At 42.7% G+C, this 135,012-nt stretch overlaps 1 protein-coding gene across 3 annotated transcripts; it reads left to right on the top strand.

Moving 5' to 3' along the window:
* Nucleotides 1-60,862: 60,862 nt before the first annotated feature.
* GDA (guanine deaminase) lies at nt 60,863-119,218 on the top strand. Of its 3 annotated transcripts, none has more exons than XM_073345143.1 (14): nt 60,863-61,190; nt 73,598-73,686; nt 75,180-75,351; nt 76,655-76,742; nt 86,954-87,059; nt 92,840-92,867; nt 95,064-95,171; nt 100,881-100,988; nt 103,796-103,893; nt 106,322-106,389; nt 106,867-107,013; nt 111,275-111,393; nt 112,146-112,173; nt 112,940-119,218. In XM_073345143.1, the coding sequence occupies exons 1-14, from the start codon at nt 61,068-61,070 to the stop codon at nt 113,008-113,010; spliced, it is 1,353 nt and encodes a 450-aa protein (XP_073201244.1). In that variant the 5' UTR covers nt 60,863-61,067; the 3' UTR covers nt 113,011-119,218. The 3 variants fall into 3 exon arrangements, with proteins under 3 accessions (XP_073201244.1, XP_073201246.1, XP_073201247.1); XM_073345146.1 differs by having other exon boundaries at nt 60,951-61,025; XM_073345145.1 differs by lacking the exon at nt 95,064-95,171.
* Nucleotides 119,219-135,012: the final 15,794 nt, after the last annotated feature.

Here is a 135,012-nt window from a genome sequence, read left to right as displayed (position 1 = left end):
GGAAAAAACTCACTAATGGTCTGGCCCTTTAGCCTAAGGTGAGAGGAAATCCTGAAGTTGTAGGAAAGTACGTCATGGAACTGGCAGTCTCCACAAGATTGAGAATTAGTGGAAGGTTTCTGCTCTTGTGGTGACAGCCTATCAATGCTGGGGACAAGCCCCAGTGAGCCGATGGGTGATGGACAGGGCAAAACAAGAATACAAAAAAAAAAGAGGACTTGTTCTTTAGTTCTACTTCTTTCAAACATTTAACTGATTTATGGTTGGGAAGCTACATTTGACTCTCACCTAGGCCATACCATCTGACATACATTGTTACACTGAGGCTTTTTTTACACCATTGCCAGCACTGATTTCATTGCACTAGTGTTGAAAGTGTGGGGAGTTGCTATTTAGACAGCTTTGGCAACCATTTTCCATGCCTTGTTGATTAGACTTGCCTAGAATGGGGGTTTATTGATAATGGTGTGAAAACTGCCACAACCAAAGCTATCATGCTTCAGTTCCCAAAATTGCTATCCACAGTATAAAAATTCCTTATGGTAGACATGATCTGAAAAGTTACCACTTCACTCTAGGTGAGACTAACAGGATAGATACATTTACATCAAAATCATCATTTCAAAATCTTGTAAAGAAAAAGTAAACCAGACTAATTGCCATGTTAGTCTAGACTGAAGTATGAATTGAGTACATTGAAGCAAGAGTCTCTAAAAATGCAGTTTTCCTAGGAGTTGGATTCTTTGTAAAGAAATTGTTTAGTTGAAGGGAGGGAGGCAGGCAACTGGTTATACCTGGGTATTTCCAGGTATAACACACCATTATGGGGCTCCAAGTAAATTTAGACAAGGATGCAAAGAAGGGGAGAAATACACTCTCCTCTTTGAAGTGTAAGTCTTGTGCAAGACCTCTGAAGTGACCAGATTAGGATTACAAAAGAAGGGACAGTCTTCAGATTTTTTCTATGGCAGTTGTGTCTAGGTACCTACACGTGGAGATAATTTTGTGATGGCAGCTATGCCTCACATTAATTTATACTCATGTCACTGATCCATAAGATCTGTGCCACACTACATTTTAAGTAGTCCCTTGGAGGAACCTCTTCTGTGTAACAGACTCCCCCAGGGTTGGCCATGTGGCCTCAATGGCTCCAAGACAGCCTCTGGGCACCAGCACTGCTGTTTCACACAGTGAGCTCTGTCCAGTGGTTCTGCTGAGCTAGACTCCTGGTCAGAGACTTTTGCCCTTTTCAGGGGCCAGTGCATCTCACTAAGTATTTGTAGTGAGATCAGGCAGCCTTCTCAAGACATAAGAATGGCTATACTGGGTCAGAACAAAGGTCCATCCAGCCCAGTATCCTGTCTACTGACAGTGGCCAGTGCCAGGTGCCCCACAGGGAGTGAACCTAACAGGTACCGATCTAGTGATCTCTCTCCTGCCATCCATCTCCACCCTCTGACAAACAGAGGCTGGGGACACCATTCCTTACCCATCCTGGCTAATAGCCATTAATGGACTTAACCTCCATGAATTTATCCAGTTCTCTTTTAAACCCTGTTATAGTCCTAGCCTTCACAACCTCCTCAGGCAAGGAGTTCCACAGGTTGACTGTGCACTGAGTGAAGAACTTCTTCCTTTTGTTTTAAACCTGCTACCCATTAATTTCATTTGGTTGCCCCTACTTCTTATGGGAACAAGTAAATAACTTTTCCTTATTCACTTTCTCCACACCACTCATGATTTTATATACCTCTATCATATCCCCCCTTAGTCTCCTCTTTTCCAAGCCGAAAAGTCCTAGCCTCTTTAATCTCTCCTCATATGGGACCCATTCCTAATCATTTTAGTTGCCCTTTTCTGAACCTTTTCTAATGCCAGTATGTCTTTTTTTGAGATGAGGGGATCACATCTGTACGCAGTATTCAAGATGTGGGTGTACCATAGATTTACATAAAGGCAATACAATACTCTCCTTCTTATTCTTTATCCCTTTAATGATTCCTAACATCCCGTTTGCTTTTTTGACTGCCGCTGCACACTGCATGGACGTCTTCAGAGAACTATCCACAATGACTAAGATCTTTCTCTTGATTAGTTGTAGCTAAATTAGCCCCCATCATATTGTGTATATATAGTTAAGGTTATTTTTTTCCAATGTGCATTACTTTACATTTATCCACATGAAATTTCATTTGCCATTTTCTTGCCCAATCACTTAGTTTTGTGAGATCTTTTTGAAGTTCTTCACAGTCTGCTTTGGTCTTAACTATCTTGAGCAGTTTAGTATTGTCTGCAAACTTTGCCACCTCACTGTTTATCCCTTTCTCCAGATCATTTATGAATAAGTTGATTAGGATTGGTCCTAGGACTGACCCTTGGGGAACACTACTAGTTACCCCTCTCCATTCTGAAAATTTACCATTTATTCCTAACCTTTGTTCCTTGTCTTTTAACCAGTTCTCAGTCCATGAAAGGCCTTGTCTTTTATCCCATGACAACTTAATTTACGCAAGAGCCTTTGGTGAGGGACCTTGTCAAAGGCTTTCTGGAAATCTAAATACACTATGTCCTTTGGATCCCCCTTGTCCACATGTTTGTTGACCCCCCTCAAAGAGCTCTAATAGATTAGTAAGACATGATCTCCCTTTACAGAAACTATGTTGACTTTTGCGAAACAATTTACGCTCTGTGTCTGGCAATTTTATTTTTTACTATTGTTTCAACTAATTTGCCTGGTACTGATGTTAGACTTACCAGTCTGTAATTGCCAGGATCACCTCTAGAGCCCTTCTTAAATATTGGCCTTACATTAGCTATCTGCCTGTCATTGGGCACAGTAGCTGATTTAAAGGACAGGTTACAAACCATAGTTAATAGTTCTGCAATTTCACATTTGAGTTCTTTCAGAACTCTTGGGTGAATGGCATCTGGTCCCAGTGACTTGTTACTGTTAAGTTTCTCAATTAAATTTCAAAACCTCCTCTAGTGACACTTCAATCTGTGACAATTCCTCAAATTTGTCACCTACAAAAGATGGCTCAGGTTTGGGAATCTCCCTAACATGCTCAGCCGTGAAGACTGAAGCAAATTCATTTAGTTTCTCTGCAATTACTATCGTCTTTAAGTGCTCCTTTTGTATCTTGATTGTCCAGAGGCCCCACTGGTTGTTTAGCAGGCTTTCTGCTTCTGATGTACTTAAACATTTTGTTATTACCTTTTGAGTTTTTGGCTAGCTGTTCATCAAACTCCTTTTTGGCTTTTCTTATTATATTTTTACATTTGTCAGTGTTTATGCTCCTTTCTATTTACCTCACTAGGATTTGACTTTCACTTTTTAAAAGATGCCTTTTTATCTCTCACTGCTTCTTTTACATGGTTAAGCCAAGCCACGGTGGCTCTTTTATAGGGTATGTCTACACTACGAAATTAGGTCGAATTTAAAGAAGTCGTTTTTTTAGAAATCGGTTTTATATATTCGAGTGTGTGTGTCCCCACAGAAAATGCTCTAAGTGCATTAACTCGGTGGAGTGCTTCCACAGTACCGAGGATAAAGTCGACTTCCAGAGCATTGCACTGTGGGTAGCTATCCCACAGTTCCCGCAGTCTCCGCTGCCCATTGGAATTCTGGATTGAGATCCCAATGTCCAATGGGGCTAAAACATTGTTGCGGGTGGTTCTGGGTACATATCGTCAGGCCCCCGTTCCCTCCCTCCCTCCGTGAAAGCAAGGGCAGACAATCGTTTCGCGCCTTTTTTCCTGAATTACCTGTACAGATGCCATACCACGGCAAGCATGGAGCCTGCTCAGCTCACTGTCACCGTATGTCTCCTGGGTGCTGGCAGACGTGGTACTGCATTGCTACACAGCAGCAGCAACCCATTGCTTTGTGGCAGCAGATGGTGCAATAGGACTGGTAGCCGTCATCGTCATGTCCGAGGTGCTCCTGGTCGCCTGTGTAAGGTCGATCAGGAGCGCCTGGGCAGACATGGGCGCAGGGACTAAATTTGGAGTGACTTGATCAAGTCATTCTCTTTAGTCTTGCAGTCAGTCCTATTGAACCATCTTATCGTGAGCAGGCAGGTGATACGGATTGCTAGCAGTCCTATTGCATCATCTTCTGCTGGGCAGGCAAGAGATGAGGATGGCTAGCAGTCCTATTGTACCATCTTCTACCGAGCAGCCATGAGATGTGGATGGCATGCAGTCCTTCTGCACTGTCTGCTGCCAGCCAAAGATGTAAAAGACAGATGGAGTGTATCAAAACAAAAAATAGACCAGATTTGTTTTGTACTCATTTGCAACCCTCCCCCTCGCCCCCCGTCTAGGGGACTCATTCCTCTAGGTCACACTACAGTCACTCACAGAGAAGGTGCAGCGAGGTAAATCTAGCCATGTATCAATCAGAGGCCAGACTAACCTCCTTGTTCCAATAAGAACAATAACTTAGGTGCACCATTTCTTATTGGAACCCTCCGTGAAGTCCTGCCTGAAATACTCCTTGATGTAAAGCCACCCCCTTTGTTGATTTTAGCTCCCTGTAAGCCAACCCTGCAAGCCGTGTTGTCAGTCGCCCCTCCCTGTGTCAGAGCAACAGCAAACAATCGTGCATCTGAGTTGAGAGTGCTGTCCAGAGCAGTCACAATGGAGCACTCTGGAATAGCTCCCGGAGGCCAATATCATTGAATTGTGTCCACAGTACCCCAAATTCGACCCGGAAAGGCCGATTTAAGCGCTAATCCACTTGTCGGGGTGGAGTAAGGAAATCGATTTTAAGAGCCCTTTAAGTCGAAATAAAGGGCTTCATCGTGTGGACAGGTGCAGGTTTACATAGATTTAACGCTGCTAAATTTGACCTAAAGTCCTAGTGTAGACCAGGGCGTAGTTTTTACTGTGGTTTTTAATTTGGGGTATACATTTAAGTTGAGCCTCTATTATGGTGTCTTTGAAAAGTGTTCATGCAGCTTGCAGAGATTTCACTTTAGTTACTGTACCTTTTAATTTCTGTTTAACTAACCTCCTCATTTTTGCATAGTCCCCCTTTCTGTAATTAAATGCCACAGTGTTGGGCTGTTGAGGTCTTCTTCCCACCACAGGAATATTAAATAATATATTATGGTCAATATTTCCAAGCGGTCCTGTTATAGTTACCTCTTGGACCAGATCCTGCGCTCCACTCAGGACTAGATTGAGAGTTGCCTCTCCCCTTGTGGGTTCCTGTACCAGTTGCTCCAAGAAGCAGTCATTTAAAATATCGAGAAAGTTTGTCTCTATATTTCATCCTAAGGCAACATGTACCCAGTCAATATGGGGATAATTGAAATCTCCCACTATTATTGAGTTTTTTATGTTGATAGCATATCATCACTATCACTGTCCTGGTCAGGTGGTCGATAATAGATCCCTACTGTTGTGTTCTTATGGAATTACTGTCCCTAGAGATTCTATGGAACATGTGGATTCATTTAAAATTTTTATTTCAGACCAGGATTTATTAGTCAACTGAAACATTGTCAGAAAATCCTTACATTAGCAAAGAGAAAAAGGTTAAAGCCAAGCCAGTGTTCCAGCCAGACATGGAATCCCTTTCATTTTTCAGATGAGAAAATGGATACACACCAAGTGAATTGCCCAAAGTGATGAGTTTGGAGTCTTCAGCAGATCCAGTAACTGAACCTAGATCTTGTGAGTCAAGTCCAGTGCATTATTCAAATCCATATTTTTCTTCCCTATCAATTAATATGAAAAATTGGAGTGCCATGGTACTGCAGCCACTTGAATTCCTGTAACCAGATATTTGTACAGTAGGTGAGTTTTATCAATTCCTTGACTAGACAGAGCACTGTGAAGAGCTCTTAAAATGATAGGCCAGAAGTCTGGCATGCAGGGTGACTCTCCCTTCTACAATAGGATAATTTATGGAGACAGCAGTGATTCACATCAATTAGTCTATTGACTTGAATAAAATAATTTAAAAAAAACCTTATGTGAAAAGGAATTTTTCTAACAGAATCAATTATGGATTCACTGCTTCTAGCCAGGGTACTTCTGTCAAACTTTGGATGATAGCTGCCTAACTACCTTGAGAGCTGTAAGTGCAAAAGCACAAATAGGCTTTTGTATCTCAATGTTGAAGCATCATGCCAACTGCACTACAGTCAGTTGTAATGGGGAGTTGAAAATGAAATCCACTGAAGAGTCAGGCAGCGGATTCACCCGTTAAAAGTTATAGATAGTCCTACTTCCACTGAAATCAATGGCAAAGTTCTTATTGATAGCCATGGGAAGAAGATCCAGAATTCAGTGCATGAAGAAAGGCCTGGATTGGAGGATGTCAGAACTTTGATCCAAGTACTCATACTTGTTGCTGAAGACTATACATCTAAATCTGTAGGCACCTAAATAAATGTCCTGATTTTCAGTGGTGCTCTGCACCTGCAGCACCACTTACTTAGATATGGATTTTGGTACCTAACTTTAGGCACCCAAGTAAGAAAACTGGGGCACAAGTGACCTGCCTGCAGTCAAGAACAAAATCAAAAAAAGTCATCAAGTTCTGTGCTTTAGACGCACAATTATTCATTATAACTAAGATACATAAAAAACAGACTATTGTAAGTAGATCTGAACCTTGCTGATAGCACTAGAACAAACACAAAATTACCTCCCTTCAACTGCACAATGAGGCTGGAGTTTCTAGGTACTGTTGCAATACACATAAGCATAATATATGCCCCAGTGTCCTTGCCATAATCCGCCTGGAAACAAGCTAGCATCTATTGCCCCCCAGCAGATTTTACAAGCATTGAAAGCAGGCTCCAGGATATTAATTTTTTAAAAAGCTGTTTTCAGAGAGGATCAACTAAGAGAAGCGATTCAATAGCTAGTGGTTCTTTTGCTGGATTCCAAGGGACAATGCATCGGGGGGGAAAAAACAAACAAACAACAACAGATTATTCCACTGAGTGAGAACCCAGTTTAAGCTCGATCCTCTAGGTAACAGTGTACTGTGTTACTTCTAGGTCATCAGACTGGCTCAACAGGTTTATTTATTTTATTTCTGTAATTTCACCCATGCTGAACCATAGCTGTAGCATTGTCAAACAAAATTCAGTTGTAAGAAAGTAATTGCTTTAATAGCCCTATAGAGTCATGTTATAATTGTACAACTGGGACTGCTTTTCACTTTGCCAAAGGTAAAATACTTTAAAATATAACTAGATTTACTCATCTTGGGGAGAGTTACAGAAGTTGTTAACTGGCTGTAACACTGAAGTAACATCAAGAGATTTCAGCAAGATTTTTACCTTTAATCTGCTTTCTGGTGTTCAACCAATTACTGTAATAGAAGTAATAATTCTCCACACTTTTTTTTTTTTAATTTAATCAGTCAAGTTGAGGTCCCAATCAAGGTAAGGATCCCATTGTATTCAGCACTGTACAAACATATATGGAGAGACAGTCACTACCCCAAGGAGTTAACTATTTGCATAGACACAAATAGTAGGAGAAAACATGTAGCCTGCCCAATGGTCCATCCACAGGTCAGCAGCAGAACAGAGCCCTTCTGACTCCCAGTCCAATACTTCATCCACTAGACTTCACTGCCTTTCTATGATTTTGAACTGTATGCTAAACAAAAGGAAGACTGGATCGGTTAGGTAAGGGAGGTCTCTTTTCTATTTAAGGGGAATAGGAAATAGTATGTTGGGGAACAAAAAATAAAATCTAACCAAAAAATGGTTCAGTTTAAAGTACTGTACATATTTATATTTGCTTAGAGAGTTTTGTGGTGTATTTCTGGGAGGCCATGTTTGCTCAATAGGAGAATTCTTTACTGCACTTACAGGTTATAACAAAAAAAAGTCAAAACCATCTGAAAAACCTTGTTGGTTTTGCATTTATCCACACTTATACTAGTGACTTCCACAGAAATTCATTTAGGACACTAGGTGTCGCTAAAACAAAGAAGAGTTTGCAATAAAGAGGGGTCTTAATTGTATACAATAATTAAGGCCAGTGTTTTCTAGAGTGACTAGTGATTTGGGGTGTCTCAGTTGCTGGGTTTCAAACTGGAGACATCTTAAAGGAACCGGATTTTCATAAGGTGGACATTCAACACTTTCTGAAGAGTTGGGCCCTTTAAAGGGGCCTCAGGTTAAGCACCCAAGAAAACAGACATCCAACAAGCAATTTAGAGACTTTTAACACAACACCCCGCCCATATCATAGGTTGTGCTTTATGTTGTTTTACAGCTTGAAAAGGCAGATTAAAAACAAAGTATCCTTTTAAAGCTAGCTGGTTATATTTGATTTTGAAGTGACAAAATACTCAGATCTGTCAGACAACTCAGACTCTGCTCTCCCTACACATATGCAGCTTCACATGCCAGGAAGGCAGTTTATTAGATTTTTTTAAATGCAACAAAAAGTACTGTGCCCATGCTCTAGCCATTTATCTCCTTAATTAAAAATAATCACAGCATGAACTTTATGTCTATGCTCTTCAGGCTCTAAGAGGAATCACAGGGTAAATTCAAGCAGGGGACAAAATTCCACAGAGTTTATTGAGGGAGTTCCCCACCTCCTTGGTCAGGGTTACCCATACAGTCTCATTAGGCCAGACCCAGGTAGCACAGAATACCCCAGTAGTCTTTTGAAACATACAAACAAACATAATACTTCTATAGCCAGCCAGCCAGCCAGCCAGCCAGCCTGCCTGCCGACCTTCCTTCCTTCCGACAGTCTCAGGAGCAGTTCCTCAAGGAGCAAAGGATAAGATACCTGCACTCAACCCCTGCTGAGTTGCCCTTTTCCCTTTTTAACCACCCCCTCATCACCTGACAGTGAGTTCAGGTATAACAGGGCAGGGCTGAGTGGGCCCACAGAAGCTCATTAACCCTTGCAGGCCCAAACAAAGGACTGCCCATCAATATACCCACTTCAGCCTACACCCTCAAGCGCCTTTGTCACATGCCCAGCTGGTTGTGAATTTGGGCTCTGGCAAAGCAACTGTGGTAAGCAAGTTCCAAAAGACCTCCCAGAGAACACGCTGCCAGCAGCTCCTCACGTATACTGAGGAAGCTCCAGCTGAGCCACCTCTGTGGCAATACATCACAGGGAGAGAAAGAGATGATGTCTCAGGTCACTGGGACTCCAGCCATTTCGGGCTCTACAGGTTAAAACTAGGAACTTTATGATGAGCAGAGCAGTGTCAAGATAAACCTTTTATTATGAACAGACCTATATATAGCAATGGAGCGACTGCTCGTTCCGTTTTGAACTGGGACACTCCTCTTTTTGAGCGGTTTGTTCCCCCCCCCCCCTTCTGGTACTGAGACAAAACAAGACATAATTTTGGCTCGCATCTGATGGGGGATGCCCTTTAGGAGAACTGATTTTTACGGTGCATGTGAGATCACTGGCAGGGGTGAGATTACTCCAGCAGAGGCAGGCACATGCTAGTCCCGGAAGTACCAGAATGTCCAGTGTAAGAGGCTTCCCTATCGAACAGTGAGGTAACAAACTTCCTACTGCTCTGTGTAGCTGCAGCCTGTGACTCCCGTATCCTGGGCTTCTTTGTTTCTGGGCCCAGCAGGGAGGGTGACAGGGAAAACAAAGACGGCATCTACAGTGTACAGGAAGTGTGGCATCTTTGCAATACCTACATGATTTACTCTATCGCACATCTTCCCTTTTTTAGATCCCTTTACTGAACTAAAACACTATTAAATTAAGCTAATCACCTATGACCAATATAATAACTAACCTAACAGCCCTGCAAGTCGCTTTCACAAAACATAACATCTCAATCAGACTCTCAGGGCATTTCAGCAATCTTTCCAATCTGCTGCATTGCAAACCCTCATCAGACAAGTCCTTGTCTGTAACAGACTGTTCAGTCTCATGGTCAAAAACAGTGTCTGTCTGTGATCATACTTTCACTTTTCAAAAGTAGTCGCTGTATCCTAGGTGTTTTTTTCTGCTTTGAGGCTATGACCAAAGAGAAAGTCATAAAATCTGTACATCCATATGCCATACTTAGTTTCTCCTTTTCAATTTGTGCTTACAATTTCTCTGCAGCTATTATAGGCCAAGATGCATGTGAGACTGGCAACCATAGAATCATAGAATATCAGGGTTGGAAGGGACCTCAGGAGGTCATCTAGTCCAACCCCCTGCTCAAAGCAGGACCAATCCCCAATTTTTGCCCCAGATCCCTAAATGGCCCCCTCAAGGATTGAACTCACAACCCTGGGTTTAGCAGGCCAATGCTCAAACCACTGAGCTATCTGTGACCAATCAGTTCCAAGACACTGTGATAGTATGGCTCCTAGCTCTCCTTTCACGACATCTGTAGAGAGCTTGCTATCTTTCACTGGCTTCTCAGATGTGTATTTTTGGGGGAGATTGGAGTGAAAGGATGGTCATTTTCTGCATGAGCAGTGGGATTTACATTCACAGATACCTGTGTGTAGAAATGTAGAAGGTGCTAATTTACACGCTACTTTTTGAAAATGTGGTACTTTGCTTATTTTGCTCCCTTCACAACTTAGTTGTTTTATGCTATGGTCTGTGATCAATGGAGGTAACTACTTACCCAAGCTGAATCAGTATTACCAGCCTGTTCAGATTCACTTGGCATGTTCACTTTTTTAAAAAATAAATATTTGTACTTGCTTGAACAGCACAGCGCTGACTTTTCACTTTGGGAAGGAATGGGCACCATTCCTGCTGGCACAGGATAAGCAGAGCACACTATGCTCTGGCCATGCCCCTCCCACTCTTGACCACACCCACAGATGCTCCCTTTACTGGAAAGTATGCCAGCTTCAGGCAACTGGTGATTTTCTTATGACAAGGGGGATCTCCAGCTGTCCTAATAGGGCAGCTTTGCAGTGCCAAGTCTGAGTTTGGGCCGGTTGTCAGCACAGGGGTGAATTTCATCCTTTCAACCCAACATGGTCACGTGGATTCCCTCTTCTCCCAACATCCCAGTCACAATTCTTGCTGTGTTCTCACACCATCCCTATGGCAACAATAGCACAGTATTTCTGTATTTATAACAGTCTCCAATTTGATGGGAGACTCTAATTCAACGCATTCATCTGATATCAGACATTTGTAAATGAACAATTATGTGAAAATCTAAGATATTGCTTTTTCAAACAAATGATACATTTATTAGCACTCAGATCTCTGGTGAAGATATACCACCCAAAAAGTAACCACTGTGCAAAAAATTCAGCACATGCCTTGACTTAGCTGACTTTTGTGGAGTGGGTATTATAGCAGAAGTTCAGCTATCAGAAGCACTGTTCCATTATGTTATGGAATATGCAGAGGTGTCCAGATCAGATGTATGATCATCACACATGACGATGTCATTCTGCTTGTGCGTGTGAATTAAGAAATAAACACATTTTCATCACGTCAAAAGCAATAAACCGCATAAATGAGGACAGACAAGTTAAGTTTACAAACATTTTAAATTAAAGACTCCATGGCATTATTAGTACCGAAAGAAAGTACATAAATATTTCAGTTAGCACAGTGTAAATCCTAATCTTTAAATAGGTAAGTGATGTGCTTAATGCTTTCTAAAAATCTGATTATGCAACGTGCTGGATTGAGTATGTGATTATTCCTTTGTTAAACTTTGAAAGAGCGTTTCCTTTTCAGGATCGTTGACTTTGACTTTCTAGTGTAATGTCAACAATGCTTATGATCCTTTGAGATACATAACTCCTCAATGTCAACTGCCAGAAAGGTAAGATTAAAATTGCATGTTTTTACAAGCTAAGTCTAATTTATGATCAGACACAAAGGGCTAGAAAATAACACCTCAGAATGCGAGAAATAGCATTGGACATCACATTGGTGTAGAGTGTGTAGAACAAAATAACGTTTGGGGTTTTACCTCATTGCATAAGAACCGGCCAACACTTTTAAAAAATGTGTCTTTTCCTCTTTTAAAAAGGGCCATTGAATGAAGATAGGAATGAATTTGGACTTCAGGTATTGTACGTACCATGAAATTGATGATTAAAAAGAAAGTAGGGATGGGTGAATTGGCTTGGGAAATGTCCCAAAGAGTCTAAACCATGCCCTCTTTGCACTCAGTGTGTGTGCGCCAGTCTTCTGTAACCGTACCCTGCGTTTCAAACTTCCACCAGTCTGCTGTGCTATTGCTCTGCCCCTCAATGGTTTCCTCTGCACAGGTGAGCAAACAGGAAGTAGCAAACGTCTACTTCCTGTGTAAATCACTCTTTGCTTAGGTAAGAGAACAAACGACAGAGGGACTGTTGTACCAATAAAATAAAAACCAGCAGGATCTTATTAAAGGGAAAAAGGCAAAATACCACATTTATTGTGAATACAGAAAGAATCATAGTAAGCAGTTAGTTATAGCTATAACATTCCATTCAATCTCATTCATTCATACAAACACACACACACACACACACACAGGTTCTGCAAGGTTATTGTCATAGTTACCAGCCTTAGAGTTGCTCATGCCAAGTCACTGGCCAGGTGGCCTGGACATGAGGAGGGAGCAGGGCCTTGTCAGATGCTCATCTGATGCTCCTGGAAGTTGGTTTGCAGAATCAGACCCCAAAGTTCTCACTTTTTAGAGTCTATTTTTATAGGAATTTCTTCCTATGCCAGTCTATGGGAATTGCTTCATCATGCTGTTGCTGAATCAATCAGCAGATAGCACATTCCTGACGGCTCCAAGATGTTATCTTGTTCTTTGGTTCTCCCATTCTTGAGGCTGTTGGGTGGATTCCAGTCTGCCCACCGGGGGAGGTCCTCTGATTATTTCCACTTGATGCCTTCTTCAGCCGATGGACACTGGATTCTTAGGCTGGCACCTCCCTGATCATTCAGTTATTATCCACACCAAGCATCCATCCACATACATCCTCTATCTCTATTTTAATCATAATTGTTAATACAACAAAAGGGCGGGGAGTCTCTGGGTGTTGTTTCTGTTGTTAGAGTATTGCTTTGAGTCTCTCTCTCTGTGAATTGCTTTGAGAACAGACTCTGTCTTAGAATGTACTAACACAATTAGCAGCTTGCAAGTTTCACACATAGAGGGAGAGAAACAGTACCAAAAACCAAGAGACCTCTTAATGAGTAATACCCTGGAATTGAAACTATGGGGAATCAAACTCATTTGTGATTTTAATACAGAACTTCTTTAATATGATCCAACATAATCCCCCTTTTGGCACTAAGATTTATAATCGTCAGTGTCACTTTCTATGTAGCCTATTCAAGAGAAAGTACTGTGAGGCAATTTGAGTTTGTGATTCCAATTCATGCCACATACATGATCCTAGTGATGTATCTTTACCACAAGGTTCTGGGGCAACAGGCAAGGTGAGGCACACCCACTTTTGAGGAGTCCATTCGGTACAACCTCTAGTGTCCAATAGCTTCCCTCCAGCCTCTGCAGAGTTAACTTTTTCACTCTTTTTGTATTCCTGGAGTGCCTCTTTCACTATTTTCAGCTGGCTTTGGATATTTGTAGCCAGCACCTTCCAATTGTCTGCTCCCTTTTCCATTTGTGCCTTTTCCTCTTTACATGAAGACAAGCGGAGGGAAGAATCCTTACATGCCTCCCACAACAACCAAATTGCTGCTGCATCTCTTTTGGCAGCACTAGAAGGTTTGTATATGAGGATATACTGAGCCAATCTATCCTCTAGGTCCGAAATAGTGCAGACATCAGCTAGGGCTTGTTTAGTCCAAGGACTGTGCCCAAATTTTTGAAGGATTTGTTTAAAAGGTGTAATTTCTTTAACAAAAGGTGAGGTTGGAGTTCCTTCTGACTCCATTCCTCCCTCTAGTACTGGCTTACCCTGTTTTCTTTTAAACATCTTAACATGGATATTTCAATCTCTTTGTCACTGCTGGTATTACTTAGCAAGTGACACAGCCTAGATTCTGAAATCATAGCTTAATCTATGCGTTTTTCCCCTGCTACCTTCCCGGAGGCCAGCAGGTCCCCTGCTACCTTCCCAGAGGCCAGCAGGTCCAGTTAACCTATTTCTCCCTGCTACCTTCTCGGAGGCCAGCAGGTCCGGTTAACCTGTTCTTCCCTGCTACCTTCCCGGAGGCCAGCAGGTCTAGTTTAATCTGTTTTCCCTGCTACCTTCTCGGAGGCCAGCAGGTCTGGTTTAATCTGTTTTCCCTACTACCTTCTTGGAGGCCAGCAGGTCCCCTGCTACCTTCTCAGAGGCCAGCAGGTCTGGTTTAATCTGTTTTTCCTGCTACCTTCTCGGAGGCCAGCAGGTCTGGTTTAATCTGTTTTCCCTACTACCTTCTTGGAGGCCAGCAGGTCCCCTGCTACCTTCTCGGAGGCCAGCAGGTCTGGTTTAATCTGTTTTTCCTGCTACCTTCTCGGAGGCCAGCAGGTCCCCTGCTACCTTCTCGGAGGCCAGCAGGTCTGGTTAACCTAATAGAAATGCCTAGCTCACTAGAGCTGGCGGTGTGCACACCAATATTTACAATAACTGAGGTTTTTTACCAATATTCCCCCTTGCCCGCATTCTCCACCAAAATGTTGTACCAATAAAATAAAAACCAGCAGGATCTTATTAAAGGGAAAAAGGCAAAATACCACATTTATTGTGAATACAGAAAGAATCATAGTAAGCAGTTAGTTATAGCTATAACATTCCATTCAATCTCATATTTATTCACACATTCATTCATACAAACACACACACACACAGGTTCTGCAAGGTTATTGTCATAGTTACCAGCTTTAGAGTTGCTCATGCCAAGTCACTGGCCAGGTGGCCTGGACATGAGGAGGGAGCAGGGCCTTGTCAGATACTCATCTGATGCTCCTGGAAGTTGGTTTGCAGAATCAGACCCCAAAGTTCTCACTTTTTAGAGTCTATTTTTATAGGAATTTCTTCCTATGCCAGTCTATGGGAATTGCTTCATCATGCTGTTGCTGAATCAATCAGCAGATAGCACATTCCTGACGGCTCCAAGATGTTATCTTGTTCTTTGGTTCTCCCATTCTTGAGGCTGTTGGGTGGATTCCAGTCTGCCCACCGGGGGAGGTCCTCTGATTATTTCCACTTGATGCCTTCTTCAGCCGATGGACACTGGATTCTTAGGCTGGCACCTCCCTGATCATTCAGTTATTATCCACACCAAGCATCCATCCACATACATCCTCTATCTCTATTTTAATCATAATTGTTAATACAACAAAAGGGTGGGGAGTCTCTGGGTGCTGTTTCTGTTGTTAGAGTATTGCTTTGAGTCTCTCTCTCTGTGAATTGCTTTGAGAATAGACTCTGTCTTAGAATGTACTAACGCAATTAGCAGCTTGCAAGTTTCACACATAGAGGGGGAGAAACAGTACCAAAAACCAAGAGACCTCTTAATTAGTAATACCCTGGAATTGAAACTATGGGGAATCAAACTCATTTGTGATTTTAATACAGAACTTCTTTAATATGATCCAACAGGACCATTTTGGATGGACAAATGTTTTTAATAGCATTTAGCATAGCAAAATAGTAGGCAGGCCAGATCACAGAGTCGGCTGGGAGAATTTTGTTACTTCTACAGACGAGTGGCAAACGTGCTGTACGAATATATTAATCAGGCTTTAAACGATATTTGTTTTTTCCAAAGCATCAACTAGCTTCTATGCAGACTCTCAAGAACTTTCAAAGCTCAAACTGAATTAGAACGGAAGAAAATTGCTTTCTTAGAGTTACTGTCTTTGACTCCCTCTTAGTCACAGGTTGCTTTTCAGAGGAGAAAACAGAATTATAGGGAGAGAAAAGAGAAAGAGGGGAAAAAGGCATCAGTCTGGTTGGGTGATAGAAAAAAGAAAACAACAAACTTATGCTCTTGTCTCACACTTTCCCTTTTCCTCACCATTCTGCATCCTTAGTGTCCTTCCGGATACTTTTCTAATCATGCAGTTGCTAATCATAGGCAGTGACTATTAATGGGGATGCATTGCTTGTGTTCTGGATCCTTTTAATTGGTACAGGTTATTCCATCGTGGGTTTTCATGCCCTTTGCCCCCGAAAGATATTGTGCTGGCCAGTGTCAGAGACAAGACCCTGGACTACCTCAGCTAGTGGTCTAACAAATTATTTTGTGTTACAAAGTGTGGCTATAGGGTGACATTCACCCCAGTGCAGAGGGCTTGCAGAATGCTCTATGCACCACTTGAGAGCTACATTAGGGGCATAAGTGGTGCTCAGGGACTTGGTTTCTTCTATTTCATTATTTCTATCTGCAGGTCAGCAAAGATTTGATTAGTTTCTATGTTTTTCCACATCTAAAACCAGACCTATGCAATAAAGCAATTGGAATCATAATGTTGTCAAGCACAAGTGTAACGTACAATATCACTGGGACAGGCCAATTATACTCCAGTGTTGGGTAGCATTCCCTATTTTTGGCTGTGGGAGTCGGTAACCATGGTGATTGCAGTAGTGCTCCTTCTGCATACGAAGATTTCAGTGGAAAGTCTACAATTGCCAGCACTCACAGCCATGCTGCTTCCTTAACCCAGTAGGAGAACACACTCTCCTGCTCAGCCATGGGGTAAGTAATCGTGCTTGTCAGTGCATGGTAGCCTACCCCATTACTGTGCTAACCTATTCTGCCATTATACCTCCCAACCTTGTTAACACTGGATGTGGACACGACAAGCAGTACAGCTATCTGGGCTGATAGCCTGAGATTCATATTGCTACAATTCCATGTTCACTTTCTAAGCTCACATTCACAACATGTTGTTTTTGTCTGTTCACTCTCGGGATTATTGGGAAGAAATGGTCTAAGCCAGCAAAATTCATTTCCTGGCAGAGACGCAGCTGGTGTGGTGGTGCGCTGCTTCATGCTGATGTTATGCCTCCTCCGCTCCTTAATTACCAGGACTGAGAACTGCTGCTTTTTTAGGAGGAAGTGTCTTTTCTTGTGCCTTTTGCCAGAAAACATTTTTAAAGCCTGCGAAGAGAGGGATGGTGAATTACTGCTCGGAGAGGCATAACAGTTACTGACTAGGACTTTGTGGATGTGGAGGTATGGACTGAGCTGAAGCTGTTTTTAATGGCAGATGACCCCCATGTAGACTGCCACTCTTGGGCCAGGAACACAAGCACACACTGGTGGGACCACACTGTGATGGAAACATCGGATGAGCAGCAATGGGCCCAGAACTTTCCATGAGGAAAGGCCATAGGCACTGGCTTCCTCTGGGCCCAGGGAGTGCTCAACCCCCTGCTCCGCCCCAGGGCCCACCCCCACCTGACCTCTTCCCCTGACTCCCTCACCCCCATCCTGCCTCTTCCCGTGCCTGCTCTGCCCACCCACCCTATCTCCCAAGGCCCCACCCTCACCCTGCCTCTTCCCGCCCAGTTCCACCCCCTCTCCTGAGTATGCCCCATGCCGACTCCTCCCCCTTCCTCCCAGAGCCGCCTGCACTGGGAGGGAGGGGGAGGAGTTGATTGGCGGGGCTGCTGATGGGTGGGAGGCACTGTGCAGGGACGGGTGGAGCTGGCTGCCAGTGGCTGCTAAGCATCCGCTAATTTTTTTCTGTGGGTGCTCCAGCCCTGGAGTTGGCGCCTATGGGAAAGGCACATTCATGGAGTTGTGTGAGCTTATCTCAGCACTTGAGATGCAGCGCACCCAGATGAGCGAGTCACTAATTGTCCAGCAGTCTGTTGCTGTCGTTCCTAACTGCTACAAACCTGTTGGCAATCAGGTTGAGGCTGGAAAAATCTACAGCTGACACAGTGGTCACAGCAGTTAATGTTGCACTGTCCCCTAGGCTTGTCAGAATTGAAAATAGTCCTGAAATAATTGTTGGATTTGAATAGATGGGATTCACAACCTGTGCAGGTGTGATTGATGGGACGCATGTACCCTCCTATACCCGCCATTTGAAGTAAGTGAGTATATTAACAGGAAAGGATACTATTTGATCATCATGTAGGCGCTTGTGGACCACAATGGCATATTCATGGACACCTACACCAGGTGCACTGTCAGGGTCTTTGATGCCATGGAGTTCCACAAGTTGGGCCAATTTCAACATGGGCAAACTGGTACATTGTTTCCCGACTAAAAACACATTAATCAGTGGGGTGTCCTTGGCAAGTGTGATTTTAGGTGATCCAACATATCTCTACAGCTCTGGTTGATGAAGCCTTCTCCTAACATGAGCCAACAGGACAAGATGCAGTTCAACTACGGCATGAGGAAGTGCAGGATGGTGGTAGAATGTGCCTTGGCTGACTAAAAGCAAGATGACACAATTTATTGACTCGTCTGGCCTGTGGCATGTTGAACGTCATGCACGTGATTGGGGCATGTTGTGTGCTTCACAATGTTTGTCAGCTTACAGTGCTTTGGGCTAGAGTGGATTCCTGGTCATTTGAATTGGCATGTAATTAAAGACAACCAACAAAAGAACCCATTATGGCTGCAAGGTCTGCTACAGCAAAGGCTGTAAGGGATGCTGTTTGTGCTCACATATTTGAGCTGCATGGCAACTATACTGGGGCAGAATAATGGGGCTGTTGCATAGTGCACTGACAAGCTCCTTTCCAAGGCTATGACCACTCCCCTCTTTCTCTTTCTCTCCTTGCTGTCTGACTGTGGGGGTGGGGTCATGTCTTTGCAGATATCCTGGTTCCAAATGCACACCTGTCCCAAACAGACGCCTCCATGCTGAAATGAGGCTGTGTGCTCAGAATATGGTCCAATTCACTGTAAAACAGACAGGTTGTTGGGGCATCACTGAATCTCTTATCCTTATTGCTGGCCTTCCAGTAGCTCACCTTGAGCCCCTTAATCTTCTCCCTGCACTGCTGTCTGGTCTACTCAATCCATGATTGGTCAGCAGCTGCCTAGATACACATTCATATGGTTCAATGTTCCTCTTTGTTAAATTCATGAGTTTTGCTCACTTCAGCCCAAAGATGTATTTGTATGACCAGGTGCCTGCGCAATGATACACTGGCTTCTTATGGGCCATTGCTCTGCTGGTTCAAACACCAGGGATGGGTGAAGCTGGAGAAACTGCAAGTAGGGTGGGACTGAGGATACTGAGCTGAGGGATATGAGGGTAGACCACTCCCAGTCAGGGATCAGAACACAGGTAGCATAGGTAGATGGCAAGGTACTACACCGGAAAGAGATGGGAGCTTGTAATGGTCTGGAGGTCACCCTGGTGCGCCTACTGTGGTCAGGTGTGGTGCTGCAGGTGAGCCACTTCCCCAGTTTCCCCTTACCCCAAGTATAAACTAGTACAAGCTGACTTTCTAGTATTAAAGAGTCTCCCCTTTGGAGGGTCTTATGTATTTAACAGAAAAAGACAAAGAAAGCTTCAGTCAGCTACTTCACCAGAAACTCTCCACCTATGGGTTATAAGAACGAACATATTGGGGGCCAATGGTCTTTCTTGCTCAGTATCCTGTCTTCTGACAGAGGTCAGTGCCAGGTTCTTCAGAGGGAATGAACAGAACATGCAATCATTGAGTGATCCCTCCCCTGTCGTCCATTCCCATCTTCTGGCAATCAGAGGCCGGGGCACCCAGAGCATGGAGTTGCATCCTTGACCCTCTTGACTAATAGCCTCCAAGAACATATCTAATTCTTTTTTTAACATTGTTATAGTGTTCGTCTTCACAACATCCCTTGGCAATGAGCTCCACTCTGCGTTGTGTGAAGAAGTACTTCCTGATGTTTGTTTTAAACTTGTTGCCTATTACTTTCACTGGGTGACCCCTGGTTCTTGTATTATGTGAAGGAGTAAATAATGCTTCCCTATTCATTTTCTTCACATCATTCACGATTTACAGACCTGTATCATACCCTCCCTTAGTCGTCTCTTTTCCAAGCTGAGAAGTCTCCTCATTCGGAAACTGTTCCATGCCCTTAATCATTTTTGTTGCCCTTCTTTGTAACTTTTCCAATTCTAATATACATTTTTTGAAATGGGATGACCAGAACTGTGCACAGTATTCAAGGTGTGGGCATACTAGGGATTTTTATAGTGACATTATGATATTTTCTGTCTTATTGTCTATCCCTTTCTTAATGGTTCCTAGCAGTCAGTCTCATGTCTTGCCCCTCTAGAGCCTGAGCACTCTCAAACTGAATTCCCTGACTGGAGCTTGGGCCTCTGCTGGACATTTGGCCCCCACCAGTACACAACTCTTTGCTGAGCCAGTCCCTAATAGCTGCCCAGGAGGTTCCATACCCTGTTCATTCTCCTAGGCTGCTCTGGTCCTTATTAATACGGATTCCCATAAATGGCCCTGTTTCCTTCAGTAACTGAAGGGCTGTTATTTACACAACATGAACTCTTTATGAGCGGATTACAATGGCACCAGTCCCAGATTAATCAAATGGCGTGGGTCAGTCTGCAGACTCAGTGAAATGAATGTTCCAGCTGGTTCAATATTTCTTAACATCATTATGATGTTTGAAATCAACTGATGGGAAAGTGCCCCCTCTCCTGCAACTGTGACTTTTACACCTCTTGTAAATGCAAAGGGTACTTTAAAATTCACCTCTACATGGTCATTTCTTCGCTACCTGCTGAAAGCCTCTCTCCCCTTAAAGAGCACTGCAAGAGGGAGAGAGAGTGTGATTAAAAGGGCAGCATGCAAACACCATTTTCTCCAGAATAATATTTTTAAAGCCCTCTATGTTTTTAATAATCCCATTTAGAAATTTTTTTTTAAGACCAAGAATAAATGAGAGCAGGGTTAAATTAGAGATGTGGCAGTGTTTTCATTATAAAACACCATTCTGCAAGAATTTCTAGTATGTTCACACACACAAAAAAACCCCACTATAGGTTAAAACCAAGGAGAGAGGGCTTTTTTAAATGGCTGCTGAATTTGAGTGCAAAGTTAGGATGGAATTTAAGGCTCCCCCCCCCCCCCTTTTTTTTTTTTTTGGTATTTGCATAGCTCACCATTTAAAACAAAACAAAGCAAAAGCTATTTTCTGAGTGACCCTATAAATCCCTGACCCTGCACTGCAGTTGGCTAATGGGACTCCAGATGTGCACGGAGAACTGCACTGGTGGGCAGGTTCAGCCACGATGATGATGAATAGTGTTGGTGGGTGGAGGCCCATATCAGGCTGCCTAGATTTTACACACGTAATGATAAGCGGCATAAAAGTAGATCTACAATTACACTAGCTGGGATAAAAATTTTAAGTGGTATAAATTCAACCCTCATCCTTCAGGATTTAAGATACTCCCGAACTGCCCTGGGTTAAGAGGAAACTTCCCCATAGGCATGTTAATGCATATTTGTCCATTTCAACACGCCAGCTAAACCTTCCTCTGAAGTCTCTGGAACTGAGGACTGTCTGAGACAGGGCACCAAATAAGATAGACCATTGGTCTGAATTTGAAAGGGAACTCCTTTGTTCAAATGTGTTAGTACAAGAAGTGCTTTTGGTGGTGACAGTGTTATTTTACATGTTGTGTTCTGCAAATGCTGAAAAATAAAGAACAAGCCAACATGGCTGCCTCCTGACTACACCAATCATTTACCATTTCTATTGGAAACTATTTCTCAAAATAAATTTGAGCCTTTTCTTATAATCGAAAAAGTTGTTAAAGCTCTTTACATATTTTGCCAGAAGGTGTTTGAGGATTCTGACACAGAAAAGAAATGTATGTTTGACTCATCTCTTTTTGTTCCGTTAGGAAGAAGGCTACAATCATTTCTGAGAAACAAAGTAATAGCTGTTTTCAAGAGAAGAGACTTTTTTATTTTTCTTTGCATTGCCTGGGCAACACGGGCTCAGAGAAGAAAATCGATACCTTTAAACAAAGAGTTCACCAGTCTTTGAATTAATGTAGTTATTTTAATCCCACCTAAACATGCATGGATTGGTTAATGAAGAGACTTAAAAGCCTTCTGATGATACAGAAAAAGGAAGCTGTGGGGGCAGATCAGTGTGTATTGGATTCTGATGATCCTATTCATGTTTCCAATTTACCAGATTTTTAAATCAACCCCCTCTTATCCGTGTTTCTGGTTTATTTTTCCTTTCCCTTTTTGCAGTGAGGCAGTGTGTCCTGAGCTTTGTCCCTGTAAAAAAATTATTCTCTCTAATGTAGTTTTACCATGTGAGTATATACAGTGATTGAAGTAAAAAGTAAAACACCCATTGACTCCACTGGGAATGTGTTTCCTCACTCTTAAAGTATCCATAATCCATTAGCCTGGGAATAGAAGCCTCTCTCAAATTCATTCCTGACCCTGGTCTATTATGTGGCAGCTTTAGAGAAGGAACTGCTGTTATATTAAGGAACAGATGACTCTTGCAAAATCAAAGCCTTTAGATTGTTCCCAACTTATAACCATATTGCAACGTATTAGCTGATCCCTTGTCACTCCTGAAATGGTACAGTCCTAGGCTGTGAGCGTTCCAGATTGCATAGCTTCTAAAGAAAGAGCTCTGACATGAACCAGTATTGTATCTGCCTTACAATCCCTTCCTAGCAGATGTGGTTTACTGAGGTCTGCTCTTGATGCCTAGAACTAAGCAAAGAGCAGGCCTCCATGGCTAAGGGTCTATAACTGTGAACACCATCCTGGGAGAGGTCCTCTTGAATCCCTCATTTGCCTGCCTTTAAGGCACTTGACAATATCCATCTGGTTTGCTTGAACTGTCCTATATACTGCCCCCTTCCCTGCTTTTCCCCTTCATTTATAATAATTTGAGGACTGAGCCCTATTTCGGATAGAGTGGTTGGACTTTGTCTGTTGGTTTTCCTTTGGTGCTAGAGTCCTTGCTCTCTCTCCTTTGAATATGTACGTGGGCTGGTTAGTTCTTTGACTCATTTCTGATATTTTGTGCTTCATTTTTACTGCACTGCTCTAGAAGCTTTTTGATGAATATTTTCTAAAGACTCAGTCCTGCAAGTAATTCCCTTGAATAGGGCTAGTCAGAAGTCTAAAGTCTAAAGTCAAGCAGATGCTTACCATGCTTTGCTGGATCAGGGCAAAATGCAAGCACCTCGAAGAACCAAGTCCTAAATGCACTGAATAAACGACTGTTCTCTGTAAGAAACACAGGAGACTTGCCAGTGGACTACAAGGGGGAAGGACACAAACCAGTACGGACACAAAACAGTTAATCTCAAGCTTTTAAAAGCAATTCTTAAAAACAACAGAAAGGGGGGGAAATCCAAAAAACAAACTATAGTGTAAACTATACAGACACAAAAAGTACTTAACAGTGCCCCTTTCATAGACAGCCTTGAATCGTGCAGCCAGAGTATGAGAGCTGAGAAATATGTCCATCATAACAGTAAAACATTTCATCTGTATGGCTCCTATTGAAATCACCTTCTAGGCCCCTCCGGCAACAACATTAAGAACAGAAAACACTAAATCATCAATAGATAAAACAAAACAAGATAGAATGACATACATGATTATAACTAATATATAGAATAACTTTATGCCCACAGGATAGGTACCATAGGCATAAAAGTAGTGATGTGTGAATAGGAGAATATTCATATTTGGGAGAATTTGACAGCCAGAGTCCTACTATTCAGGTATCAGGACCCCCAAATAAGAGTATAATGCACATCTGAGTACCAAATTGGCACTTGCAACATATGCAGCAAAACACTTGGGGGTAGCTGAGTTAAGAATTGAATTATTTGTATTTTATGTTAATTTAGGCTGGAAGAGGCAGACTAGTGGTCTTTTATCTCCTTCCCCTCTAATGTCTTCAGAAGTACCCAAGCTTTTCCTTTATTACTTCTTGGAGCGTCCCCTCCTGCTTCTTAGGGGTCCATCAATGGGCCCTCCTCTCCCACTCTAAATCATGTCAGTAGATATCTTCACAGGGTGGGCACCTTGCCCACTCACCTTCTTACAGCACCAGAATTAGAACACTCCTGCAATACTGGCCTTTTAACTCACTAAAGACACCTCACACCTCACCTCACTTTTTAACTCACTAAAGAGTGCACTGTACCATTGGGCAAGGTTTCCCAATATTCCAGTCTACTCTGGGGTGTGTCTGGTCGAGAGTTTTAAAGGGCATGTGCAACAAAGCCAAAGAAAGCATTTCCTGGTCCTGATGCTTGGAGGATGGGGAAGGAAAGTAAGCATTTCTTACATCCCTTCTGAAGATAGTTACTGGGGGGATTTAGGGCATATGGACCTACTGACTGGCTCCCAGGAGTAACTGAATGGAAAAGAGGGACTGCTAATCACTGAAGATCCAGAAGGGAACCACTCAGACACCCTATGAAGACACTGGGCATGAAGGGAAGACCACCAGACTACCCTCTGTCCAGAATTCACCTTATTATTAGGAAGCCTAAGTCCTAATAGGGGAGAGAGGTCCTGCATAAAGGGAATAACCCTGCCCACCCAACATCTTTCTTCTGGGGGCAGGCTGTGGAGACATACACCCATCAAACACCCCATTTGGGCCGAGGGAAGTGGACACTAAGAAAACAACTTCTCAGTATTTGGGCCAGGGCAAGGGAGACAGAGCATGGGGATGAATCTCATTTTCAGAACCGGTTAAAGCTAGCAATACTACACAGTTTGAGTCAAATTTAAGAGAGGGTTACTCACTTTGTGCGGTAACTGAGGTTCTTCGAGATGTGTATTCCTGTGGGTGCTCCACTTCAGGTGTCAGTGTGTCCCGGCACCCTTGGTCAGAGATTTATGGTAGCAGTGTCTGTGCGGGTCGGCATTTCGCAGTGCCGTTGGTGCACAACCCAAGCCCTCCAGTTCCTTCTTTACCGCAATATCCTAATGGCCAACTCTGAAGTAGAGGGGAGGAGGGTGGGTAGTGGAGCACCCATAGGGACACACATCTCGAAGAACCTCAATTACTGCACAGGGTGAGTAACCCCCTCTTCTTCTTTGAGTGCTGTCCCTGTGGGTGCTCCACTTCAGGTGACTGTAGAGCAATGCCCCTCAGAAGGCAGGAGGGACTTCAAATTCATTTGAGTCACAGAGGTAAGTACAAAGAAAAGGAGTACTTGTGGCACCTTAGAGACTAACCAATTTATTAGAGCATAAGCTTTCGTGAGCTACAGCTCACTTCCTCAGATGCAATTCGTGGAAACTGCAGCAGGCTTTATATATACACAGAGAATATGAAACAATACCTCCTCCCACCCCACTGTCCTGCTGGTAATAGCTTATCTAAAGTGATCATCAGGTGGGCCATTTCCAGCACAAATCCAGGTTTTCTCACCCTCCACCCCCCCACACAAATTCACTCTCCTGCTGGTGATAGCCCATCCAAAGTGACAACTCTTTACACAATGTGCATGACAATCAAGTTGGGCTATTTCCTGCACAAATCCAGGTTTTCTCACATCCCCCCCACCCCATACACACACAAACTCACTCTCCTGCTGGTAATAGCTCATCCAAACTGACCACTCTTCAAGTTTAAATCCAAGTTAAACCAGAACATCTGGGGGAGGGGGGGAGGGAAAAACAAGAGGAAACAGGCTACCTTGCATAATGACTTAGCCACTCCCAGTCTCTATTTAAGCCTAAATTAATAGTATCCAATTTGCAAATGAATTCCAATTCAGCAGTTTCTCGTTGGAGTCTGGATTTGAAGTTTTTTTGTTTTAAGATAGCGATCTTCATGTCTGTGATTGCGTGACCAGAGAGATTGAAGTGTTCTCCGACTGGTTTATGAATGTTATAATTCTTGACATCTGATTTGTGTCCATTTATTCTTTTACGTAGAGACTGTCCAGTTTGACCAGTGTACATGGCAGAGGGGCATTGCTGGCACATGATGGCATATATCACATTGGTGGATGTGCAGATGAACGAGCCTCTGATAGTGTGGCTGATGTTATTAGGCCCTGTGATGGTGTACAGTACAGTTAGGCCCACTATGGCATCAGCCGTGGAGTCTTAGTGCTCAGTGAATGTGTGGACAGAGGCCCAAGTGGCCACCCTACAAATCTCTAGTATTGGAACATTATTTAGGGACGTTATAGAGGTTGAAACTGATCATGTGGAGTGCACTCTGATGTGCGTAGGAGAGTCCGCGTTCCGAATATGATAGCAATATTGAATGCATGCAGTGATCCATTTAGACAGTCTCTGAGTGGAGATTGCGCAGCCTTTTGAATGTTCGGTAGTAGAAATGAAAAGTCTAGAAGATTGCTGGAAAGGTTTGGTCCTTTTCATGTAAAACACTAACACACACCTGACTGCTATTTTTTCCAAAGGTTTGGCAAGAGTGACAAACACTGCCCCGAGCTCCGTCTTCAGATGACGACGGTTGAGAAGAAACTGGAGGGCTCTGGTTGTGCACGCGCTAGATGTGACACCAATGGCACCGCGAGACACCTACTGCGCATGTGTGACACGGCTACCGTAAATCTGGGATCGATGGTGCCCGGACGCACTGACACCTGAAGTGGAGCACCCACAGGGACAGCACTAGAAGAAGAATGTATTGTTTTTTCCTGTTGCTCGTCACTCTCTCCCTATTTCACAGCTCCGCTAGCCAAAATTACAGAAGTACTGAGACTTGCTATGTTCACCTGTAACATTGTTCTCAGTAACTTTTTTCTTGGTATTTGTTGCATTGCAGTCAGATTTATGAATAGTGCCACCACCAAATTCAAGGGTATCAGAAGGGGTAAGTGAGCCAGGCAATTTGTCTCCAAGATGTAAAGTCTGAATCTTAATAAAAGGTCTTGTTCTTGTTCTGCTGTTTGTAGGATGAATAAAGGTTTAGGCCAGTCCTTATTTTAGATTTAATCAAGGACAAGCTCATGATCTAAACCAGTTCACCCATCCTTAAGTCGAGATCAGATGAGCAATGTCTCCGGAAAATACACCCTTTCAGATCAAAGTATACTTTCCCATAATTCAATACATCTATTTTACCATATAAGTGGACACCTCTCATTATGTAAATGAACAAAAGTCATCAAAATAGTGAGTGCCTCAAGCATTATGTTTTAAAAAAATGTATTTTCAGAATTGAAATAGAAAACCCAATCCCCTTTTTGTGTAATAAACAGATGAGCGAGGAGAACGGCAGAAATGGCATGCTGACAGTTTATCCATGTGAAATGTGTCTTTTACTCAGTTCTTCACTTAAACATGGGTAATTATCTTAGCAACTGCCATATTACTTCAAACCCTCTTGCAAATGTGAAGTACAGAGTACTTTCCGAAACAAACTTAGCCATGAAAATTAATTACAGGAAATGACACATTTTTCAGAATGTTCGTGGGGAGGGAAAACTTATTTCAAGCTGGAAACGTGTGTATGCTTTTTAAATAAATGTTATTAATAAATGTTTTCCCCAAATAGCTGTTGTGCGGCTGACCCAGGGCTGCTGCTCCTGTGGCTGCTGCTCGGGCGATCCAGGCAGCTGGCCCCAGAGGCTGCTGGAGCAGCAGCGGTCCCTGGTGCAGCCCCGGAGCAGCAGTGGCATCCTGGGCCAGCCATCCCGCTGGAGCGGCAGCGGTGGCCCGGGCCACGCCCCTGCCCAGAGCAGCAGCAGTAGCATCCCAGTCCCCCTGCCCCACCCCCGGATCAGCAGCTGCACCCCAGGCCGCCCCCCACCCAGAGCAGCAGTGGCTCCCCAGAGCCTCTCCACCTAAGCAGCAGCGGCTCCCTGCAGCCCCCCCGAGCACCTAAGATTTAGTCGGGGTATTTATAGTACAAGTCATGGACAGATCACGGGCCGTGAACTTTTGTTTATTGCCCGTGACTTTTACTAAAAATACCCATGACTAAAACGTAGCCTTAGATACGATGTATGTGCAGTTGCTGGAGAGGCCTTTAAAACTAGCTCTCTTGCATGCGAAACATAGTAGCATATTTTCCCCAAATGTTGGGAGAAGTTTTCATGCGTGCATTTGCACATTGATCAATACACTCTGGTCATTACTGTTATTATTTTTATTGTGTTAGCACCTAGAGGCCCCAACCACAGTGTGGCTCCCGTTGTGCTCAGCCCTGCACAAACATACAGTGAGGCTACGTCTTCACTAAAGATTTAACTGGTTGTGAATCACAAGCTTTCTGGTTAACATGCTTTGTGTTCAGATACCAACACCATCAGTCATGCCATCTCTGTGCCATGCAGCGGCCACCACACTCTGAGTTCTAGGGCAAGCCAAAATTTACCTTGAATTAGTACAAAGCAAGACAAGCTATCTGCACAGCCACAACTAGTCACAACAATCAAGAGATGAAGGTCCACCAATCCCTTCCCACAAGCCCCCAAGGTATCCAGCCCTGTCTCCCAGCTTGCCATCAACCTGTGCTTTGACCCTTGACCAGAAGTTAAGTACTTTTTAGTGGTTCTGCTCAGCGTTCTTAGTCCCATGCTATCTGCAATACCCTCAGCTTTAGTCATCTCTGATTTCTTACACACTCATAAGAAGAATGCCTAGCGAGAAGCCCATGTATAAGTGTCCAGACCCCTGGCCAAATGCTGACACCAAAGCTTTGGTCAACCTTAGGGCCAAAGCAAGCAAAATCCATGTCACTGGGACCAAGAAGAGGAATCCCCAGTAGTATGATCCCATAATCAGCCAGACTAGACATAGATAAAGATGATAAAGGGGCTTAAAGTGAGCTTCCAGGATAACAATTCCAAGCTTGGTGGTGCACCAATGAGCTGCCTGTTTTACAAGGAGCTGAACCGCATGCTGAGCTCCCTAACTACAGAGTCCCATTTGGACTCTTCTGTGGAACTGGGTTGAGTGCAGATTTTGAATTTGATGTCTATGAGAACATACAAACCACTCTCTTGGCTGTGAACAGCCAGCCCAGAGAGGAAATCAGCCTCATATCACAAGGTCTCTTTGGTGTTCGAGACCTCAGTGAGCACAGCTAGGTGAAGCCCAACATGGAAGATCCAGAGGAGGACACAGCATCTCAGCTGGGTAAGATGGGCACATTATTATTTTTGTTATTATAAAGAATATTACAAAATATGTGAGGGGGTTTTAGCCTTAGCCTCGACATTCACTGCAGTGTAGGTTAATGGAGCACCATTACATGCATCCTCTGCTTCTCCACTTCTCCCAGCCAACCATGTCTTCAATACAGTGGACAACATGGAAGAAAAATTGGAAAGGAACAGCTTACAGGAACTGATCGCAGTAGCAATTTATTAATAGAAAAGCATTGCATTGGTGCAAAAGACTTAAAAGCTAAAAGCATTGCAGCCATACCCTTGGGAAAATATGCATCTGTACAGCTTGGAAACCCCATCCATTCAAATCCTACAATTATTTTGGGGATATTTCCCAGTGTAACCACCCAGTGTTGCAGTAGAGCAATAATGGCCTTGCAAACCTTCATGACCACTGTGCCAGCAGTGGATTTGCCCGCAACAGATCTGTAACAATCAGTTTCCACAGGGTGAAAGCAACATGCTTCTGGACCATTATTGCCTCTCTCTCATATCCAGAGGTTCTGGTATGCAGACAAGCTCCTCACACAGCTCCAGCAATGTGGCCTTCCTCCTGTAAAAGTTCTGAGCCCACTGCTGGTCATCTAATATTTTCATCATGATGTAGTCCTACCACACTTGTGGTCCTAGTACGGGGCAGCAGTTTGAATAGGGTGGGGGAGGTCTGCCATGGAAGACAGCATCAACTGGATCCATGACTATGTGGTGCTGACCTTGTATCCTTTGGTTTGTAAGAGCAAGCTGCTACCATCTCCTGCCAAAAAGCCACCTCGGAAACACCCACCAATACCTCTTGGTGACAGTTCCTGCAGAGACATGCTAAAGAAACACTGCCTCCATAAAAGCCAGCAGGGATCAGTCCCAGTTGTTAAGGTGAGTGGGATCTGTACCTTACAGTACAAGGAGGTACCAGCACATTAGCTTGGGTCTGGTCAGGAAATGAATTTCTCAGGTCTACACCATTTCTGCCCACAATCCCCCATTGCAGGTGGCCACAGCACCATTGCATACATCCCTCCTTCCTCTCCTCCCAACTTCCTCCGGGCCAAACATGCTGTTCAACATGGTGGACAAGCCCTACAAAAGGGAGCATAGAGCAGTACAGTGAATTGTGATGCTATGAACCATGGGGTATGCATCTTTGCGGCTCTCCTGACCGGATGCAGCACCAGTGTGGATGCAGGGCATGACAACAGGCACACAGAACTTGACTATTATTCTGCAGTGCGGTCATGCTCTATCAAGTTTGGGAAAAACAAGACAACTAATTTGTGATTGTCCAACTTGAGGTTAAACTCATGAATTAGTTTAATAGGTGTTAAACGTATTCAGATTAGACCTTTATAATATGAAATACTACTATTAAGAATAAGGAGGCTTTTCTGATGGCAACTGCAATCTTTTAAAAGGTCACTCTTTAGACTGAAACTGTCCATGTTTGCTCTTTGCTGAAAGGTGATTATTTTGTTTTATTTTATTTGAACCATTTTTGAGTTCTGAAAGAGTGAAAGAAAAACAATACACATTATAAAAAATTATAGCCAGACCTTTTTCTCATCTGAATAACTTAAAAAATAGTCTGAGCATTTCCGTTCTTCCCTGCAGCCCCTTGCATACAAATCAATAGGGATAAATTAACCTGAATATTGGAATGAAACACTGAACAAAGGGGAGTTTGTTTTTTTTAAGTATCACAGCGAGCAGTTCATCTGAAATCAGAAGTTCAGTTGCCAAGTGAAGACATCAGCTGAGTAAAAGTAGCTGACAGTGCACTCTCTCTCCTCTGCTTTGGACCATCAACAAGGTTTAAATCAACAGATGTTTCCCATCAAAAGAGGAACTGACGCTAGAACCTTAGGAGTTGAGCAATCTAGTATGACTGCTGTTTACAGTAACAAGCTAAGACCAAAATTTGCAAACATGGATGCCTAAAATTAGGCTTCCCAAAATGTACTTAAATGTGGATTTAGGAAAATACTGGCCTAAATCTTTTAATACATGTAAAAAATAGGGACTTGGGTTTTTTTTAGAAGTGCTGAGCACCTGTAGCCCACACTGAAATGAGGGGGAGATGGCAATGCTCAGCACCACTGAAAACTAGCCTTTTATGTTTAGAACAATCATTAAATAAAAGAAATCAAACGGTCTCTAATGTGGGGTTAAAAGAAACCACTTAGTAATGAAGTACAGGAGAGAGCGGGGTGAAGTATATACAATAAAATAGGGAGGTGAATCAAAATTGTTGTTTTCCAATCTGGAAAATGTTTGTAAAATTGAAACAATTTTGTTTGTTGACAATTCATTCGGTTTATTAGCTTCTATTTTCCCATCAAGATCCCTGTGGAAATGTTGTGGCAAGTGTTCACATCACTAATTACTTATACAGTCACATCATGGCTGTGCGGGGCGTGGCAATAGCTTTGTGAAGGCTGCTCTAGCAGCAGGGATTTGGGGGACGGAGGGGAGTTGAAAGCCCTGAGAGAGACTGGCTAACTGAACTGGACACAGAGACTGAGCAGTCTGCTCAGCTGAGACCATCCCCCAAACTGAGACGTTTCAGGTTGGTAGGAACTGACCCGGGGGTAACAACATTTTGGATCGCTCATAATTGGGCTGGACATTTCTAACATCTCAAATTACAGTCAGGAAACTTGCTTTCATGCTGAAAATCTGTATCTTTCTCCGAGGCACAATGCAGCTCAGGTATACATAGAAGGAACAGATACAGCGACTTTGATGTATCCACACTGTCACACTCAAAGGAGGCAATTATTTGTTTGTGGAGGACTTTTTTGGATGCCCTTGTCCACTTATGTCTGATAGGAAAAGTGTTTATTTCTCACCCTGACAAACAGCCCATCTCACATGCTGGTAAAAATTTGAAAAGTAATACTCCTGGTTGTGTGGAATTGACTAGCTAATGATTTTCCTCTAGTATGGATGCATCTGCTGTTCATAGCTCCCAGCAAACTGCTTGATCTATGCAAGCTGCCCTGCAAAGTACTCTCACCCCCCAGTTCTGCCACAAACGTTAACTGTAACCACTTTTCATCTGTGAGCACCCATCCAGCACCCAAGGAGGAAGTACCAGGCACCTCAACAACAGTGTTGTTTCTTTGCCAAATAGGTTTCTACAGAGAGAACAAAATGTACAGAACAGTAAATGATAGTATTGGCCCTTCAGTCTCTGTAGCTGAGCAAGAAATCCAGAAGCTGGGAGTGGACGACAGGGGATGGATCACTTGATGATTACCTGTTCTGTTCATTCTCTGTGAAGCACCTGTCATTGGCCACTATCATAAGACAGGATATTGGACTAGATGGACCACTGGTCTGATGCAATATGACCATTCCTATCTGAAAAGCAGTGATCATCCAGATTCATCTCTCCTGCTCTGAACAGGGCCTCACTAAGCAGGAGAGAGAATGGGTCTGCCTTCTTCTTTGCCTGCACCACATGGCCTAACTAGTTAACCCTTCCTGGGGTGAATCAATGATGAGCCCATTCTCCAACCCCCAGCACTGCTTAGACCAGGGTGGACAAACTTTTTGGCCCAAGGTCCATGTCTGGGTATCAAAATTGTATGGCGGGCCATGAATGCTCAAGAAATTGGGCATTGGGGTATGGGAAGGGGTGAAGGCTCCAGCTAGGGGTGCAGGCTCTGGGGTGGGGCCAGAAATGAGTTCAGTGTGGGAGGGGGTTCCGGGCTGTGGCAGAGGCTTGGGGTGCTGGGTGGTGGTGAGGGCTCCGGCTGGGGGTGCAGGCTATGGGGTGGGGCTGGGGATGAGGGGTTGGGGGTGCAGGAGGGTGCTCAGGGAAGGGACCGAGGGGTTTGGAGGGTGGGAGGGGGATCAGGGCTGGGGCAGGGGGTTGGGGTGCAGAAGGGGGTCAGGGGTGCAAGCTCTGGGTGGCGCTTACCTCAAGCAGCTCCCAGAAGCAGTGGCATGTCTCCCGCTTCCGGCTCCTATGCAGAGGTACGGCAAGGCGGTTCTGAACACTGCCCTGTCCCCTGCAGCTCCTGGCCAATGAGAGCTGCAGGGGTGGGGGCAGCGTGTGGAGCCCCTTGGCTGCCCCTACACATAGGAGCTGGAGGGGGGACATGCCACTGCTTCTGGAAGCCACACAGAGCAGGACAAGCCCCCGACCCCGCTCCCCAGCTGGAGCGCCATAGCGGGGCAAGTCCTGGAACCTGCTCCATGGCGGGAGTTTGAGGACTGGATTAAAACGTCTGGAGGGCTGGATGTGGCCCCTGGGCCATAGTTTGCTGACCCCGGGCTTAGACCCAGAAAAGCAGCACTTAAGATGCACATAGCTATAGCACGCACAACTCGCTGGGACTATGCAAACAGGTGATTAGGGGCGTTAAACGTAAGTGTTATACAGGAATTGCCAAACCAGACCAAATTAGTGGTCCACATAGTCTGGTACTCTGTCTCTAGCAATGACCAGTGCAAGATATTTCAAAGGCAGGAGTGAAAAACCCAGTAATGGACAATTATGAATAACCTGCCCATGGCATATCTGGATCCTAAGTCCTGTCAGTTCCTTCTGTTTGACACCAACAGAAAGAAAAATTGCAGGCACACCAACAAATCAGCTATCCGAGGGGAGTCGAGAGACAGAAGAGCCTGCAGAAGAGAAGAATGAGGGGGGATTTGATAGCTGCTTTCAACTACCTGAAAGGGGGTTCCAAAGAGGATGGCTCTAGACTGTTCTCAATGGTAGCAGATGACAGAACGAGGAGTAATGGTCTCAAGTTGCAGTGGGGGAGGTTTAGATTGGATATTAGGAAAAACTTTTTCACTAAGAGGGTGGTGAAACACTGGAATGCGTTACCTAGGGAGGTGGTAGAATCTCCTTCCTTAGAGGTTTTTAAGGTCAGGCTTGACAAAGCCCTGGCTGGGATGATTTAACTGGGAATTGGTCCTGCTTTGAGCAGGGGGTTGGACTAGATGACCTTCTGGGGTCCCTTCCAACCCTGATATTCTATGATTCTATGATTCTATGACACGGGAGCAGCAGTTCATTTATGATAGTTACAAGTAGATACTCATGAAATGGGCTATCACCCTGAAAGCCAATGGGACAGAATATAATTTTTACAGAACATGGATATGTTCGGGCATGCATTGAGCCCTCAACCAGAAATCTGTGATCGTGTGTGTAACTATCTGTACAACATAAAGTTATTTAATTAATGGTGATTAATAAACCTTGGCTTTTGTCCACTTGCAACCTTACTCGTAAGGAGGTTTAAGTTGTAGCAATAAAATTTATATAATTTTGTATTTGTCCTATACCTGGGCTGCTCATCAAACAAAATTCCTACATGTTACCTGGATTTCTATTTTTTTAGGCCTATAATGTCAAAACAGGTCTTTTTAACTGCTGAATAGAGAAAAGGAGGAGATGGTTATGTCCCTGCGGCCAAAACACAGTACCTGCATGGGGCACAAGCATAAAGCAGACTTTCTGAGGGCCCGTCTCATGTCTGTTCTGTGTTTGTGGACACAATATTCTGCCTGTGAAGGCATCGACTTAAAACAGGACCCATGGAAAAGAAGCCCTTGAGGAATTCCACCAGGATTTCAACAATTTCCACCCCACCATGAACCTCAGCCTGGACCAGTCCACACAAGAGATCCACTTCCTGGACACTACGGTGCTAATAGGCAATGGTCACATAAACACCACCCTATACCGGAAACCTACTGACCGCTATTCCTACCTACATGCCTCCAGCTTTCATCCAGACCACACCACATGATCCATCGTCTACAGCCAAGCTCTACGATACAACCGCATTTGCTCCAACTCCTCAGACAGAGACAAACACCTACAAGATCTCTATCAAGCATTCTTACAACTACAATACCCATCTGCTGAAGTGAAGAAACAGATTGACAGAGCCAGAAGAGTACCCAGAAGTTACCTACTACAGGACAGGCCTACCAAAGAAAATAACAGAACGCCACTACTCATCACCTTCGGCCCCCAACTAAAACCTCTCCAGCACATCATCAAGGATCTACAACCTATCCTGAAGGACGACCCATCACTCCCACAAATCTTGGGAGACAGGCCAGTCCTTGCCTACAGACAGCCCCCCAACCTGAAGCAAATACTCACCAGCAACCACACACCACACAACAGAACCACTAACCCAGGAACCTATCCTTGCAACAAAGCCTGTTGCCAATTGTGTCCACATATCTATTCAGGGGACACCATCATAGGGCCTAATCACATCAGCCACACTATCAGAGGCTTGTTCACCTGCACATCTACCAATGTGATATATGCCATCATGTGCCAGCAATGCCCCTCTGCCATGTACATTGGTCAAACTGGACAGTCTCTACGTCAAAGAATAAATGGACACAAATCAGACATCAAGAATTATAACATTCAAAAACCAGTCGGAGAACACTTCAATCTCTTTGGTCACTCGATTACAGACCTAAAAGTGGCAATTCTTCAACAAAAAAACTTCAAAAACAGACTCCAAAGAGAGACTGCTGAATTGGAATTAATTTGCAAACTGGATACAATTAACTTAAGCTTGAATAGAGACTGGGAGTGGATGGGTCATTGCACAAAGTAAAACTATTTCCCCATGTTTATTTCCCCCCCTCCACCCTCCCACTATTCCTCAGACGTTCTTGTCAACTGTTGGAAATGGCCCACCTTGATTATCATTGCAAAAGGTTTCCCCCATCTGCTCTCCTGCTGGTAATAGCTCACCTTACCTGATCACTCTCTTGTTACTGTGTGTATGATAACACCCATTGTTTCATGTTCTCTATGTATATAAATCTCCTCACTGTATTTTCCACTGAATGCATCCGATGAAGTGAGCTGTAGCTCACAAAAGCTTATGCTCAAATAAATTTGTTAGTCTCTAAGGTGCCATAAGTACTCCTTTTCTTTTTACAGTACCTGAGTATAGGCTCTGTAGTATTGGGAACTGTAGCAAAGTATTTTAGCTTCCCAGACAGGAGGTCTGGGAGAGGGACACTGCACAAACCCATGTTTGGTTATGTTGAGGCAGTTGCAACTGTATCACTGAATATAGTATCACTTTTGAGTACCTTGGGCCAAATATGATTACCCAACACCAGTTTCTTTTGTGCTTTCAGGCCTAATCTTATCTAGCTACCTAATTTATCTGCGTTTGAGATGGTTTTCTTGCTTTGGAATGCCTCTCAGGTACTTACTAAGAAATAACAAAACAATATCTCCTTCATTTCCTTCCAGCACATGAAAGTCAGTTACCTGATCAGATGATCCAGGGTTGTTGTTTTTTTAAAGTTATTATTAATGTTGTGGGTGAGAGAAGAACTTATTGTAAACTCAGTTGAATAAATAAGTTTTGCAGTTAGTACTGAACACTGTACTGAACTGGTCATTTTTAGTTCTGGTGCTCACAAGTCTCCCGCAGGAGTAGTCGCAAAGCAATGCCCAACTGATACGTCTCACCTTGTTTTGGTCTTTCCTGGAGTGAAAGCATATAGCATCCATGAATTCAGTTCTTGGCCCCTCTATGGAGACTATCAGCAGGGTTGCCAGTTTCTGGGAAGAACTGGAATGAGACCACAAATTCTTTTTCCATGGGCCACCATACCACCACCAAAGAATAAAAAAATCTGTGAACAGCCTGGAACTGAATTACTGACCTAGGGTAAAAGATGGTAACCTGTTACTACTTCTCTGAGACATTCATGTCTCCTCTGCTGTTGTTCTGTAAAGAATAGTGTGTGTTGTTGTTTTTGATAAATGTGTGTGTTGTGATACAGTTTTAAAATGTAAACATTTATAAAAAGTAAGCAATACCAATAGCTAAAACACTAATTCCAGAGGCAGTGCTCCAGGAATAAAATAAGGGAGAGTAAATTAAATCCCTTATTTAGAATTAATTGTCCAGCAGAATCGATCTGATCTCAAAATTGCCATTGAATGTAATGTTTCAAATTTGTATTTGAAGACTCAAGTATTAACTATAAATCACAAGATTATATCATATATATATAAATCATAGATTAGCTCAGCTAATCTATACAAGGCAATAATTCGTTAAACAATTACAGGATTTCATCCAGGATCACATTATTATTATGTACATTAGGCAGAAATTGTTTCTCATCTAAAGAAAACTTGGGAGAAAATGCAATTCTCAGTTCAGTGTAACGGGTGACACAATGAGGTGCAATGTAACGGGTGACACAATGAGGTGCAATGACTGAGACGTTGGCAATCCCCTTAATCAGAGGAAGACTGCAGGCTAGAAAAGGGCCAGGGCTCATGTAGGTGCCAATGAAACCAGTCTTTCTGGCAGTTGCATTTGTGGCATAAGTGTGATGACTAACGCGTGTTTAAATTAGCCCTGCCCACACAAAACCCAGTTTTACTCTGACATCATACTGGCTTTCAGGCAGTATGCAGTGTACGAAATAGTTCAGAAACCCAGATTTGCAGCCCGCTACCATGGAAAGTTGGTCTCTAAACAGCCACTACACAGAAGCATGCTATTGTTGCTGCTTTTCGACCCAAGTCAGCCAATATTTGGGGTCTTGCAGGTTGTTTCCGGTAGGAGGAGAAATTGATGATATTGTCAGGTATTTCTTTGATGCAATCTTGTTTATTTACAAAGAATGTACACAAAGTCCTATTTTCGTGACCAAAATAGGAATCAAACAATATGAGACAGTTCCTTTGCTCTCAGTTTCAGCCAGCACTGTAGCCAAATAGTCTCTCCCTAGGCTTTATCTCTGCTCCCACTGCTTATTCTGGCTGTCTCCTTGGCTTTCTGTCTCCTTCACTGTGTCTGCTCTGTCTCTGTGGTGTTTCTCGCTGCTTTTCTCTCTCCCACACACAGCTCCACAAATCAATGCCCTAGCCTCTGCGTTTGCTATATCAGTCTCCAGGGAAACCCTTGGGCCACATGGTTCAACTTCAACTCAAGCCTAGCCATGTGTCTGTGTTTGGGGTGATACTCCTATTGTTTCAGCTATCTGTTTCCATAAAGGAGCTCAATTGCTTTTTTACACTTATGCTGAATGGAAAGCGATTGTTACATCCACCAGCTTCAGTGAGATTTAACCCAACCCATAATACTATCTTATAAAAAAAAATCTTAAAGTGAATTGGCAGTATGTCGTTAGCCAGGACTCCACTGAAGTCCACTGTGGAGATCAACAATATCAATAATGTGTCTTTCATAAATCCCTTTATTCCCTCATCATCAGCCTATTAAGTGAAACTCTTCGGCACCCTTCCATAGCAATGGCAAGCTCACGCGCAGGAATGATCCCTAAGTGCGATGTTGCTGTGTGCACTCATTACATAAATCAGGCCCCTCCCACCCATGTGTGCACAGGTACTGCACCTTGCTGATTTGACACTCACAGCAATGAATACCAGTTGCCTTATAGCTGTCTAATTTATGCACAGATGTGCACTCTGGTTGTAGATTGAATCGATCCTCACACATTATATGTGTCTGTATTTTCACTGGGTTTGTGCTTGCTGCCATAGAGAAAGAAGCATTGATAAAACCTTCAAAACAAGAATTGCATGTAATACAATAAACTGACGATTCTATTAAAATAGATTTGTAGTCACATCACGCTTGAAAACCGGGCTTTCATACTGAACACTGGCATGTAGGCCAATCCAGTTCTCGTGACTCTCCAGACTAGATAAAAGATCAGGTGACTCTTTGCCAATTCAATGCAAATACATCTTCTTTTATTTATTTGGTTTTTCCTTTTTATTCTTTTTTATGCAGGCTGTGCTGAGTGTGCTGCTTAAGTACACACATAATGTATTGTACAAGTGCTTTTAGTACATATTGTGCAGAACGCCGCTCTAATTTCTTTCTACTGCGTTTCCCTAGATACAATAATGACCGTTCTCCAGAGCAGTCGATATATACCATTCTACCAGTACTAAACATGCATTTTCATACACTCATAAACAGTAAAAAGCAAAGTGTTTTTTAATTACTTAGCAAGCAGAAACATGGGCTCAATCTTCAGATGGATATAAACTGGTATAGCTCCACTGACTTCAATGGCACCATGTTGATTTGCACCAGCTGAGGGGGTGGTTCAAACCACTGTTTTCAAATGCACAAGCTTAGCTACGTCCTCAGGGAGATATGTTGCTAGCAGATACACTTGCACAGTAAAAGTATATACAGTAATGTATTTATCACTCCAAGTCAGTATTTAAACTGGTACTTCTGAGTGTGATTTAAAGGAATTGGACGTGTGCAGTGTGGGTGGATGTATGTGGGCAGTGAATGGAAGTTTGTTATGGAGGTGAAGAGTCTGTGAATGCTTGTGGGTGTTGAGGCACGTGAATTGAAGTTACTGTGAATATTAATATAGCTTTAAACTGGTGATATCCTTGATTGGTATCAATTATGCTGATTGGAAATGCCGCTGATCAACCTTAACTCTAAGTTAATTAAGTTTTTGTAAGGGAATAGAAATACAAGTTCACTCTTCCATAAACAAATCCTCTGTACAAAATTATTCCATCATAAAACCATCCATCATAATACATCACTACCTGGCACTGTCTCCTCCTCCAGAAATCTCTGCAGCATACAGATAAAGAGACCTTGATCATCAAAATATGTTACACTTCTGCTTTATGTCCAGTTCCCCACTATCAGTGTGGCTGTGTGCATAAAGCATTTCTGATTTTTGCAGCCTACTGGCTGTACGAACAGATTCAGGTGAATCTGCCAGCTATGTATAGATAGATGCCAGTCTGGTTTCCTGGGCAGTCCAGTCTGCGCTGAAAACCTCACTTGTTCTTTCACCTATGTTAAACTGAATGCAGGAGGCATACATGAGAATCACTTACATTCATCACTAAACGTTTATTTGTGATTTAAACGTGATTCAGAGTTCATCTTGCTTTAGGTCTCCCAAGTGTAAAATCTACTCATGTTCTACAGCTGAATGTACAATTGAATCTGCACATGTCTATCTGTGTTTAACCAGGAAGAGGTTTCATTAGCCATGGCCAAAGAGGCATACCAGGTCACCCAGAATCACAGTGTCGACAGAAACACCACTGAGGCCAATACTGTTCAGTGAGAATAGAATTCCCCCTTTAAAAGTCCAGAAGTTTCAGAAATTCTCGCACCATGCACTTTACCTGGCCACTTTACATACATGTCAGTGAACACTCCATGATGATCCACTAAGTACTAGATAAAACCTTTCTGTTTAATATACTCCATACTGGGTATGTTGGTGGAAGGCACCATAGTGGGCACCTGGGTTTGATCAGTGGCTCCTACGTAATCCAGGAGCCCCCTATTGCTTAATCAGCGTTCCCAGCACACTTGCCACCCTGTTCATATGCCGCTACACCACACTATGCATTGTCCTCAAAACCTCTATCACAACACAACAGAACTTACTGCAGATCTCCCATCCCCAAAATGGTGACTAACAGGTTGTTAACTACTGGGGACAGCCAGTTCCCTTTGGGACCTCTGCCATTCTCTTTTTCACAGTGAGGATGGTTCTCATCCTCATGGTCTGGTGGTGCAGTTTTGGGACCAGCTAACTAAAGCTACAGAAAACTCTCCATCTTCACCATGAATGACTGCTCTTTCCAGATCTCAAGTACAGCTTGGTCCCACCAGTCTATGGTTGTGGTCTGGACCCAAAAGCGGCCCTCCACCCAAAGAACATCATCTTTGAATACATGCAGCTATCTACTTGGGAGGTGCAAGACGGTTGCAAATAGCTCTGTGAGCTGCTTGCTTTGGTCTCTGGCTCTCCACAGGCACACCAGCTTCCACTGCCTGTCTGCAGCTGCCTGCTTGTCAGAAGTTCCTGCAGAAACCTTTCCAGATGAGCAAGGAACAAACATTGAGCATTCAACCTGGCCTCCATTTTGAGAAAAGGACCAGGAAAGGGTGCCAGCTTCAGGGGACTTGTGGGAATTTCCTCTCTCAATTCCCCTCTCCAAAATTACCTCAGAAGGTCTTCCTACTACTTCAAGGAAGCTGGGAATTGGGGATAGATATTCAGAGGGCAGTTTAACTGCACCAGTGTAAAATGTGGGTCTCAGGGCAAAAATGCAATGGACCTAAGCCTAAAGCAGCATGTGGATATGCTGCACTGTTGGTATTTACACTGGTGCTATCCCAGTGGTTCCGCATAGACATGGCCATAGTGCAACAGCTTGACGTATTGTTCATATGCCATTCATTGCCATCCAAGCATTATATTCATTATGAAGCATTCTCAGAGAACTTGTGCAGGTGCAATGGTGGCTGTGCAAGTGACGAGGAAACAAGAGCTGCATCCATTTTATTAGTATAAGATAATTCCTCTGTGCGTCCTTTGTATCTGATCCAAAACACACGAAGTACAGCACTTTCACACAGGGAGTCTGTGAATGAGTGTGACAAGCCTGAGAGGAGAGTTCTCAAAGAAAATAAGTCAATTTCCTGCTTCTTCCGCCTTTGTGCTAGAGCTTACTATTTAGAGCTCACAACCTACATATCAAAAGGGCCTATGAGTCATGTCACTAACCATGAGTCACAGAAACAACCTTCCTTAACAACTCTATTCTGTAATTTTTTAACTCAATACTGACGGCATTGTTGAAGTGACATTTATGTATTAGCATGAGCTCACCGAACTGGTGCAAGTGGGTGTTCTGAAGCAACAAGCGCCACTGTTGTTCTCCACAAATACCGAAGGGAGAGGGAAAGTAAAGGAATGAAGAGGTCTTGTTTCCCCACCATTTTTTAAAATCAGGATTTCCATTGTTATGGTGAAATGACATGTTTAAACAGAAAAAAAAAGGGCCTCACTTCCACAGTGACGCCCAACGCCAAAACAAAGTCCATTTGATACCAAGACCCAGTGGGGCAGATTCACTGTTTGGCAGCACAAAGGGAGCAGAGACTGATGGCAAGCTCCTATCTGGGAATTCCTCTGCCCTGGGGGAGTCCCCAGTGGCCTCAGAGCCAGCACCTGTGTCATTCTCCTTGCAGCCCTGAAGAGAGGGGGCATGTGGGGGGTGTGGCTAGAGTGCAATGTGCTCCAGCAATCATAGAATCATAGAATATCAGAGTTGGAAGGGACCTCAGGAGGTCATCTAGTCCAACCCGCTGCTCAAAGCAGGACCAATCCCCAACTAAATCATCCCAGCCAGGGCTTTGTCAAGCTGGGCCTTAAAAACCTCTAGGAAGGAGATTCCACCATCTCCCTAGGTAACCCATTCCAGTGCTTCACCACCCTCCTAGTGAAAAAGTTTTTCCTAATATCCAACCTAAACCTCTCCCACCACAAGTTGAGACCATTACTCCTTGTTCTGTCATCTGCCACCACTGAGAATAGCCTAGCTCCATCCTCTTTGGAACCCCCTTTCAGGTAATTGAAAGCAGCTATCAAATCCCCCGTCATTCTTCTCTTCCGCAGACTAAACAATCCCAGTTCCCTCAGCCTCTCCTCATAAGTCATGTGCTCCAGCACCCTAATCATTTTCGTTGCCCTATGCTGGACTCTTTCCAAATTTTCCACATCCTTCTTGTAGTGGACACAGTACTCCAGATGAGGCCTCACCAATGCTGAACAGAGGGGAACGATCACGTCCCTCTATCTCCCGGCAATGCTCCTACTTATTCAGCCCAAAATGCTGTTAGCCTTCTTGGCAACTAGGGCACACTGTTGACTCATATCCAGCTTCTCGTCCACTGTAACCCCTAGGTCCTTTTCTGCAGAACTGCTGCCTAGCTACTTGGTCCCTTGTCTGTAGCAGTGCATGGGATTCTTCCATCCTAAGTGCAGGACTCTGCATTTGTCCTTGTTGAACCTCATCAAATTTCTTTTGGCCCAATCCTCTAATTTGTCTAGGTCCCTCTGTATCTATCCCTACCCTCCAACGTATCTACCACTCCTCCCAGTTTAGTGTCATCAGCAAACTTGCTGAGGGTGCAATTCAGGCCATCCTCCAGATCATTAATGAAGATATTGAACAAAACCGGCCCCAGGACCGACCCTTGGGGCACTCCACTTGATACCGGCTGCCAGCTAGACATGGAGCCATGCCCAGCTGACAGATGGTTCTTTGGGGACCGTTGACACTTGGTGTGAGTGAAAGTAGCCCCATGACTGTTCTAATCTGTGCCTGGGGTCTGGAAGTGAATCAGGAAGCCATATTCACATCCCTGACAGTATGCCCTTTGCCCCAGAGCTGGATCCCGGAGATGCTGGATGCAGCAGAGAGTCTGGCCCAACATTTCCTAGAGGTCAGAGCAGGGGTTGCCCATCCTGGTGGTATATAGCATACACCTCTGGCTGCCCCTTTCCCAGGTGTTATCAGAGTGCATATGTGATACAGAAATCACTCCCCCTCCTGAGGTCCAGTCTCCATTCCATGCAGATGGCTAGATTATCCAGGATATATGGGCTCTGAAATACTGCCAGAGTAATCACCCTGATACTGCCATTCCCAGTGAATCGGATAGTGAGGTGATGGGTGTGGTACAAAAGCCTAGATGGAGATAGACAGATACACACAAGTGGTGGCACGGCACAGTTCACTCCACTTTCTTGCCACAGCTGCTCACTGCAGTCTTATTTTTTAAAGCTTCATTTCTTCTTCTGCTCCTAACCCCCCCTCATTTCTCTATTGCCTTCTAATCAACAAAGGGTTTTTATAATGGAGAATTTCTGGTATAACATTTCTGGCAAAATCTAATTTGTATTAAATTTTTCAAAACTTTTGCCACCTGTGGATGTTGTTATGAATGAACCAGTGGTCATACAAATAGTGGCAAAAAACCAAATACGACCACCCCAGTAACAGTGAGCTGAACCCAAATGTTCTCACCTGCTTTTTGTAATTGTTTGCACTGCTCTAGCTGTGTGTGTCAAGGGAACAGCACAGACATGCCTATTAATTAGAGCACCGCAAGCCCCTTGTGGAGGGTGTGTTTTAGCATAAAGTGGGAACCATTGGTGACGTCTCTAAATGTCATTATTCTAGTAAACTGAAAAGGATAGCTCCTCTAAAGGTGAAGTTGAGCATTCTTAGTAAGGTTCTAAGAGCATCAGAGGAAGACATTTTATGAACCCTAAATGCTCCAATTCTACTTTTCTGAAATATCAAACAACTTTGGAGGCACACCTAAAGTGGAATCTAACTGCAGAAAAGCTGTAATATAAATAGATGCCAGATAAAAATAGAACTGAAATAACACATGAAAGAAAGCAGTTAGTTACTTCTCTAACTGAAAAACAAAGATGAAGGAAAAAACAACAAAGCAGTCACCACACAAAGAAACAGTGTCCTTGGTAGTACAGGACAATACTCAGCTGCAAAGAATACTTCTCCAATGCCACCATTCTGAGAGCCTTCTACCTACCTATGCATTTATAGTGCACCTGCCACAATGGTGTCTGTGCACCTTCGCTGGTGGTGTTTCGAGCAAAGTAAACAGGGATACTTAGCCTGTGGCACTGACTTTGAAACATGCCTTCTCTTCCTTCAGTAAACTCCATCAGCCTACTCTCCTAGAGGCTTCAGCAGCAGCACCTACCATATGTTAGTCTCACATGACTATCACTTTGAGATCTACAGATAGAAAGCACTATATAAAAGTGAAAAATATTATTGTTATTATTTTTATCTCAGTAGATAAGGAATGGCCTCCACATACCTCAGAAATAGTTTAATAATCTACAGTGTATTCTAACACTGCACAGATCAACGGTACCCAACGGTGCTTCACAGGACTATCACTGAATGCCTGAGCATCAACAAGCAAGATGAAAATAGCAACACTAGGAAAAACAAACAAATGGCAAACAAGTTGCTCGTAACTAGAAATAAGAAAAAGGACACAGGAAAGACCTAGGTCCACCAATGCCCACCCTTTTGTAATTACAAGAAATCCACCATGTTTTTGATATACCCTCACGATGCTGTCAGATGATGCATGACCAATGTTCTAGATCAGCATTTCTCAACCTTACCCTAGGAGGGGTGGGAGTCAGGAAAAGCAATCAGGAGGGTCACGAGGCATTGACAATCTAAAGTGAAAAATATGTGGTTCTCCCCTACTCTCCATGTATCTTTATCCTTACAGGTCAAGATTGACCTGTCAACCTCTCAAAACATACACACAAATTATATAGTCTTATAATCAATATATTTTTTACTCTTACTTTTATAGCAAATGTAAGGGGGCATGAAAATTTTTAACTTTGAGTAAGGTGCTGCCAACCTGAAAAGGTTGAGAAACACTTCTCCAGATGAGAAAACAAGTCTGCTGCCAATAAGGCATAGGAAAAATTCCTTCTTGTCTCCAAATCTGTAATCAGTTCAATCGTGTACATGAGAGCAAGACTCACTATAGTTAACTATTTATTCCTGTTCATATGTCCAGCAATACCATTGGAATTCAAATAATTGTTCAGGGCTTTCTTAAATCTTGGTAATGTGTATTCTTTGGCACCTCCTGGGACAAAGAAACACTTATAATGATAATGTTCTTGTATTTAAAGTAGACTTCATCCAAACTGATCCTAAAACATTTTACAATGATTTTACCAACAGTTAGTATAAATTACATATATAGAATCACTTTGTTCACCACTGAAAGGCAGCCGCCTCTGGGGTGAGATATGACAATTGTTAAGCAGCACATAGCAAGAGGATTTGGGTGTTGGTACTGTGCAGTTACACATGGAGTGCAGACATTTTCAGTACAGCTCATAAAGCACAAATTAATTCTGAAGAATTTAGTTCAAGAAGCTCTCAGCATGCTGGAGTGCTATGTTCATGAGTCTTCCTAGTCATGAGCCACCAACGTCAGCCAATCACAGGCTGCCAATATGATCTGGCAAGGCAAGTAGCAATATTTACTGTTTTCTGCATAAAACAGAAAATGGTTTCATTTGTAGATGAATCGTTAAGGAGGAAACCAATACTGCTGCTGACTTCCGTTTCCTGCGATATTTTCATTTTACCTATGTGTCTTAATGTTTTCAACTTCTGCTAGCAATTCAATGCACACTAAAAGTTTGATAGATGTCTAAAGAGAAACTATGAAAACGGACATTACTATCAAACTTTCCAGTCTGTTATTTTGGTTGTGTGGGAGTTATGAATATGAGAAAAAAGGGTTAGAAGGAAAGCTTGTAACAGATTTCATTATAGTGGTTCATATTGGCATGACCAATAAATAAATAAATAAAATAATTCATTAATAGGCAAAAATCTGCTCTCTCTATTCCTTATACTGCATGTAAGTTTTATAAGTGCATGGGATCATGTACCTTGCAGCCGCTGCTTGATCCTGGTCTTGCTCATCCACAATAAGCCTCTGTGACAAAGTCACACAACAACTGTTCTACACTACCACTTCTAAATGTGGGTAGGAGTGAAAGTGTGTGTACCAAAGGCCTCAACACTGAGGTCATACCCTCACTGTTCTACTTGATGTACATGATATGCTTTATTCATCACCCGTGTAGTTGATTCCAGCAAGTTTTGTGAGAACTCCTTTGGCACAGTCACTCAACCCATCAGTGTGTGCTCATTCAGGTCCATGATCAACTTGTGAAACAGTAAACACTTTATTAACTAGAACCAGAGTGACAGGTCAATTCAGGAGCTCAACTGGAGCAAAACTCTTTGTTCCTGAATCTGGATTCTTCTATCAGCGGGATGCATTGAGATGCTGGCCCCACACCCTTGATTTTAAAGTAGTAATGCACAACACCACATCTCTCTCTTATATTTCAACGAAACACTTCCCTCTTCTCCCCCATTTCCAGTAAGTGACAGTATATCAACTATCAGTGTTTCTGGCATCACACTTGATCCATGAAAGTCTTAACAGTTGTGGGTCAGAAGTTACTAGCATTTAATCAACTGGATTTCAGCCTTTACTGCTGATGCAATATAAAGTATTTATAAGTGAATGATAGCTATAGCCAATACCCTCTTCAGGTGAATTTATGTCAGTGATATTTGATGTGGCTGACATGCCCTCTGGTGAGAGGGTTACAGTCTGATAACAGGATGTTTTGCGATGGTTCATGACACTATTCAGCTGGCTATTCAGATACAGTTGGCAGGCTATGTTTTTCTTACTGGTAATGTGTGCTCCGCTTATAAGTGCCTTCTAACGTGTCTTTAACTTCCACTTGTAGATGTGTCAATGTACTATGACCATGGCTGTAGACTCATGACTCTCTGTGTTCCACACTCCCAACTCTGTACTGTAATGCATACTGGATCTCCATGACAGAAAACAGGCAGTAGCCTGGCCATTTGGTCATAGTATCTTACCCATTTTTTCCCTGTCACAGTCTTAGTTTTGCATGAACTCTTTGCAGTGTTCTGGATTGTAGCACCATATATCAGAAACTATTTCAGCATTTTGTCCATCAATACCTCTTGCTGGAAAGTGCTTCAACGCAGTCACATTTCTAATCTCTTCCTTGCCTGATATAATTATTTTGTACACTGTACACTGTATAATACACTGATTTAACTAATTCTCTAACCCCGTATTTTAGATTGTGCGTACCCTGGGCTGGAATGGCTGAGCTGCATATCCCACATTACACATTTCTATGCTTGCAAAAGGAAGAGTGACACCTAATAGTTTTCCAGGTGTAGAATGCCTTTCAAACAAGGCTTTTCATTTTGTAATCACAGTATTGGCCGATTTGTGTGCTAAACAAAGGATTTCTGGATACAGTAACTCCTCACTTAAAGTCGTCCTGGTTAACGTTGTTTCATTGTTATTTTGCTGATCAATCAGGGAACATGCTCACTTAAAGTTGCACAATGCTCCCTTATAACGTTGTTTGGCAGCCGCTTGCTTTGTCCATCACTTGCAGAAAGAGCAGCCCATTGCAGCTAGCTGGTGGGGGCTCGGAATCAGGGTGGACCGGCAGCCCCCTTATCAGCTCCCTGCTCCCCTAAGTTCACTGTGTGGCAGCTGCTCAGCAGGCTATCAATTGCCGGGCAGTTCAGCTGTCCCTCCCCACGCTGCCATGTGCTGCTCCTGCCCTCTGCCTTGGAGCTGCTCCTGGAAGCCTCCTGCTTGCTGTGCGGGGGCGGGGGGAAGGGGTGGAAGAGGGGTGCTAATGTCAGGGTGTCCCCCTCCCCCCGCTCCTGCCCCCCACTTATCCCATCTCCATAGAGCTGGGGTGGCAGGGGAGACACAGGACAGGGCTCAGGACAGAGGAAGCTTGCTAGCAGCAGCTGCTGTCTCAACTTGCTGATCTACTTAAAAAGGCAATGTACTTAGAGCAAAGTCAGTGTACTTAAAGGGGCAATGCGCATCTCTCTCCCTCTCACACACAGGGTGTGGGTCTCTGTCTGCCATGCTGTCTCCCCCTCCATTTGTGCTGCCTTATAGAGCGTGTTGCTACATTAACAACATGTTAACCCTTGAGAGCTCAGCCAAGTGCTAGTTCATCATTCAGCACTAAGGCATTCCCTGGGAAGTATTCCACCCTCCGAGTTCACCACCTCAACCAAGCTTCACAATCATCATTGCTGTGTACAGTATTAAACTGTTTGTTTAAAACTTATACTGTGTGTGTGTGTATATATATATATATATATATAGTCTTTTGTCTGGTGTCAAAGTCAGATTGAGGACTCACATAATTTGTCAGACCACTCTGTTTATTAGCAAAGCACTTTGCTAATGCACCCAGATGTGAGCCCCTCTCTGAGGCTCAAGATAACTTATTTATACAGCTAAGCTAAAGCCAATTTAACATAAGGGACAAAAGAATGCAGAAACTGACAAATATACATACATATCTTATTTGTATACTAACGTTTACCAATCTCCTAGCTCAGTAGGAGCTCTAAGTTAATTAGTTTGAGGACCCATTGTCTCATACTCCTTAATGTTTCTCTTCCTGACAACTATATTTCAACAAACCCTTCAAGTAGCATTTCTTTAATGAATTATAATTTCAATATAATTCATTCTACTTTCACAATCCCTCCTTTTGGTCAAGCTACGCAATGACCAACAATGACTGGGTTCCACATATCAATCGTTCTTTATCTCTTTGTTCATCAGTGATATTTAAAATCATCAAATTAGCACTCTGGTTTGGGGCAGCTATCTGTGTAGTATGCCTGACACAATCATCATTGCTGTGTACAGTATTAAATTGTTTGTTTAAAACTTTCTCCAGGTTCATTTGCCATTATTTCAACTACTGCTTGTAACCTTAGGAGCCTTTTTGCATGATGTATTAGTCCCCCAATGGTATTAAGGAACCGTCAATGGCCTCTTCCCAGGTTAAGGGGCTTATGTTATTTACATACCATTGGGCATCTGTTAAGTCCCTTCTTTTTCGCCTGAAATTGTGGAGGCGTTCTCTATGGAAGTGGCTAAGTAACCTTTTCAATTTCTCTGGCATAGGAAACTGGTTGTTTCAGGGAGCCCTAACTCTCCTGTTTGGAATCCTAATAATTTGTGTATGTTTTCAGTTACTTTCCTGTTGTATCTAAAAACTTCCGGACCTGGCGTGGGGAGCGGGGTCGGGGAAAGCTAAGGATAGCTTGGACGCAGGTGGAAGAAAGTGCACAGGAACCCTGGGAGACGAGAAAGCCAAGGTATGTGACAGAAGCTTGACAGAGTTGTAGTTTAGAGCGAGAAGCTTTGTGACCCTTATTTGCTAGGGCAGTAAGGAGCACTAAAGAGTCAGTTTCAGAGGCAGACAATGAAGGGGAACAGAGGAGTAGATCATCTACATATTGAACTAGTGTGGACCTGGATGGGAAAACAAGGTCAGCAAAGTCTCGGGCTAATGCTTGGGAAAAATATGACGGGCTTTCAGTATACCCCTGGGGCAGTGTGGTCCATGTGTACTGTTGCCCCTTGTAAGAAAAGGCAAACAGGAACTGGGAGTCAGGGTGAACTGGGACAGAAAAGAAAGCAAAGCACAAAACAACAACAGTAAAATGAGTTGCATCTGGTGGGATAGAAGCCAGAATCTTTGAGAGAGGCAAGTTTTGATTCTGTCCACCTATGATTTGCCTCTTCCCACCACTGCATGAAACAATCAACCTCTCCTTTTGCCAATTTAATTTTAGGTTGGCCGAGTTTGTCTTTTAAGATGTCCACTCGGTCTTTGTCCCAAGAGCCTAACAGTGGCCACTGAATTTTGGGATTCTCCTGAGTTAGCCTTTTGCATTCCCATACACATCTTCCCTTCCCCCCTGCCCAAGTCAGCCTTTTGAAGCCACCCCCCACCCATGTCATGAGGTTTTCTGTTGATTAGAACACAACAATGCTAGCAACAAGACAAACACCACAGACAAACAACACAAAACATCGATCCATGGTATTCTGAGTTATTCTTCCACTGGTGCCAGCTTGCTTGTAGAGTCTAAAAACAAAAGAAACAATTTCCACCCCCTAGTGGGGACAGATTATTGCTTAATAATAATACCACTTCCTTTTACAAATTTCCTTGCTAATTGCTGGAAAAACAGAAGAATTACCTCCAGGCTGTACTATTATTTTGTTCTATAGTCAGGCTAGTGAATTACCCCACTCACTGATCATTTATGAAATTCATGAGGTGGTGTACTTCAGTTTCCCCTCTTGTGCAACAGACCATGTTTGCAACAGTTTCTCTGCTGTACCAAGCTATAAGTTTATTCTCAGGTAATAGCTGAGACACAGCTTCAGATTTTAGCACTATACACACACACAAAATTCTCTTTTGCCTAACATCCCTTGCACTGTGATTACTCTTTTACACAACTGTACCCCGATTACACTTCCATCTTGTACAGCTAGACACAACCAGGAGCATCCAAGTTAAGTTCCAATAGAAACCCCTTACCTCCTTTCGTGCTTTTGATTACATTACCCAACAGTCAAACAATTTTGATCAGATTCTCTCTCTGCCTGCAGCAGTCCCTTATAGACCATTTCTGTGGGAAAAGGGCCCATTTTCCCTCAGAATAGCTGTAAAGGCTTCTGGGGACAGAAGCGTAGTGGTGGTAGTAGCCACTCTACCTGACCCCCTTAGCCTAGACCATTTTTCCAGAAATTTACAGGAGTCCGGACTCTTCCTAAAATATATAAACTGAGCCGGCGTTCCTTTAGGGAACTGTCCCGACTTAGACCTCTGGTTACCCATACAGGAGGACTTTACACACCAATCACTCAAGAAGGAAAGTCGGGTTTGACAGAGCGATGCCCAGTGCAACACGCAAAATGAGCCCACAGGCTACTGCCTCAATCGCCCTTGCTTTCACACAAGGGTTTTACCCAAGGCGTGGTGCGGCTGCGATTGTGCAGATTTCACTCACTCAGACCATGGGGACAGGAACCCTTTGGTCAGCCGATCCCCCGGACGGAGATGGCACCCAGACTCAAACACACCACAGGGAGGAAGGATAGACACAGAGACAAGACAGTCCTCAGTCAGGACAAAACACAGAAATAATTACCTGACTAGATTCCTGATGTCAGATCCCGGGATTCCTACCAGAACAAAGTGGGAACTAACAGGTTTGATGGCGTAGACTTCACTGTGGTCATGCACCCTTCCGTTCTGGCGGAGGACCGCTCAGGCCAAATGCCCAGGTGCCGGCTTGCCAAGGCCGTCCTAAGAACAGTCAGGAGTCACACAGCCCCAGAGAAGACGGTTGCCATCCGGTGGAACCTCCAAATTGTCAGAGTCAGATTGAGAACTCACATAATTTGTCAGACCACTCTGTTTATTAGCAAAGCGCTTTGCTAATGCACCCAGATGTGAGCCCCTCTCTGAGGCTCAAGATAACTTATTTATACAGCTAAGCTAAAGCCAATTTAACATAAGGGACAAAAGAAAGCAGAAACTGACAAATATACATACATATCTTATTTGCATACTAACGTTTACCAATCTCCTAGCTCAGTAGGAGCTCTAAGTTAATTAGTTTGAGGACCCATTGTCTCACACTCCTTAATGTTTCTCTTCCTGACAACTATATTTCAACAAACCCTTCAAGTAGCATTTCTTTAATGAATTATAATTTCAATATAATTCATTCTACTTTCACTCTGGTGAAAATTTTTTCCCTGGAACCTAACCCACCCTATTTACATTAATTCTTATGGGGAAATTGGATTCACTTAACATCATTTCGCTTAAAGTCACATTTTTCAGGAACATAACTATAACATTAAGCGAGGAGTTACTGTACTTGGAGAAATAATCTATTAGGTATAGACACTGTTGAACTATTTACCGCCATCCTGTACAGAGCCGTCCCTTGGGTAGGGTGAGTTGGGGCAACTGCCCGGGCTCTGGTGCTTTGATAAAATCGGGACTGTCCTGATATTTAGCCCTTTGTCCTGCGTCCTGACCGATGTATGATAGGGATGCCATTTGTCCCAATATTCAGGTGAGGAGGTGGGCGGGGACGTGAGGTGGGCGAACAGCAAGGAGGACAGCAGCAGTTGGGCGGATGGGGGGGGGAGGAGGGTGCGCCAGAAAGACGGTGAAGAGACTAGCGGGGAGGCAAGCAGTGGGCAGGCAGGGGAGGAGGCGAGCGGCAGGCAGGCAGGCGAGGAGGAGAGTGACGGGTGGCCAGGGGGTGAGGAGGTGAGCGGCAGGCAGGCACGCTGGGTGGACAGCAAGGAGACTAGTGGGGAGGCTAATGTGTCCCAGGCCCCGTCCTAGGGATGGCTCTGATCCTGTGCCAAAATAGCTTAGGTGCCAGTGAGGATCTTTGTTGATATTGTTGTGCAACCTTTGTTCCTGACACATTCTACATCTTTCTATCTATTGTTCTATGTTGAATCAAAAAATGGTATGCAACTCATTCTTTTTGTTCTCTGAATGCCCTAATAATATTTGTCATTTATTTACTGCATTCATCTTCCAAGCAGCACATGACATTTTGTAACTTGCTAACTTTATTGACCTAGCTGCATAATTATCAAAGCAAATCTTGTGTATGTTTTGTAATCAAGCACATATAAAAAGTTAATTAACTATTGTTCCTTGAAATCTGTATGCTGTAGAATTCCTTTGAACCTTCCATCATCATTGAAGTGGTTGAGCAAATGCCGCAGAACTTGTAGTATATTTTATCCAAATTGGATAAAAAGACTCCCCAACTTCTCAGCTTTTCCAAAGTAGGGTAGGACTTACTACTGCTCAGGTTACTGATCAGTTGCTATTCCGATCTACAGAGTAGCTCTCAAACATTGAAATCAACTCATATGTTGTACAATAAAGAGAGAAAATTGCACTAAGTGAAATGAGAGATTGAAAACTAGAAGCAACAGACAGGATATATGACCACCTTCTAATGCTGCTGCAGTCTCTCTTGCTGTTCCTAGAACTATTTTGACTGCATCTCCTATTGCTGCCCAGCATCAGAATTCAAATTCTAGCCCCACTGTTAAAATCTAGCAGAAGGATGCAGAGGGTTTAAAAAAAGAAGAGCAAGAGAGACTGAAATGCTACTGAAGAATGATTGAGACACTGAGATTTTATATAGCAGTAGGCCAACCCCCCTCCCGCCCTCAACCAACAAAACTGGTGGTGTAGCATAAAGTGAATGTGTGACGACACCAAAGGATTTTTAAGGCTAAGTAAATTATGTGACCACGCTTTCTGGAAAGCAATCAAAACAAACAAAACCTCCCCACAGGAAATGGTTTGCAATGAGAGGTAAAAAAGGACTTCCTTCACCCTGGCTGATACATGAATTTAACCAAAAAGGGGTTTGTGCAATAAAAATTGACATTACTGAAGCAAACAGAAATACTTGCCAGCTAGCAATTTTCTACTTCCCCTGAGGAGACCCAAGTTCCTAACTCAGAGGAACCCAAGAACTTGCCAGGACAGCATGTTTATAGTGACAGGTTTCAGAGTAACAGCCGTGTTAGTCTGTATTCGCAAAAAGAAAAGGAGTACTTGTGGCACCTTAGAGACTAACCAATTTATTAGAGCATAAGCTTTCGTGAGCTACAGCTCACTTCATCAGATGCATATCGTGGAAACTGCAGCAGACTTTATATATACAGAGAGAATATGAACCAATACCTCCTCCCACCCCACTGTCCTGCTGGTAATAGCTTATCTAAAGTGATCATCAGGTGGGCCATTTCCAGCACAAATCCAGGTTTTCTCACCCTCCACCCCCCCACACAAATTCACTCTCCTGCTGGTGATAGCCCATCCAAAGTGACAACTCTTTACACAATGTGCATGACAATCAAGTTGGGCTATTTCCTGCACAAATCCAGGTTTTCTCACATCCCCCCCACCCCCATACACACACAAACTCACTCTCCTGCTGGTAATAGCTCATCCAAACTGACCACTCTTCAAGTTTAAATCCAAGTTAAACCAGAACATCGGGGGGGGGGGGGTAGGAAAAAACAAGAGGAAACAGGCTACCCTGCATAATGACTTAGCCACTCCAAGTCTCTATTTAAGCCTAAATTAATAGTATCCAATTTGCAAATGAATTCCAATTCAGCAGTTTCTCGCTGGAGTCTGGATTTGAAGTTTTTTTGTTTTAAGATAGCGACCTTCATGTCTGTGATTGCGTGACCAGAGAGATTGAAGTGTTCTCCGACTGGTTTATGAATGTTATAATTCTTGACATCTGATTTGTGTCCATTTATTCTTTTACGTAGAGACTGTCCAGTTTGACCAATGTACATGGCAGAGGGGCATTGCTGGCACATGATGGCATATATCACATTGGTGGATGTGCAGGTGAACGAGCCTCTGATAGTGTGGCTGATGTTATTAGGCCCTGTGATGGTGTCCCCTGAATAGATATGTGGGCACAATTGGCAACGGGCTTTGTTGCAAGGATAAGTTCCTGGGTTAGTGGTTCTGTTGTGTGGTATACAGAACCACTAACCCAGGAACTTATCCTTGCAACTTGAGGAACTTATCCTCACCCCAGTAAGGAGTCTGTGCATTCCATCACATTAGGGAAAGAGATAGAATCTAGTTACACGCTGTAACCTATCTTTTAAGTGCCCTGAAAATCACAGAAACAACACTGCGATCCACAAAGCCAAGTTAGACTGTACAATGCCCAGGGAGAGACAGGCGCCTAGAAATGCAATCCACAAAAGCCAGCAGGCTAGGTAGGGAGCCATCTTAGCTATGCCAACAACCGGGGAGTGTGCTAAGCCTCACCCTTCTCTCACAGACAGGAACCTGTCTCTGCTTAGGAGTCCAGGAACAGTCAGATGGTTTAGGTTCCCAACCCATTTCTTGCAGGAACAAGTTAAGTGCCTGCCTCACTCCATACAAAACGGGGTGACTGGAGTACCCACCTTATAACTTTTAGCTCAGTGGTTAGAGCACTCACTTGGGATGCGCAACTTCTCCCTCTGCCAGAGGAGGAGAACGTATTTGAACAGGGAGAGTGCTCTAACCACTAAATTGTGGGACATTCTGATGTGGGAGCCTCCTCAGTGTCTCCTGCTGAAGTTGTTCCATTGTGGATAAATAATGAAAGAGTGACTGGCGCAAGAATACTGGACCCAGGTCTTTCACGTGGGTACCCTAACCACTGGACTACAGAGTCATTCTCACTCTCTTTCTCTGGCCCAATGACTGTTTCACTTAATAGTCATTGGGTCACAGAGCGAAAAAGAGACTTTGTAGCGCAGAGCACCCATGTGCTCCCACAAAACATAAATTCCATGATTTGATCAGCTCTAGTATAACATTCCTGATTTTTCTTGTAATGAGGTTTTGCTTATGCCCTATGGACTGTGCTCCCAACATTCTCACTAAAGCTCCACTCAACACACATCTATATCCTTCCTTACTTAAACCGTTCCTTTGACTTAAATGAGAGGAGGGGCAGGCCCAGAGCATGAGGTGCCTTTTGTTGGTAACAAATCTCTGACAGTTCACACTTTTTAGCATATTGCACTCAAGGAGTTCTTAAAGTGTTGCTCTCACCACTCCCACAACTTTGCAAAAATATAAAGCCCTACAGTAAAGAACCCCAGATATCTATTATTATTTTTTTATTTATAAAAAGTCCAACTTGCCACTTGATTTTGAAATCACGTTTCAGACTTTTGATGTTGACCCTGGATTCTTGTTAGAGGGCAGAGTCTCCTTGGGTTCCTAGAAATGACATCTGGGACAAGAAGAAGGATCCAGTGCAGATATCTGTTAACAGAATATAATGCAATAAAATTCCCCTGAGCAATTATCCTTTCTACCTCCACTGGATTTGTGTCTTTCCTTTTCCTTAAGGTTCTATTTCTTGCCTTCTCCATGTCCCACATTGTTTTTCCCATCTCAAGGTGCTTTTCATCTTTCACTCCCTATGAAGTTCTCCCTCACTTTTCTCCCTTCCCATAGACCCTCTCTATATGGTCTAGACTTGACTGCTTTCTTCTTACAGTTCAGGCTGCCTGTTGGCATCACTGTCTCTGGTCCTATATCCTGCACAATGAGGGATTCACACTCATATACAGCATAGGCCAGGGGTGGGCAAACTATGGCCCGCAGGCCACATCCGGCCCGCAAGCTGTTTTAAGACAGCCTGTGAGCCACACCACACGGCTCAGCCCCGCTCCGGCTGGGGTGCTGGGTTGGGCGTCGCACCAGTGGCTCGTCCCCACTCCAGCCGGGGAGCAGGGTTGGGGTCACACCACGCGGCTCCTGGAAGCTGCAGCATGGCCCCACTCCAGCTCCAATGGCCCCTTCTGGCACTCCAATGGGAGCTGCAGGGGCGGTGCCTGCGGATAGGGGCAGCGTGCAGAGCCACCTGGCCACGCCTGCGCATAGGAGCTGGAGAAGGGACAATACCACTTCTTCCGGGAGCTGCTTGAGGTATGCGCCGCTTGGAGCCTGCACCCCTGAGCCTCTCCCCACAACCCAACCCCCTACCCCAGCCCTGATCCCCTTCCCGCTCTCCAAACCCCTCAATCCCAGCCCGGCGCACCCTCCTGCACCCCAAACTTCTCATTTCCAGCCCCACCCCAGAGCCCGCACCCCCCCTCACCTCAATTTTGTGAGCATTCGTGACCTGCCATACAATTTCTATTCCCCGATGTGGTCCTTGGGCCAAAAAGTTTGCTCACCCCTGGCATAGGAACTAAGGAAGTAGCAACCAGTCCATATTAAGGAAGGGAACTACCTTATCAGCTTACCAAGGGTACAAAAATGTCTTCCAGTGCAGGGTATGAATTTGAACAGAGCATAGGTGCTAGTCAGCATATTCAGTGTAAGAATCACAGCCCCGTTAAAACTGGGTGTATTCTACTAAAATTGTCAACTGCTGTCCTACTGGTTATGGCTCATGGCTGCAGGCTGGGGCCCCAAATTTACCTTCTGGGACCTACTAAACAAACCTGATATGAGAAGTACTTTTTATACTGGTTACTGTTCTTGCCTTCTACAAATTGTTTACTAGACGCTTTGCCAACAAACTGTTGTCTCCTTGGCAGTTCTCTCATAACTTGCACTGGAAGCGTCCAAAATATGTTTTAAACTCCAGTTGTCATGCAAAGTATGTAGCCTACCCCATTACTGTGTTCCCACATTAAACGAATATATCTCTTGAAACCTTGCAACTCCTTTTTTTAAATTAAAGCAATTTATTAAGGACCAAAACCAGTGTGTAACCAAGTTAACAAGGTCTATGATTGTCTATCATCTTGTACTTTGTGAATAGTATGTTTGAAAAAACTGAATTCTCTGACACATAATATAAAAACAATGATTTGATCTTTTTCTATCTAGCCATAGATCATTTTTTGTACATTGAAGAAAAAAGGAGGACACACACAACGCTTTTCAGAATTAAAATAGCCACAGGCTTCCTTTCTTATCTGATGGTGTCAGGTCGCCATTGTACATGAGCACACTGGAGAAGTGCCACAGCAGAAGTGGTTTGCTGTGGTTTCCTTTTAGCAATATCTTGTTGGCTGAGTTTTCATGCTGATAAAGCAAAAGCAGGGTTGATACAAATTCAGATACTATTTTATTGGAACCCTTAAATTGATACTGTGGGGTTCCTGGTGGCTTAGAAACATCTTTGTCCCTCTCACCTCCCCCTTGCCTGCACTGTGCCCTGAAGGTATCATAGCTGCCGAGGATCTAGTCCACAGAAGGACGGATTCAAGGGGAGTCCAGAAGTTGGGATCATTTCAACTTTTTCTTTTTAAATAATGAAAAATTCACTTTGTGTGGGTACTTTGGAAAGAAAGGAGTGTTTAAGAGGGGAGAGATTGGTAGTCTGGCAAACTGGGATAGAAGTAGGGTGACCAGACGTTCTGATATTATTGGGACCATCCCAATATTAGGGGTTTTGTCTTATATAGGCAACTATCCTCCCCCCTGCAAGTGTCCTGATTTTTCACACCTATTTGGTCACCCTAGATAGGGCATCAATGATACTGCCAAGAATGACCTTGAGCGGATCACTGCAGACTACGTGGCTCTGGGAAGAAGGATAAAGGAGTTTGAGGTGCAAGTGGTGTTCTCGTTCATCCTCCCCGCGGAAGGAAAAGGCCTGGGTAGAGACTGTCGAATCGTGGAAGTCAACGAATGGCTATGCAGGTGGTATCGGAGAGAAGGCTTTGGATTCTTTCACCATGGGATGGTGTTCCAAGAAGGAGTGCTAGGCAGAGACGGGCTCCACCTAACGAAGAGAGGGAAGAGCATCTTTGCAAGCAGGCTGGCTAACCTAGTGAGGAGGACTTTAAACTAGGTTCACCGGTGGAAGGAGACCAAAGCCCTGAGGTAAGTGAGGAAGTGGGATACTGGGAGGAGGCACGAGCAGGAGCGCGTGAGAGGGGAGGGCTCCTGCCTCATACTGAGAAAGAGGGGTGTTCAGCAGGTTACCTCAAGTGCCTATATACAAATGCACCAAGCCTGGGAAACAAGCAGGGAGAACTGGAAGTCCTGGCACAGTCAAGGAATTATGATGTGATTGGAATAACAGAGACTTGGTGGGATAACTCACATGACTGGAGTACTGTCATGGATGGATATAAGCTGTTCAGGAAGGACAGGAAGGGCAGAAAAGGTGGGGAAGTTGCACTGTATGTAAGAGAGCAGTATGACGGCTCAGAGCTCAAGTATGAAACTGCAGAAAAACCTGAGTGTCTCTGGATTAAGTTTAGAAGTGTGAGCAACAAGGGTGATGTCGTGGTGGGAGTCTACTATATACCACCAGACCAGGGGGATGAGGTGGACAAGGCTTTCTTCTGGCAACTCGCAGAAGTTACTAGATCGCAGGCCCTGGTTCTCATGGGAGACTTCAATCACCCTGATAGCTGCTGGGAGAGCAATACATCGGTCCACAAGCAATCCAGGAAGTTTTTGGAAAATGTAGGGGACAATTTCCCGGTGCAAGTGCTGGAGGAACCAACTAGTGGCAGAGCTCTTCTTGACCTGCTGCTCACAAACCAGGAAGAATTAGTAGGGGAAGCAAAAGTGGATGGGAACCTGGGAGGCAGTGACCATGAAATGGTTGAGTTCAGGATCCTAACACAAGGAAGAAAGGAGAGCAGCAGAATACAGACCCTGGATTTCAGAAAAGCAGACTTTGACTCCCTCAGGGAACTGATGGACAAGATCCCCTGGGAGAATAACTTGAGGGGAAAAGGAGTCCAGGAGAGCTGGCTGTATTTTAAAGAATCCTTATTGAGGTTACAGGGACAAACCATCCCGATGTGTAAGAAAGAATAGTAAATATGGCAGGCAACCAGCTTGGCTTAACAGTGAAATCCTTGCTGCTCTTAAATACAAGCAGCAGGCGGCGGCTTCGCACTCAGGCCCAGGGAGGCGGAGGTGAGCTGGGATGGGGGGGCGCGAGGAGGGCCACTCGCACCGCAGCAGGTAACCCAGGGTGGGGGGGGCCCGCAGGAGAACCGTCCCTACCCCAGCTCACCTCTGCCACCCTCAACCTGAGTGGGAAGCTGCTGCCTGCTTCTCAGCCCTCCCCGGCTTCCCGCTGAACAGCTGATTCGCAGGAAGCGGGGAGGGGGGCAGAGAAGCAGAGTGGGGCAGTGTGTTCAGGGGAGAAGGCGGAGCGGAGGTGAGGTGCGCTGGGGCCAGGCGCGGAGCTGCTGGTGGGTGCTCTGCACCCACCAAATTTTCCCTGTGAGTGCTCCAGCCCCGGAGCACCCATGGAGTCAGCACCTAAGGCACCACTTTTGATGTGATCAGTGGGGGGAGCGGCCTCCCCTGCTCCCCCCTAGCTATGCTCCCCCACCCCTAGGAGACAGAGGGACCTGCCAGATTCTTCCTGGGAGCTTCCCCAGGTAAGCACTGCCGGGACTCCCCACCTCGCCACCCAGCAGGTCCCTCTGGCTCTTAGGGGCGGGATGGCACCCACTACGGTGGCCCACGAGACCCTCCTGCCTGGTTCTGGGGGCAGTCAGGGGACAGGGGAAGTGGGTGGATCGGGCAGGGGTCCTGGCAGGAGGGCGTCAAGGAACGCGGGGGGTTGGATGGGGCACAAGTTCCAGGGGGCGGGGTGGGCAACGAGGTGAGGAGGGAAGCAGTTGTTAAGATTTTGGCAGCTCATCACTGCATGTAGCCAGTGCAGCTTCCACACGTGTTTTTCGCTGAGCGCTGCTACTACAGTAGCAGCTGTATGTGTGCGTGTTTGGGAATGCGTTTGCAGCCCCAGGGTGGATCACTGCCAGCTCCCACTCCTCCTAATTAGCAAAATATGCTACGCCCAGCCCAGGTGCTCAGCAAGTAAGCAGACTGAGTTCTCTACAGGCCGGAGGAGCTCGGCAACTTGTAGCGTTCAACGCCGACTCGGCAGCAACGGGGAGGAGGAAGGAGCCTTCCAGCGCCGGTAACCACTCCCCAAAGGGAAAGTCATTAGGGGGTGGAGAGACAGCGCCCGGTGCAGGGGGAGCTGCTATTGGTACGCAGGGAATAGACACCAGCTCCTGGGAGCAGGAGGCAGCCAGGCAGAGCGAGCGGCAGCCCCGAGCAGCAGCCCGCCCCCTGCCCGAGCCTCGTCTCTCCTCTCCCCGCGGCAAGTCTGAGCGCCACCGGCCGCCTCCCTCCGGGCACCGCCATGGGCTCCCCCCAGAAGCCGCCCCTCGCTCACCTCTTCAAAGGCACCTTCGTGCACGCCAGCCGCTCCTCGCCCATGACCGTGCTGCACGGCCACCTGCTGGGCGTGGGCGACGACGGGCGAGTGAGTGCGAGGCGCGCGGGGCCGGGGGGGAAGGGCGTGGCGGCGGCGTGCGGGGGCTGTCATCCCGGGGGCACGTGTGGGAAGGGCGGGGGCGGCTCTGCGTTCTGTTGGCGGGCGCGGAGGGGCTCGGTAATCTCGAGGTGTGCAGGGAGGGGTGTACGGTATTGCACTGAGTAGGAGAGGAGGCATGTCATCCTGGGGTGCCTCGGTGGGGGTGTGCATAATAGTGGGAGGATACAGCCGGGGGGGGGGAGGGGTTTGCATGTGGTACCATGTGGGGGGCGAGAGGGGTTTTCTGTAGCGTTGCATCTGTGTGTTCTAGGGGGGGTATGTACATGCCTGCCACCTGTCAGGTTAACAGGTGTGTGGTTAACGTGGGCGCATGCATGCTGTGTTTTTGAGTGACTCTCCTTGCGATGTTGCAGTGGGGTTTTTAGCCGAGGAGGGGCATGAAGAGCTGTCAAAAACCAGACATAAATGATGTGGATGAATTTTTAGCGGATCTCTGCCTTTCTTTAAGAAGATTTGAAATGCTGTGGCGTATTCATTTCCAGCTACACAGATGTCGCCCAAAGTATTAATTTGCTCTCACTTGTGGCTTGAAATTGTAATTTGATTTCTTGAGTCAATTCTCTGCAAAGGGTGGGAGGAGGGAGAAAAGATGTTCAGGCTCATTTTTGCTGCAAATCTTTAGGAAGCGGTTGAAAATATTTTAGGAAACAAAGTAAATAGGGGGCAGCAATAGAAGCAAATATTTTATGATCGGTAGGCGTTAGCTAGAGGTAACTGGTAATTCAAAGAGTTAGCTTCACAGACAGGATAAACTACTTGGCATCTTTGGAGGAACCTGCCCATGATGTATAGATTACTTTGTTTTCACTGTTTTCAAAACAGCAGTTAATTTGGACCATAAATGTTTCCTCCAGTTTTTAATTTTGATTTTCCATTCTCAGTAAAAATAAAATTCAGAATATATCTTTTTAAATTATTTCTAGAATAGCACATAACTCTTTGTGTAGTGTTGAATAGTCTCCCTAGACCAGGGGTGGCCAACCTGTGGCTCCGGAGCCACATGCGGCTCTTCAGAAGTTAATATGCGGCTCCTGGTATAGGCACCGACTCCGGGGCTGGAGACATGGGCGCCAACTTTCCAGTGTGCTGAAGGGGTGCTCACTGCTCAACCCCTGGCTCTGTCACAGGCCCTGCCCCCACTCCACCCGTTCCTGCCCCCTCCCCATAACCTACCGTGCCCTCGCTCCTCCCCTTCCCCCCAGAACCTCCTGCACCCCACGAAACAGCTGATTGGGAGGTGTGGGGAGGGAGAGGGAGGTGCTGATCGGCAGGGCTGCCGGTGGGCGGGAGGCACTAGGAGTGGGGGAGCTGATGGGGTGGGGTGGGGTGCTGATGTATTACTGTGGCTCTTTGGCAATGTACATTGGTAAATTCTGGCTCCTTCTCAGGCTCAGGTTGGGCACCCCTGCCCTAGACATTTTCTCTTGTCAGAAACAAAAATGTATATACAGAGTAATAATTGACTGGTGATTATACAGAACTTTGAAAATAAAAAGTACTCTGTAAAATTAGAATTATTAATATAACTGATAGATTACTGATTCAGTTTTGAGCGCCAATTAAAAAAAAAGAAAATTATTTTTATTAATTGTGCAAGATCAAATATGACGGGGAAGCTAAGTTATTGCCCTAACAATACTAAATGTTGGCCTCAATCCTCCAATGAGCTCTGCACAGGTAGATCCTTGAGCCTTGTGGAAGCCCACTGACTTCAATGTAGCTTCATGTGTAGATAAATTATAGAAAGATCATTTTCATCACCATTTCCCCTTTTTGTTATAAGGAGGAATACAGCAATTTATGTCTGGCTTGCATGAAATTTGACAGGCATGACTCGCAGACTTTGAAGCCCTTAAAAACACACTCCCCCTCCTCCCCCTTCTTACTTTCACTATTACCTGAACTTTGCACTTTGATCTGACTGGGTTTTCATCAAATACAGATTTGATTACAGGATTAGGACCTAACTTCCTCTTTCAGGAGCCATTGTGGGAGCCTTCTTATGGCTCATTAAGGCTTGGTGTAAAACCCACTGAAGTCAATGGAAAGACTCTTCTTAACTTCAAAGGTCTCTGGCTAAAAAGTTAAATTTCTATACATCAGGGTGGCTGCCAACCAAAGACAACATAGTTGAGTGAATGGTTAAAGAGTTTGCTTAATATATTTCAAGGTTAGTGAGTTCAATACTTCAATACTCTACTGTTATATTTTATTATTGCAGTGTCCACTGAATCACTGTATTTTCCCCACACATAGTGCCTGATTCCGTAGTTTTAATTCATGCAGAGCTCCCATTGGAATCAGTGATTGTGTGAAGACTGCAAGATTAGAAACTTGATTAGCCTTATGTTAGCCGACGGCCAAGGATGTTTGGTGAGGTGCCAGCTATGCCCGTTTATACCATCCGTGACTTTAACCGCTAGGACGCACTGTCCCTTCGCGGCGGGCAGCCCGGGCTAGGCTGACGGATGCCCCAAGGTCCTAACCACCTGTGACTTTAACTGCTAGAGCTCAGAGCTCCTTCGCAGCGGGCAGTCAATACTGACTGACAGGTGCCCCAATGGCAGCACTAAGAGCCTCTCCACACCCGTGACTTTAACTGCTAGAGCTCAGAGCTCCTTCGCAGCGGGCAGCCAGGATTGACTGACAGGTGCCCCAAGAGTTTGCCCCGTGGAGGCGGCACAACTCAACGCTAGGCTCTTAGTACTCTCACCTAATGGCCAGGCTTTAGAGCCAAAACGGCTGAGGTTCTTTAATTGTGTTGGCTGCTTTACAGTAAACCAGAGAAAACAAGTCAGGCTTATGCATAAATGGTTACCAAAATTTATTAAGCTAGATTCTAATCATGTGGTTACAAAATTGCTAGTGCCTACTTATTTAAATGTGGAGATGTTACACACACAAACAAGTTACAAAACTGAAGCCACAATCCCAAAGAAAGAAAACAAAGTATAGAGCTCTATTTCAAAATATGTGTACACTAAAGATAGGAGATCAGGTGTGGGTGCGTCTTACCCTCCTTGCATCTCTCGATTTCAGCGGTGCCAAGCCAGGATCGGTCACTCAATTCCGCGGAAAGACGAGTAAGGGACAAGGCGTAGGGACCCTCTTAGCTGCAGAAGCCTTGGGAGGCTGTCACTTATCTGACCAGCAGATAGATAGTGAAAAGCACTCAAAAATCATGGTGCTGTAGGTCCCCTACTTATACCTCTGTACTCCTTTATTCTCTTTCTCATGCCAAATTGAGGCTGGTCTGTCGGGGTGACGCCAGCTTTTGCAAGAGTAGTTTACACTTGCAAGGAGAGAAACAATAAGTTTCGACTACTGGACATTTCTTTTATCAGGGTAAATATTTTCCCACCTAGGATGTTGGTGTGTGTGCATCACACTATTTAGTTGGGGCTAAGAGCCATGTCTGTCACAGGGCCTCTGCCTGCTGTGAGCTTAATCGTTGTATCTGTTCCCAGAGGCACATTGTAGCAGCACACCTGTGCTTTCACAGCTTCAAAGGCTGTGCTGGAATATATGTTAAGTGCCCTGTTCCTGCTTCCTCCTGTGTTTCCAGCAATGCTGGTCTGAGGGTGGGGGGGCTGGCTGTCTGGCTACACCTTATCATTCAAATATATTCTGTATTTTCGGGAAATATTTCAATATTTTTGTTGAGGAATTAAAATATAAGACTCTCTAAAATGGGACAGTTCAGACTCAGAGAGCACATCAGGGGTCTGTGCAGGAATCTCATAGAGGTCACTGCAGGAAGGAGTGAGTCCTGGGGAGGAATGTGAAAGAGAAGCTGGAAGTCATGTGACCCCTTCTGCATGGGAGTCTCTTCCTCTTCCCATGGAAGGCGTGAAAGGCAGTAGAAAGATGATGGCGAGAAGGTTACAAAGGGGTGGTGAGAGGGAGGGCTTGGGCTGAGCAAAGTGGAAGCAGGAGGGTAGGAGCTGGGTAGGGTCTTAGAGAGGAGGAGAAGTCTGACCCGGATGCAGAAAGCAGGAGGAGGACATTGGAGACTCTGAAGAAGTGAGTGATATGAACAGAACAGCAGAGGAGAAAAATGATTTTAGCAGCAGCACTTTGGCTGAGCCAAGTGGGAACACGTCTCAGCCGGGCCAGAGACAAGGCGGTTGCAGGAGTCAAGGGGAGAGATGACTTAAGAAGGGAGTAGAGTTAGAAGACCAGAGTATTCAATGGCAACTTGGGTGTCAGAGGAACAGCCGTGTTAGTCTGTATTCGCAAAAAGAAAAGGAGTACTTGTGGCACCTTAGAGACTAACCAATTTATTTGAGCATGAGCTTTCGTGAGCTACAGCTCACTTCATCATCATGGAGGTTGCATGCTGGGGAGGTGTAGGACAGAGCGGTAGAGAAGGAGGGGATCAAGGCAGCACGAACTGATGGCAATGAATCTTATTTTTCTTTGCATCCAGTTGGCCTGGGTGGGGTGGGAAGGGGAATTCCCTGAGGCCTGTAAAGCTCTTTGAGATCTTCAGCTGGGTGGTGCTATAGAAGGACGGGGCATTTTGGTTCCAGGATAGAGAGTAAGTTCCTGCCCCTCCCACCCTCTACTGTAACAGACAATTCTGGTGGTTCCTAAGCAATCACAAACTTTAGCCTGGGAAGGGTTGTGGCACTGCACGTGCAATCAATACCAAAATTTCCAGGGATGTTCAAGGCACCAATAGAAGCCTAATGATTTTGGTGAAAACCAGAAAACCGTAGAAGATTGATTTTTTCACTGGTGTGAGAGGAAAATCAGGCCCACAGAGTGCCCCTTTGGTGCTGAGTGAAAGTAATACCTGTGGTGCCCCTGCTGTGGCCTACACATATTGCAGGCAGCTGCTTAAGATGCTGCTCTCCCTCTTTGGGTGTACAACTCCGCCTCCATAAGCAGTGAAGTGTGCAACCCTCGAGAATGACAGTTTGCATGCCCTTTGCATCAATGGGGGACACACCTAGCTTTGCCAGTGACACGGCATACTCAGAGGGGCGATGGCTGGGTGGTTTGGGTCATAGGCAGGGTCCTAATCTTCCTACACACAGCCAATTCCCAGAAGTCAACGTTAGGGGAGGAGATACTACATCTTTTTTTAGCCATGTCATTGCTGAACTCCTCCCTCCTGGGAGGTATTATCCTGTCTGTCTCTGCACTATGCAAGCATAATGCTTTCAGCTACTGCCATGCAGGCCCTATAGCTCACTCCTTCCCTGAATGCTTCTAAGAGTCATAACTAAGCCCCAGAGCTGCGAGATCAGGCACACAAAAAGCACTCATGCTCTAGAAACTCCACTGCTAAGGTTGCTCCAGCAACATTAACTCATTTTTATTACATATTCTGTGTATTTTAAAAGTTAATAGTAAAAGTAATACATTAATGTTTATAGTTAAATAGATAGCTGACTTTAGCATAGCTAGAGCAACCTTAATTTTGTAATTTCTTAACCTTTGAATGTTTACTGACAACCTTCATATTTCAGTAAACATTCTTTTGCATTTAAGTTCCTATGGTTTATTAAAAATAATAAAAAGTGGACCATAATTGGCTTGTGTAATTCACAGACATTTCTGTCTTCACCAGACAATTTTGTGAGGGCCGTTTTCTGCTATTTGTCTTGTGTAGCATATAAGCTCTGCTGGCTTGACCATCTCAGTTTATCACTTCGTTGAGCCAGCAAATGTTTATCTAACCAGGTTTCAAAGTAGCAGCCGTGTTAGTCTGTATCCGCAAAAAGAAAAGGAGGACTTGTGGCACCTTAGAGACTAACACATTTAGTCTGTAGCTCACGAAAGCTTATGCTCAGATAAATTTGTTAGTCTCTAAGGTGCCACAAGTACTCCTTTTCTTTTATCTAACCAGTTGCTATGCAAGATTTATTTAACAAGCTATGCAAGATGTCAGTATGTTGATCTTTAAGTGGGCAGCTAACAATTTAATGGAATGTAATACTGTGCATGCTCAGCTGTGCATTTTCAAATGTGTATTGCAATTAAACATGATAGTGTGGGGTTTTATGATGGTTTTATTAGCATGAATTTAGAATGACTGCTTTGCAGTAGTTATACAAGTCATCCGAAACAAGTACCAAGAAATCCACTTCTTTCTTACCAATCATCCTATATTCTGTTTATTTCATATTTTACAGAGGTTTTAGGGTTGTTTTTTTGATGGTCCTAATTTTTTCATCTCCCTGCACTCAGACACTTTAAGGTCAGAAAGGATCATCATGATCCTCTAGTCTGACCTCCTGCACATTGCAGGCCACAGAACCTCACCCACCCACTCCTGAAATAGACTCCGAACCTCTGGCTGAGTTACTGAAATCCTCAAATCCTGGTTTAAAGACTTCAAGTTACAGAGAATCCGCCATTTACACTGAGGCAAGTGACCTGTGCTACAGACAAAGGCGAAAAACTCCCAGAGTCTCTGCCAATCTGACCCATGGAAAATTCCTTCCTGACCCCAAATATGGTGATCAGTGAGATCTTGAGCATGTGGGCAAAACCCACCAGCCAGACATTTTGTACTAACTCAGAGTCCTACCCATCTAGCATCCCATCACTGGCTATTGGAGATATTTGTTGCTAGCAGTCGCAGATTGTCATTGTAGGCAGTCTCATCATATCATCCCCCCGATAAATGTATCAAGCTCAGTCTTGAAGCTAGTTAGGTTTTTTGCCCCTACTGTTCCCCGTGGAAGGCTATTCCAGAACTTCACTCCTCTGAGGGTTAGAAACCTGTAAAACTACTTTTTCTTACTATCATTCATATAATTGTAAAGACCCATGGAAGGCAAGAAAAATTATCACTTAAAATTTACGATATTAAAAATAGTTTTTATATTTTGCTCTAAAATAATTGTTTCTAATGTTGTAATTTTAAAGTCTGATAATCTCAAAGATAGAAGCATGAGAAAGGATGGAGTCTCAAGACCAAATACTAGCCCTGGTGTTTTGCCAGATAATAGAACTTATGTATGCACTGGACCAGGACTGAATCTTATCCATATTGAGCCTTGGGCCAGTAGAATTTTGTGGAAAAATTCACATTTGGAAGAAAGAAGGAAACAATTTTATGGGCTTTTAACAAAACAAAATATACTTACATTTATAATATATAAAATCCAAGATGGGAAAAGTCTAGCCATATAAAGATGGGTTAATGACATTTGGTGCAAAGTGCATCTGCCAAGATGAAGCTAATTTAGCTTGGTTGAGGTAAAACAGATTCTGTAAGTAACACCATAAATTGATAGTAATTTAATTAAACCATTAGATGTGAACTTGCCTCGGTTGAATAACCATGTGATCTTATTGCTGTTGACCTTTTTCCCATCCCACCTCTTCTGTATGTTATACTGGTTTGTCCCTTTCTGTCTAAAATTAGGCTCCGATCTTGCAAAGACTTACACACATGTTTAACTTTAAGCATATGAATCATCCTAATTGACTTCTATGGGATTCAAATCTTTGCAGGATTAGGATTCTCAGATTTGCAACCTCATCCGTGAAGTGCCAAGCCTGGTTTCGGATGCTGTATAAATTAAACACAGTAAATAAAAATACTAATGACCATACTGAAAATGAGTTGGAACGTGACTGCAAATTTCAGACTAGTTATGATCTGAAATAAATCATGTTTAAGTTCATCTCTCATTGGTGACATAGTTCATTTAGAAAGGTTTATTCACTAAGGAGAAAAAAAAAAGGTACATAAATGACTTATCACCTCTATTCAGCAGTGGAGAGTCAGTTACTACTGTACTTCAATATAATCAAATGAAGTTTGGGCATGTTTCTATTCTGATTTGTATCTACATATGAAGTAGTAGGTAGTGAAAAAGGTAGAAGTGTGTGGGATGTCAACTTACTGCTTCCATGAAATAAGAGCTTCACCTACAAACAAACCTGTAAAGCAGTTTTTCTCTTAGTTTCCCACACTGCAAAAGTTGGGTCACAAGTGCTTTAGGCTACCAGGAATTATGGGTGAGTGATTGATGTGGAGAACTTCAATTCTAATTTGAATTATACAGAATTGTATAAACTCATTCCACGTTTTTAATAAACTTCAGAAAGACAAAAGGTACTCACGAGTACTGGCAATCTCTCTCAGTACTGATCAGAAGTACCATTGGTATCTGGGTTAATCTGAAGATTCCATTTCTTGCTATTACAGTGCACTAGATGGAAACTGGGCACCAGTGCCCGTTTAGTATTCTGTCATTGGTACAACCAATCCACCCTGGTCATATGGGAGAACTAGTGCCAGATCATGTAACTGTACTTGCGTGGGAAAAGGGATTTTATCTGATTCCTCTGAAAATAACATAGTTTGAATTAATTTCTATGGTGCAGTCACCTGTTTGAATGGTTAGGAAGTAATTAAAAACTTTTCTTGCATCATAAAGTCCCTGGTTGTTCTCTAGTTCTTTCTCAGACACAGAGGCCCTGATTTTCCAGTGTAATTGTTTGCACCAGTGCAAGAAGAGTGCAATACATTACCATTTTGATATGGTAGTATTTTGCATCCACTTTCCATTGATGTCAATGAGTAATGAAAAATATGACCCAGCGACCATTATTAATTAGGTGTCAGTTGTTATACACAGGAACATACAACTCAAAAGCAAAGATACTTGAAGGCTGTGTATGTGACGCCTTGTGGGGAACCTACGTTTGTGTGAACAGCATGAGCCCATGTTTATGAATGTTCATTGACCTAGGTTGATTTTCAGGAGAAGTACTAGAACCCACCCTTACTCTGGTTTAATTTCATTCATTGTTCTGGACTAATCTTTCACTCAGCCCTATGTTATTGCTTAATTTTTCTGTCTTTAGGGACTGTATATTTCTGTTAGGATGAATTCTGCATGACTGATTACAGTAAGGTTTTCTGTTGTTCCAGAACTGAATCATTTCAAAAACATCTTCAGTAATGGTTTGCTATGAATAAAATACCCACTCCTGTTCCATGGCAACAAGTCTGTTTCCAGCATTTGCCATCTGGTAGTTCATGTTTGTCTCTCTCTCACTTACTTTGTTCAATAGCTAGCGTTAGTCATTCCCCACCCATTTTTACTTCAGTATCTCTGTGATATTTTCTTTATTGCTCAATCACAAATTCCAGTAGGTCTGGATTATAAAACACCTGAAGGTGTTCAACTGACTGAACACACCAAACACACTTTCAAAAAAGAGAGAGAGATGTTGCCTTGTGTGAAGCGTCAATGGATTATTACACTTCTGTGATTATTGTTAAATATTTATTTTATTGTAGTGTCCTAAGGTTCCAGAGGAACTTAGTGAAAAATCTGCAATCACACACTATTCAAAAATATGCAGCATTATGAAAAAAAAAAATCAGCTTTTTCAGTTAGTCTTCATTATTGTTTACAATTTCTTAGATTTTCTTCATGGAGACCCTTGTTTATATCTTTTCATTAAATAAAACTAACTTATAAGCACCATGTATCCAGGTACCTAGCTGGTCCATGTTAAACTATGGGTGGCTTTTTTGCTGTTTTGTTGTCCTTGTCTTCCCTATCCCTGCTCCACCTTATTGTGTGTTACATCAGTTGTTAAATCTTGTCTAAGGACTGATCAATGTACAGTTTTTGTACCACTATAACTATATGTGTTTAGAAATTAGAATAGTTAATATTTACACCTAGTATGGATGCAGTTATGCCAGTATAAAGTTGCTTATAGCATTATAGTTTATTCCCTTATATTTATGCTAGGCAATTCTTTTGACCCTTATGTTGCTGGATACTGTAAAAGTGAGTTCCAGTAAGGCCACCGTAGAGCTGCCTCTTCTTTCGTATGGCATTTGAAAAGCAATGGCCTGGGATTATAATTGAATTTTAAGATTTCAAAGGCATTCTAATGCTTCTGGGGTAGCTAGGTGGATCCCCTTTGTACCACCACTGTAAGTGTGAATGAGGCAGTTGTCTGGGATGTGTTGCATGATTTGTACTTCACCACAGTTACAATTTGGTGGTTTTTGGATTTTGTATTTGTGGAGGAAATATCCACACCTTCCTTGCATAGCCTGAATGCAGTTTAGTGCAGGCCCCTTCCTACAGGGAAGGCAGAATCCTGCGACTTCTTTTGTTGGATCTTCAACCAAGTCTTTGTTTGGGACATCACAAGTGGCCCACAATTCAAGCCAGTGAGTGCTGGCATCCTTTTGGTTGGCCTGTAGTGGTGATGCATGGATCCAGAAAGGCTTCCTGGATTTGGATCGGGAGAGTAGCAGCAAATTGAGATCTTGTTGTATCGGCAGTCCCAAGCGGCCAGGATCCTATTGTGCTCCTGGACCACAGCAGCATCTTGCCTGATGTTGGCAGGCATGATGCCTGCCATAACTGGTAGACATGGTGTTGGCGTTGATTTGAGAGAGCTGCTAACAATCCTGAGCATGGCATTGATTTCAGTGTTAACGAGAATGGTGGGGGAGCTGTTGCACCAAACTGGTGTGCAGTACTCCACCGGTGACAAAACAAGGGCTTGTACTGACATTCAAAGTCTGCATGCTGTTGACAACAGAGGGCGCTACTACCCCTGAAATGGATCTTTATGGGCTGCCGGTGGAGCAGATTACTGTCATACCAGTGAAAAAGGTCCACAGTAATTATCTTCAATACACAGCAGTTCATTGAGAAGGAATTACACAAGCAGTAAAGGGTTATATGAAGCACATAACTCCTATGTTAGACATAAAGAGCTATACATTAAGAGCAATACATTTCTCTTAACAAGTCTCTCTTTCACAAACATACAGAAACAGACCCTGCGCTAGCCTCACGCAGTTCCTGCTTGGCAAACAGAGAAGGTGATTTCCAATTTCATAGATGGCTTCTTCCCTCCTGGTCTGTTCTTCTCAGACCTCTGGTCTGTCTCGGATTCCCTCGAAGCAAGGCCTTGCTTGCCTTGAGACCCCTCTGGTTCACAGTCCTACTTGAGCTCACGGAGCAGAGTTCTGGCTTCTCTGTCTAGCAGCGTTGCTGCTTCAAATGTCAATTAAGGAATACCAACCACAGTAATTTACTTTGCTTCATTCTTACACTCTTTTTCCTCAAAGGAGTTTCATGCCTTAAAAGCATTCTCTGTGGGCGTGTGGTGACTAAGTTTACCTAATTAGTGTTTTAGAAGGGGATGGGGAGGGTGGTACCGAATGAAGATCACCCCACATTTACACACTTATCAATCATTCGCTCTGGCTTTCTGCATGGTGTCCTTGCTGTATGGTCATTATAACGAGGTTGACCTGCGCTCCACGCTGGAACTTTATACATGTGATATTTACTTTTGCATGGGCCCATATTTGCCAACCAATAGGTTCGATATCGATCGTACATGCAGACTTTGCCAGTTCTTTATCAAATTTGCTTCTGCTTAAAGGGAACCTGCTCCCAGGATCCTCTGCAACCATTCACCCATGTTTAAGTCATGCCAAGTTATACTCAAACCATTCATTCAGTATGGCCATACCAATTTGGCACCATCCCAACACAGGCATCACATTCCCAGGATGTTAGCAAGCTTCTGAATGATGTTAACCCTTCTTTTTGGTGGTGTCAAGGTATTGGCAATAGCTTGGCATCCGATCGATGGTAACTCCAAGGTACCATGGATTGTGGTCATGCAATAAAGGCAGACTAGAAAAGTCCACTTTTGACGGCACGTTGGCCTCGTAGTTGTTCAAGTGGAAGGCAGAGATGAGTGTTTTCGAAGGGTTTCAGTTGCCAAGCTTTGAAATACATCTCCAGTGTCTGGAAGTCATTTTTCGTAACCTTCTCTGTGGCCTTCAGAGAGGATGCTTGCGTTGCTAACACAATATAATCTGCCTAGATGAATTTACAGGATGATGTGACTGCAGTGTTGCTGATATAGAGATTGAACAGTGCAGCCACTAAAACAGATCCATAGAGCTGTACCTGGGAAAGCCAGTACTACTAGCAGAATTGTTGTACACCAGCTGTTATGAAGTGTGAAGGTAGATGCTGGAACTATGCCAATCACATAGTGGTGGACTTGTTATTGAGTGTATATAGTGCCTGGATTCACTTCCCATAGGAAGTTACAGGTACAAGGTGGGTTGGTTTCCTTAGTTTCGTGGGTTGGTTTGCTTAGGACCGTGAATAGGCATTTCAAAGTCAGACCTGGGAAATGAGGTAGAATGTGTTTTAATACAAGTCCATTTGTGCTGTAAAGAAGTATGCACTTAAAATCAGATGATGTGAAATGATTACTATTTTGTCGTCATGTGATGTTAATGTTGTGTATATATTTAAATGCAATATTAAAACATTTAACTATTTTGTTTTTCTCCTTAGATTGTGTTTTTAGAGCAAGCAGATCAGCAAGAGCAACTAGCTAAGAAGTGGGGCTTCAAAGCATCTGATATAAGAGAGCTTAGTAATCAGTAGGTATTGTATTTAAGTTCATTTAGTCATTTTGGTTTCAATTTGTTCCCTGGATGACTGAAGTATTATATATGTATTTGCACTTATGGATCCAGACTCCATTCTGTCCTTTGTGGTTTTGCCTGTGCAAGGAATTGTGGATTGGGCCCTAAATGTGGACCATGAATACGCTTTTTTCATTCCATGAGTTGGGAGTTTAGCAATGAGTGAATTGTGCTACCTGATTCATAACTCTCAGATTGTAAAGCCTTATTTAGGCTTGACAAATAACCTATTCTTTTTGCATCACTGTAAACAATATTCTCTATCTTTTTTAGAGGTGTAAATTTACATTCTGTTGTCCATTTTGTTGGCAGCAGGCGGAAAACTCCATGGCTGAGTTAATAAATTGGGGTAGCACTTCACTTTAAAATTCTGTCTGAGCTGTCAGTTAGCATGATCTCTGTTTGCGTTACCTACCTGTCTGATAAGACTGAGGCATAGATTTCAAAATATGACACATTTGTACATTTCACACTATTGAACAGTTGAGCAAACAACACATACAAACAAAATTCTGCCAATATTAATCCAAATTCAAAAATGAATTTTGATTCAACCATACTTACAATTCTTGTGTTTGTGCTTTGAGAACATTCAAATTGTCAATATTTATTATCAAAATAGTAACAAGAAGCAAATTTGAAACAAAAATGCCTGAATATTTGGCAAATGTGAATTTTGAGTTGTATACTTAATTGTAATATTCAAAATACATGCTGTGTAGGTTAGTTACATAGGTCACCCAATCAGGGGGCAGAAACTGTAGCATGTGACTTATGGAGCAAATTTCAAAAGTTTGAATATAAAATGTTCTTAATTAACAATGCACAAACTTCATACAGGAAAACTCATAAAGAAATTTGTGAATAATTTTGAACAAATACATCTGAGACTTTCATGGTTTGTTTATCATTTCATAAACAGAAAAAAGTAAAATTCAGCAAATACGTTATTATGGACGATTCACTCAGCTCCATTGCCAAATGCATTTTTTTAGACATCTCATCACATTTGGAAGAAATATTTATAGCCATAGAAATTAGTTTCCAAGAAAATAACTTCAGAGTATGAGAATAAGAGTTTTGTGAGACTACAAGAGGGGAAAATTATTATTTTCTATGTTTTTAAAAATATTTGACATCATATTTACTTTTAATTCCTGGCGGAGCCCATGACCCAGGGCTTCTGGTGCTGGAAATCCACTCAGAGGGGTAGTTGTGGTGACTCAAGGCAGCATCCTGGAGTACTTGATGCTGCACACAGTAAAAGGATTTACTTCCTTAGTAGACATTTGTACTTTGTATGCTGAAGATCTGGGGTTCAAACCCTGCAGACCACTCATGCTGGGGGCCATCACACAAGCATGTTGTACAAAACAAAAACATAAAAGTTATTCTTTAAGAGCAATTATTTAAAAACCCAAACTACTATGTTTTTTTTTTTTAAACAGTGAATTCTTCATGCCAGGAATGGTTGATACTCATATCCATGCACCTCAGTATGCATTTGCTGGATCAAGAATAGATCTACCTCTTTTGGAATGGTTAAACGCATATACATTTCCAACAGAAGCCAAATACAAAGATAATGATTTTGCTGAAGAAGTATACACCAGAGTTGTAGTAAGTACAGCAAGTGTCTTCTGCATACTATTATAAGGTAAAGTGCACATTAATGAACTATATCAGCTTTCAGAAGCTGACAGTACAACTAAAAAAAATAATAAGGAAGTATATTAAAATTTATATTATGAAAAATAGGAACTAAATAAATTGGGAATATTGTCATTGTTCAAGATTATCCCTTTCTAATTCTGATGTCTAGGAGTGTGATTAGAGCTGTGTGAATTCAGCAAAGTTCTTAGCTTCTGTTTTTTAGGGTTTTAGTGGCTTGCAAGGTTGGTTCAAGTTTAGCAATCTAGTACAAGTATAACTATGATGTAGTTCCACTAACTTTTTTCATTCATATTACAGTTTAACTTATTGCACAAGTCTGTTACTTGAAAATACCAGCTTTGTGGACTTTGTCAATTTGTGTTTCTCAGTAAAACAGCATTTAATTGACAATGTTGTCTCACCTTTATTAAATGTGTACTTTGCTAAAAAGTAAGATGCTACTGTGATGGGGACCAATATAAGAATCTAGATAGCCCTTTATTATAATGTGCATCACCAAGATAGTTCCTACTTCAACAGTTGTAAAAGTCCATAAAATTAATATGAAATAGTTGTGAACTTCTCAGTTAAGACTAAGTATAAATTCACTCAAATTATCCATAATGTATATATGTCTTTTTGCCTAGTTGCTTACATCAGAACTCATTTTATCACATGATAGGCAGCAATTAACATATATATCACCTATCCTAGGCTCCAGGCACCTTTGCCAAAATTTAAAATGCAATCAACACAAGTAAAGCCAGTGACTGCTGCACAACCCCAAGCCAAAGGAGACTATCAACATCTACTTCAGGGAGACTATACCTGGATATGGTTTCTCTATGATCTGACCCAAAGATGAAAGATTAGGTAGTGTATTGTCAGCATCACACATTGGTTTCTTGAGTAGAGAGTAGAGAGTAGCATCACCTCACTGCAGTTTCCTTAAGAGATACCTACTCCCTGAAGCAGATGTTTATAGTCTTCTTGCAGTTTACCATCGAGGGAAAGGACACATTGTGGGATGAAGGGAACTGTTACGGTTTTGAACTGATAAGTATATCAGCCGTAGTTTTCCCTTTAAATACATTAATAAGAATTGGCTATAAAATTAGTATTTTTTTGCTCCTCACTTCTCTTTCAGTCCAAGTCAGTGCAAAATTCTGTAGAGCCATCTTGCAGATTAAAACCACTGATTGCATGTTCTGTCATTTTGGCAATGTGACACTTTTTTTTCATACAGCTCAAAACTGAATTCTTTTTATAGAGAAGAACGCTAAAGAATGGCACGACTACAGCATGCTACTTTGCAACAATTCACACAGCTGCTTCTTTGCTACTTGCTGAAATTATAGGTAAGAACGTAAGAGTGAGTTTGTTCAAATCAATGCAGCTATGCTGATTTACACCAGTTAAGAATCTGCCCCTCTATTTATTCTCTCCCTGAAATCCAACTATCCTTGCTCAATTGTTCAATCCCTCTCCCACTCATTGACTCCCATTTACCCTCTGCTCCATTAATTACCACCAGTGCCACCCCATGTCCCAGTAAACAATTGTAGCTCCCAAATCAACTAGTACATCACTCATCTCTTTATGTGGCTCTGCTGCTCCTGCTCTGTTGCTGCTTGGGTACTGGAAGATCCTATGCCTAAACGGCAGGAGAAACGGCCGATATCTTTGCTTCCTATCCCACTCAGGCATTGGGGTGGGGGTCAGTGCCAAGATCTTCACTCACGCCTCAAATCTGGAGAGAGGGAGCTGCACCAAGCTCTTCTCTCCAATCCACAGGGAAAGCAATGTTGTCAGCTCCCACTATGTTATTGCATGGCTTGCGATAACTTGGAATCTTTCTTAAATCCTCAGTTTCCAAAATCAAGTGATTTTTGTGAGAATCTCAGCTTTCATTTTTAAAAAGTAAGTTTCTAGCCCTTCTGCTTGTGGAGAAAACTTGACACGAATAAACCCTGAAGGCTAAGAAACCTGAAGACAGGAAAAAAAAGAACCAAATATTTGTTTAAGTCTCATTGGGTTAAAAATATTGACTAGCTTTAAAACAATCTCGTGGGCGGGTTTAGACTGTACTCATGATTTTTGAATAGTTGGAGTCATCAATCCTGAGAAAGGGAGTAAGTGAGAGGTGCACAAGGATTTTTCCCTCCCCTGCAACTAGGCCTGGGGAAGGGGAGCTGAGGCAGGATCTTGATTCTTTCCCTTGGCTTAGCGGGGAGAGGGGCTTTGCTGGGATCTTCACTCCCTCCTCCACCAAGTGAGAATGGTCAGTTATGTCTCTTGGTGTACTGGCCTTGGTGTACTTAGCCTCTTGGCTAAGGAGCTCCCATGCACAGGAGGCACTGGTCAGTGCATATGTCTGCCACCAGGATGCCCAGTGTTGGGGAAACCTCAGCTGGGGCAAAGGAGAACTATTTACCTGACTGCAATTACTGAAATACAAGTTTACAAATTCCAATGGTCTGAATAAATATTTTACTTCCTTGTTTTTGTAATGTTTTCATATTTTTTCCTGTGAGGTGGCTTATTGTGCAGAAGCACATTTTCAGTGTGCCTTCAGGCTGACTTCTGAAGTTACAGCTGTGCTTTTGCACATGCAAACAAAATCTAAACTGGTTTTCATTTGTAAATGTTATGTGAATGTGTAAATCAAACGTAGAACTGATTCTCTGTGCTCTAAAGGCCCATGACTGAAATGTTTTTGGGCAGACACTTTTGTATAACACTTGCCCATATGATGACGTGCAAATCCTGTGGTGGTGTTAGTCTTCTTTTTTCATAAGGACAAAATTCAGCCTCAGTTCCAGTTCAAAACAAATCAGAGTAATGACTTTGTATGAATTGAACACTTTAGACAGCATGATAGATTTGTTCTGATATAGTTTGCATGCAATAAATGTGGAATATACTCTTGGCTCTTTCCTTAACACCTAGGAACATTAAGCATGTGAACTTTTGTGACCATGATGAACATATTCCTAGTGGAATGAGTGAAAGGGGCCATTACCATTAATTTTGCATAAGTAGAGATCCCATGCAAATGGAGCAAAATAATGTGAGCCAACAAAATTTTGGTAACCAAGTGTGAAACTGTATATGTTAAACTTTGGTGAATCAGGCCCTAACTGGCGAGTCATCTGTACAAATGCCCTGTTTATATGTGCATTTATGGTAATTGCACACGCAAATATCAGCACACAATTGTATGCTCATTTTTGCATATCAATGTCCAACATCCCTTTTTCAATATGTGTAGCTATTTGGCCTGGATTAAAGGATTAATATAATTTTCCAGGAGCAATGTCAAAGATAAGACAGTGGAGTAAAACAAGAGACTCATGTGACCCACAGTCTTATCTGATTATTCATTATTTTGTGAAATCTTAAGTTTGAGTGCCCCTCAAAAAAGGGGCATAGACTTCAACCCAGTTATGAACGCTCTTGTTTCATTTTTAATTGAAAATGACTCAAGGTATATAACAAGTCATATGCCCTGTTATGGCTGACCTTTTTAGAGATGTTTAAATACGGTCTTGTTTGAGGATGCAGATGCTACATTTACTTTTACATCACAAACTATATATTAAACGAAATATAGGATTTGTATGGTATTACTCTGTGAAAATGTAAGTGCTCAAAATGACAATGATGTAGAGGGTTTTCTTGATCTCATTATTACTTGATAAGCACCAACACCGTTTTCAGTGCTGTACAAGACACACACAGAGACATGTCTTTTGCTCCTAAGAGTTTACAATCTAAGGCCCTAATTCAGCAGAGATCAGGCCATCCCTATTCAGCACAGCATTTAAGCACATGCTACATTTAGGCACATGATTACCTTCTATTGACTTCAATGGGACTTAAGCAGCTGCCTGAAGTTTAGTCTTTGATTAAGTGCTATGCTGAATAGGGATGGACTTAACCACATGTTTAAATCCTTTCCTGAACTGGGGTCTAAACAGGCAAAGACTGGATGGAAACAGACCAGTGGGAGTCCAAGATGATTTTGCTGACTTAGGTCGGATCTACACTAGACAAGTAAGTTGACATTACTGTGTCAGTCAGGGACTTGAAAAATCCACACCCCTGAGTAGCGTAGGTAAGCTGATCTAACCCCAAGTGTAGATGGCGTGAGGTTGATGGAAGAATTCTGTTAACCTAGCTACTGCCTCTTCGGACGATGGATTACTTACACGGAGGGGAGAACCCCTCCCCTCAGTGTAGGTAGTGTCTACAGTGAGACACTATAGTGGTGCTGCTGTAGCATTTCACGTGTATACAAGCCCTTAGAGTGCCATCTGCCTCATGGAAATCGTGAGTTTTTTAATGGTTAGGAAGGGCCATTTGGGTTGGGATTTGAGCAAGATCTGCTTTAATAGTGATCATGGCTGCAAAAACAAACTGTAAATACAAAAGGACAGAACCAGAACTGTGGCTACCATATTTGGTATTTGCCAAGATAATTTTTTGTCCTCATGTGGTGGGAGTTTGGCCAGTGACTTGTCCTTTTTGGCAGCTACATTGAGGCGCAAGCAATTCAGGTCCCTGTGGAGCTCCTTTTCTTTCTTGCTGTAGTCACCACTACCTACTTCCTCACTACAGAAAGTGCAGCTTGTCCATCACTCTGACCCGATTTGGCAAGATCTCAGAAGCAGTAAGCTCCTTTCATTTTGACATTAAACACAATTCCCTGCCCACCCCCCCAATACCAAATAGGGATGATGGAGAAGTGTACTGCAGGAAGTCTGTTGCAGAAATCAGGAGTGAATGTGTCACAAATTGCATGCACAAGTATGAAGTGATGCTTGTCAATTGTGCTGGTAATGGTGCCTGGATCAATACACATGTTATCTATGTGTTCCATTTTTGGAAAGTAGTGACCTGGAAGCACTAAACCATCTGTGTCAGGTGACCTAATAATCACTATGGTCCCTTTGACACCAAGAGACCCAAAAGCCATATTGGAACATATAGCATGCAGAATCATCCTTGTGTCCACTGCCTGTTGAGTACTGTACAAGTCTTGGGCTTCTTCAGCATCTCTAGTAGTGATGGACTTTGTTACTTTACCATTGGAAAAGCCTCCAACAAAGAGAAGTGTTTGGGTTGGATGTGCTCCTACACTCTCAGGTGCATTTTTGAACTAAATATTCAGAGGAATTTTACAAGTGACTGCTTGTTGGATGCCATGTTTAGAAACTTTTTCCATAGAAGCACAGGGCACCTACCATTCACCTGTTATTTCTTATATCCAAACTTAGATCCTGTCTGGCACTGTCTCCCTCTGCTGTTTTCACGGAGTTACTGTTGTCTGAGGAAAGTAGGGCTTTATATATCTTTGTTGTAGCATAGACAGAAGAACCACCTTATAGTTAGACAATGATCTTATGTACGTCTGTCATTAGCTGATAAATTCAGTGCCATAAGGTGATTATTGTTGCAGTGTAATTAGATGATTTTGCTTTAAGATTCATTTTACTTAAGTAGGAAGAAAACCACTGAGTGATAAACTGCATCCTTAGCAAACAAGTCTTCCATAGATATTCTGCAGAACATATCATCTCCTCTTTGAAGTGCTACCTCCCTCAGATTGCTCTCTCAAGTGTTTCAATTTTATGGCGTTTATGTCTGTTTTTTTCAAGCAAACAATGCAACAGGATCAATTGCTGGAGGATGTGCTTGCTCTGGTGGCCATGAAGCAGATGAACGTGATGCTCTCTGATCAGATTCAGAGTCTGTTTCCTCCCCTCAGTGGTTCAATTCTGACATGTGCCAAATACAAACTACTTGTGTATTTCTGAAAGCAGCCCCTGTGACAAAGTCTTGATGATGCAGCATCTAAACTAGAAAACTCATTCAGTAGCTGCCAATACAATTCATGTCTCCTGGTTTCTCCTGTCAGAATTCTATCCAGCACTGGTGGCTTTTGACAGTTTTTCACTGTTTTGATTTTCTTGAAAAACACATTTTTCCAGAGTTTAAGGGGAATCTTTTCTCTTTGATCTAGGCTTTTAAGGGGCTTGTATCCTGTGTGTCTTCATAGACTGTAATTCCTTGTGGAGGTAGAATTCCCAAAGTATATTGGTAGCATTACCACCACCACCACTATTCTTCTTTTTATACAAGCATAGAGATTTGTGCTAAGTTAGATCTCTATGAATCAAACTATACCATAGAATCTCTATGGTTAGAAATCCCAAGCTTGAATAATAAGAGTATAGTAGTAGGAGTATACTGCAGACCATCTGACCGTGATGGTAAAATGCTCCGGGAGATAAGAGTGGCTATAAAAATAGAAAACTCAATAATAAGGGGGATTTCAATTATCCTTCTATTGACTGCGCACGTCACCTCACATTAGGATGCAGAAACAAAGTTTCCAGACCCCATTATGACTGCTTCTTGGGGGAGCAACAGTCATGGAACATACAAGGGGGGAGAGGCAGTTCTTGATTTAGTCCTATGAGGAGCACAGGATCTGGTTCAGAGGTGAATATAGCTGAACCGCTCAGCAACAGGTGACCATACAATAATTAAATGTAACATCTTTCTTGAGGAGGGGGGAAAACCAAAGAAACCCTACACGATAGCATTTAATTTCAGAAAGGGGAACTACACCAAAATGAGGAAGCTAGTTAAATGGAAATTAAAAGGAACAGTCACAAGAGTGAAATGCCTGCAAGCTGCATGGAAACTTTTTATAAACACCATAATAGAGACTTGAATTAAATTAAAAAAATAGAGAACCAAAACAATGCCACTATGGGTAAACAGAGTAAAAGAGGCAGCTAGAGGCAAAAAGGCATCCTTTAAAAATTGGAAATCAAATCCTACTGAGGAAATAGGAAAAGGAGCATAAACTCTAGCAAGTCAAATGTAAAAGTGGTAAGTACACAGACCAAAAAAGAATTTGAACAGCAACTAGCCAGAGATTAAAAAACAAACAGCAAAAACAATTTTAAGTACAGCAAAAGCAGGAAGCCTGCCAAACAATCACTGGGGCCGTTGGATGATCGAGGTGCTAAAGGAGCACTCAAGGAAGACAAGGCTTTTGAGGAGAAGCTAAATGAATTCTTTGCACCAGTCTTTACTGCAGAGGATGTGAAGGAGATTCCACACCTGAGCCATTCTTTTTAGGTGACAAATCTGAGAAATTGTCCCAGACTGAGGTGTCAATTGAGGATATTTTGGAACAAATTGATTTACAGTAATAAGTCACTATGAACAGATGGTATTTACCCAAGAGTTCTGAAGGAACTTGTAAGCTGGCGTGGCTGTCCCTCCGCTTCTGCCTCTGACAGAGGCTACGCCTCCTCCTTAGTCTGCTAGCGTCTTTTCCAAGCAAAGAAAAAAAGGTGAGAATTACTGATTTTCAAGGGGGCCTGGCCTTCAAGCAGGGCAGGGCTGTAAACAGGCTGGGCTGTGGCCTGCAGTCAGGCAGAGCTGTAGCAGTTTATTCACCCCGCCTTTAAGTGGGGCTCCAGCAGGAGTGAGCACCAAACACAGTCTGTGGGGCTCAAGTACGACGGCAAGCACCGTTGCTGGGGCTCCAGTAGGGACGCTCGAGGAGCACAGGCATCTTGGGCTAAGGAGGGGGATTACTGCCACCCTAGGGGTGGGATAGTAGTGGGGATGCGGGCCCACCTAACTCCACCGTATCCCAGCTCAGGGCCCTAACAGTGGAAGAGTGATCTGCAACTGGGTCAGCCGGGAATCCACCTGAAACACGCGGACCATGTTTCTGGCATCACCATAGCCAGATGGTAGTCTGGCTCCCTTGGGCTGCTTCCTATTCTCCCCCTCAGTCTCCTCAAGATATTCTGTCAAGGGTAGTGGTAGTAGCTCTTCAGTATTGGGAGTGACAGGGCTCTCTGGAAGGTCAGACTGGTCCTCATGGCGGCAGCAGCAGTTCTCCCTGACTTCTGACTCCAGCAGCGGGGAAGATGCATCTGTCTCCTTTGGCAGCTCCCTCCAGACTGAGTGGCTGGGCTGGGCTGGCCTTTTATATTTCCCCTTCCTGTCCTATCCCTCTGCTTCTAGCATGTAGGGCATGGCCCTCCTCGTTCCACGCACCAGGTGGCTTGTGGTGTCCCCTCCACTTCTGCCTGTGAGGGAGGCCACACTTCCTCGCTACAGAACTCAGTAGTCATGCAATTTCATATTTGAGTGTGATATGTAATCTATCATTTAAATCGGCTTCTGTGCCAGATGACTGGAGGATCGCTAATGTGATGCCAGTTTTTGAAAAAGGCTCCAGAGGTGATCCTGGCAATTACAGGCCAGTAAACCTAACTTCAGTACTAGACAAATTAGTTGAAATTATAATAAAGTACAGAATTATCAGACATCAGTAACATGATTTGTTGACAAAGAGTCAACATGGCTTTTGTAAAGGGAAAATCATGCCTCACCAATCTACTAGAATTCTTTGAGAGGGTCAAAAACACATGGGCAAGGGTGATTCAGTGGATACAGTGTACTTGGACTTTCAGAAAGCCTTTGACAAAGTCCCTCACCAAAGGCTCTTAAGCGAACTAAGCTGTCAAGGGATAAGAGGGATGATCTTGTCCTTGATCAGAAACTAGTTAAAAGACAAGAACCAAAAGGATAGGAATAAATGGTCAGTTTTCAGAATGGAGAGAGGTAAATAGTGATGTCCCCCCCGGGTCTGTACTAGGACCAGTGCTGCTCAACATATTCACAAATGATCTGGAAAAAAAAGGTCAACAGTGAGGTGGCAAAATTTGCAGATGATACAAAATTAGTCAAAATAGTTAAATCCAAAGCAGACTACAAAGGGATCTCACTACACTGGGTGACTGGGCAACAAAATGGCAGATGAAATTCAATGTTGATAAATGCAAAGTAATGCACATTGGAAAATATAATCACAACTATACATACATAATTGGGTCAAAATTGGCTGTTACCACTAAAGAAAGATCTTGGAATCATTATGGATAATTCTCTGAAAACATCTGCTCAATGTGCAGCAGCAGACAAAAAAGCTAACAGAATGTTAGGAACCATTAGGAAAGGGATAGATAATAAGACAGAAAATATCATAATGATACTATATAAATTCATGTTATGCCCACACCTTAAATATTGTGTGCAGTTCTGGTCAGCCCATCTCAAAAAAAGATATATTAGAAATCGAAAAGTTGCAAAGAAGGGCAACAAAAATGATTAAGGGTATGGAACAGCTTCTGTATGAGGAGAGATGAAAAAGACTGGGACTGTTCAGCTTGGGAAAGAGTCGACAAAGGGGGGACATGATAGAGGTCTATTAAATCATTAAGGATGTGGAAAAAGTGAATAAGGAAGCGTTATTTACCCCTTCACATAACATAGGAACCAGGGATCACCTATTGAAATTAACAGGTAGCAGGTTTAAAACAAACAAAAGGAAATACTTCTTCACACAATGCACAGTCAATCTGTGGAACTCATTGCTGGATGATGTTGTAAAGTCCAAAACTATAACTGTATTCAAAAAAGATTTAGATAAGTTAATTGAGGATACAGTACATCAGTGGCTATTAGCCATGATGGTCAGAGATGCAACCCCATGCTGTCAGCGTTCCTAAGCCTCTGCCAGCCAGATGCTGGGACTAGATAACAGGGAATGTGGATCATTTGATAATTGCTCTGTTCTATTCATTCCCTCTAAAGTGTCTGATATTTGACACTCTCGGAAGACAGAGTACTGGGTAGATGGACCATTAGTTTGACCCAGTATGGCCATTCTTACATTTTTATGTCAGTATCAAAATGGTCATTTTTGATTAGTGAGCACTTTGACTGAAGCTGTGTATTGTCATCTCTAATACGAATACTGAACTGTGCATAAGTGTCATTGAACTAAAAAGCTAATTTTTTAGAATATTTCAAAGGCTAGTCTTGTATGCCTAGGCAATTAGAGTTTAAAACCTTTTATTAGGCAGACTAGATGCTACATTATATGTACAAAAACTTACAAATGGAAGCATTGCATTAGTAATTCACATACATCTATATCTACCCACTATGCAGTACAAACTGTCGGAGCACAATCTACTGCTATGGGTACACAACCTTCAGTATGAGACTGATCTGGTCAGAAAGTATCAACTGAAAATATAGAAAACTATTATAATCACTGTGAGGTACTTTGACAATTAAGAATATATGATGTGAAAACATTTCATGCTAATACTGTGGTTCTCAACCCGCAGGCTGCATGTGGCCCAATTAGCACACAGCTGTGACCCAGCTCAGCTGTGTGCTACAGGCCAGCCTGCGTGGTGGGGTCTGAGTTCCGGGCCCCCAGTAATAAATAAGTTGAGAACCACTGTATTAGTATATTGCAAAATTGCATATTGCAGATGCCAAACAACTTCATCGTTTCTGGCAAACAACAACAACAACTCTTGCCCATGCAAAAACCCAAAAAGATCTTTTAATCTATTGTCATTTGGTATCTTTGACCTATAATTTTAACACCTTAATCTGGTGTTTAATTTAAACAGAAAAACTGTAGTCATAGTCATGCTGCAGTGTTTCTGGAACTGCAAAAATGTCACGCTCTCATTCTGGGTACCATTGTTTCACTTCACCTACAGGCCTACAGCACAGCTGGACAGTTCCACATTATACCTCTTTTAAATGTACATAAAATAAGCTTTCAAATGATGTGTAATATGGATGGGGGGGTACGTTAACCTCCAATAATATGACCCTCTTTGGAGAATTGCCACATGCCTATGAAGACAGCAACAGCGTATTCACTAATGACTAGATTCTGCCTGGCTCTTTTGGAAGTGTGCAGCAGTGGGGGGGAAGACAAAGACGACTCTTTCAACCACCCTGGTGTGGCCCATGGAAAATCCAGGCAGGATTACAGTCATTCCCCAATTCCTAATGGATGCACAGTGCCCCAAAAGCAATGCTTAATTTTTGCCAGGGCTGAACCCGGTACCTCTAGGCTTGGCAATTCCTAGCCGTGGCACCTCTGGGCTTGCTGCACCAGTTATGAATGTAAAAAAATTGCTTGAGCCCCAGCATCTCTTTCATTACAAATTAAGCACTGCCCAAAAGGGACAGGAAGGTAGGCTGTGACCTCCAACTGACCTGTGCAGGCAGATGACATACAGGAAGGAGCAGGCTGCAAGCCACAAAAGGGTGTGGTGGCATGCATGATCCTTGTGTGGGTTGGGGAATTCTGGGAGGCAGTCTGCCTGCCAGTGCTCTTCCTTCAGCAGTTTTGCACTCTGGACTCTGTGTAACTGGCACAATCTAGCCCTTATTTATAATGTTTTCAGTAGCGAGTACTAAGGTAATGTTCAGAGTTTCCATTTAAATCTCTGTTGCTCATTACTTTATCAAAATATTTTCCTTTTAGGCTAAAAAGTCTCAGTCTAAAGATGAAGAAAAGAACATGGGCACTGTTCACTCTTAAATGAAGTTATCTGGGCCAGAATTTGTTACTCTGGTTTTAAGTGCAGATCTTGCTAGCAGTTTGTTTGGAAAACAACTGATTTTGAGTTTTATTCTGTTATACATTTCACAGATAAATTTGGTCAGCGAGCATTTGTTGGCAAAGTTTGCATGGATCTCAATGAATTTGTTCCAGAATACAAGGAAAGCACTGATGAATCTGTCAAGGAGACAGAAAGGTAAAATGATTATACTGATAGTGTTATCTTTAAAAATTGTATTTTTAATAAAAGTGAGAGAGCACAGGAAGGCTAGTTAAGAATTAAGCCTAAAACTTTAAGGTGTAGGAAGTAACTTTTATTCATCCTTTAAAAAAACAACAAAAACAAACATCCGATTCTCCTCTTATACCAGTTTTCCACTAATGCAACAAATCTGCGTCAGTGGAATTGCTCCTAATTTACAACAGTGTAAATGGGAGAAGAATCTGATCCATACAGTGCACATGTATGAATTCGTGAGTACACATGCTTCTTTTAATGACTGTTCTGAAAAGGCTGAGGTTTAACATGAAGGACCTGATACAATCATAGAATCATAGAATATCAGGGTTGGAAGGGACCTCAGGAGGTCATCTAGTCCAACCCCCTGCTCAAAAGCAGGACCCATCCCCAATTAAGTCATTCCAGCAAGGGTTTTGTCAAGCCTGACCTTAAAAACTTCTAAGGAAGGAGATTCCACCACCTCCCTAGGCAACGCATTCCAGTGTTTCACCACCCTCCTAGTGAAAAAGTTTTTCCTAATATCCAACCTAAACCTCCCCCACTGCAACTTGAGACCATTACTCCTTGTCCTGTACTCTTCCACCACTGAGAATAGTCTAGAACCATCCTCTCTGGAACCACCTCTCAGGTAGTTGAAAGCAGCTATCAAATCCCCCCTCATTCTTCTCTTCCGCAGACTAAACAATCCCAGTTCCCTCAGCCTCTCCTCATAAGTCATGTGTTCCAGACCCCTAATAATTTTTGTTGCCCTTCGCTGGACTCTTTCCAATTTATCCACATCCTTTTTGTAGTGTGGGGCCCAAAACTGGACACAGTACTCCAGATGAGGCCTCACCAATGTCGAATAGAGGGGGACGATCACGTCCCTCGATTTGCTCGCTATGCCCCTACTTATACATCCCAAAATGCCATTGGCCTTCTTGGCAACAAGGGCACACTGCTGACTCATATCCAGCTTCTCGTCCACTGTCACCCCGAGGTCCTTTTCCGCAGAACTGCTGCCTAGCCATTCGGTCCCTAGTCTGTAGCTGTGCATTGGGTTCTTCTGTCCTAAGTGCAGGACTCTGCACTTATCCTTATTGAACCTCATCAGATTTCTTTTGGCCCAATCCTCCAATTTGTCTAGGTCCCTCTGTATCCTATCCCTGCCCTCCAGCGTATCCATCACTCCTCCCAGTTTAGTATCATCCGCAAATTTGCTGAGAGTGCAATCCACACCATCCTCCAGATCATTTATGAAGATATTGAACAAAACCGGCCCCAGGACCGACCCCTGGGGCACTCCACTTGACACCAGCTGCCAACTGGACATGGAGCCATTGATCACTACCCGTTGAGCCCGACAATCTAGCCAACTTTCTACTCACCTTATAGTGCATTCATCCAGCCCATACTTCTTTAACTTGCTGACAAGAATACTGTGGGAGACCGTGTCAAAAGCTTTGCTAAAGTCAAGTTACAATACATCTACTGCTTTCCCTTCATCCACAGAACCAGTAATCTCATCATAGAAGGCGATTAGATTAGTCAGGCATGACCTTCCCTTGGTGAATCCATGCTGACTGTTCCTGATCACTTTCCTCTCATGTAAGTGCTTCAGGACTGATTCCTTGAGGACCTGCTCCATGATTTTTCCGGGGACTGAAGTGAGGCTGACTGGCCTGTAGTTCCCAGGATCCTCCTCCTTCCCTTTTTTAAAGATTAGCACTACATTAGCCTTTTTCCAGTCATCCGGGACTTCCCCCGTTCGCAATGAGTTTTCAAAGATAAAGGCCAATGGCTCTGCAATCACAGCCGCCTGTTCTTTTAGCACTCTCGGATGCAACTCGTCCGGCCCCATGGACTTGTGCACGTCCAGCTTTTCTAAATAGTCCCTAACCACCTCTTTCTCCACAGAGGGCTGGCCATCTATTCCCCATGTTGTGATGCCCAGCGCAGCAGTCTGGGAGCTGACCTTGTTAGTGAAGACAGAGGCAAAAAAAGCATTGAGTACATTAGCTTTTTCCACATCCTCTGTCACTAGGTTGCCTCCCTCATTCATTAAGGGGCCCACACTTTCCTTGGCTTTCTTCTTGTTGCCAACATACCTGAAGAAACCCTTCTTGTTACTCTTAACATCTCTCGCTAGCTGCAGTTCCAGGTGCGATTTGGCCCTCCTAATTTCATTCCTACATGCCCGAGCAATATTTTTATACTCTTCCCTGGTCATATGTCCAACCTTCCACTTCTTGTAAGCTTCTTTTTTATGCTTAAGATCCGCTAGGATTTCACCGTTAAGCCAAGTTGGTCGCCTGCCATATTTACTATTCTTTCGACACATCGGGATGGTTTGTCCCTGTAACCTCAACAGGGATTCCTTGAAATACAGCCAGCTCTCCTGGACTTCTTTCCCCTTCATGTTAGTCCCCCAGGGGATCCTACCCATCTGTTCCCTGAGGGAGTCGAAGTCTGCTTTCCTGAAGTCCAGGGTCCGTATCCTGCTGCTTACCTTTCTTCCCTGTGTCAGGATCCTGAACTCAACCAACTCATGGTCACTGCCTCCCAGATTCCCATCCACTTTTGCTTCCCCTACTAATTCTTCCCGGTTTGTGAGCAGCAGGTCAAGAAAAGCTCCCCCCCCCAGTTGGCTCCTTTAGCACTTGCGCCAGGAAATTGTCCCCTACTCTTTCCAAAATCTTCCTGGATTGTCTATGCACCACTGTATTGCTCTCCCAGCAGATATCAGGAAAATTAAAGTCACCCATGAGAACCAGGGCATGCGATCTAGTAGCTTCCGCGAGCTGCCGGAAGAAAGCCTCATCCACCTCATCCCCCTGGTCCGGTGGTCTATAGCAGACTCCCACCACTACATCACTCCTGTTGCTCACACTTCTAAACTTAATTCAGAGACACTCAGGTTTTTCTGCAGTTTCGTACCGGAGCTCTGAGCAGTCATACTGCTCCCTTACATACAGTGCTACTCCCCCACCTTTTCTGCCCTGCCTGTCCTTCCTGAACAGTTTATAACCATCCATGACAGTACTCCAGTCATGTGAGTTATCCCACCAAGTCTCTGTTATTCCAATCACGTCATAATTCCTTGACATCACCAGGGCCTCCAGTTCTCCCTGCTTGTTTCTAAGGCTTTGTGCATTCGTATATAAGCACTTGAGATAACCTGCTGATCGCCCCTCATTCTCAGTATGAGGCAGGAGCCCTCCCCTCACAGACATTCCTGCCTGTGCTTCCTCCCGGTATCCCGCTTTCCCACTTACCTCAGGGCTTTGGTCTCCTTCCCCCGGAGAATAATGAATTAGATTGGGCACCAGATTGGGAAAATGGATGAATGCTGATCTGGGAGCCATTTTGTGAATATACAGGTCACTACCCTGCAAGTACTTGAGCACATGTGTAATTTTACTCCTATAAGTAGTCACACACATGCTTAAGTGTTTTGCAGGATCAGGACCATATTGGGAATACAGGATAATGTAACATACAGCAATCTAAATACTTTGTGGAGTGAGTCTGGAATTTCCACATTACTTACGTAGGTTATCCCAGGTGAATGCTAGTAAAATCTTTTTACCACTGCAAATTTTCATGGATTTTTTTTAATGGCATATATTTAAAGAAGAGGTATTTTTTAAAAAAAGGTTTAAAAACTGGTGTTAGTATTGTACTAATGTTTTTTCCCCTTGGCTGTTCACCCAGGTTTCCTTAATACCAACTGCAGAAGTATAGGCATATGAGCAGTGGTTCTCAACTTATTTATCATTGTGAGCTGCATATGTGTCCCACACTGTATTACCTGGGCCGCAGGGGCTGAGTGGTAGGTCAGCGGTAGCCCGGATCCCAACCCCCGCTGTGTAGAGCCGGGGGGCTGCCTGCCTCAGATCCCGGACCCCCCACCACGTGGGGCCAGCTGGCCGCTCCAGACCCCCAACCCCACGGCTGCCCCGGACCCCCGACCCCATGGGGCCAGCTGGCAGCCTCAACCCTGGACTCCCGCCATGTGGGGCGGGCTGGCAGCCCCGACCTGACCCTGACCCCGCCATGCTGAGCGGCGGGGCAGCCTGGACCCCACTGTGCTGGGCAGCCAGGAACCCGGACTCTGCCATGCGGGTTTGCCTTGAGCACCCAGCTGAGCTGGGCCACAGCTGTGCGCTAATTGGGCCACAGGTTGAGAACTGCTGCATTAGAGAGAGAGGACCTTTAGTTCCGGTTCTTGTTTAAAACATCAGAATGATCTAAAACGGCTTTTCTGTACATTTCTGTCATGTTTGAGATTCAGTATCTCAAGACTATAATAAGAATGGATACTCTATAATTTTGGAAAAGAGGAATTCCAACTCTCATGGATAAGATAGCTGTGTCCAGCCTGGAAGGTTTGCTTTTGTGTGACCTGGACTTCAGCCATGAACTGTGGGGGAAAAAAAACTCTTCCTTTCTATTAAAAAAGGAAACTTTTTTGGCATGTTCAACTTAATTTTTTTAAAAATATGGTCACGATTTGAGAACTGCTCAGAGTTTTAGAATATTAGCGGTAAATTCCTGAGCATAGTTAGGTTAGGAAGTCAAAAGAATGAAATAAATGTGGTTTACCACATAGTCCCATAATTTATCACATAAATTCCAATAACTTACAGCGAATTGCTTCGATCGCATATATGGAGGTGATATATAAATACCTTGCATTTATCTTGTACCAAAAAGTGTGGAGAGAAAGTGGTAAGTGGGCAGAACTGGGAGGAAAGTAGGTGGGAAAGTCTGAAGTCTTGATAAAAAAAACCGTATTTAAACCTGAAACTACAGTAGATGAAACTGATTCGTTTCAGTTTTCCTTGTAAACCCCTGAACTGTCCAAGATTTGCAAGAACCTCTGTCCCTGGTGAACCTCTAGACACCAAGGACCTTTTCTGCCGCCACCCTGACACCCACTGGGTGGGTCCCCAGGAACATTAAAATCCTGTCTCCCTGCATCACAGGCCCTCAGAATACTCCCACCTTCCAAAATGTGGGGACATGGTATGATCTGGGGGCCAGCTTTTGCTCAACTCTAATGTCCTGACCTGATTTTAAAAATGTATATATATTTGTAGAGACACTTGTGCTTTACTCTATTGTTTTGAATGGAACAAATAAATCCACATTATGTTTTCAAATGTGTAAATATTGCACACTCTAAAATGTACATAAATGCTCCCTGGAAAATAAAAGGATACCCCTCTGGGCATGTTAAGTGAATGAAGGATAGACCGTCTATCAGTTTAAATCTCAATATATGTAACTACTGTAAATGAAGCATAAAATATTGCAATGTTCTAAAAATAGGATTTTAAATAATAGAATAGATTCTATGCTCTGATTTAAATTCATGTGCAGCCAAAATTAAGATGTCTTTTTTTAATAGGGCTGCTATAGCATATAATCATGCTTTCCATTGATTTAGTATAACATGTATTTGGTTTCCAGTGAGAACACAGAGTAATTACCACATGTCTGGGGTTAATTACTACAAGTGATAAAACTTCTGCATATTTAGGGCCGGATTCTCAGCTGGCGAAAATTGGTGTAGTTCTGCTGACTTCAATAGATCTATGCTGATTTACACTTGCTCCGAAAGTGGCCATTACCATTTTCAACTTTCTACGTAAAACTGATTCACATGTGAAGCACTTAATTAAACATTAAAGGTAAATATTTTTCCTAGATTTCTTAATTTATTATACTGGTTTTACTTTTTTCCCCTTCAGGTTTGTTAGAGAACTACTAGAAAAGAAAGTAAGTAGAGTTGCTTTTTTTTTTTATCAGCAGCATAACTTACATACTGTCGTGTACTTTTTTCCCCTATTTGCTCTGTATGAAATGGCAAAAATTCACTTCTTTGTTTATATTCACTTTTGCATTCCGTTTTTTCTATGGCAATAAAATGAAGATTTGGAAGAAAACAATCCAGTTTGAATGAATAAAATTGTTAACGCTAGTGACAAATCAGTAAAGATAGATTCATTGACCAATTATATCCTGAATCTGCACAAACCTGTTTGGAGCTGTGGGTTTGAGTTGGCAAATGTCAGTGTGACACCATACATTCAATATTGTTTGGTCAGAGCACTGCAGAATACTATACTTTGAAAAATAATTTTTATTTTCTTAAAAACTGCTCAGCTTCCTATAAAGAACAATTCTATGGTCATAGGAAGAAATAAGCTAATAAATTATTTCACTGTTTATAAACCATGCTATGAAGAGAAATCTTTGTTTAACTCAGAAAAAAATAGTTGTGTTTTAAGATAATGGCAGTATGGTGCCACAACTTTACACTGAAGTTAATAATCCTTTTCCACATTAGTTTTTTGGATCAGTACATTCGGTCACGTGTGTGAAGAAGATTCTAAAGAAAAACTGCAGATATATTTTATGGCACTGTTACTATAGTCAAGGAATGTTACGGCTTTTCCTTGTTACATTTCTTTTTTCAGTGGTTTCATTTGTATGACACTTGTTGCCAAGATTTCAAGCCTGATGCCTAAAGTTAGGCACCTAAATCCATATTTACTTACCTAAATATAGCTCAGTGGTTTGAGCATTGGCCTGCTAAACCCAGGGTTGTGAGTTCAATCCTTGAGGGGGCCATTTAGGGATCTGGGGCAAAAATTGGGGATTGGTCCTGCTTCTTGCAGAGGGTTGGACTAGATGACCTCCTGAGGTCCCTTCCAACCCTGATATTCTATGATTCTATGAAATCAGTGACCTGATTTTCAAACTGCAGCTGGGAGCTGAGGTGAAGAGACTGCAGGCCAAAACATCGGGCACTTTCTCTAGTGGTGTCACATGCACAGCGACAGGCTGGCATGCTGCACGTGAGGGCCATGTTCTCAGGGAGAACAGTAGTTGCCAGGCACTTGCCCAGCTGCAGTTTGACTGTTATGTGAATGTTATGCTATTTGCTATTCTGTTGGCAATCTTCAACCCAAAATGCCGTGCTTAAATTTAATGGCTAATTCTACTTTGTTGAGTACAGTTATCTTAGAGGCCTAGAGTTTAAGGCCAGAAGGGACCAGTAGATCATATTATAGTCTGACCTCCTGTATATTATAGGTCACAAATGCCTTCCTTGCTTGATATGTCTGGTCATCTCACTAATCTTCCTGTCTATGGAAGCCAGGAGCCAGATTGTAGCCAATACACCTGCATAGAGTGGAGAAACTGGAACAAGAGGAAGGCACAGGAAATCCGGTGCTTCCTGGAACTACCTGCAACCTGCATCAACCCCTACTTCAAGCTGTGTCTTAAGTCATGTCTACACGGTGATAAAAAACCTGTGGCACCAAGTCCAAGAGCCTGAGTCAGCTCGCTTGCACTCACAGGGCTTAAGCTGCCTGACTAGAAATAGCAGTGTAGACATTCAGGCTTGGGCTGGAGCCCGGGCTCTGAGACCCCACGACCTGAGCCCAAATGTCTGCTCTACTATTTTATAGCCCCACAGCCCAAGCTTCACGAGCCTGAGGGGCCATACACCGGGTATTTTATTGTAGTGTAGACACACTTAGTGGCACAATCTGGATCATAGAAATCAGAGATGGGAAAGGCCTATTAAATTACCTAATTCACCCCTTACTGGCCAATGCATAGCTGCCTTTTGACAAGGGACATGAATATATTCTTCCAGTCCAGTTAAAATCTCAGTGATTTCAGGGAAGGTTGCTTATAGAAAAAATCTTTATAGTCCACTAAAATGACTTACGGAAAAAACTTTGATTCTCTATTCCTGTGACAATGGTTGTAATAAAAATCAGAAAATTGCTGTATAGAGATTCATTCATATGAGCAATGGATGCAGTAGGAAAAGAAAACAATACAAAATAAAGTCCACTCCTTTTTCATCATCATATAAGCTAGCGGGTCAGTGCACTCTTGGCCCTGATATACGGATTCTTATTTGCAATCTCAAGTATGCAATTTGAATATTTTCAGTATCAAAAGGTACAACCCATAGTGACGCCTCGTTTTGGACCTTCCTGCACTGAGGAGTTGCTGAGTAGACTTGGTGACTTTGCAAAGGCTCATGATATTCACGTGCAGGTAGGATTTGTGAGCTGTCTAAATAACATTTTTCACTGGGAGAAAACTCACAGGTCAGGAAACATTCATGAGAAATCAGTTTCAAAAGCTTCACTGTTTATCTGATATTGCCTGTTATAGTTCAGGGCAACTACACCTATATTCCTTCTCACGGCCCAGCAAGGGCACCCACACTAGACTCCCAGATCCTCATCTCTCCTGTCTCGGATGGATACATGTGTGTCTGTCTCTCCTGACTGGGGTTTTACCAGGCTGTGCAGTTCCCTGCCTACTCTGTGAATTCCCCAGCAAGTCAGATTGCCTAACGAGGCCTGCTTTGATTTCTCCTCCAAGGCTATATACAGTGTAATTGCCCACAGTTAGAAGTTACCAATCGCCTTTTCTAAGCGAGCACTTTTATTCTTAAGGTAAAAGCATTACAGGGAAAACGTATTAAAACAATAAAGGAACATACACGCAAACTGATAAGCTTACCGAAGATCACCCCCCTTCTCCAACATGGGGTCTGGCCAGTGGTCAGTCCTTCAAACCCCACCAAGGGTTTTCAGCTGTTAGCTCAGAACAAGCACACCTATAAATATGTGAGTCACTCCTTTATACAGTTTGGACCTTTGAGCTTGGGACCCTGTGAACAGGTAATAGGCAGACAGTCTCTCTTTCCTCAGGGCATAGCTTCACAGGGTTGGGATTTTGCATAACCAGAGGCAGGGGTGGGGATTTTCATTAACTTCCCCCTAGATATTTCCCAGGAAATCCACTTCACATGCATCTTCTCGAAAGTTCATTCTTGTCTGCCACATTGTTCAATGTAGTCTGTTGATCACTGAGGCCCTTACATACATAACCTTTGCATTTAACACAATGAATTTCAAAGATGCATAAACTTAATTCAATAAGATCTCCCAAAGATATTGCAGGAAATTGCCATATCTGTCATACTGCCCAGTTGAGCAAAACACTTAACTTTGAGTCTGTCTTTAAATTCCACTGAAGTTGTCAGCCCCCTGCACTCTCCAACACAGGGAGTGGGCGGGGAGGGGGGGTCATAGCTGGACCACTGTGTGCTTCAGCAATGCCAGCAATGCCAGCTGGTGCATGGTCTTTGGGGACCATAACCAATTGTTTGTTTAATGTTGCTGCTATGCCAGCTCTGGCATAGGTGAGATCATCCTGGAGAACTATAACCAATAGCTCCTCATTTCTCCTGCACAAAGCAGATCTCAGCACAGAAAAGAATGAACCTTTGTATTCAAAGCATCTTAATTTAACATTGTTAAAAGAGAAGTGCATCTTACTGTGTCATTAAGTTCCTGCAATTTAGAATTAAAGTGCTTTTTGAAGCTTACAGCTGGCAGACACTTTTTGGTTACACAGTCTTAATTACATACTATACTCAAACTACTTTTGGGTTATTTAACATTCCAAGAAGGGATATTTGTAAATATTGGAAACATATGTTCCAGAGACAGCACAGAATGGATGAGATTCTTAGCCACACCAGAGGAGTACACAGCAGATCAGAGGAAGTGGGGGCAAAGGTCTCCTTTGTGCTGCCCTGAACCTGGATTTAGTCTGTGTTGGTCTGGCACTTCACTCCTTATCCCACTGGTCCAAAGTGCTGCTTTAACATTTGCCAACCACCAGTGACCTTGAGGGGCTATTGTGGCATCTGGGATTGCTGTGCTGGGCAGTGGTGCAAGTAGAAATCATTTCTTGCCGGTACTGCACTCATGGAAGGGATACAGGGAGTGAGGCACATAACCTCCCCACGTGACCCTCCATGTGATTCCTCCCCACCCCCAGCCTGGGGCCCCCACGCTCTTCCTGCCCCCTCTGCCAGCCCCCATACCTGCCTAAAATTTTACAACTGCATCTGTTAAACAGATGCAGTTGTAAAATAATGCTTTGGGCCCCTGGTGCTACCTGTACTTCCAGGTGTCATTGAGGATCCCCAAATTGAAAACTTCTTAAATGAAAGAAGGATAGGAAGGACAATCACCCCACTTTCCCTTAACACACTATCAGTGCCTCCCTTATGTCCAAACTAAGCTTCTGCCATCTTGCCTTTATCTGAGTATTGCTCTCCACCAGACACTAGGAAAGCAAAGCTGCCTAGTGGAAATGCAACTGCTTTACCTTTCCAGAGGGAGGCTGAGAGTTCGAGTCCGGCTGCTGGGATTGTGAATTTAGCCAGCTGAAAGGAGCTGGCTTGGCAACCCTAGGGATGGCTCTGGTTAAAGGAATTAAGCACAAAATGATTGCCAAGTTCTTGGATCAGATTTGTAGCAGTGATGGAATAAACTGCTGGCTTATGTCAAGTCTCTGGTTGCTTCCAAATCATTGGAAGGACCTCAGTCCCTTGGTTAGAATGCTCCCATTAGTATATTTCATAATCCAGAGGCTTGAGCAGGAAAGAGGCAAAATGGAGATGTTTTCAGGACCTTTTAGCTTCTGCCAAGTGAAGGGAAATCTGTTCTCACTGTGAAAGATGGTGTTTGGAGTCACATGGGCAAGTTACATGTCCATCACCCCCACCATATTGTAGTTACAACATTCACAGGAAAAGACCATTAAATGTAGACAGGTGTTTTCCAGGGTCCATTTTGAGCTAAGTGTTCCTTAATGGGCCATTCGACTTGACTTGTCCCTTCATGTGCTGGCTAAATACCTTGTGGGCATTACCACAGGAACAAACATGTAGTAAACATAGCTAATATTCATAACTTCAGATACCAAGATGAATATACATGCATAGAAATAGCACAACCATAAGTACCAGCTGTTTCACGTACATGACTATTCCTAAAAGTGATTCTGAAAAAAATCACACCATGTACCTGAGACCCTATGTGCCAGCACCATGCCCCACTGGAGTTTTGATATTTCTTATGTAACAACAGAGATGGAGCCAATGACATGACTCTGTTTAGCCTAAAAGGGCAAGGTTAATTTTTAGCTGTTCGGGTGTGACTGCACCTTTGAACGTAGTCAGTGAAGGCATACTGGCACTCATTCAGGTTAATGCTTAAACACACTGAGGCCAGCTGTAAAATGCAACTGATTTTCCATCTGTTGGAACTTTGTTCAAATCTCACTCCACTATAAAAGGGGATGCTTCCACATACAAAGAATAAAGCATAAATTTTTTCAACCTCAAATGAGTTTTACTTTTGACAAAGGAAAACAACAAAAATAAAATCTTCACGGGAGAACAAAGTCTTTGTATGTCTCCTGGTTTATGGACACTGAGCACCTTTGGGAACAAAACAGGCAATGAGCTCTGCAGATGTGAAAAATTCCTAGAAATCGAAAGATACAATACACACAAAACATAAAACCGTCACATCTACCGCACACAAGGATACAGATAAGGGAAGGAGCAGAGAGGGAAGGAAGATATGAATGGAGAAAAGGAGAGGAAATGTAAGGAGGAAAGATTTATAGGAGAATCATTCTTGATCTTTGAGTTCTCTCTTTTAGCCAGGTATAGTGCATTGTTTCTAGACAGTGGCTTATAAACAATAATTCCCCCAGTGTTTCAGCCCTATATTTGGTCTAACATAGCTCCAAGTGTTACAAGGGGAAATTTATTTTTTTTCACTACAGGTTAGCTAAATTTTCTTGTTGCATAATTAGATTGAACTCCCTTGTATATTATTCTGGACAGAGACCTACATCTTTCCCCTATTTTATTGTTTGGTATTAGATTCATCTTGTAGTGCCAGCTTCATCATTAGACATTTTTCCAGAACATGAAGGTCACATCTGGAAACAATAGCAGCTGTCACATGCGGAATAGAAAACAAACCCCAAAGGCATGTAGCCAGATATGGAGGGACAGAGGCTGCTCAGCCTGCAAAACCACAAGAGCTGCTGCCCAGAAGTGCATCTTTCATTTATCCAATCAACCAGGCCACTTAAGTCCTTTAGTTCTGTGCCCATACTGATTTCAGTCAGCTTCTTAATAGCACTGTTTGTGGGTGGAGGACACGAATGACCAACTCCTGTGCCTTTGATTTGTTCCTGACCAACGTAAAACAGCAGTACATATGCTAACAAACTTAAACAAAGCCTTGGTTTCAGTTTGTTAGTATATGTATTGTGCTGTTAAGAATGAATGCCATAGCTGCGTTCTGCTCCTTTCCCTGTCTGCGCAGCCCTGCCCACCCCAGACATGACCTCCAGCAGGGCTACACAGGTCTGTGGGGGTGGGGGGAAGGTGTGGAGCTGCCGGCGTGGGGCCATCCGGCAGCCCCACGTCTTTCCGGTACCCCATACTGAATAGAAATCTCTTGTGGTACTGGAGGGTTCCACCGTACTTGCGCTCCTGGTGCTTGGATACCCCAGCCATACCCCCTTTTCCTGGTCCCACGCATGCCAGGTTTAGGAAAAGAGGAGTGTAGGAGCTGCTATACTGATGCTGTGCCATCTGAGGATTTCTCCTGTGGTGGGGAGACCTTCCAGGGACAGAGTCCACAGGTTTAGAATTGCTTTGCACTAGTAGAGCAGGACAAAGTGTCTAGCCATCGTTCTGTGATTGTTGTCATGCTGTCTGGAGTGGCTCATGACCATGAGTGCCAATGTCAGTGCAGACCCTCAAAAAAGGACAGAGGTCCCAAATGGTTGCATGTTCTATACTTAGATTTCATCCACCCAGTAACTAGTGTAAACTCCTCAGGCACTATACAGCCTTAACGTGAGGTCGCAGACAGTACCCTTGGGCATTCTGATCTCTCTTGCCATCCAGGCAAGCTTGTCTGTGTGACAGATAGTCACTTTTTACACCAGAGACAAAAAATATTCAGGTTACTTCTAGTCCCAAAGGGCCAGTCACTTTGCCCAGGTCAATTTTGCACCTTAGATCTCACACCAGTAAGAATGCTTGTAACTCATCCTGTAATGAACTAACTAAAGATTTATTAATTAAGAAAATAAATGATTGTTATTTACAAGGTTAAAATAGGAAACAAATGCACACAAATGAGTACCAGTCTTAGATTTAAAAGGTAATATGATCTTCTATAATAAGCAGCTCTACATGTCCTTTGAGGCTGACCCATGCCAAACAGCATGGGGATCTCTTGCTTATGTTTAGGAATCTTTGCTCCTCAGACTCTAGATAGCATAAAGATCCAGTTTCTCCTTATCAGGGATTTTCATCCCCTTTTCCCCAGAGTCCAAACTGATAGAACAAGTGTTGGCCCCTGATTCCTCTTCATATGAGTGGGGAAGGCAATCAACAAAGTCTTTGGCATTGTGATGTCTTACAATGGCTCCTTTGGTTTCAAAGGCCCTCTTGTCTGCATGACCAGCACTTTACACGAATTAATGCTTCTTTCCTGTTCGGTGAGTTACACAATTACAGACGTTTACAATGCAAAGGATGTACTACAGAGGTTATGAGAGAGATCAATACATGCAGCATCCTGCACTATTCATAAGACCTAATCACCAAACACATTCTTACAACTCTAATATTTATCTTAACAATGCTAACGCACAAGTAAGCCAGCCTGGTTTCCAGCTATCTCTTTGTCAGTGTTCACTGAGGCTTAGGGCTTTGGCATGAGCCGACACCTGATCTGCCAGCATCACAGTTGCAAGTCTAGTTAACTGTTAGGCCACCCAGAGTATTTGTATGGTCAGTTTGTATTGTTTAAATCTAAATAAAAAAGCAAATACTGATTACTGTTTTTTTCCCCCTTACAGAGTCATATAAGCGAGAATGATGGAGAAATCAAACTTGTGGAGCAAATGTTTCCTGCCTATAAAAATTATGCTGATTTATATGATAAAAACAAGCTACTTACAAGCAAGGTAGTGTTATGGAACACTCTATAGTTAGGTTATGAGATTTATCAATATGGACAATATACTGGTGAATTTTATTCACTGCCCTCAGGCTTGACTGAGTTGCATTGCTGTACATCCAAGGAGATGCAATGAAATCTGAGAGAAGATAATGTAACTATGATTTACTATAGGGATACTTACTGATCATAGACAATAAAAGCTTTAAATAGTCAGGTATGCCAGAGCTATGCTCAGCACTCTTTAGGAGAGGACAAAGGTAAAGACAATTTGTGCTCCCAATCTGGTTTGTAATGGCCCCCTAGAGAAGTGGGGTGGAGAAGGAACAGGAGCAGATGGTTTAGAACTGTCTGTGCAGCATTTGGGGATTTCCCCAGAGAAATCTCCAGCTACCCTGCTCTTGTAGTTTTCCTACCCCTTTCTGCTGCCTGAGGGTTTGGCCTATTGACTTGTGTATGACCCACTTCATTTTAAAATTATATGAATTGCACATTTTTAATTTTTATTACTAGCTCCTGTCCTACCTGCGCTTTTTTTCCCACTGAGTAGTAAACATGCAATTTCAAGATATTTCAAATGATGTTTACAAATTCCTAATAAGTTGCATGAAAACTTGTTTGTCTACGTGTGTGTTTGAACTAGTGGCAATATAAATCCCCAGTTTTTCACACACATCTTGAGTGTGTGATGTTTTCCAAACTATATTTTAAGGGTGCAATGTCAACTTCTGCTTTATCAGTGGATACAATTGTGTTTAGTGTTACTATTAGGTTTATATTGACATGTACATTTGGGGCAGAAATACGCATATGTTTCTTAAAATTGTCAAACATTTAAAATCTTAGGGGGAGATTTTCCAAGGCACAAAGGGCAGTTGGAAAGACATTGGGAATGAGGCACTGAACTTTGTGCCTTGGGAAGCCTCCTCCAAGTGTACACATCTACATAGCATTTTTATTAGACAATAAAATATAAAATTACTAGTTTATAATGCAGTATTAACATCCCTTATCATACAATGATAAAGTCTATGCACAATAAGCTGTTATGCACCTGATAATACCACAGATCAAGGCTGACTAATGATAAAACAGGACTTACTAAAGTACATATCCCTGCCCTGTTGTACTGTTATGTAAAGCATTGAACATTCCTATGGAAAATCTAGGAACCAAACAGTGCTTTCTGACACAAGACTCCTTGCTCTATAAATTGTTCCTTTAAAACTAATCATAATTAAAGAGTAAAAATTTCTAAAACAACATGTCATTGTGTTTTACTTTTTAACAAGTAATGCCAACATTTCAAAATACACATTTGCAGGTTTGGAGATGAAGGGTTTTTCTTCTCTAACACCTGATTCAGTGGATAACTTTATGCATGTGCTTAACTTTAAATGTGACCAGTCTCATTGGGCTGGATTTTCGACTGAGTCTGAATTTAGGGAGTCCTGAGCCAGATGGCCCTTGTGCAAGTTAGGGCTTTAAGGGAACAGTTGTAACTTATTTGTCAGCAGAAGATTGGGCCTAGCAGAGTTCCACTCTGCCATAGCCACTCTCACTCCTACACCAGGTATGGAGGGGGCATCTGGCATAATTATGTGGCGCAAGGTAGACTCCGCAGAATAGAGAATCCAGCCCATGACTCCAATGGGACTACCCAGGTGGAACTACTCAAGTGTTTAAAGTTAAGAACATGCTTAAGTTTTCTGCTGAGTTGAAGTCCCTGTAAACGTTGAGTGTTCACTGTGCAAAATATCACTGTCCAAAACTTTTACTATATTTCTAGATGCTGACACCTTCACAGGCTAGGTAGCATGCCTCAGTCATAAAGTAGTGTGTGACAGATAAATACTTCATCAACAAACTTCTACTGTGATCCAAAATGCTGCAAGCCCTTTACCCAAATTACAAAAGCAATTTTAAGCTTTTGGGCACCCTAACATACTGTGTTCTAAAACAGTGAAATGAACAGTATAGCCCTTTGGCTCCTCCAGGAAATCTGATCATTCCAAAGATGATGCCAAATACTTTAAAAAAATAACTGAGATTTATTTGGGGCAAGGGAGAGATACTTGTTATATTTTGAAATGTCAGACTGCTGGTTGGAGAGCACTGGGTTTATGTCCATGTTAAATAACATAAGCATATAGGTATAGGATCTTATATATATATATATATATATATATATATATATATATATATATATATATATATATATATATATATAGTATGTTATAAATTGTGTTTTTTTAAAATCCACATTGTAGGAGCTTACAAAAAGAAAAAAAAACTTAATTGCCACACCAAACTTTAATTTAAAAACGTTCGAGAGCCGATATACTTCTGCAAAACATAAACCGGGATTGCAGGAAACAAACCCAGAATCTCTGTAGTGTTTAGTGCTATCCTCTTGTCCTCAGTGTACCCCAGCATATTCCCTATCTCAGGGCTGTGTGGGGTGCAGCATAAATCAGACGTACACTGCTCATGCACCTGGGGAATTCTTGCTCAGTCCCTTGTGGCTTCTGTGTGACCAGCTATAGAGCCAGGGCAAGAATCAGCTCCATTATTTTTCATCTAAAGCAAGGAGAGAAAGCCAAGGGAAGTGATTAGTCATTTAAGGCCTGATTCAAAGCTCACTCATGTTAATGGGAGGTTTCTACTGACTTCAATAGGTCTTGGATGAAGTCCTTAATACACGCTTTGCCTCTGACAATGGGAAATGGCATTGTGGATAATAAAAACAAAATAATAATAAATTCACAGGCAAAAAAAAAAAAAAAGTAATTTCTGTGTTATGTTTCTCTCCAGACTGTGATGGCCCATGGCTGTCATCTCTCTGACGAAGAGCTGAAACTTTTTAGTCTTCGAGGAGCTGCAATTGCCCATTGCCCCAATTCAAACTTTATGTAAGTAAAGAAATAGCTAATGAGATACAATAGGCAGGGCTCTGGTTCAGTGGCATCACTTCTACCTGTAGTGACTAGATGTCAGGATTTATAGGACCATGGGCAACCAGGGGTAGTCAATTTTTTTGGTCAAGGTCCAAATTTCTCGGTCAAGGTCCAGACTCCAGATAAAATAATAAAACAACACCAATAATCATGACTATAAGTAAATAAAAAGATTTGGGGGTCCATTCAAAAGCATCTGGGGGTCCAGATTTGTCCCTCAGTCTGCCTACTGACTACCCTGCACTAGAGTGAGGAATACTCGCTCATGTTCCATTGCTGCATGATGTGGAATAGGAACTGCTTTGTGCTGACAGAGCTCTTTGGTCATACATTGAACTGTAAGAATTGGGATATCTCCCCTTTTAGTACATTGCCCTTGTTGAATCACATTACAGATTTAGCAGGAAACCCCCAGTCTCACCTCTGGTTTACAGGAAATCCCCGTCTACTGTTCCCTCACTCTCACCACATATTCCTTGTAGGACTGAATAGCACCCAGCTGACATGGCCGAGCAGTTTGGGGAAGGTACAAGGGAAGAATGTTGCATACTGAGGGGTTGTCCAGATTAGTGAGGTTTGTGTTATGTACAGTTGATCAAAAATTTCCCAATGGAACATTTTTCATTTGAAAAATGCTGTTTTGTCAAAATTGAAGCTTCCTGAAATGTGTTGATTTTGATTAAATTTTATTTTAAAAAAGCAAAACAAAACATTCTGACAGTGTTCTCATTGGAATGGAATGTTATAATTTCCCATTTCAAAACAACCTTTTGTTTCAAAATTTACTTTATATTATAATATAAAAATATCAACATTTGAACTAAACATTTGACTTCAAAACAAAAATACTTTTCAGGAAATTTCTCAGTTTTCTGATTGTGTTCTCATTTGGACTGAAAACAGATTTCAAAATCATGCAATTGCCCATGAAACTGAAATTCCAGTTCTTGCACAGCTCTAGTTCCATGCTTGTTTACATTAGGGTTTGCACAGGTGTGACTTACCCTGGGAACACTGTCACTGCATAAAGAAAAGGAGGACTTGTGGCACCTTAGAGACTAACAAATTTGTTAGTCTCTAAGGTGCCACAAGTCCTCCTTTTCTTTTTGCAGATACAGACTAACATGGCTGCTACTCTGAAACCTGTCACTGCATGTTACCAAGATAAGTCACACTGGGGCAAGCCCCATTTTGCTCTAGTGGAGTGGTTTTACATTAGAGTGTTGCATAATTTCTCTAGAACTAGACAAGCCCTGCAACCCAGTAGCCTCAATTAATTGGCTCCATAGGGAATCCCAGATTTGTTTAAACTGTTTTCCTGAAACAGATTTTATCATAAAATGGATTTTGTTTTTATTTTTCATATTTATAGATCAACTATCTTGACTTTCTACATCAACATATCACATTATATATGAAAGAAGGCCAAGATATTAAAAATGGAAGCCTGCAGCTAAGCTCTTAGTGTTTATTTAGGTGACTAAATAAGTGACGTGATTTTCAAAAGCATTTAACCGCTTCTATTGACTTCAGTGTATTTACTCCTGACTTACACTGGTGTGAGCAAGATCAAACTCAGGCCCTAAAGAAGTCTTATTTTACTGGTATTATTTTCATGCCAAAGGCTGGAAGACGTAAATTAAAGAAGCAGGGAATTTAGCCCCCCTCCTTGCCTTAACTCATAGCCTCCTCAGTGGCTTCTCCCACCACTTACTCTCCTCTAGCTCCTGCCCTCTTGTGTAATGTAACCATTTTCCCTTCATGGGGTCTCTGGAGAGCTCTGGTGGTCTGGTGGTCACCAATCTCAGCCCCAAAATGGTCCCTGGTAACATGCCAAGTATCCAAGCAATCGTGTCAATGCACCTTACGCCCAGTAACCCCATCAACCACCTTCCAAGTCCCATGGAACCTTCCCTTCCTGCTCAGTTGATTCATTTATGGCATTACGTTACACATGGCCAGTTTGTAATTTGCATATCTTCATCTTTGCTTTTGATTTTTGGCCTTCTTTGCCGTCTTCTTTCCTGAATATATTAAGGCCCTGATTTTCAGTAAGTGAGGCACTCAATGAATACAAGACTACAAAAGTAGCATAGTGAGTTTTTATTTTAATTTTACTTTATCCTTTTAATGATCAAGGTTTTATAATTCAGGTTTATGAATGCAAATTGTTTATTTCTATTGTGTAGGCATCATCCACTACATACATTTTGGGAAGTGCTTAGTATACAGAAGAGACATTGCCATGGAACTGTGTTAGGGCCCTCTTTTTCTGTTGTCACTGGAAACCCCTCCCTCCCCCCTACATACTATTTGAATGCAAGAATGAGCCTTAAGTCCTTTTCTGTATTTGTCATGGAGGATCTGTTTCTTTCCAATCCAGGTTGTGCAGTGGCATTTTAAACATACAAAATGTTCTGAAGCACAATGTGAAGATTGGTCTTGGCACAGGTTAGTAATTTACTGCAGAATCACTTATTTAGAGCCCATTTAGTGCACAAATGGCTTGCCACATTTTCACGTCAAAGCACTAACATGCTCCCAACCAGTGGACCTGATTTTCCATTGCCTTGCATCTGGAACGGGTCAAAAAAAATTTTAGAGACATGTTTTGAAAGTGAAGGAAGCTAGTTTTGTTCTACTAGTCAAAAAAGAACAGGAGTGGGGTCTGGAATTATTTTCTAGATTGTAGGAAGATAATCTATATTCTGTTTATGATCTCTATTACCCTTACAGAGATGCTCATGCACAGATAATAAAACCTTCTTTAGGAATTAGGCAATAGACTCATTGAAGATGGCATCATGATGAACCTTTTTCTTTTTAGCTTGTCTGCCATTATGTAATATTAAATTAAAACTCATACAGTTTCCACCCAGATCATTATCCCCAACAAAAGCTAATTGTTAAGATTTTGATCTATTGTAGATGTTGCTGGTGGGTATTCAGCCTCCATGCTTGATGCTATCAGGAAATCGATGTCTGCATCTAATATCTTTCAAATTAATAAAGTGAACGAGACAGGCTTAACTCTTAAAGAAGCTTTCAGACTAGCAACTCTTGGAGGGAGCCAAGGTAAAGAAACTTTTTTTTTTCCCCTCTAGAATATGTATGTCATGCTTTGATTACAGCTTTGCAGTATACTGTCCTCCATCCTTAAAATGGGGCCAGATTTTAGGATCCCTCCATTGTAAAACTTTTGGCACCAACATGGAGTTATTTGACAATGGCCTTGCTTTCAGTTTGGTCGAATTTTTTTGGTTCTTACTTTTACAATCACATCTATTGTGCAGAGAAGGATAAGATTTTCTGCATGAAACCTAACACTGAACCTAACACTGTTGGATGTTTCATGGAGATAACATATGATGTCAGAAGGACATTCATGTTGGAGGTAGAAATTAACAAGATTCAACTACTCAAACTGGCTAAGTGCTTCTTCATTTTTTTAAAACCCTCAGATGTTTCTTTCACTTGCGGATGATGGATTTCTAAATGTTGCAGTAACTTAAAATGCTTTGTATTCTCAGCAGCCAATGCTTCAAAACACTGCGCAATCACTGCAAAACCATGTATCTTATATTTGTCATCACATTCATGATTTTCTTTCTTCTTTTTGAGTCCTGCCACAGTCTTTTTCACAAAACAGTCCTTCTTGCCAAATCACTTCTCAGCCAGACTTGAGCTCCAAGAAAGTATAAACAACATATACAACATGTTTTTTGTGAGACTCAGTAGCATCCTTAACCTATAGGAATATAGCCAGCACATCCAGTGTTCCAGTGAATGATATGTTTTGAATGAATACCTACACTTCATGTTTTCTGTAATAAGGTATTTAATGTACTTTCTACTGTTCAGTGGAAAGCAAATCCAAGCACGGGTACAGATTTAATACTGTTTAACTAGCAGAGGCATTGTCCTCAGTCACATTTTGGACTACTCTACATTTGCCACTAACTGAGGTTCTCAGGTTCCAGCAATATGGTGTCTTTAAAGAGACACACCATTATAGAGCTTATGTCAGGGATCTCAAACTCAAATCACCACGAGGTCCACATGAGGACTAGTATATTGGCCTGAGGGCCTCATCACTGACATCTTTTCATACAAAGATACAAAAGCCCCTCCCTCTTCCCCAGGCCCTGCCCTCACTCCACCCCTTGCATGAGGCCTCACCCCTGCCCCACTTCTTCCCACCCCTTCCCTGCCCCCATTCCAACCCCTTCCCCAAAGTCCCCACCCCAGCCCTGCCTCGTCTCCGCCTCCTCCCCTGTGTGTGCTGCGTCCCCGCTCCTCCCCCTTCCTTCCTGAAAAGTCCTAAGCGCTGCCAAACAGCTGTTTGGCAGTGGGAAGCATTGGGAGGTAGGCGGAGGAGCAGGGACGTGGCACGCTTTGGGGGGGTGGAGGCGGGGAGTGAGGGGAGCTATGGCAGGCCGAAGGAAATAACTCCGCAGGCCGCGTGTTTGAGACCCCTGGCTTATATCATATATCGATTTTTAAAACTGTTTTAATTTTATTGAATCTCCTTTTTCTAAATTACTTATTTACACATTCCCCTATCTCTCTTAGACCTCTGCAGTTTAGGAAACTGTGGATTATATAGATTTCTTTTTGTTGACATGTGCTGTTATTATTAGATTTGACTACTGATCTTTTAACACCCTCTTGTGTTTAACATAGAAACTGCACACTAGAGAAAAATCTCACTATACCCTGTCAGGGGAATGAGGGATATGTCCACATTGCAAAGGAAAACCCGCAGCTGGCCCATGACAGCTGACTTGGGCTGCAGAGCTGTTTCATTGCAGTGTAGACTTCCGGGCTCTGGCTGCAGCTAAAGCTCTGGGACCCTCCCACTTTGTCGTGTCCTAGATCCTGGCCTGCAGTCTGAAGCCTGGGCATCTACACTGCAGTTAAACAGCCCTGCAGCCCAAGGCCTGTGAGCCTGAGTTGGCTGGCCTGGGCCAGCCGCAGTTGTCTAGTAGCTGTCTAGACATACCTTTGGTGTTTAATTTCATTCAAACCTAATATTCCACAAAGCTAACGTTTTATCATTTCTGGTATTTCTTTAAAACGTCTCTAGAATGCTGTGAAATGTCTGTAGCTCTCAAATTTCTTCAGAGACTGAAATTCCATTGCCACCCATTAACCATCTAAAAAACCAAAAGAGCAAATTCTGCTTCGACATTACACCCTATGCAATCCCAATGCCTTCTAAGACAATTTTGGGGTATTTGTAAAGTTTATATCACATTACAAATTATTCATACAAACTTAAAATTATCCTAGATCATTTCAAAGGAGACTAGAATGACAAAAGCCCTGATTTTTAGAAGTGCTGAGCAAATCCCATTAACTTCAGCAGGGACTGTGGATGCTTAGCACCTCTGAAAATCAGACCCAAAGGGCTGTCATTTTATACTACTGTATGAGGCTCAAAATAATAAAGAAAAAAAAGTGGGGGGATGGGGAGGCCAGGGAGGGAAAGAGACCCTGCTAAAAAATAAAACAAGCCTTTCAGCCCTCTGTTTGGCCTTCATTTCATGCTCTGCTGTCCAAGTGCAAGGAACAATTCTGCAGACAACATACAGCCTTAAAGACTCTGGAGTTCTTTTCAGCAAGGCTTCATATCCAGTACCTTCTTGTGAGATTTACCCAGTTGAATTAATTAGCAGAATGCTAGATCAGTTGGAGATGAACCAGAAAAATATAAACTGGTTGCAGACTCAGTAATATCACAACAGAATTTTTGCTGTGTTTTAGTTGATAACGAATGACTTTATAAAGAGCACTTTCACCAAGAGATCCCAAAGCAGTCTGCACACCATGCCCGCCTTATGACAATCTATGTAGACACCAGTCATTGAAACTAAAGGACCTAATCCAGTGCCCATTAAAGTCCATTTGAGTCTTTCCCTTGACTTCATTAGACATTGAATCAGCCTGTAAGTGAAGAATGCTTTATCTGATTGGCCCTATAGAACGATAGGTCTGCAGGCAAAACGTAATAACTACATAACTGGAATTTGCCCAAGAGTTGTCTTGGAGCCTAAGCCATCTCCTCTATCCTGCAAATGTCTCTGCACAGGCAAATGCTTGAAATCAGTGGGGCTGTATGCGGGCACTGCCCAGGCAGATCTAGGCGCAGGACTGAGGCCACACTGTGTTCAGGGTTGCATTAGCTAAACTATTCACACCACATGTTCAAATCTGGCACGGTCAGTTTAGCTCTGCACCCTTCACACCAAAGAATTAGAGCTTCACTCCTTCTGTGAGGTACTCAGCACTTTCAGCTGCCATTAAGGGCACTCAGCACTGTGCATGATCTGACTTTATGTGAGGATCTGTTAGATCCTGAACTTGAAAAAAAATCAGGATAGAGTGAACCTTCTGAAGCGTGAGGTTGTGGAAGCCGCTAGGACAGTTTTTGGGGGATTGCAAAGCTAGTCTGAGTACACAAACAAATTTTTATTTATAGTTTAAGCCCATTATATTGCAAGTGTCATTTAATTTAAAAAAAAAAAAACATTTGCACCTATGATGCTTGAGTGGGTTCATATTGCGTAAAATTATGTAAACCAATTTCACTGTGTGGACATTAGACATCCCGTGACATTTTTAATAAAAAGTTAGGGGTTTGCTCCATTGTCCTGTCCCAAAATTTTCCCTAATAACGTTCTGGGTGCTTATTGGTTGTTACACCTTCCAGAATAATAAAACATACCTACATTATGGTCATAATAAATACTTTCTAGTATATATAACCCTCCGTCACCCTCAAAAGGACTTTACAGATATTAATGAACTAAGCCTAACATCCCCATTGCGAGGTAGGCAAATATTATGTCCATGTTATCCCCATAAGTGGCTGCATTTTGGGATAAGTATGTAGTTTTATATTCTTTTGCTTTTGGATTCTTCAGGATGAAAGGACTTTTGCAAATGTAAGAGATCGCTCATCCTAGGTGTTTGAAATTAGAATAATCAATCACTTTATGACGTAGTGGAACCTAGACATAGGATGATGTAAAAAAGGTAAAACAAAAAGATATTTAATGAAAATTTAAAAGTGCCATAAATTTCATTCTCACTTGCCTTACTTGCCTATCGTTTCTCTCTAATCCCAAGAAAGACATTTTGTATGAAAAAAGTCTCTTAAGAATTCAGATGTTACGTTATATCACTATTTTAAAGGTCTGTTTTTTGTCATAGTAGTCTAAACATGTGCAGGTTTCCACCTGGACATAGATCCCAAACAAGTTGCCAGACACTTGTACAAAGTGGAATGTGCAGAAGACCAGAGGCTTGTTTATTAACTAATTTTGTTTCACAGTCCTCGGACTAGATGATGTGATTGGAAACTTTGAAGTTGGCAAAGAATTTGATGCACTGCTGATCAACCCCAAGGCTTCAGACAGTCCTTTTGACTTGTTTGCTGCAGATACTTTTGAGGTAATCAAAGCACTGAGTTATTGAAATGCTCCCAAAAGTTACTGAAAACAGCAAGCTGCAGATCCAGGAAGGTGACAGGATGCTGTAGCATTCAGGGGCTAAAGCAGCACCAGTTCTTCCAGGAGTACCTAAGTGACAGCCAGGATACTGCACCCTACAGTATATCAGCCACACTACTCAGTGACAATATGCGTGAGGGTTAGCCCCATTAGTCCCTAATGACCAGTTGCTCCTGAATGTTGGCATTATCCCATTACCTCTGGTAAAAACAATAGGCCAGATTAATCCCTAGGACTCTTCCACTGAAATCTAGTGTCATGAATTTGAACCTGTTGATTCCAGTGACATAAAACTTGTTTTTTAATGCTAGCATAACCTTTTAGCTGGGTTTATTTAGTAAAGAGAAAAGAACAAAGATTTTAATGGGCAGAATTAAACAAGGTTATTAGCTGATCAGTGGGAAGACAAAAGAGTGGGGAGAGGAAAATGTTATGACTTGAACAATATACCTGTTGAAGTGTTATCTAACTTATAGTGCCACATTTTTCTGATATTGGCTCTTCTAAGAGATATAGCCTCTTTATGTAAAAGATACATAGTTATTAGCAAATAGACAAATCAAAATTTGATTTTACAGTTAAAAAGCATGTGTTATGTGAATTTGTTTTTGCAGTCTTTTTTAGTTTCATACAGGTGTGTTTTTGGAGGAGAGGAACTGCTTTCTGAAATTTGTGCTTTTTCCATGTTTTCAGGATATTATCCAGAAGTTCCTGTATCTAGGTATGTCCCAACCTTCACTATACAGAAAAATTCTTTTCATCTCATACTTATCTAGATAATCTTCTGACATAATATAGAGATTGATTGCTTTTCCTTGTTGTTTTTTTAAAATCACAAATGTTTAAATAAGAATTAAGAAGTACAGCATTTTTGCTGTTATGTGGTTACACAACATTTGTTTTACACAAAATCCTATGATCTGCTAGGCTAAGGTTAACCCAACCAGCTAGCAGGTTTTTAACCATGACCATTTGTGTCTACACTGGAAGCTAAGTGGTGTTTAACAGTGTATTAATGCTAACACAAATTACTTGCCCAGTCTATAAAGAGCCAATGCCCTTTCATGTAGTATGCCTTTGTTCTCAGCAAGAAAGATGGGAAGTCACTTCTCATGAAAACATACACACTCTTTAATTGGGATTGGCTGTACTAAGGGCTTGTCTACACTCAATTTTGGCATCAATTTAATGGAATTGTTTGAATAACCAAATTTTTTAATTAGTGCAAAAACTGAGTGTAGACCAGCCTTTAGATCTACAGGACTAGCACTGCCAGTTTCATCCTTTTAAGATTTAGTGTAGAGGAGGGAAATCTTCCTAATAGAAGGCCCATGCCACATGAACCCTTTCCCAGTTTAAGAGGGGGCTGGGGGCTGCAGTCTGTGGAAGTGATCAGTTCCACACCTGATGCTGAGTATTGTGTCACTTACACTAGTTGCATAAGACGTATAGATTTATGCAAAAATCTTTTGGCTTTATTGTTTCAGGTGATGATCGGAATATTAATGAAGTATATGTGGCAGGCAAGCAAGTGGTTCCTTTTTCAAGTTCAGTATAATTTCATTTCCCTTCTGCAAAACATTCTATGGATCATTCTGCATCTAAGTTTGAAGGGATTGGTTAAATGCAGTGCCTCATTGTCAAGAGTGACACCTCACTTTCTTTGTTTAATGCTATGAATTTGCAAAATAATTACGAGCCTTGTTAGATTACAGTTTACCTTAGCAAGATGATCACATTTGAATAAGGAAAAAGGCTTTTAAGTCCATCTTTACAATTCACATCCATGAGCAGTGGGGGGTGGATGGAAGAGAAAGCAGGGGCAGTTAGATTAAAGCTAGTGTGGTATACCTACTCTAGCAGAGGTTCCAGATGAATACTGTGCAGCTGTCTGAAGCTCACAGATTGCCAGAGCCAAATGGAATTCAAACCTTGCATGTTTTTAGTTGTGTTCTGGGCCTGATTCTCTTCGCACACAGCAGTTTATACCAGTTAACTGAATGGACTTCAGTGGGATTACTCCTGATTTAAACTGGTGAGAGATCAGACTCAGGCCCCATGATTTCTGCATAAACCAAGTTTTGGTAAAGAAAATTTATAGTTTTTAAGGCCAGAAAGGGAAAGTTCTCCCACCCCAACTGTCATATCTTCCAAATGATCAAGAAGCTTTGTATAAAAAGCTTTTCCTTTTTATGAGAGAAATGAGTGGCTAAAAAACAGAGGATCCATAAATATTCCCTGTGTGTTCACAGTATTTGTAATTCCTGTAGAATATAGTTTTGAACTGAGATAGATTTTTAATAGTAAAACCAGAGAAGTTTAAAATTTATAGAATTTACTTGTTCCTGCAAGTGCTTGTCAGGAACTATTATCTGTGTTTGAGCACAGAGGCAGGCATAATCCCAGTCTGGTTCGCTTCCAGTTTAAAGATGCCCTTTTAATTTTTGAAAAAGTGATTAAACTCTTCCCTTGAAGAGCACATTTCCCTACATTTTAGCTCTGCCATTTTGCTTCTGGGGTTAGGCAGTTGGTTTACCTCCTGCTGGCCTAATGCCTCTTTTTCATGATTGCTTTGTAACACAATGGAGGTGCACTTGAATTTAAATACCCTCAGAGACCTTTCCTCTAGGCCAGGTCTACACTAGGCAATTAGGTCAGTATAACTATATATTGTTCAGGGGTGTGAAAAATCCACACCCCTGAGCGAAGACCTAATCCCAGGCATAGACAGCACTAGGTCAACTGCAGAATTCTCCTGTGGACATAACGACTACTTCTCGGGGAGGTGGAGTACCTATGCTGATGGGAGAAACCTCCCATTGGCATAGGTCAGTGGTGGGCAACCTGCGGCCGGTGGCCACACGTGGCCCGTCAGGGTAATCTGCTGGTGGGCCGCCAAACCATTTGTTTACATTTGCACGGCCGTATGAAGCTGCCAGTGGCCGCAGTTCGCCATTCCTGGCCAATGGGAGCTGCAGGAAGCGGCGGCCTGCAGGTTGCCCATTACAGTGCCAGAGGATCCCTAAAAATCTGCAAGATATAGCAGCCAAAACGCAGCACAACCATTTGGGGAAAAGTAACTGAGGATCCCATTGTGGAATTTTACTCCCCCAAAGGTTTTCTATGAAATTCTGCACCCCTCACCATTTGCACAAAATTGCCTAAATAAAGACAAATCAAAGCACAACCTCTTCCCCCCCCCCAAAAAAATACACCACAAACAAAATATGAGCTGGCCCCAAGGCATAAAGAGAAGATACGAAACGGAACTAAGGACAAAGCCAGATCCTCAGCTGGTGTAACTTGCCATAGCACAATGAACTTCAGCTGAGCATCTGGCCCAAAGAGTACAAATGGGGGCGAGAGAACCTCTGAAGCACATATAACCAACTGCTTCCAGTTGTCTACCCAGACTCTGGATGGAATCTTTGATGTTATTTGTGTCTTTCATTTATGTTCAATGCCAGCATGCAATTCAGAAAAAAGATGGGCTGTGGGAGGCTAGCTTGCTGGACCAATATGCTTAATGTATACTATGTTAAGACCAGCACTTTTTATTTATTATAAATGGAATCTATTTGAAATTTTATGTCTGTATCTTATTGTGTCACTTGTTAAACTTCCGCTTTTAGTTATTAATGAAATTGCTCCTAAATATTGCCTATGCTTTATGCAGCATTATTTGAATTATTCATGTGTAGCAAGTGGTGATCTGCACTTTAAAATGTTGCCTTGGCCTAATGTTTATAGTTATTCTGTGATTTTTGCCAGCAGAAGGCATTGTAGACTGAAGAGAGAGATTCTGTATTTGTTCATTTGTACTGAATGTTTTCATTGCTGGAGTGTAATTTCTGTTAGTAAGGAAAGAGTTAAAGGAACCCCGTCAAGTAGTTTATGCTCAAGTGTAGGTTGTGGGGACCGGAGGAGGGGGTCCTTTAATGGATTTATAAAACCTGATATGAATAGAAATATTTTCATTGAATTAAGAAAAGTTCTGTGGAAACAGGCTTTTAAATTTAGCCTGTAGTGTGGACAGCAAAGCACAACAAAAAGCAACATAAATGGACAAAAGTAAATTGGAGTTCTTTTAAAGAATATTTCAGTTTCAAAAATCAAAGATTTTACCAGCGTAATCAGACAAGGACTTCAAAACTTGTATAGTTTTAAGTGTTCCTATAGGTAATCAATAACGCATGACAAGATGTGTAGCTTTTGAAATTTATAATGCGTTTATATAAATCAATGGTACAGCCTCATCTGTATGCAGTACTGTCACCCCCATCTCAAGAAGGATATTGCAGAATTAGAGGGGAGGACCAACAAGAATGATCAAGGGCCTAGAAAAATTCTCATAGATATTTAGGTCAGAAGGGACCATTATGATCATCTAGTCTGACCTCCTGCACAACACAGGCCACAGAATTTCACCCACCACTCCTACAAAAAAAACCTCACACCTATATCTGTGCTATTGAAGTCCTCAAATCATGGTTTAAAGACTTCAAGGAGCAGAGAATCCCCCAGCAAGTGACCCGTGCCCCATGCTACAGAGGAAGGCGAAAAACCTCCAGGGCCTCTTCCAATCTGCCCTGGAGGAAAATTCCTTCCCGACCCCAAATATGGCGATCAGCTACACCCTGAGCATATGGGCAAGATTCATCAGCCAGATACTACAGAAAATTCTTTCCTGGGTAACTCAGATCTCACCCCATCTAATAACCCATCACAGGCCATTGGGCCTATTTATGAATATTTAATTACCAGAACCATGTTATCCCATCATACCATCTCCTCCATAAACTTATCAAGTTTAATCTTAAAGCCAGATAGATCTTTTGCCCCCACTGCTTCCCTTGGAAGGCTATTCCAAAACTTCACTCCTCTGATGGTTAAAAACCTTCATCTAATTTCTAGTCTACATTTTCTAGTAGCCAGTTTATATCCATTTGTTCTTGTGTCCACATTGGTACTGAGCTTAAATAATTCCTCTCCCTCTCTGGTATTTATCCCTCTGATATATTTATAGAGAGCAATCATATCTCCCCTCAACCTTCTTTTAGTTAGGCTAAACAAGCCAAGCTCCCCGAGTCTCCTTTTATAAGACAAGTTTTCCATTCCTCGGATCATCCTAGTAGCCCTTCTCTGTACCTGTTCCAGTTTGAATTCATCCTTCTTAAACATGGGAGATCAGAACTGCTCACAGTATTCCAGGTGAGGTCTCACCAGTGCCTTGTATAACGGTACTGAAACCTCCTTATCCCTACTGGAAATACCTCTCCTGATGCATCCCAAAACCGCATTAGCTTTTTTCACAGCCATATCACATTGGCGGCTCATAGTCATCCTGTGATTAACCAATACTCCAAGGTCCTTTTCCTCCTCCGTTACTTCTAATTGATGCGTCCCTAGCTTATAACTAAAATTCTTGTTATTAATCCCTAAATGCATGACCTTACACTTCTCACTATTAAATTTCATCCTATTACTATTACTCCAGTTTACAAGGTCATCCAGATCCTCCTGTAGGATATCCCTGTCCTTCTCTAAATTGGCAATACCTCCCAGCTTTGTATCATCCGCAAACTTTATTAGCACACTCCCACTTTTTGTGCCAAGGTCAGTAATAAAAAGATTAAATAAGGTTGGTCCCAAAACCGATCCTTGAGGAACTCCACTGGTAACCTCCCTCCAGCCTGACAGTTCACCTTTCAGTAGGACCCGTTGTAGTCTCCCCTTTAACCAATTTCTTATCCACCTTTCAATTTTCCTATTGATCCCCATCTTATCCAATTTAACTAATAATTCTCCATGTGGCACGGTATCAAATGCCTTACTAAAATCTAGGTAAATTAGATCCACTGCATTTCCTTTGTCTAAAAAATCTGTTACTTTCTCAAAGAAGGAGATCAGGTTGGTTTGGCACGATCTACCTTTTGTAAAACCATGTTGTATTTTGTCCCATTTACCATTGACTTCAATGTCCTTAACTACCTTCTCCTTCAAAATTTTTTCCAAGACCTTGCATACTACAGATGTCAAACTAACAGGCCTATAATTATCCAGATCACTTTTTTTCCCTTTCTTAAAAATAGGAACTATGTTAGCAATTCTCCAATCATATGGTACAACCCCTGAGTTTACAGATTCATTAAAAATTCTTGCTAATGGGCTTGCAATTTCTCATATGATGAGAGCCTGAAAAGTGTGGGATTATTTTCCATAGAAAGGTGGTAAGAGGGAACATGAAACCAGAATATAAAATAATAAACAAAAACAAGGGGACATTGAGTGAAATTAAAATGTGGGACATTCAAAACTGACAGAAGGTCATTCTTTTTCATACGTTGTGATACTCATTGCCACAGATGTTAGTGACACCAAGAACTTGAAAAGATTCAAAAGGGGACTGGACATTTATATAGACATCAAGAATATCCAGAGAATTATAATTAGCAGTGGGTGAATAACGGATTTTTTAGTTCCCTGGCAGTTCTGAAAAATAAAAAGAATATGGTTTCAGTCAACCCAAACCCAGAAACTTCAAAAAATTTTGATAAGTCAAAAAAAATACATTTAGTAATGTTTTGTTTCAGATATTTTTGAAGGGCTAGATTCACAAAATGCTGATGGTGACAGGGTTAGAAGATGGCGGTGATGGTGCCCTCCTTATAACTTGTAGTTCAGTGGTTAGAGTACTCACTTGGGACGGGCAAGACCCAGGTTCAATTCCCCTATGTCTGATGTGGAAAAGAGATTTGAACTTGGGTATCCCACAGTGCAGGAGAGGGCCCTGACCAGTGGGCTATGGGGCAGCTCTCACTTTCTCTTGCTGAAGTTGTTTCACTTGTTATAAATAGTCATTGAAGCAGTGACTTGAACTTTGGTCTCCTACATCTTAGACGAGTGCCCTAACATGGCTTGTCCTAGTCTACCCTGACCACAAAGTCATGGTCACCATCATCTCGTCTAACTCCAGGGTTCCCAGTCATGCTGAAACACAATAACATTTTCTAATGCAGATGAGCCTTCAATAGCTTGTCTGCTGAGACTGCCACCAGGGAATGGTGGTGGGTTTTGTGAGGTGGATGCCTATCCCAGAGAATCTGCACTAAGACTTTCCCCCTTTATCTTTATGTTCCCATTCCATGTCCAGTAAGGTTCTAAGCTAGTGGGTTAGATTCATTCCAGGGTGACAATGGCCTATGTTGATGTAAACCTTAGTGTAGATCACTGACACTAGAAAATTCACTAGGGGACCAGGCTGCAGCTGTGCAAAGCAGTCATACAACCTCTGCTAGTCTGCAGAGCCACGGACAGCACAAGAAGCAGTGCTAGGCAGTATGGGCAACATTCTGATTCAGCACATCCCCTAACAGGGCGTGGTGGGGAAGGTCTTGTGCAACTTAAGGGAGGGTTATGGCAGCAATACTGGCTGCTCTCCTTAGGGATCACACCTTGTCCTTCCTCCCCAGCATGTAATTTACACCTCCTTGGGCCAGTTTTGCTGAAACTGGCCAATGGTCCCATCTGCCTGGTTCCTGTTATACGTAGGTCCCGGTTCTCTCTTTCCAGCTGTTCTGAGGAAAACACTTAACAGAAATAATGTTGTTCAGTTCCTCCTTTCTATTCTAATTATGTGTATCTTGGAGGGGGGAATTTGGAATAATGGTATTTGCTTTTTGCACTGTTCTGCTTGTTTCTGATTGTGCTGAATGAACACCCATGTACTGCTGAAACAAAATAAAGAGGCCTTGTGTTTACATTAATCACCATCTGATTCAGTGCGTTTGATTGATAAACCTGGCCAGCTAACTGTGTAAAACATATACGGTGAGGATCATAATACAGTGCAAAGTATTAGTGAGTTGCACAGAAGTTATCTTTTGCCCTGTGGATCTCTGACAATCTGTAAAGCCTGCTTAGTATGTATAGCTTTGTTTTATGGGAGCTACCAATCTTTTTTAGAATCAAAATGCTAGTTGCGCTTTGTGTGACTTTATTACCACGTTTATAGGCCTGATAAATCAATATAACTGCTTCACTGACACTTATTATTTTGTGCTTAAATAGACCATCCTGAAATGCCTTTCACGCATTTAGCAGCAAGTACACAAATGCAGAAAAGAATCACTTCTTTTTTTAACATATTTTTTTCTGCTTTGTAATTTTGCAAAGCTTAGACGTAAAAGAGTTTCATATCTCAGCAGATATAAAGCACAGTAGATGTGGATTTCCTTAAACCAAAAATCCCATAGGAGAACTATTAATTACACACTGAGGAATTATGTATCAAGGTTTTGAGAATTATGCACAAGTGATTACTAAAATATGCAAAGTTATGTGCAGATGAATTTTTTTCCCCCCAATCAAGCAGCTTGTTGATAGAAGTCATGCAAACTGGTCAGAAAAATACTGAAACTAAACTGCTTTATTTGTTATAATTCTTAATAAAAAAAGCCCATTTAAACGTTGCAATACAGGAATTCTCCTGCTGTAAATGCTTAACACTTCATTTTGGAAAATAGCTGTGACAACTGTTTTGATAAATGTTTGTTGGAGGTGCTATGTAAAGATTTTTCTAAAGGATTGTCTACATACAAAAGTTGTACTGCTTGTACAGTTAAAGTGATGGACACAGTTAGGCCATGCCTACACTACAAAATTATATCAACCTATCTTACATCAGCATACAGCCACTGCAGTTATTAAATCACTTGTGTGGGCACACCCTTGAGTCCTTGTGTTGGTGGTGCATGTCCTCACTAGGAGCACTTTTATCAATTGTATTGTCAGTGTGGGGCACTGTGGGATGGCTCCTGAATGCCAGAAACAGTTGACGTAAACAATGCAGTGTCTAAACTGACACCGTGTTGACCTAATTACATCGACTGTGACTCTACACCACTCAGGGACATGGTGTTACTAAATTGGTGTAGAAAGGCACTTTCGTCGTCGGGAGTCAAATTTAAGTGAAGACACTTCCACAGCCAGGTTGACACAAGGCACCTTCTGTCGACCTAACCCTGTTTTGTAGGCCAGGCCTTAGACTATGAGTAGACCAGTCCTGAGACCAGGCCTTAGACTATGAGTAGACCAGGCCTGGTAAGTAGCCCAGTAAATCTGGGGATACAACTAGATTTCACACTACAGTGAGTCAATACAGATGTCGTGTAAAAGCCCATTTTAAGAACACAAATGAGCACAAAATTAGGAATAGCTATTTTTTAAAATTATCTGTTGAATTTTAACCAAAATAAAGATAATCATGATGAAAGTATTACCAGTATGTTATTCATGGGCCTCATCCCAAGGCTGTGAAAGGAAAGACTTTCACTGACTTCGATTAGTTTTGGATTAGGTCCAATGTCTGCATCGTTTATAAATTAGCTTATTGGTTTACAGTTTGTGAATAAAGGGCACAGTTATAATGCAAGAAGCATGCTGCTCGCACTCTTCTTTCCTTCTGTGAAAGCCTTCCGTTTGAAAGAACAACGTACGTATAATGAATTCACAACTGCATCCTTGTAGCTAATTGCAAGCACAGTCATCTTTTAGATAGCTTCCCAAGTGCGATACAAGATTCAGCAGCAGCAGCTCCTTCATTCAGAATGGATTTGTGTTCAGAGTCCAAAAGATAACTGTTCGTGGCCACACCTTCTCAGCATCCCCTTGCAGGGGACCTAGCCCTCCTGTTATACAGCCGCCACCACCCTAACTGGAAAGGTGAATTTGGACTCTAGTCGCTTTCTATCTTGTCTCCAGTAGCAAGTGCCGTAAACCATCTCTCACCAAACCCACTCATTAGTGAAAAGCACATCACTGTTTGTGTTTAAGCAGCTAAAACATGAAGTCTTCCTGCAGGGAAGGAGTGGAAAATCTTGCAAGTTTTCCATTGAACTACATGGAAGACATGCAAATTCCTCACACCTACCTAGGAGAGACACTTTCCTTTTTGGTTGTGTTAATAGCTTCCTTTTTATCCTGAACCAAAAGGGAACAATATGTCAGCACCAAGACAAACATCCTCCTTCCCAACTGGAATTGGGCAGGAGTTTTAATTGGTCTTGACAGCATATAAAATTACAGAAAATCATGAATATCTTGAACAAAAATATTTCCCTAATATTCTGCATTAATGTCTAAAAATAATAACTCGTTGCTGGGGGGGGAGCAGTTCTGCTCTTAGATATGTGGGTGAAACTCTTATTGAGTGAAGGTAGAATTCTGTTCTGTCAGTGAGTTCTGCTTGACACCACTCAGTCACTCTCTGGCTATTTGACTGCCTCTCACTCTTTCTGTGTGGTTTATCTCTAGCATCCTTTAAAATTAACGTTCACCATTGTTATACTTTATGACTGATGAAACTGCAAACAGATGTGAAAAACAAGAATCAAGCTGAAATGCTGAATAAACCAGACCTTGCTGAATGTTGCTGCATACCAGAGCTATGAGTCTAAAAAAGCTGGTATCATTTCCAGCATCATGATAAAATTCATGCCCTCAACAAAAATGTTTGAGAAAAGAGAGGAACTGATGCTGCATAGAAGAGGGCATTTCCAATCGAGACTCCAATAAGAGGTCATTAAATAAGGAGAGATTCAGAGATTTTAAAGACAGAAGGGACCGTTATGATCCTGCAGTCTGATCTCCTCCACAACAGAGGCTATAGCAGATGTGGAACTGAGTCACCAAAAACTTCTGAGCCAGAGCTTTAAAAATACGTAGGCACCTAACTGCCTTTGAAATCAATCTGACTAGCTCAAGGTTACACAGGAAACTCGTGGTGGAGCAGGCAATTGAACCCAGGTCTTCTAAGTTCTAAGCTAGTGCACTAACCACTAGAAAACCCTTCCTTCAGCTCCCTCTTTAACCTTATTGATTAATATAACCACTCTACCAAGAAGGCACGATTCACTCAAGGCCTCCATAATACCTCACCCGACATACAGTAATAAATGACTTATATTTAACTCCTTTGCTGTTTTCTCAGTAGCTCCTTGCTCCCAAAAGGGTATTTTAATGAATCAAAATCTACTCTTGCCATGCTTGTCCCTTATATTTAATGTTGGCTTTGTTCTGGAGTTGATTCTGGGATGCATTAAGCTGGAGTCTTTATTTAAGACTCAGCCATGAGAGCTACATGTACACACTCTGAGAAAGGGATAGACGTGAGGCTCAGGTTGCCCCTCTTCACCTCCCCCCAAAAAAGAGGTAAAATGATCCAGTGGTCACATTCCCACACTGGGAGTCAAGAGATCTAGGTTTTCTTCCCAGCTCTGTCACTGACTCTTCATGAACACAGGCAAGTCATTTAACCTTCCCACACTTCAGTTTCCCCCTCTTTAAACGTTGCTGGATGTGCATCAAGGACCCCATGGCCCATCTTCTGGCCTACCCCCATTGCAGTCCCTAGTTCTGGTCAATATGGGGCCAGCATGGAAGCTCCACCACCCCAAAAATGCACAGGCTCCCCAGAGGCTGTTTCATCCAGAGTTTTCACACCCAGCCTCAGTCCTGGATTAAGCAGTGTAAAGGGCCTGGCACTGGTACCATGGGAGAATTTCATACAGAGTGAACGTTTCCTTCTCATTCACAAAGGGGGGAATGGGGGAGGGAGGAGCGCTAAGGTGAGAACAGACAATTTTAAAGTGAGAAAACTCAGAGCAGCAAGAAATAACACTAAGGACGAACACTTGCTCAGCCCAGGACACTTCAGCCCCAGTGCATCAGCTATAATAGCAGCTGTAAGTTAGGTGAAGCACATCATGTGAGCACAGCCCTCCACATAAACACACACACTCCGTTCCTTTCAGCAATGGAACAGATAGATTTAAGTGTGTTTATGGTTAAGCATCTGCTGCTTTATGTTACTGGCAGGAAAAAAAAGCCAAAGTTATTGCCCCATAGTGCTGCTTTGAGGTGCCCTGCTGTATTTGCCACTATCTAGCCATATATAAATTTTCCCAGACATTATTATAGTTCAGTTATAAAACTAATCCCATTACCAAAACAAACAACTTAATGGGAGAAATAAATAAATAACCCCGGTAAGTCGTCTTTATTTAACCAACAAATTGATGGCATGGCTGGTGCTATCAGGGTCGGTCAGAATATATATCTGCATCTCTAGCTGCAGCAATGGCTTCCCCTAAATATAATGGGAAAGAGATAAAAGGGAGCAGGAAAAGGTCCTGAAATAAAATATTTCTTACTGACTGGTATGAAAGAACAGGACAGAAGGATTGTATAGGACTTTAAAAAACCAACAACAAGCGTTAACCTTCCACAACAGGGTACATGAAATATATCAAATGTTACATCTCACACTTAGGATACAGATGTTTCATACACTGGATAGTGTAACAGCCTTTTTAGATGTTACATGTAACAGCTGCAAGCCACTTGTGCTTCTATCTCATGGTTATCAAAAACTTTTGATGGAGTTGTACAGAGCTGTGTAGTTCTCTTTGTGCTGTAGGTTATATTTCTCTCTTGACAGAATCTATGCTCTAGGTTCTGAACCAGATCCAGATCAGATTCTGCCCTCTGAAGTCCAAATTCAAGACTCAGGGCTCTGATTCTGGCCTCTGTTATAATCCCTTCATGTTGGATCTCGGCTCTGCCTGGGAAATACCGCTGTGAAAGTGGCTTCCTTGGGTAGCACAGAGCTTCTGAAAAAGCACTTTGCTACCCCCTCCCCCACCCTCAGAGTCCCCAGAATAGGAGTATGCTGAGGAGGTGTTTGGGGGGGTGGGGTGGGGGGACATGGCTGGGGAGCTGCGACCCTCTGGCTGTTCTTGACCAGAAAATGACCAAGAATAGCCAAAGCATAGCACAGGGCTCGCCAACCTGAGAAGGAGCCAGAATTTGCCAATGTACATTGCCAAAGAGCCACAGTAATATGTCAGCAGCCTCCCCATCAGCTCCCCCTAACCCCCACTCCCAGTGCCTCCCACCCACCAGCAGCCCCACCGATCAGTGCCTCCTGCTCCCTCCCCGCACCTCCCAATCAGCTGTTTCGTGGCATGCAGGAGGCTCTGCAGGGGAAGGGGAGGAGCGAGGGCAGGGCAGGCTCAGGGGAGGGGTGGAGTGGGGGCAGGGTCTGTGGCAGAGCCAGGGGTTGAGCAGTGAGCACTCCCCGGCACACTGGAAAGTTGGCACCCATGTCTCCAGCCCCGGAGTCGGTGCCTATACAAGGAGCCGCATATTAACTTCTGAAGAGCCACATGTGGTTCTGGAGCCACAGGTTCAATAGCCACCCCTGCAATAGCACCTAACATACATTAACACAACCCTCTGGCTTCTCTAACTTATGACCAGTCAGCCCAGAGGCCATAAATGTAACACCTATGCTCCCATCCCCACCCCCAAGCTAAGCATAGCTTCGTTCAGCATTAGTTCAGAATTGAGGCCCACTACCTGTATTTGGATGGGCATTTTACACACTTGATTATTACAGCTTCTTTGATTCTTTCCCTCATTTTTTCACCACTAGAAAGAATCTGAAGCTCTCTGGGAGGACTGGGCTTTATATTTCGGCTGCACAAATACGTTATTTTTGCAAGAAAGTCAGTTATGATGGACTGTGTGAAGGCATCTGGAGGACAACAGGGTTATTGGCTGTGTGTGACATTTGGCTGTGATTTCTGCATGTGACAGTTTAATTAATGGCTTACTCCCATGATTTTAACTACTTCACTCCACCTGGAGCACAGCAGCTCGTCTCCGTGTATTCTGGGGCTCCTTGGCTGGCAGACACAAAACCCTGGCAAATTCTTATCTGTGCTGTCTGAATATGGAAAAAAAAAAATCAACTCTCACTCCTCCCAGAAGAAATTGCTCTTTTCCTCCATGTAGTCTTGGACTCATCTACTCAGTATTTAGGACATCATATTTAGGGAAGATATGACAGTGGTTAGGACCAATGGGCATGTTTCCTCTGTCTCTCACAAATAAAGAGCCTCTTTCTGAAACTCGGAACACACGTCATGGTGTATACGGAATCCAGAGTTAGGGGATTATTTTGGCTCTGCTTGACTTTAAATATGAAACAGTTATCAGAAGATAGTAAGGAGTATGGCTAGAGCAGGGTACTGGAAGTCATTAGATTTGCGTTTGTTCATTTAATTTCTCTGTGCTTCTACTTCCTAGCTGCAAAATAAAGTTCATGCTACCTTATTTCATAATGGCATTATGTGGAATTAATGCTTGTGGAGAACTTTGAAATCCTCAGATGAATGGTGCATAAGATACATAAGAAAAAATATATATCCACTACCAAAAATTTACCACTATTTTAGACCTTTTTGTTAGCCACTTTCAACCATTCATTTAAAAACTGCTAGTTTAGGGGAGAGGGTATGTCCTACAGGTACACCAGTGGCTCAAAATACAGTGCAGACAAAGCCTAAGAATTTTAGCTAATTTAATGTACAAGAATTGTATAAAAGAAAAAGGAGTACTTGTGGCACATCCGATGAAGTGAGCTGTAGCTCATGAAAGCTTATGCTCAAATAAATTTGTTAGTCTAAGGTGCCACAAGTCCTCCTTTTCTTTTTGCGAATACAGACTAACACGGCTGCTACTTTGAAACTAAAGAATTGGATACTATCTCTTCCAATAGTTTTTCAGCCCTCTAGTGGCACTAACTGTGTTCTGGAAGCCACTAAAAGCCCACCAGAGAAGCAGTATAAATAGGTAGCTAGGCCTTGCAAGTTGCCTATAATTAATAAACACAATTATTTAGTCCACACTGTGCTCACCTGGTTCTTTATTTTATGTCCATGGTGTAAAAAGCAAAAGATACAGCAAGCAACATAGGACCCAGTCCCGGAAAGACTTAGACACGTGCTTAACTTTGTATATGTGACATCACCAGGACTTCTTATTTGTGTAAAGTTTGCTTAGCAGCCGTTGCAGAGTCTGGGCCATACTTTGTAACCTAAACTTCTGACTCCGCTAGCAATGTGTTTAACAGTACGACTATAAGGTGTATTTGCATTTGACTCTTGTATTTTGTGATTCTCTCTCTATTTCCATCAGTAAATTGATTGCATTTGTGGTGTCTGAAGTGGGTTGTTTAAACTGTTAGCTCAGGGAGGCTACTGCTTGGAGGGAAAGGAAACTGACGTCTGACCTTCCTGGGGTGAACAGAGGAATAAAGTAATCGTCTGAGCAGCCCATAATTAGAGAAGGGATTTGCAATCCTCATCTGAAAAGATGCCATGAGGGGGTGGGGTAGGGAGCAGCAAACACTCCTTTGCAGTGTTTTAAATTAAAACTGTTTCAGGGAGTTGTGTTTTAGAGTTTTTATTCATAAGGCTACTCAGTCGGGGCTCCTGAGCTCCATGAAGTTCCTTATTAACAGCACGACTGTATTGCGCACACAGCTATAATCCACTCATTCTTTGGCTCCCACTAGTAAGAGAAGTTAATGCAGAAGATTTTTAACAGGGAAACTATGAATGAGCTTTGGCTCCAGATGCTAACAGTATGGAAATGATCACAGTCTCTAAGATTTCTTTTTAAATGCTGTATGGTTTAATTACTGTTGAAAATAAAATAAGTTAAATATCTGATGGCGGCAGAGGCAGGTTTGAGAACAAGGGAGAGGTGTCACTTAGCCATAAATGTGGAATTTCAAATAAGCCAAAGATATGAGAACTGTCTCTGGTATAGGCACGGTGGTCATCCCTACATCTTTCCTACACACCTCTGAGGTGTGTATCTCTAACTCCCAAAGACAAAGAAAGGGCATCTAACTTTAATGCTGGCAGCTGTGACTTTAGTTGCCATACTTGCTGGCAAGCAATAATGCAAGCCACACATGTCTTCTCACAGCTGATTGTGTAAGAGGGTGAGACAGGACTGGCCAGATTAAAAAATGTTACCTTGCGGAAAGTGGGAAAGAGCCAGGCAAACGTATGTCTGTGCTATCATAGCACATTATTCAATTCCCGAAACAGCTCACTAGTAAGGCTGTGACAGGTGCACTTCAGACAACACACAGTCCACACTGGAACTATTCAGAACATTCTCTCCTCCTTGGTTCATTGCTCAGGGGATGAACTGGCGTTGAACTGGAGCAATGCTGGAGAGGTCACCAAAAGCAGCTCTCCAGGAGAGAGGAGGAAATGCAGAAAATATCAGTGCTACTTACACAGACACATTGTACACCTAGGCAGTGAAGGACAGTATGTCAGGTACAAAGTTATCGCCTCTACCTCACTTCATGTGAAAAATTGTTCATTATCAATGCCAAGTGCTTCAGTTCACACCCTCTCTGTACTAAGAGCCAGAAAATCCACTGTGTTTCCTTCCTGCCCCCAGAGGGATGAAAGCAAACCCATACTTTGGGCTCATTTTTTTTTAGGTTAATGCAGCGTTAACCTTCCTTTTTCAGAAGTTCTACTGTGCAATGTCTGCTGATAAAGATGGAGGTTTATGGAGAGCACTGGGCAGGGCCAGGAGACAACCACTCTCCAAACTCACAGGGATTACTCCACTTCTCTGGTAGACTTATCTTACAGAGACTCATGCACTAGAGTGTCACCCTCCTTGTGTGGATGAGGTTGACAGGTGCAAGCAAGGAATCAATGGGAGCAGAGTTTATGAGTTATCTTTGCTGCTACAGGAAATCAGAGGAAGCTGAATGGTAGTATGGAGCGACTGGGTCTCCAGACAAATGCACCAGCTCTCTTCAGATCCCCCAAGGTCCATGGAATTTCCCTGTGGATCTTGAGGCATCTGCAGATTAAAGGAAGTATGCATCTGACCACTGGTGGGTGGGGGCAGCTGTATCTCACCACCTGACAAAATGATTTAGAGGAAGCTCTACAAATTGAAATGTCTGGAGTTTCCCGGTTCTCCCATGGCATTTTCCACAAAAGGTCACAATTTGTGCACAAATAATTATTGTTTACAAAGCTGTATTTTAAGAAAAAGACTAAGTTTAGAAATGTTTAATGAAGGTTCATGATGCTGCAACTGCATAGCTCATGGACATGATAATTAAAATCTGGAAGACATCTGGGAGATTGGGTAAAGTGACAACGTGTCCCAGTTTTCCTGAGACAGTCTTAGTTTTTCATATGATGTCCCTGTGTGCCAAAAACTTCATTCAGAACACCTGAAATGCCACAGGTTTTCAGCTCACGAATCATGTCTGTTTTCTTCTATAACTAAAGACTATTTGTTTAATACCCGTTGATAAATGAATGCAGGCAGGAATCAGCCAGTGGAATGAGTGTTCCATGTGATTAATAATGTTTTAAGAAAAAAGTTGAATTAGCATAGACACTGGTAAAGTGTTTTTTGTGTTTGCTCAGAATGAGTGCTAGTGACACTTGTTCAGTGTTGTGTGAGAAACTCTTTCAGAGCACTAAGTTACTGGAAAAAATCGTCCACTCTGAGAAATATGCCTGCGTCACCGTTGAGGCAGAAGCTGGCTGTATGGGCACCAGCACACATTTTAAAAGGGTACTTGTGCCTTTTGTCTGACTATTTCATGACACTGAAAAGTGTTGCCACAAAAGTGTCCCAGGGTTTTATTTTGAAAATATGGCCACCTTAAGACTGAGACATGCTGTGCATGCCATTTGCAACCAAAAGACCCTCAACACAATCTACATTTCTAACTACTGGTGGAGAAGATGTTGTCATACACTGAGCAAAATGGTGAAGTACTGGGTAACCAGGTATAGACATCTCAGTCATAGAAGAATCTTCAGCTGATGTTAATTCTCTTCATAGAAAAGGAGTGTAGGTCAAAACCTGGAAACTTGAGTGCAGCATCTGTGAGATCTCAGAGCTCTCTCTTTAACTAACTTTGACATAAACATGTCAGTAAGTAAGTAGACTGTTTCACCTTTGGAAGGCCATTGCCAGTTTCAAATTCTGCCAGGAACTGAGCCCTGAGTAGTTCAAGATGGAACTACAGTTCTTCTCTTGATAGGAAGGGGAGGTAAAATAAGACAAAAGCAGGTGGCTCTAATTACTGAATTCCTTTCCAACACTGGCCATTCCCCGGTTCTGCACATTAGTCAACAGCAATCAGCTCACCACTAAAATGCTCCTCTTTGCATAGTTCATTTTGACCTGAAAGCCTGTCAACATGCCACACTCTTCAGCTGTTAAACTCTCATTGGGAGTGATTGGTGGTTTCAGGGCTTGGTTCTAAACTATAGAGACTTCCCCATCTAGGCTATCAGTTTGAATATAGCCATGGATGTCAGTAATCAGAAGTTGTTGCCATCTGATGATTGTTCAGTGGCCTCACTCCTATTGAATATTGGGTTGCTGTTGGTTTTTTTTGTTTTGTTTGTTTTTGTTTTTTAAATAATGCTGCTGGATGTATTATGCTGTTATAAGATTAAGCAAATGGCAGAGTGCCTGGCACACTTGCAGGGGTGCCTTTTTTGCTACTGATGCCTATGCTGTATATCATCCGGGCATAAATAGGGGACTTCAATCACCACTGTGATCTGTTTGGCACTTTCACATTTCAACATTAACCAATATATCATTTAAACAAAGAATTGGTTTGAAAAGCCAGTGGAAAGTGACATCAGCTGTTTACCCCAGAAAGACAACTTGTTTACAGTCTTACCCTCTTCACACTGAGAATGAAGATTTCAAACATGCTAGTGCAACATGAACCGGTTTTTACAGCTCCATTCCTCCTGGGGGGAGAGTGTTCTGATTGTGCTCTTTAGTGTCATTGTCCTTGAAATCAGCTGCAAGGAAATACTGAGAATATTTTGGGGTTGTTGTAGTTTTGATTTGGATTTAGCAAAAGAGTGTTTTCATACCTTTATTTTGCAATTCATTTAGGAAAAAAGCTCATTGATCCAGATCAGCAAAAAAGGAAGTGGAATGAGTTCATTCCCATATTAGACATGGAATAACAGCCAGCTCTGCCACACAAGCAGAGCAGATGGGAGCCATTAGCAGCGGCTAGGTGCCTCAGATTGTCTTGTGCTAGTTGTCCTATTGGGATCCGGCTAGTTGTGCAAGAGGCAGACAATTTCCAGTTTGCCTGCCACAGCAAAACCTTTGAGCAGACCCTGCCAGGACTCAGAAGCAGGGGTGAACCTGATTCAGGTTTGGCCAGACTTCAGAAAGCTTCAGTTACTATGTAGCTTATCTTCCTGACCCAAATGCAAACCTGATCAGCAGAGCGTTCATCCTCTTGACATGTGGTGTCTGCTTACACCTCCTATTTGCCTATCTGAAGGTATTAGATAGCTATGTGCTCATTCACTTCTTCACACCTAGGACTTCAAGAAACTTTTCTGGTGCTCCTGCATAGAATATGTAGTGCTTTATGAATACGAATGAGTGGAAGTTTAAGTCACAATTGCTAGGCCCTTCATGGAAACCATACTTTAAAAGAAAATGTGGCAGGTCTTTCCACATGCCTGCACAAATAATTACACTGTTAGATAGCTATAAATCCATATTTTCCCTATTTTTTGTTTCTAGGCCTATAATACATCACATTTATCTGTAGTTCTCAAAGTACTTTATGAACGTTGATAATTCCCATGCACATTTCACGCATGGGAAAACTAAGGGCATGTTGTCAGGGGGGCACTCAGTGTTTTAATATCATGTGCTGAAAAGAGCCACAGGAAACACATTAAAGAGCCACTTGTGGCTTGCGAGCCTTAGGGTGAGTATCACTGGCATAGAGCATCTTCATTAAAGCGCTACAGTGGTGCAGCTGCGCCGATGCAGCATTTTAAGTGTAGACCTGCCCTTTATCTCTAAAATGGGTCTAGGCCAAAACTTATGCCCATCCCTACTTCATATTTAATTAAGCAAGATGGATTTTTTCACAAATGTTGTATTGGCTGTGATGAGTCATTACAGCACCCATAACCCCAGACTTTCTCACACAAATTACAAGACTAGCAGAATTTTGCTGCCAATTCATTCGGTGAAACTCAACGGCAGTGCTCTGACGTTCTAAATATTAGTAATGTGGGATTGGCTGGCAATATCACACGCAACAGGGGTAGACAGTAAGGGAGCAGAGAGCAGGAAAGAGTAACTACAGTATATGAAAAGGTCAGAGTGGAACAACACATCCTCACCATTAACACACAATGGGTAAAATGTAAAAGTCTCCATACCACTTAAGCCTCACAGTGGGACTGTGCAAGATGCCTGCCAGCACAGATGCTGCAGGGAGGGATGGGGTGGGGAGTGTATGCATCCTCCTAGTACCAGGGGAAGGGGTGAGGGGAGCTTTGGGTCAGCCTCACATAGGTGGAAAACCGGAGTCAGAGAGGGGAAAGGCCACCACATTAGCAAGAACCCTATGGCTCTAACAGCCCACAAAGAGGAGAGTGAAAGGGAAGCAGCTTCTATTCCAACACAGGAGAGAACAGCTATGAGGAAGAGAGCGATGCAACAGCCCATAATGCTGATCTCAGGTCGGCGGGTGGATTTTTCTCCTTCTCCGGCATGCACATTACCTGTCTGAAGCCTAATTAATATTTACCTCTTTGCAAGATAACAGTGATCCCATTTTGGTGACAAGGAATTTAATGAAAATAGAAAACGATGCTACATTCATCCATTCTGATGACGATGAAATGATTGTAACAAGTGTGAAAATTACACACACATAACCAGTTCTCTTTAACATTATCACTGTTCTTCACATACCATTCTCAGAATAGTTAAGAACTCCAGTTGATAAGAGATCAGTTAATTAGCCCAAATATAGAATTCTCTTTGGGGCAACTCAAAATATTTGAAACAATACTATCATTCCAGCTGAGCTGTCGTTCCAACAGAGAACAGCGTTATTTTGCTCTGGCTATGAAAGCAGTTGATTGCATATAGATGCACAAAATACAAATTATACCCTCAGACCATTATTCATAGAAACACTTGGAATTATTACATTTTGTTTTCTAAATTGTCCTCCAAAAGCACACCTAGGCAAGAACCATGGTGATGAGCACGGTGGATCTACTGATACTGTACATACATAGATGTTAATTGCATTATATTAGAGTGTAACAAGAATAGGATTGCATAATTATTTTTCAGTGTGCAGTATTACAGCCCAGTCCTTCAATCCTTTCCCACACAAGGGGTCCCATTGATTTCAATAGGGCTTCTAAGAGACTAAGAGTCTCTAAGGTGCCACAAGGACTCCTCGTTGTTTTTGCTGATACAGACTAACACGGCTACCACTCTGAAATAGGGCTTCTGTGATTATGGGTTATAGAAGCAAGTCCCTTGTTAGTAGTACCATGGCTTACTTGAAATAACTGTTGTACTACATTTACTTAAATGGGACTGCACATGCATGTACATTTAAATTCATGGTTAAACATAAAATAGTAAGCTCTTTGGGGCAAGGACCATCTTTTCTTGTGTGTCTGTACAGTGCCCTGCACAATGGCATTATATTCCATGACAGGGGCTCTTATGTACTATCACAATATAGACCAATAATAATAATAAATAGTAATTAGTAAGTGCCTTGGTGGATCAGGGCCTAGAGTAGAATGACTAGCATTGTAATACATTTTTCCTATCCTGTATAAACAGAGTACAGTTTTGATCTTAAATTTCCATGCTACTTTGGAGGAAATGAATAATTTTGCAGCCCTAATTATACTTATTTTTGCTATTATTTTGTTTTTAACACTATGGAAAGATTTATACTAAGGGAATTATCCCCCCCTTGCCTGTTCCAGCACAGCACATGGTGCTCGGTGATCTCGCAGTCTGATTGTAACGTCCTAATAAATAATTACGTTGGGTGTTTTTAATATTTAGTTAGATTTTTGCAAGCTTAATTCTGTATATGACAATAGTGCGAAATGTTCTGATTTCTTCTATGTACACTAGATGACAACTCACTTAACTCTTGAAATCTCCCCTTGTTTAACTCCCCAAAGATGGGGGCTGAGCTAATGGGTTCAGTGAGGATTTAATAAGACAATTCCTCCACAGCCCACTCTCTTGCATACTAAGAACTGGGAAAATTGTTCCACTCAATCCCCATATGACTCGGTGGAGGGATTGCACATTCCGTAGCCCAATTAAATAACCACTGCCTTTTTCAAAAATCCAGGTTCAATTAAATGCTGACCACTGACTGACATATTAGCAAAATGGGCTTTTAGAATATTGTTTTAATATTTTATCCCACCATCATGCAATAGAACAAGTCTTCATGTTTTTGTTTCCATATCAAATTGTCAAAACAGTTTAGAATATCAGTTGCAAAATTCCCTAACACGATATTACAAGTGCTCAAAACATTATCTTGCCTCCCTTTTAGGTTACCTAGAGCTATATTATCTTGTGCTGTGAGGCTTTAAAATCTCACAGGCAGGATTGGGTTGAGTCAGTATTTGGATGGGAGAATGCCAAGGGACAACTAGGTGTTGCAGAAAGTTATATAGGTAAAAAGCTTGTTACAGAAAATAAAATGCCAAAGGGATATAAAGGGAAATTAAGTGCAAAGAATTGTGTCTGACAGCTGAATTGAAAAAAAACAACATATAATTATATGCACTTAAATTGGTGATTCAATAGGTGGCACTCTTCCCTCTGAGTCAGCTGTAATAAATCAGCCTGGTGTCAGGGAGCACTGTTTGCTGAGGTTACTAGCTTTTGAATGACAGGTAAAATAAAAGGTTATGACCAATTTTAGTAAGCACATAAACCGGATGTTCTGGTCAAATTTCAGCTTAGGCAAGTTTGTCCTGCCTATCTGAATTTCCTCTGCTGATTCAAGTGGATGCAGGAGTGTTCAAACTTTATGATATTGGGGGCTACACTTGCATCAAACCTAAATACACAAAAGAATATTTTTTTATGTGCTTGATACTTCTTGGTGAATAGGAATTACAGGTTTTATTCTTGGTGAATTTAATTGACAAGCAAGCAGATCAACTTTGTATTTAACTTGCAGTTGTGGCAAAGGGAACTCATGAATCACTTTTGTCTTCTTTAATTTCTCTTTCAGTGTAAATAAAAAGCGCCTCTCCTAAGCTAGGGTGCCCTGGGCTAAATTCAGAGGCTGCAGCCACTGGGGCTGCTTTCAAGTCACTGGAGGAAATAAAGTTAAGACTGAATCATTGTGGTGATGATTCAAACTCCGTGTCATGTTGTTTAAACTGATTTCTCTTGTGCTGATAACCAGCACTGACCACATTAACAGTCCAGCCAATGGCAGATCAAATGGAGTTCTCTGGGCTGACTTCCATGGAATTATGCCAATTTACTGCAGTTGAGTGTGAACCAGACCTCTTTTCTGACCTTAGGGCCAGATTTTTAAAGGTATTTAGGCACCTTAAGATGCAGATAGGTACTTTTGAAAATCCCAGTAGGTTTCTAGATACCTGGCTCTTTGGGATCAGGAGTGATGATTCCTTGGGAATTCGGTGTTTAGGCACTTTTGAAAATCCCACTTGGTAGCTATCTGCATCTTTGGGTGCCTAAATACCTTTTAAAATGTGGTCCATGCTGAAGACTATGGCCCCAGCTCTGCACTCTGCCCCACTCCTCTGTAAGGGGCATGGTGGTA

The sequence above is a fragment of the Lepidochelys kempii genome, chromosome 5 (genome assembly GCF_965140265.1).
Source record: "Lepidochelys kempii isolate rLepKem1 chromosome 5, rLepKem1.hap2, whole genome shotgun sequence".
In the NCBI taxonomy this organism is placed as follows: Eukaryota; Metazoa; Chordata; order Testudines; family Cheloniidae; genus Lepidochelys; species Lepidochelys kempii.
The sequence above is the reverse complement of the archived record's forward strand: the minus strand, read 5'-3'. Positions and strand labels throughout refer to the sequence as shown.

Bases quoted from the DNA above. Each gene is read 5' to 3' on its own strand.
- GDA (XM_073345143.1), top strand. From the start codon at position 61,068: ATGGGCTCCCCCCAGAAGCCGCCCCTCGCTCACCTCTTCAAAGGCACC. The intron at 107,014-111,274 runs GTAAAGAAACTT...TTTGTTTCACAG, and splicing joins AACTCTTGGAGGGAGCCAAG to TCCTCGGACTAGATGATGTG. The intron at 112,174-112,939 runs GTATGTCCCAAC...TTATTGTTTCAG, and splicing joins CCAGAAGTTCCTGTATCTAG to GTGATGATCGGAATATTAAT.